Below are 144,179 nucleotides of genomic sequence, written 5' to 3'. Positions count from 1 at the left end.
AAACTGAGAAAAGACATCGGACAGCTAACAATTTATAAGAAATTAAATATCAGACAAAAAAAAAGGTTAGGTAAAATCTCACAACAAGAAGCAATAGAGCAATTAGATGAAAAGAAGCAGAAATTACAAGCATTGGCCAAACGACTTAGAAGATACAAAAAAAGTGAAAATAGAAGGAAACAAAACCATACATTCAACACAAACCAAAAGAAATTTTACCAAACAATAGATAACACACACATTAAAATAGACTATCCACCAAACATAACAGACATGGAAGACTTCTGGAGCAACATATGGTCAAACCCGGTACAACATAACAGGCATGCACGGTGGATACAAGCAGAAACAGACTCATACAAGATGATACCACAAATGCCTGAAGTGATAATTTTGCAACATGAAGTCACCCAAGCAATTAATTCTACTCACAGTTGGAAATCCCCTGGAAAAGATAAAATAGCAAATTTCTGGCTAAAGAAGTTCACCTCAACACATTCACATCTAACTAAATTATTTAACAGTTACATTGCATACCCATACACATTCCCTGGTACACTTACACATGGAATAACTTATCTGAAACCTAAAGATCAAGGAGACACAGCAAACCCAGCTAAATATCGCCCCATAACATGCCTACCAACAATCTACAAAATATTAACTTCAGTCATTACACAGAAATTAATGACACATACAACACAGAACAAAATTATAAATGAAGAACAAAAAGGCTGTTGCAAAGGAGCACGAGGATGTAAAGAGCAACTGATAATAGATGCAGAGGTGACATATCAAGCTAAAACCAAACAAAGGTCGCTACACTACGCATACATTGATTACCAAAAAGCTTTTGATAATGTACCCCACTCATGGTTACTATAAATATTGGAAATATACAAAGTAGATCCTAAATTGATACAGTTCCTAAACATAGTAATGAAAAACTCGAAAACCACACTTAATATCCAAACAAATTCTAATAATATCACATCGCAGCCAATACAGATTAAGCATGGAATATACCAAGGAGACTCAATAAGTCCTTTCTGGTTCTGCCTTGCTCTGAACCCACTATCCAACATGCTAAATAATACAATTTATGGATACAATATTACTGGAACATACCCACACAAAATCACACATTTGCTATACATGGATGATCTAAAACTACTGGCAGCAACAAACCAGCAACTCAACCAATTACTGAAGATAACAGAAGTATTCAGCAATGATATAAATATGGCTTTTGGAACAGACAAATGCAAGAAAAATAGCATTGTCAAGGGAAAACACACTAAACAAGAAGATTGCATATTGGATAACAACAGTGACTGCATAGAAGCGATGGAAAAAACAGATGCCTATAAATATCTAGGATACAGACAAAAAACAGGAATAGATAATACAAATATTAAAGAAGAACTATAAGAAAAATATAGACAAAGACTAACAAAAATACTGAAAACAGAATTGACAGCAAGAAACAAGACAAAAGCCAGAAATACTTATGCTATACCAATATTGACCTACTCATTTGGAGTAGTGACATGGAGTAACACACACCTAGAAGCACTCAATACACTTACACATTCACAATGCCACAAATATAGAATACATCACATACATTCAGCAACAGAAAGATTCACATTAAGCAGAAAGGAAGGAGGAAGGGGATTTATCGACATAAAAAACCTACATTATGGACAGGTAGACAATTTAAGAAAATTCTTTCTAGAACGAGCAGAAACTAGCAAAATACACAAAGCAATCACTCATATAAATACATCGGCTACACCACTGCAATTTCATAACCACTTCTACAACCCTTTAGATCACATAACATCAACAGATACGAAGAAAGTAAATTGGAAAAAGAAAACACTACATGGCACGCACCCGTGTCATCTAACACAGGCACACATCGATCAAGACGCATCCAACACATGGCTAAGAAAAGGCAATATATACAGTGAGACGGAAGGATTCATGATTGCAATACAGGATCAAACAATAAACACCAGATATTACAGCAAGCATATTATTAAAGATCCCAATACCACAACAGCTAAATGCAGACTTTGCAAACAACAAATAGAAACAGTAGATCACATCACAAGCGGATGTACAATACTAGCAAATACAGAATACCCCAGAAGACATGACAATGTAGCAAAAATAATACACCAACAGCTTGCCTTACAACATAAACTTATAAGACAACACGTTCCCACATACAAGTATGCACCACAAAATGTACTTGAGAATGATGAATACAAATTATACTGGAACAGAACCATTATAACAGATAAAACAACACCACATAACAAACCTGACATCATACTCACCAATAAAAAGAAGAAATTAACACAACTAATCGAAATATCCATACCCAATACAACAAATATACAAAAGAAAACAGGAGAAAAAAATTGAAAAATACATACAACTGGCTGAGGAAGTCAAGGACATGTGGCATCAGGATAAAGTTGACATTATACCAATTATACTATCAACTACAGGAGTCATACCACACAATATCCATCAGTACATCAATGCAATACAGCTACATCCAAACTTATATATACAACTACAGAAATCCGTAATTATTGATACATGTTCAATCACCCGAAAGTTCCTAAATGCAATACAACATATACCACACAGCTAAAAGGAAGTCACGCTTGATCAAGGTCCACGTCAATTTCCATTTTTAACCAGACCTAAGGTCTGAGAAAGGAAGGAGGTAATAATAATAATAATTCCCTACATACAGATGAACAGAAGTCTGTAAACAGATTTCAGCTGGCATCAGTTTGAGATAAAGTAATAAATCGTTTAATAATGTGGCAGCCATTAAAAAGATCCAAGTTTAAATGGAGTGTCTTCCTGGTCTTGAGCCACACAGATGAAAGTCCACCGACCAAGGTTGCGCCAGGTCAGGAAACTTCTGGAGTGAAAAGAAATCTGCCACATGTGTGGCCCAGCAGATGAAAGCTAACCGTTTGACCACCCACCAATTTGGCACTGCGACTACTTTTTTCAACCGTAGGCATGCTATTGTGATGTGCAGACCAGCTAAACAGACCCCCGTAGCATCACCATTACAGGCTTTCTGTAATGTCGTCTTGGAATGTCCCACTGCTCTTTCAGCCACAAACGCCTCCTGTCTATAGATTCCAATGGTTTATCAATATTTGTCTCACCCAACAGCTGGGTCAAGCTCTTCTCACTCAGGCTGACTGGGATAAGAAACCGTGGCAATCAGTGAGGCACGGTAGCTGTGGCAGTCAGTTTAGGTGTGGTAGCGCATTACACCTGGTCACTGGAAACCAATGTTGGGGGAAAGTGTTATTTTTTCTATTTATTTACTTGTTTTTTTATTAAGAATGGCTACAAACTTCTTATGACAGGCAAGCCTACCTAACAAATTTGTTTTGTCTTAGAACTATCAGGAGGATAAACTGGTGGAGATGTTTCTACAAGTACTTGTAGCAAGTTTCTGAAATAATCATACCAAAATGACTTGGAGAAGTGCCCTACCCCACCCACCACGCCCAGCCCTGCCACACAAAGCCAAGCCAATCCCCACCCGCCACGGCCAGACATGCCCCGCCACACCAAGCCTCACACCAGGGAGGTGATGCGCAATGCACAGGGAAGGAGCCCTCATACCGGGGAGTGAACTTTTTAGTTGGGCCTTTTTTACTATGGAACTTGGGAACAATACCAGATTATTGGGTTTATATTCCATGAGTGTAGCACCTTTGATGCTAAGTTCTACCTGTTTCTGTGTGGCTTTTCAGTTCTTCCCGCTAATGCATTTTACAATTACAAACAACTAAGTTGTGAGAGGTCTATGACTAAGGGATTTATTTGCTAGCGCACTCGAGCAGATGTACGAGGGAATCCACAAAGTACATTACGATTTGGAATTAAAAATAAATAAAGTGTCTGAAATTTTTTTTATATGTACAGATGAAAGCCACACTTAAATACTACTTTTCTACATAGTTGCCATTTAAATTAAGGCACTTATCGTAGCGATGGACGAGCTCGGAAATTCCTTCGTCGTAAAATTCGGCCGCCTGCGCCTTCAACCACGTGGCTACCTCTTCTTGAAGCTGTGCGTCGTCATCAAAACGCTGCACAGCCGACCACTTCTTCATTGCCGGGAATAAGTGGAAGTCGCTCGGTGCCAGGTTGGGACTGTAAGGCAGATGAGGAAACAACTCCCACTTAAAAGATTCGAGAACTTCACGAGTGGCATTTGCCGTGTGGGCCCGGGCGTTGTCGTGAATCAGCAAGATCTTGGGCAGAGTTTGGCAATACCTTTGAGAGTTTATTGTAGTGCCTCTTTCCAGGAAATCCACAAAAATCACATCTTTTCTGTCCCAAAAGAGGTAACCACGTGGTTCAAGGCGCAGGCGGCCGAATTTTACGACGAAGGAATTTCCAAGCTCGCCCATCGCTACAGTAAGTGCCTTAATTTAAATGGCAACTATGTAGAAAAGTAGTATTTACGTGTGGCTTTCATCTGTATATAACAAAAAAAATTTCCAATACTTTATTTATTTTTAATTCCAAAACGTAATGTACTTTGTGGATAGGCCTCGTAGTATCGATGGATTGCTCACGCGCTGTCTGCGATATGTATGCTGCAATAGAATCGCAGACCAGAGAGCAATGTCGGCTGCTGTAGGAGCAGTGTCGGCTGCAGTAGTAGTGGCAGTAGCTGGCAGTCGAGCGGTTGGGCCGGTCGTGGAGAGCGATGGCGGTGCCTGAGCGATGTGCTATAAGGTAAAAGCAGCTGCGCGCATATGTAATTTGTAACAACTGATTTGGTACTATCGTTACATAAAGTCCCATGTAAATGTTTTTAAGAAATCTTTTAATAATAATCTTTCTTATTACATTAACTTTTGACAATCATTCACCTGAATTTAAAGATTTTACTAATTTCTCCTATCCATGGTTACCCCGATTATCGTAAAGAAAAATCAGTTGTTTCTTTTTATGCATGAAAAATCTAGCAGCCAGCATTGCACAGGGCTGTGCCAAAAAATTTCTTATAGGACCAGATATATACGTGTTATCTGGCGACTTCATTAAGGTAAGAATTTTCAATTTATTCAGAATGAGTTTTTCAGTGCCATGATTTGCTGATGTCCAGATTTACCAGTTTAGATTCACAGTCAGTTAATTATTGAAAGGTTATATATGAGTCAAGGGCGTACCCAGGATCTGAACTGGGGGGGGGGGGGGGGAGGTCATACTAGTCTCAGGAAACAGGACATACAGCACTTCTTATTAAATAAAACACTAAACCAGTGAAAAACTGCTTTTAATAAACATTTTAAATACAAGAATGCACTTGTACACTCCGAGAAAACATGCAGCATTTCTTATTAAATAAAACAGTAAACTAGTGAAAAACTGCGAATATCTTCTGGGGGGGGGGGGGGGAGGGGTTCAGCTGCCCCCTGCCCCTCGTTGGGTACGCCCATGATATGAGTCACAATTTTATTGAGAGGTTAGTCACATTTTATTATCCCGAGGTTACGGAAGTAATCTGTTGGGAGGTTACACTTGGCGACAACCGGCCAGGATCGTATTTTTTTGTGAATTTCTGAGAAGTAGACGATTATATATCTGGTCTCATTTACCTAATCTTAAATGTAGTTTGCATCTGGCGCAACGCATTTAGTAATTAGTCACTCCTTCTTTCACAGGTCATCAGAAATTTATTGCTCTTTGTTGCTATTGTATTTGTTGCACTCTAGCTTTGTCTTAGTTTTATTTTGTGCCCACTTTTGATTTGTGAAAAAGCCACGAAAAATTGCCAACAGTACATCGCGATGCGTAATGAGTGAAAAAGCCGACTTGAACAATTTGGCTGATAATACTAGCAACACTCAGTCTCGTGGTGATAACCCTAAATTACAGATAATCAGTTTTTGCCGATCACCAGTAATGATTTTAATCTAAATGATGAGTAAACAAATTCAATTATATCCACAGTAAATTTAACGACAATTGATGATGCGGCACGTTCCGCTACAATGAAGGCTGCCCAGTTTGACACACCTGATTTGCAAAATTTACACAGTGAACAGATAAATGTTTCCAACGAAGATGAACAATGTACTCAAACACGTCAGATTTATTTGATTCCGATGTAGTGACCAACAGTGCACATACAATTAGCAAACCTTTTCATGAATGAGACAATGACCAAATGGATACACAAAACGTGACAAATGCAGATACACCACCATACAGCACAGAGAATAGACACGCTAATTTTGCCATTGATCAAGTTATGGCAGTATTGCTACGACTTAATGAATCGAACAAACAACTTAATGAAAATCCCAAACAGTCGAATGAAAAACGAGACAACAGTTATAAGCAACTTAATGAATCGAACATACAACTTAATGCCAAACAGTCGAATGAAAAACACGATAGGTCGATCAAACAAATTAATGAGAACCTTACACAGATTATTGAACAGATTACAGTCATTACCGTGCAATGTAATGAAACTAAAGAATAACTACGTAGGGAAATCGGCTTCTGCTAGGAACAGTAGTGAAGAAATTTCATCCGTTGCGTAAGATACACAGTACGTAATTCACATGCAGCCACAACAAAATTACTTAGAGATGAAATTAGTGCATTTACTAAACAATGTTCTGAAAACGCAACACAGTTAGCGACGAGTTTAAATTAATGTCAGCAGAACTTTCACACACACTGGATGCGAAAGTCGACGAGAAATTTGAACAACAGAACAGCTAAATTAATCACCACCTACAAAATAGTGAAACGCGTTACTGTAAATTCATACAGGAACAGAACAAAGTAAAGAAACAAGTCTTGGAAACAATTACGGCTCAGAGACAGGAAGACAAGCGTAAGTTGTTTACGAAAGCAAAAACATACGTAGACACCAACATTGCTACAGTATCAGACGAAATCAGTACTGTCAAACAGTTGAACACCGAATTGCATGGTGAAATCTCCGATCTAAAAACAAAAACAGACACTGATATTCAGACTTTGGAAAATAAATACAAAGTAGACTTTCAGTGAGCAGCAGATTTGAACAATTGGAATTAATACAGAATCCCGATGCCATTAAAGCAGACGTTAAGAAATTAAACAAAACCACACGTAAAATGCAAAAACAAATTAGTGCTTGTGACACTAAAAATGACGATCAGGTAAAAGCAGTGACTGAAAAATTTGATGAAATGGCCAGTCGTATTGACGTTATCGAAAATAATAATGACACCAAATGAGACGACACGTCACCAGTTTCATTCAGTCAAACACCCGAATTCCAAAATATACAGCAGACAATCAGTGACATAGGTACGTCCGACAAAACATTACGTAGAAAACTGTCATCTTTACAGCAAGAAATGACAGGAATGAAAAATATTTCAGCCTCTAGCAGGCCACAGCATACGCCACATCATGAACATTTGTCACACTCACACAACCAGTATAACTTAGGTAATTTACAAAGAGTACGTGACTTAGATTCCGAAAAGACACAGACAAATAGATTCTCACACAATCCTGAACTTGCTCAGACATTCAGCACTTTCTATCCGTTAGGAAATTTAAGGTATTTAAAAATGATAGAACACAGATTCACCCTTTGGATTGGATACAACAATTTGCTTTTGCATTTCCAACAGCTTGCCCTGTAACGCTGAAACTAAAATTTATTTGCAGTTTTTGACCTCAGGGGATTCATTACACTTCGATGAATATGTGCCGTGGCGTGCACATGGCCTCGAGCCGTAGTAGTGCTATTACTTCTTTAGTTTTCTGCATTGTTGCCTACTCTTTTACTATCCTTTATATCTAACAAAACAACTCTTCAACTATCGATCTATCTAGGATTATGAATGAGTGAAGAAAACCTGATATGACACGTTTCACCTGAAAGTGACAGTTTTTAATAGACGCTCAAGGAATGACAACCACCAGAACTTTAATGCCAGACAAAATTTTAATTATCGGTATCTTCAAATTTTTAAGCAACAGCAAAAACATGTTGACAACAACAGAGGTTTTTCCATACAACAGCGACAAAACCAACCAGTTGGCATACCTAACCGACAATGTGGTTTGCAAGGTCAACCAAGCTTTAATGTTTCGCCACCTACATGTATAGCCCCGGCTCCTCCAAATAGTAACGCACAGCAACGAGGAAATCACTACATACAGACACATCATTTCAACTCCAATCGCAATGCAGCGAATAGTAATGGCTATCATGATGTTGTTGTTGTTGTTGTGGTCTTCAGTCCCGAGGCTGGCTTGATGCAGCTCTCCATGGTACTCTATCCTGTGCAAGCTCCTTCATCTCCCAGTACCTACTGTACCTTCTGAATCTACTTAGTGCATTCATCTCTTGGTCTCCCTCTACGATTTTTACCCTCCACGCTGCCCTCCAATGCTAAATTTGTGATCCCTTGATGCCTCAGAACATGTCCTATCAACTGGTCCCTTCTTTTAGTCAAGTTGTGCCACAAACTCCTCTTCTCCCCAATTCTATTCAATACCTCCTCATTAGTTATGTGATCTACCCATCTACTCTTCAGCATTCTTCTGTAGCACCACTTTTCGAAAGCTTCTATTCTCCTCTTGCCCAAACTATTTATCGTCCCTGTTTCACTTCCGTACATGGCTACACTCCATACAAACACTTTCAGAAACGACTTCCTGACACTTAAATCTATACTCGATGTTAACAAATGTCTCTTCTACAGAAATGCTTTCCTTGCCATTGCCAGTCTACATTTTATATCCTCTCCACATTTTATATCATCTCTACTTCGACCATCATCAGTTATTTTGCTCCCCAAATAGCTACTTTAAGTGTCTCATTTCCTAAACTAATTCCCGCAGCATCACCCAGCTTAATTCGACTACATTCCATTATCCTCGTTTTATTATTTTGATGTTCATCTTATATCCTCCTTTCAAGACACTGTCCATTCCATTCAACTGCTCTTCCAAGTCTTTTGCTGTGTCTGACAGAATTACAATGTCATCGCCGAACCTCAAAGTTTTTATTTTTTCTCCATGGATTTTAATACCTACTCCGAACTTTTCTTTCGTTTCCTTTACTGCTTGCTCAATATACAGATTGAATAGCATTGGGGAGAGGCTACAACCCTGTCTCACTCCCTTCCCAACCACTGCTTCCCTTTCATGTCCCTTGACTCTTATAACTGCCATCTGCTTTCTGTACAAATTGTAAATAGCCTTTAGCTCCCTCTATTTTACCCCTGCCACATTCAGAATTTGAAAGAGAGTATTTCAGTCAACATTGTCAAAAGGTTTCTCTAAGTCTACAAATGCTAGAAACGTAGGTTCCCCTTTCCTTAATCTTTCTTCTAAGATAAGTCGTAGGGTCAGTATTGCCTCACGTGTTCCAAAATTTCTGCGGAATCCAAACTGATCTTCCCTGAGGTCGGCTTCTACTAGTTTTTCCATTCGTCTGTAAGGAATTCGCGTTAGTATTTTGCAGCTGTGACTTATTAAACTGATAGTTCGGTAATTTTCACATCTGTCAACACCTGCTTCCTTTGGGGTTGGAATTATTATATTCTTCTTGAAGTCTGAGGGAATTTCGCCTGTCTCATACATCTTGCTCACCAGATGGTAGAGTTTTGTCAGGATTGGCTCTCCCAAGGCTGTCAGTAGTTCTAATGGAATGTTGTCACTCCTGGGGCCTTGTTTCGACTTAGGTCTTTCAGTGCTCTGTCAAACTCTTCACGCAAGTATCATATCTCCCATTTCACCTTCATCTACCTCCTCTCTCATTTCCATAATATTGTCCTCAAGAACATCGCCCCTGTATAGACCCTCTACATACTCCTTCCACCTTTCTGCTTTCCCTTCTTTGCTTAGAACTATTTTTCCATCTGAGCTCTTGATATGCATGCAAGTGGTTCTCTTTTCTCCATAGGTCTCTCTAATTTTTCTGTAGGCAGTATCTATCTTACCCCTCATGAGATAAGCCTCTACATCCTTACAAATGTCCTCTAGCCATCCCTGTTTAGCCATTTTGCACTTCCTGTCGATCTCATTTTTGAGATGTTTGTATTCCTTTTTGCCTGCTTCACTTGCTGCATTTTTGTATTTTCTCCTTTCATCAATTAAATTCAGTATCTGTTCTGTTACCCAAGGATATCTACTAGCTCTCGTCTTTTTACCTACTTGATCCTCTGCTGCCTTCACTATTTCATCTCTCAGAGCTACCCATTCTTCTTCTACTGTATTTATTTCCCCCATTCCTGTCAATTGTTCTCTTATGCTCTCCCTGAAACTCTGTACAACCTCTGGTTCTTTCCATTTATGCAGGTCCCATCTACATAAAATCCCACCTTTTTGCATTTTTTTCAGTTTTAATCTACAGTTCATAACCAATAGATTGTGGTCAGAGTCCTTACACCCTTCTTACATGATTCTTGAACCATGTGTTAGCTATGATTAAGTTGTGCTCTGTGCAAAATTCTACCAGACGGCTTCCTCTTTCATTTCTCTCCCCCAATCAATATTCACCTACTATGTTTCCTTCTCTCAATTTTCCTACTCTTGAATTCCAGTCACCCATGACTATTAAATTTTCGTCCCCCTTCACTACCAGAATAATTTCTTTTATCTCATCATACATTTCATCAATTTGTTCATCATCTGCAGAGCTGGTTGGCAAATAAACTTGTACTACTGTAGTAGGCGTGGGCTTCGTGTATATCTTGGCCATAATAATGCGTTCACTATGCTGTTTGTAGTAGCTTACCCGCACTCCTATTTTTTTTATTCATTATTAAACCTACTCCTGCATTACCCCTATTTGATTTTGTATTTATAACCCTGTATTCACCTAACCAGAAGTCTTGTTCCTCCTGCCACCGAACTTCACTAATTTCCACTATACCTAACTTTAACCTATCCATTTCCCTTTTTAAATTTTCTAACTTACCTGCTCGATTAAGGGATCCTAACATTCCACGCTCCGATTCGTAGAACGCCAGTTTTCTTTCTCCTGACAAGGACGTCCTCCTGAGTAGTCCCCGCCCGGAGACCCGAATGGGGGACTATTTTACCTCCGGAATATTTTACCCAAGAGGACGTCATCATCATTTACCCATACAGTAAAGCTGCATGCCCTCGGGAAAAATTATGGCTGTAGTTTCCCCTTGCTTTCAACCATTCGCAGTACCAGCACAGTAAGGCCATTTTGGTTAGTGTTACAAGGCCAGATCAGTCAATCATCCAGACTGTTGGCCCTGCAACTACTGAAAAGGCTGCTGCCCCTCTTCAGGAACCACAAGTTTGTCTGGCCTCTCAACAGATACCCCTCCGTTGTGGTTGCACCTATGGTTTGGCTATCTGTATCGTTGAAGCACGCAAGCCTCCCCACCAACGGCATGGTCCATGGTTCATGGGGGGGGGGGGGGGGCATGATAGACGTAAAAATAATGAGCACAGTTTTCAGTGCACGTATTATAACAGTAGGTTTTATTATCAGCAGAATCATCCACAACCACAGATTATCATGAATGAACCAGACAGTCGGTATCATCCTCAGCCAAATACGCCAGGACTAAGTAACAGAAGAGTACAGATAGTTGAAATGCCGCAGCATCCTCCTGCAAATAACAGCACGTTAGAAAGAATTTGACTAGATACAGTACATGTTGCATCTTCCAGCAACGTAAGCAATACTTTTGATACACATAATATTGTTCACGAAAATGTTATTACTTTTGACGACATCCGAGACACATTTTTACATAAAAAACTAGTTATACAAAAAAACCATATCCCACCCTGTTATTGAAGTAAAGATTGGATCATCCAAATTTTCAGCAGTAATCGATTCTGGATCACCCATGTCAGTTATAAATCAAGAAACTTTAAATGAATGTAACAAAGAGAATACCTATCCTACGTTACCACTAGGCAAAACTAAAGTAAAAGGAGCAGTATCTGTAAAGGAGAAGATGTAAAATTACACACTTATCATTTTGTATTGCAGGTCATACGTTCCATACAAATTTTTGGATTGTTCTCTTATTGACAACAGACGTTATTTTAGGTACGAATTTTCTGTTACAACATGACGCAATTATTGATTTACAAAATTCCTATTTAATGTTAAAGAATGATAAGGTACAACTGGCATTAGAATTTCAGTACACTTTATCTGCAGAAGAACAAACAATTAATCGAACAGAGCTCATTTCTACATTGCGTAACACAGACTGTCATTCCATATTGTTCACAGATACATATGTACACAACTACAATACACCAGACGAAGCCGACTATGACGTTATGCAAATGATTTCTGATAAAGTAAAACAGAGTAATGCAAATACAGATGACGAACGTACTCAACTACGAAAAATTCTTTCACAGCAAGCTCCAATTTTTGACAACATCCCAGGTATTATGTCCGGTTTTATGTATGAATTTCAAATTAAGGGGCTCCGGAACGCCCTATACTTGCAATGTTAAAATAACGCTTATAAATTACATCTTTCCTCACAAAGTATTTGAGGTAGGAAGTTGAACTTTTTACAGATTATTTATTGGAATATGGGCTACAACTTAACACAGGGATTTTACAAAATTTTAGTTCAGTTATTAAAGATGATTTTTTTCAATTGTAATGAAAATTCACATTTTTTTGCAATTTTTTATTTATATATTCAAAAATATACAGTTTTTTGGAAAAAGGCTGTGTTAAATTATGCAGAAGTTACTGTGTAACATTTACTGAAAGTTTAAAAACAAATATGTTTGGAGGATCCTTAGAAAACATGTAATTAGTATGAGAAAATAAAAGTTTTGGGAATCGAGCGACAAAGATTGGATTAAGTTTTTAGTGCATTCCAGGTCCATAGGATGGATTATCTTCATCCTCTGCAAACTCCTCCTCCAGCTTCCTCCTCCTGTTTACTCTTGCTTGTATTTCTAGACTCTTTACAGCCCTGTCTGCAGCCCGAAGGCGTTCCTTGTCTAAAGCAAGCATCGCTCGTACCATGTTAGAACCTTTCTTCATTCCCATATTTCTAAATACCTTGCACCTTACAATGTTGCCATCATTGAAAGTCGCAACAGCATCATACACACCAAAGTGAAGTGTTTCTATTCCAACAAATACAGTCTTGGGGATTCTCGACCATATAACACTATTTACACTTTCATTGGGGTTTTGAGTTTTTCCGTGAATACACTTTTTCAACAGTTCAGGTGCTGCTAAGTCTCTGAAAATAGGTTACCCATAACACATACTTTATCTCACATCACTGAAATGTACCTGATGAACACGGACGTTAATAATAACACCATTTGACAGCAGTTTAACAGCGCCACAGTGGGTCACGCCCATGTAGAACACATTTCAAAAAAAATTTAAAAATACTTGTAGTCTTCGGAATTGAATAAATTATATATCTATTAAAAGGTAATAGTCTGCAGATTCAGAAAACGCAAAAAAGTAAAAATTGAACTTTTCATGATTTTGAGCCATTGAGCCTTTTGAAATGTGTTCTACATGAGCGTGACCCACTGTGGCGCTGTTAAACTGCTGTCAAATGGTGTTATTATTAACGTCCGTGTTCATCAGGTACATTTTAGTGATGTGAGATAAAGTATGTGTTATGGGTAACCTATTTTCAGAGACTTAAACAGCACGACACATTTAAAGCCAAACATTATCCTATTCAATATATCCACAGAGAACAAGTAAAGAAAGAATTTACAGGTATGCTTCACTGAGGTACACTCCTGGAAATGGAAAAAAGAACACATTGACACCGGTGTGTCAGACCCACCATACTTGCTCCGGACACTGCGAGAGGGCTGTACAAGCAATGATCACACGCACGGCACAGCGGACACACCAGGAACCGCGGTGTTGGCCGTCGAATGGCGCTAGCTGCGCAGCATTTGTGCACCGCCGCCGTCAGTGTCAGCCAGTTTGCCGTGGCATACGTAGCTCCGTCGCAGTCTTTAACACTGGTAGCACGCCGCGACAGCGTGGACGTGAACCGTATGTGCAGTTGACGGACTTTGAGCGAGGGCGTATAGTGGGCATGCGGGAGGCCGGGTGGACGTACCGCCGAATTGCTCAACACGTGGGGCGTGAGGTCTCCACAGTACATCGATGTTGTCGCCAGTGGTCGGCGGAAGGTGCACGTGCCCGTCGACCTGGGACCGGACCGCAGCGACGCACGGATGCACGCCAAGACCGTAGGATCCTACGCAGTGCCGTAGGGGACCGCACCGCCACTTCCCAGCAAATTAGGGACACTGTTGCTCCTGGGGTATCGGCGAGGACCATTCGCAACCGTCTCCATAAAGCTGGGCTACGGTCCCGCACACCGTTAGGCCGTCTTCCGCTCACGCCCCAACATCGTGCAGCCCGCCTCCAGTGGTGTCGCGACAGGCGTGAATAGAGGGACGAATGGAGACGTGTCGTCTTCAGCGATGAGAGTCGCTTCTGCCTTGGTGCCAATGATGGTCGTATGCGTGTTTGGCGCCGTGCAGGTGAGCGCCACAATCAGGACTGCATACGACCGAGGCACACAGGGCCAACACCCGGCATCATGGTGTGGGGAGCGATCTCCTACACTGGCCGTACACCACTGGTGATCGTCGATGGGACACTGAATAGTGCACGGTACATCCAAACCGTCATCGAACCCATCGTTCTACCATTCCTAGACCGGCAAGGGAACTTGCTGTTACAACAGGACAATGCACGTCCGCATGTATCCCGTGCCACCCAACGTGCTCTTAAGATGTAAGTCAACTACCCTGGCCAGCAAGATCTCCGGATCTGTCCCCCATTGAGCATGTTTGGGACTGGATGAAGCGTCGTCTCACGCGGTCTGCACGTCCAGCACGAACGCTGGTCCAACTGAGGCGCCAGGTGGAAATGGCATGGCAAACCGTTCCACAGGACTACATCCAGCATCTCTACGATCGTCTCCATGGGAGAATAGCAGCCTGCATTGCTGCGAAAGGTGGATATACACTGTACTAGTGCCGACATTGTGCATGCTCTGTTGCCTGTGTCTATATGCCTGTGGTTCTGTCAGTGTGATCATGTGATGTATCTGACCCCAGGAATGTGTCAATAAAGTTTCCCCTTCCTGGGACAATGAATTCACGGTGTTCTTATTTCAATTTCCAGGAGTGTATTATTGAACTGGCAGTTAGTCGGTACATAAACCCGCTCCATAGTGTTAAGAAAAAGGATGGCTCACTTCGCCTCGTACTTGATTCGCGTCATGTCAACGACATTATTATTAATGAAACAGACCGCCCACAGACAATAGAAGAACTTTTACAGAAATTTCATGGTACTGCTATTTATTCCACATTACATTTAAAATCAGGACTTTGACAAATTCAGCTCCATCCAAACTGCAGAAAGGACACAGCATTTCTCTGTTTTGGTGATAGATATCAATTTCCAAATTACCGTTCGGTCTAACAATTTCTTTAGCAGCGTTTATTCGCGGTTTGAATACTATAATTCAGATAGAACATAAAGACAGAATCACAACAACTGTTGCAAACTTTTTGTGCACAAGGACCCACAGTTAATCTTAGCAAATCGCACTTCGGCAAATCTTCCATAAAATTTTTTGGGCATATAATTTCCGCAGAATGCATTGCGCCTGACCCAGAAAAACTTCAACCTTTACGTGACATTACTGTTCCAACGACCAAGAAACAAATACTCAGCTTTCTGGGTTTAATTAACTTTTTCTGTAAATTTATTCATTACTCTGTTTTAGACACCCCTAGATTATGCCAGTTGACGGGTAAAAACGCTATTTGGTCCTGAGATAGCCAAGCACAGTCTGAGTTTGTCAATCTGAAACATGCCTTGTTGAATGCACCAGTTTTATCACACTCAGATCCTATCAGATATTTTTCCATTGCTACCGACAGTTCTAACACCGCTTTAGGCATACACATTTTTCAGGAAATTGAAGAAGACGGTGCTACATTAATTAAAAACATCGCCTTTGCAAGTCGCATTCTGTCACCTGCTGAACGCAATTATTCTGTTACAGAACTTGAAACATTTACCAGATTTGGGCATTTTCTTTATGGAAGACATACTACCGTATATACAGATCATAGAGGTATACTGTTTTTACTTTCCGCTAAATTTACACATGACAGGTTGAGCAGATGGAAGCTTTTTTTACAGAAATTTAATTTTAAAATTTTTCACATTCCCGGTACACAAAATATTGTAGCAGACGCACTATCCCGTTCCCTCAGCAACAATCAGCAAGACACCGCAACCGAGTTCTGCCAAGCAAATTTTAGCGTCATGTATATTCAAGTTGCGTTTGAAATTTTATTTCGTAGTCATTACGAGACATAGTACAAGAGCAGAGCAAGGACAACGTATGGAAAGAAATTAAACACCTTTGGCAAGATAGGAATAACGTTACCATTAGAAACAATTATACTGTACGCAACAGCATTCTGTTTCGCCACACTCACACTGACAGCAACAACTGGTTATTGTGCATTCCCGACAAGCTTGTTAATAAATTAATTTGGTATACTCATTTAAGTTATGCATATTATGGAACCAGAAAATGTTTTCTTATACTGAGACAGAACTGTTATTTTGCCAACATGGAGAAACGTATTCGACGAGTTTTAGCGTCATGTAAAATCTGCCAGAAAGCTATATCAGACACGACTTCACACATTCTTCCGTTACATCCCATTGTACCGATTAAATTGAAACATATAGCCGCTGTAGACATTTTTGGACCGATTCCCAGATCTAATAGAGGCTTTTGTTACATCTTTGTCACTGTTGAACTCACTTTGAAATTTGTTACTTTCACTCCGTTATGTAAAGCTACTGCTAAATCTATTTTGAATGCATTTGTTAAACATTTTCTATTTCATCTAGGGCATGTATTGAAAGTAATTTCCGACAATGTACCACAATTTCGATCTGCGATATGGACACGTATATTACGAGCTAGAAACATTTCTCCGATCTATGTATCCAGGCATCACGCTTCTTCGGACCCTTCTGAATGACAAATGAAAGAAATAGTTAGAATATACTGCCATAAAATACATATTGATTGGGACACACACATACTCTCATTCCAGGATGTAATTAATTCTATACCAAATGAATATACTATGCTATCTCCAACTGTTATATTGAAAAATGTTGAACCACCCAATAAAATTAAAGAATTAGTATCTTTTCCTACATTCATCGACTACGACATCATGAAATAATTGACATTGCGCTCAACATCAAACGTGTCGCAGAACGCCGCAGAAGACAACGAAAACAGGTTTGTACACGCGTGAATTTCAAATAGGACAGAAGATGTTAGTACGCACACACTATTTATCCAACAGAGGAAAGAGTAGATGCAGTAAATTTGAGCTTCTATACGCTGGTCCATATAGAATTCGCAGCATTCCTGACCCCAATGTAGTACATGTCGAAACTTCGAGGGCCAGAAAAACCAAGGGCAATCACCATATTTTCAATATTAAACCCTTTATTGAATGAACATACTTTATGATTTATCACACTGTAATGCCGTTTCCTGATATTCATATGACCACTTATGCAATTATATCCATGTGACTACTTGCTGATGATGATCATATTTTTTCTTGGCAAGTGCCTGGCAAGATAAGGTTAGCAGGTCGCTTTTTTTGTCATTATACACTCCTGGAAATTGAAATAAGAACACCGTGAATTCATTGTCCCAGGAAGGGGAAACTTTATTGACACATTCCTGGGGTCAGATACATCACATGATCACACTGACAGAACCACAGGCACATAGACACAGGCAACAGAGCATGCACAATGTCGGCACTAGTACAGTGTATATCCACCTTTCGCAGCAATGCAGGCTGCTATTCTCCCATGGAGACGATCGTAGAGATGCTGGATGTAGTCCTGTGGAACGGCTTGCCATGCCATTTCCACCTGGCGCCTCAGTTGGACCAGCGTTCGTGCTGGACGTGCAGACCGCGTGAGACGACGCTTCATCCAGTCCCAAACATGCTCAATGGGGGACAGATCCGGAGATCTTGCTGGCCAGGGTAGTTGACCTACACCTTAAGAGCACGTTGGGTGGCACGGGATACACGCGGACGTGCATTGTCCTGTTGGAACAGCAAGTTCCCTTGCCGGTCTAGGAATGGTAGAACGATGGGTTCGATGACGGTTTGGATGTACCGTGCACTATTCAGTGTCCCCTCGACGATCACCAGTGGTGTACGGCCAGTGTAGGAGATCGCTCCCCACACCATTATGCCGGGTGTCGGCCCTGTGTGCCTCGGTCGTATGCAGTCCTGATTGTGGCGCTCACCTGCACGGCGCCAAACACGCATACGACCATCATTGGCACCAAGGCAGAAGCGACTCTCATCGCTGAAGACGACACGTCTCCATTCGTCCCTCCATTCACACCTGTCGCGACACCACTGGAGGCGGGCTGCACGATGTTGGGGCGTGAGCGGAAGACGGCCTAACGGTGTGAGGGACCGTAGCCCAGCTTCATGGAGACGGTTGCGAATGGTCCTCGCCGATACCCCAGGAGCAACAGTGTCCCTAATTTGCTGGGAAGTGGCGGTGCGGTCCCCTACGGCACTGCGTAGGATCCTACGGTCTTGGCGTGCATCCGTGCGTCGCTGCGGTCCGGTCCCAGGTCGACGGGCACCTGCACCTTCCGCCGACCACTGGCGACAACATCGATGTACTGTGGAGACCCCACGCCCCACGTGTTGAGCAATTCGGCGGTACGTCCACCCGGCCTCCCGCATGCCCACTATACGCCCTCGCTCAAAGTCCGTCAACTGCACATACGGTTCACGTCCACGCTGTCGCGGCATGCTACCAGTGTTAAAGACTGCGATGGAGCTCCGTATGCCACGGCAAACTGGCTGACACTGACGGCGGCGGTGCACAAATGCTGCGCAGCTAGCGCCATTCGACGGCCAACACCGCGGTTCCTGGTGTGTCCGCTGTGCCGTGCGTGTGATCATTGCTTGTACAGCCCTCTCGCAGTGTCCGGAGCAAGTATGGTGGGTCTGACACACCGGTGTCAATGTGTTCTTTTTTCCATTTCCAGGAGTGTATATCAGACCGTGCACATTTTCCATTTTTCTTTTTTGTATATATGATGATTTTCCTATCGAAAGTAGAATTTTCTCTGTATGCACTATGAAATCTTTAAGATATAACAAACACCAGTTGATTTGACATTTTGCCTTATGATATCCCAATATCTTGACTATGTTACATTTTTTGCTAGTACATTATGATATTGTGTGTACATTTTTGCACTTGAAAATTGTCTATGGCTTTGACCTAATACGTTTTCTGATATGCTGTGCTATATGCTTAATCATATCATTAGAAACACGCTTTCATTTAATGGGTATATGATTTAAATGCAAGGTATTAATAAATATTCATCATTTTCAGAAAGCAATAACGTGTAAAAGAAATAAATTAAACAACCACAGTATAAAATGGAATTTTACCATCAGAATGAATACTTTTTTAATGTTACTTTAAATCCGTCTTGATTGCAAATTTTTTTTTATTATTCATATGACCGGTTTCGGTTCATTCAGAACCATCTTCAGATCTGTAAAAATAATTATACTAATTTACTATTTCACGAAAGCAAATCTTTTTCATCTTATCTTATCAACATCCAATGTATCAGAACGTACCTGATATTTAAGTTACAGGAGTAACCCGTCCAATTCAGCAACTTTCACATGCTACGTCACATAAAATTGCTTGGCAGAGTGCACGTCATTTATATTAATTATGACACTATTACCGACAGGTGGCGTCTGGTACATTTGTTACATTCCATTTGCACATACTGTATTCAGTAGATCTTTTTTATATTAAAAATATTTAATTAAAATATGTAGATGTCAAAGCTAAAATCTGTACTTGTCAGGATTAAAAAACAGTAAAATTATCATTTTTTATACGATCTAACAGGCATAGGGCGATTTATATATCTATGGTGCTGGTGTGAACTTGTTTTCTTCTACGGTCTGCTTCCGTGGTTCCCGCCACTTTGGTGTTGTGCCGCGGTCCGCTCAGTCGTCTGCTGTCCATCGCCACGGGCAAGAGGGCCGCACAGGAGGGCCCCGTCAACGACGCCAGGCGTTGCACGCGTCTTCCGGCTTCTCCACCGCGCACCATCTCTCATCCCTCGGCCTGGATCTCCATACGCAACAGTTGTCATCTTAGTAGGTCGTCATAAATGCTAAAATAGGCGTTATGATTGAATTCGCTTTGTTCGTTGAGGATTAAATCCGGCTCTTTATTTTTGTGGGTGTATATTTCGATCTCTTCTAAAATGTTAAGGAACCGTCGCTTGTGAGCTCTATGCTAAGTTGTTTTCAATCCTGACAAGTACAGATTTTAGCTTTGACATCTACATATTTTAATTAAATATTTTTAATATAAAAAAGATCTACTGAATACAGTATGTGCAAATGGAATGTAACAAATGTACCAGACGCCACCTGTCGGTAATAGTGTCATAATTAATATAAATGACGTGCACTCTGCCAACCAATTTTATGTGACGTAGCATGTGAAAGTTGCTGAATTGGACGGGTTACTCCTGTAACTTAAATATCAGGTACGTTCTGGTACATTTGATGTTGATAAGATAGGATGAAAAAGATTTGCTTTCGTGAAATAGTAAATTAGTATAATTATTTTTACAGATCTGAAGATGGTTCTGAATGAACCGAAACCGGTCATATGAATAATAAAAAAAAATTTGCAATCAAGACGGATTTAAAGTAACATTATAAAATCACTGATTGCTGTTATCCCATAAGACATTATGTCTGTGTTTGCAAAAAATGAATACTTTGTCATGAAAAGTAAATAGATCACAATTAACAAGCATTGACAAGAATATACTGTACACACTGTATGATAGCAGTCTTGACTAATAATTTTTCTTTCAGAATGTGAGGCGATTGTGGCAGGCTGTCAGACAAAAGTACACATGTTAATTTTAGTGATGAATGCTAGAAGTAAGAAACTCTCTAATATATGAAATAATGAATGATAATGAATAGTTGTATGAAGAAAATGGTAATAAGAATGATGAATAATGAAGTGTCTATTTTTTGCAGATGATATTAAATGATGATGAATAGTTATATGAAGAATATAGTTATATGAATAATGAAGTTTTTCTTTGCAAATGATGATAATGTTGAAGTTTATATATTTACTATTAGTTAAGAGATGCTATGTCGTTATCTAAGTATTTGTTGCAGTTCTTTTTGACAGTATGTCATATATCACATAGTATAATGACTGAATGTTTTGGAAAAGACAGCTAGAGTACATACATATTAAGTACACATTTCACTGCCTGTTAATTTGAAGTTTTACTTTTCAGCATAATATAAATACATTTCTTCTTTCAGCTCAATAATACACTTTGTATTTTTTTCCAGGAGAAGCTTTTCATGATATTAACATCACTTCTGAAATATGTCCTTATGTTATATATTACAGGCACTTAATTATTAAACCTGTTCTAGTACTTGCATTTTTTTACCCAGTTGTCTTTATCAATGAATGTCATCACATATACTCTACTTGTTTGATAACCTTGCTACAGCTAACTTATGATGAATGATGTTAATAATCCTTATTTCCAGCGATAAGTCAAAAGCAAATATTTTCATGCCCCAGCAATTGACTGTTGATCCCAATGCAATGCATTGCTAGCACAGCAACAAAATTATTACTAGCCCCAATTATTACCAGTATACAACTAAATAATGCTAACAGTTTAAGATTATTTCTAATCCTAAATATAATGCAAATTTTTCTGATCTATTGATTCCATTATGTCTCTGTATTATTGGACTAAACACCTTGAGTACTAGTTCCAATGTCTTACATTTTAGATATGTCTTATGTCACATGCATGATATCAAATATAGTCACTAGCAGCTTGTTGCTACACGCAGTACTTCCTGTTTTGAATGATGACTTCTGAATAATACTGAATAAAGTTTTGTATTACTACATAAAAGCTTTGTAACTGGCCAATGAGTGCCAATAATTATACAAATTGGATGATACAGTAGTGTAGTTCTTAATGATGACTAGCATAAGACTTAATGTACCCTTCACCTTTGGTCCCAATTATGTCCAATTACAACAATGTATTGTTGACATCAAGCTGTCCACCACTCTGGCTGAAGGAGATGTTATTATGGATCTACTGTTTGATGTACCTAATGTACTACCAAAATGATAACATACAATATTAATACAACATTTCAGTGTCTTGGATACACTGATAAATACTTCAGGGAAGAGTATGTATGATTGTCTCACTTGGTGTTGCGCTTCTGTAGAAAGATATGGACTTTTAGTGCAGCTATATGCAACTCACTGTGCTAAAACCATGATGCTATCCTTCCCATTCCTTTCCTAGTTCTTGTACAAATGCCAAAGACCGATACGGTGGGTACGCACTTTATTTCATTTCTTAATGTGTTCAGTTCTTGTAAAAATGATAAAGGCATGTACACTTCATTTCATTTGTTAATAAGATCAGTTCTCATAAAAATGCTAAAGACTTTTGCAGTGTGTTTGCACTTTATTTCATTTCTCAATGTGTTTAAGCTCATGCAAAAGGCTAAAGACTTATAAAGAGTATGTGCAATTCGTTTCATTTGTTAATTGATCAGTTCATGTAAAAATGCTAAAGACTTTCACAGTTCTTGTGCAGTTTATTTCACTTCATAATATGTTTCATTCTTGTAAAAATACTAAAGACTTCTACAGTGTGTGTACACTTTATTTCATTTCTCAATGTGTTTAATTCTTGTAAACTGCTAAAGACATATACAGTGCATATGCATTTCATTTCATCTCTTAATGTGATCAGTTCATGTAAAGATGCTCAAGACTTCTACAGTGTGTGTACGCTTTATTTCATTTCTTAATGTGTTCTCTTGTCAAAATGCTAAAGACGTATTCAGTGTGTGTGCACTCTATTTCATTTCTTAGTATGCTCTGTACTCACTGCATGTGCATTTTATTTCATTTCTTAGAATGTTCTGTACTCATTGTGTGTACATTTTATATCATTTTTTAATATGTTCTGTACATATAGATATAAAATCGAAAGAAACATTCCACATGGGAAAAATATATTAAAAACAAAGATTCTGTGACTTACCAAATGGGAAAGCGCTGGGAGATAGACACAATAAAAAAACACATACACAAGATTTCAAGCTTTCGCAACCCACAGTTGCTTCATCAGGAAAGAGGGAGAGACGGAAGGATGTGGATTTTAAGGGAGAGGGTAAGGAGTCATTCCAATCCCGGGAGTGGAAAGACTTACCTTAGGGGGAAAAAGGGACAGGTATACACACACACACACACACACACACACACACACACACATCCATCTGCACATATACAGACACAGCCAGACATATATAAGGGCAAAGAGTTTGCGCAGAGATGTCAGTCAAGGCGGAAGTACAGTGGCAGAGATGCTGTTGAGTGACAAGTGATGTATGAGAGGTGGCAATTTGAAATTAGCGGAGGTTGAGGCCTGGGGGGTAATTGGAAGAGAGGATATACTGAAGGCCAAGTTCCCATCTTCGGAGTTCTGATAGGTTGGTGTCAGTGGGAAGTATCCAGATCACCCAGACGGTGTAACACTGTGCCAAGATGTGCTGCTGTGCACCAAGGCATGCTTAGTCACAGGGTGATCCTCATTACCAACAAACACTGTCTGCCTGTGTCTGTTCATGCAAATGGACAGTTTGCTGCTGGCCATTCCCACATAGAAGGCTTCACATTGTTGGCAGGTCAGTTGGTAAATCACAAGGGTGCTTTCACATGTGGCTCTGCCTTTGATAATGTACACCTTCTGTGTTACAGGACTGGAGTAGGTGGTGGTGGGAGGGTGCATGGAACAGATTTTACACCGGGGGCGGTTACAAGGGTAGGAGCCAGAGGGTAGGGAAGGTGGCTTGGGGATTTCATAGGGATGAAGCAGGAGGTTACAAAGGTTAAGTGGACGGCGGAAAGACACTCTTGGTGGAGTGTGGAGGATTTCATGAAGGATGGATCTCATTTCAGGGCAGGATTTGAGGAAGTCATATCCCTGCTGGAGAGCCACACTCAGAATCATAATGTCATAATGACAGCTGCCACCCATTCCATATCAAACGGTCTTGGTGGTAAATGAAGGAAGAGGAAGTGGCTCTGGTTATTTGCTTCTGTATCAGATCGGGAGGGTAGTTTCAGGATGCAAAAGCTGTTTTCAGGTTGTTGGTGTAATGATTCAGGGATTCAGGACTGGAGCAGATTCGTTTGCCATGAAGACCGTTTGATATGGAATGGGTGGCAGCTGTCATTATGACATTATGATTCTGAGTGTGGCTTTCCAGCAGGGATACGACTTCCTCAAATCATGCCCTGAAATGAGATCCATCCTTCATGAAATCCTCCCCACTCCACCAAGAGTGTCTTTCTGCCATCCACCTAACCTTCGTAACTTCCTGGTTCATCCCTATGAAATCCCCAAACGACCTTCCCTACCCTCTGGCTCCTCCCCTTGTAACCACCCCCAGTGTCCCATCCACCCTCCCACCACCACCTACTCTAGTCCTGTAACCCAGGATTGGAATGACTCCTTACTCTCTCCCTTAAAACCCACATCCTTTCGACTTTCCCTCTCCTTCTCTCTTTCCTGATGAAGCAACTGTGGGTTGCAAAATATATATATATATATATATATATATATATATATATATATATATCATGACACGGCATTGCTGATGTCCAGATTTACCAGTTTAGATTCATGGTCAGTTAAGTGTTGAAAGGTTACATATGAGTCACAATTTTATTGAGAGGTTAGTCACATTTTATGATTCTGAGGTTATAGAAGTAAACTGTTGGGAGGTTACAAAGTAAATGATCCATATCTTCCTTATCCTATGGTGACGTTTTTATCACTTTGCATGTCTCATTTAGTACTTGTACCTCTGGGCAATGGTGAGCTTGTTTCTTAAACCTTTGCGAGGACTTGATGGTATCACGCTATCAGTCTTGTTTTTCTATTTTGTTGTGGTGATACCTTTATCCGATGGAGCAACTTCAGAAGTAAGTGCAGGTGGTGCTGCCTGAGTGGGCGCACCACATTGATGATACGGCTTTAGCTGATCGAAGTGTACTATTGTAGTATGATCCGGTAACTGGATTTTGGTATTTATCAGGGAGTCAATGCATGGTAGACAGAAGGGGTCCTAACACCGAGGAGTGAACTTTTTGGTTCGTCCCATCTTTATTACAGGTATTCAGAGCAATACCATATTACTGGGTTTATGTTGAGGGAGTGTAGTGCCTTTGATGCTGCATTCTAGCTGTCTTTGTGTAGCTTTTCAGTTCTTCCTGCTAATGCATTTTATAATTACGAACAAATAAGTAAATGATTCATATCTTCCTTATCCTATGGTGACATTCTTATCACTACGTCCATCTAAATTTGTCCATGGATCCCAGGGCGAATCTGTGCTTGTTTCATAAACCATATCAAGGACAGGATGGTATTACCCTATCATTCTTCTATTTCTGTCTTGTTGTGGTGATACCTTTATCGGTCAGATCAGTTTTAGAGGTAGGAGCAGGTTTCTCAGCTTGAGGGTGCCCAGCTGGTCCATGATACAGCTTTAGCCAATCAAAGCGTACAATTGTATGATTCGGTAACTGAATTTCAGCATTCACCGGGAAATTGTTGCTGTGATCTAGCTGTGTTTGTGTGGCTTTTCAGTTCTTTCCTGCTAATGCGTTTTAAAATTACAAACAAATACAAGTAAGTAAATTATCCTTATCTTCCTTATCCTATGGTAATGTTCTTAGCACTATACACGTCTCATTTTGTCCATGGACCTCAGGGTGAAGATGAGCTTGTTTCCTAAACCATAGCGAGGACATAATGATAGCACCATATCTTTCTTCTTTTTCTGTTTTGTTGTGGTGACACCTTTATCCATCAGAGCAACTTTAGAGGCAGGAGCAGGCGGCGCTGACTGAGCGAGCTCAACCAGTCTGTGAAACAGGTTTAGCTGATCAAAGTGTACTATTGTAGTATGATCCGGTAACTGAATTTCGGCATTCAGAGGGAGGTGATGCGGAATGGAATACCAAGGAGTGAACTATTTAGTTCGTCCTTTTTTTCTATGGGATTTCGGAGCAATATCAGGTTTACATTGAGGGAGTGTAGTGCCTTTGTTGCTGTGTTGTAGTTGTTTTTGTGTGGCTTTTCAGTTATTTCCCGCTAATGCATTTTTTAAGTACAAACATGTAAGTATATGACCACTATCTTCTATTTCCCATGATGACATTCTTACCACTACGCACGTATCATTTAGTCCATGGACCTCGGGGCATAGAGGTGCTTGTTCCTTAAAAAATAGCGCCTAAGTGACGATATCACCATATCTTTCATCATTTTCTGTTTTTTTTTTGTGATGGTACCTTTACTTGTCGGTGCAAATTTAGAGGTAGGAGCAGGTGGTGCTGCATGAGGGGGCACAGTTGATCCATGAGAAGGCTTTAGCCGACCAAAGTGTACTATTGTAGTACTATCCGGTAACTGAATTTTGGTATTCACCGGAAAGGTAATCCCCAGTAGAGAGAAGGGTCCTTCATACTGAGGAGTGAAATTCTAAGTGCATCCATTTTTTTACTGCAGGATTTCAGACCAATACCAGTTCACCAGGTTCATATTGGGGGAGCGTAGTGCCTTTGTTGCTGCATTCTAGCTGTTATTGTGTGACTTTTCTGTTCTGCCCTGCTAATGCATTTCATAATTACAGACAAATCAGTATATGATATTTGTCTCCCTTATTCTATAGCGACATTCTTACCACTACACATGTGTCATTCAGTCCATGAAACTCAGGGCATAGGGGTGCTTGTTTTTTAAAGCACAATGAGTATGTGATGGTATCACCCTATCTTTTTTGTTTTTATGTTTTGTTGTGGTGATACCTTTACCCGTTGGAGCAACTTTAGAGATACGAGCAGGTGGTGCTGCTGGTGGGGGCGCAGCTGGTCTGTCAAATGGCTTTTGCCAAACAAAGTGTGCTGTTGTAGTACGATCCAGTGACTGAATTTTGGTATTCGCTGGTTAGGTGATGCACAATAGAGAAAAGGAGCCCTCATAGTGAGGAGTGAACTTTTAGTTTGTTCCTTTTTTACTGCGGGTTTTCGGAACTAAAGCATATCACCGGATTTATATTGAGGGAGTGAGTGCCTTTGTTGATTCGTTCTAGCTCTGTTTGTGTGACTTTCAATTCTTTCCTGCTAATGCATTTTATAATTACAAACAAATAAGTAAATTATCCTTGTCTTCATTATCCTATAGTGACATTCTTACCACTACGTGCATCTCTTTATGTCCACGGATCTCAGGACGTGGGAGTGTTTGTTTCTTAACATGAGGGTATCATCACATCCTTCTTCATTTTCTGTTTTGTTGTGGTGGTACCTTTAACTGTGGAGGGACTTCAATACATCTTTTACAATTTATAGTATAAGTGCCCTAAGTATGAACCAGCTTCCAATACACATTGCATGACGCAATGTAAACTGTGGTTATGGTGGTCGAATTGGGCAGCACCTTGGGTTGAACAGTAAGCAGTCATCCGTTCCACAGTACAAATTGATAGTGCCAAGGGAGGAAATTGGAGGCAGCTTTGCCTGGAATTTTGCCTCAGATGTGGATTTGGCTGCTGCTTGGTACTCTCTGCAATAATGAATGGCTCTAATATGTTGAATAATCATTGGAAAGAAGAAATTTTATAGAACATTCAAACATCAAGAGCTGTGAGTACAGTTAGCTGCCACATCTCTTGCTACCAAAACTTCGCCACTGCTCCACCAGCAATAATGAATGGCTCTAATATGTTGAATAATCATTGGAAAGAAGAAATTTTATAGAACATTCAAACATCAAGAGCTGTGAGTACAGTTAGCTGCCACATCTCTTGCTACCAAAACTTCGCCACTGCTCCACCAGCAATAATGAATGGCTCTAATATGTTGAATAATCATTGGAAAGAAGAAATTTTATAGAACATTCAAACATCAAGAGCTGTGAGTACAGTTAGCTGCCACATCTCTTGCTACCAAAACTTTGCCACTGCTCCACCAGCTTCATGCATACTGATATGTATCAGAGCTTGGACCAGTCAATTTGTGTGTGATTTTAATAACAATCCAAATGCTATAAGTCTGTGTTTGGGATCGTATTTTCTCTCCTGATCATGAACCTATGCAGGATCCCCTCGTAAGTGTTACTAAAACCGAGCACCCTGTTTCAAATGAACTATTATTGATTATTTATGTTCTTCAAACATGCAAGAACGAGCAAAAGTTGAAGTTAAAACTACAAAACTGAAGTTAGTTAGAATTTTGCTGAAGTTCTCTCAGATTAGTGCAAAGTATCGTTTTGCAAAATTCTGTGTCAGATTGTGCATATGTTGCTGTCTAAAATACCTGCTTCACAGGTTATGAAAAAGGCAAATAAGTTGAACTCGTTTGAAACATAATTTAAACTTGATTACTATCGTGAATGATTTTTTTATGTTAATTGAGCTCAGTTTTTAATAATTAGTCTTGACAAATAAAATATAAACTATCCCAAGTGAAGTTAGGAAGTGACTTCGTTTAAATTAAATTTTGCTGCTGAAATAATCATAGTGTTTGTTGAGTGATACTATACCAGTTTATGGGTCCCCACCACATTATTCTCATATTAGAAAAATAATTGGAATATTAGCGCTACTAAGGAAAACAAATATAAGCAGAGGGATATGAACAGTGTTATTCTGGTATCATTTATCTTTATTTGTGGTTTTTACATGCCAGTCAAAACAGAGGCCCCACAGGTACATCTTTAGTCCTCCACTTCCTGCATTAACATTTCAGCACTGGTTCAATTCTTGAGTGTAACTGTTATTAGTGTAAGGTGGCTATAATTTCGCACGTTACAAGCACTCATCCACATACTTTGCCGTGATCTACAAACGCAATTAGGTATCATGTGATAGGTTGTACACAGTATATATGAATATATAAAGCAGACTGACATTGTCCGTACGTCTTGTAAATAATTGTTAACGCTTATTGCATGAAAAATGATGGAGTGTCTTTATTATGAAAATGGCCTAATGAATGATTTCTTATTATGTAGAATCCCATCAGCGGCAGACATACCAAACCAAAGGCTATCGACAGTGAATTCCCCACAAGGAATATTATCCAACTGTGGATCAGGTAATATCTGCACATTTCTTCCAAAGCAATACTTCCTGCACATACTATACTCCAAGGTATTGGCGCATAGAGCACCTGAGGATAGGATTCAGAAGGCAGTAGTAGATCGTTAGGAAACTAGATGTCGAATGAATGTATACATTTGGTAGCAGAATGAATTTAGCCACTTACAGCTGAGAAGTGTGAGGGCAGTATCAATCAGTACCAACGTAGATAACTCAGGTGCACCTGCCATACAATACATGATCTCACAACACAGGCTCTGTATTATACCCATCTTCATCATGCATGGATTGTATCATACCTAAAGGAACATCCTGACAAATGCTGAATGAGTTGACTGCCATTCAGACCACGAGGCACAGGCTGATGTTTGCCATCTGCATGTGGGCTAGATGGCTATTTACGGCTATGTGGCACTACCTCTGCACCATATCGTCCAGCAGCTGCATGGGGCACTGCTCGTGCTGCTTGATAGTTTCCAGTGGCAGGTCTTCCAGTGGGCACATTGGGTGGTCACGACATTTGCCAACAGCCGCATGCAACTAGTGTCGACTTAGAGTGTAGCTTTACTTCAGTCTCCCAGCTGCTACTCTTCATCTGCAAAACAATCACAGGAAGTAAGTGGTCTTCAAAGAATAATGGTAGTCCTCTGGACAACAAGTCAGGGTGTCATTTAATTAAATCATCAGTGATTAGCGGTTAGAATAAAAGATAACCAATGAATAGCCAGTAGTAATTAGACAGAATGATGTAAGGTAGAATGTCAAAACAAATTTTAATTTTCAGAAAGACGTGTCAGCGATTTGTTGAATTAATAGTGCCCAGGTCTATTTGACCTGAAGTGTATCTGAGAATACCCCATATCCATCTTTATTTCGCATAACTTAGTAATAAACAGGTTTTATTGATATATTTGCACTGAATCTGACAAAAAGGATTGTTTTCAGTACTGTATTGCTTAATTTTAGTATTGCACCGTTTGAGTAGTGACTCCATGGCAACACACTTACAATGTAAACGAGCTATTAGCGATGTGTGTGGTTGCATAAACGTCCGTAGACAGGACAAAAAATGAAAGAGAGAATGAGAGCATCCCTGCGTGACAGAGAAATGTCCTGAGCTCGCAGCCAGGGTCTGCGACACGCCACGTACTGGACTTGAGAATGCGCAAGAGGAAATGTGTGCCGTCGTCCTTCAATCAGCTGTGCAGTCTCCAATCAAAGATGTTCATGAATGAGCAGCTGAACCTAGCACTGTAGTGAGCAACACGCGATCGCACTAGAAAAGGTTTGAAAATTAAAGGATCTAGGCTATTTGTGACTCTTTTATCTGACAAAGTACATGGAGTTACGAGTGCAGTGCTCTGTTGGCAGAATTTCTCCATCTCTTGCTCAAGAGTGTCACCCATACAAATTTTAAATAAAAGCCCCGACCACATGCAAAGGGTAATCTAGGAGCTACCATTTGTATTTCAATATAGTTTTTTGTAACAGAAAGATTTATTCATGTTGAAAGTCTGTGTGTACAAATTACCAGTTCTCCAGCCATAGACACTCAGTACTCAGCTGTGCGAAGCTGGAGTAGGTCGCTAGTTTTCTAATAAATGTACAATTATCGCAGTTTGCACTGAAGGTACACCGTTTTCTAATCTAAAGAAAATCACCAATATGTGCAAGAGTTGGGAAGGAAACTGCTACATCTTATGTCATCATGACGCCTGTTCAAGCCACATTTATGGAATGGTAAGTGAATTTAATTATCAGGAAGTCGTTTCCGAAAGTATTTGTATGGAGTGTAGCCATGTATGGAAGTGAAACACGGACGATAAATAGTTTAGACCAGAAGAGAATAGAAGCTTTCGAAATGTGGTGCTACAGAAGAATGCTGAAGATTAGATGGGTAGATCACATAACTAATGAGGAGCTATTGAATAGAATTGTGGAGAAGAGGAGTTTGCGGCACAACTTGACTAGAAGAAGGGATCGGTTGGTAGGACATGTTCTGAGGCATCAAGGGATCACCAATTTAGTACTGGAGGGCAGGGTGGTGAGTAAAAATCGTAGAGGGAGACCAAGAGATGAATACATTAAGCAGATTCAGAAGGATGTAGGCTGCAGTAGGTACTGGGAGATGAAGAAGCTTGCACAGGATAGAGTAGCATGGAGAGCTGCACCAAACCAGTCTCAGGACTGAAGACCACAACAACAACAACAACAACAACAAGTGAATGGAATTTTTTAATTGACCTAATTGAGAATCTTGTTCATACTTCAGCTAAAAGACAAGGAGATCATAGACCATGTGTGGTTACAGTATGACAGAGCTTCAGGAATCTTCGCTATTATGGTACATGAGTTTTTTAATGAACACTTTTGCCCAGAGTTGGGTATGGTTCTACTACATCTCCAGCCCCCATTTAAACGTGCACCTGGAATTCTGGACCTAACAATACCAATAACTCACTATGAGGAACAATTAAGTACCATGTGGCTCCACATTCCAAAACAAATGAGAAATTGCCCAAAGGCGTTCAGAAAGCCTTCCAAATGCAGCTCCACTGCGACTAGGCCCAATGCCGAAATTCAAATGTGTGACAACACCCACAAGCTCACCTCTTACACCATGTCAGTGGGTCCACCCTTTACTGTGTCGACAACTGGCGTTTTGAGACCTTTCGACGGCACTTGGTTGGTCGTGCACTTGACCTAATCCGCAAATAAGACCTTGTTCCGAAAAAGCTGGCATCTGGATCCAGCTCGTCTTGTAATTGGTGTCTGCTGTATGTTGGATTCCGCCATGAGGCCACGTCATTGGGAGCTCCTGCTGGGGTCAGCCACAGCCTGGATGGGCCGACATTCAAGCTAACGTCCTCGTAGCTCCTAGCCACTGGGGTCCATCAGTGTCCGCTTCCGTCTCTCGGTCACCAGTCCTAGACCCAATCCTGGAGCCCCACGCCAGCCCTTACCGACCACATTTACTAGATCAGAAGTGTTCCTTCTGATTCTGTAAGGGCAAAAAGATGCACAGTTAGTGAGGTCACTGCCAATGCTTCACTGACAACATTGCTGACACTGGTGCTTTCTTGCCTGCCATCCTAGCGTCAGTACCAACCTCTGCCTCCTGCAGACACTGTGAATGCTTGTCCATCCTACAAGCCAGTAAATTAATTCTCAGCACTGATTGCTTACATCTTCCATATGAAGCTACCACCTCCACCAGCGAACCACTCAATCACATCAAATCTACACCTTTATAAGTGCATCAGAACATATATTGGATACGTAGAATAGTGACGATTATAGTAGTTGTACAGCAATGGCGTACTACGAAAATGTGCAAGTGAGTGCCAACTTTCACTTTTATTGTGTATGGGCCTGTTCATTAACCTTCTGTCTTTCCTTTTTTTCTTTTCTGGGTGTGTTTTACACTTCATTTAGTATTAGATGGGCAAAACGGCATTAAGTGAAGAAGCATCAGCTCAGGAAACAATTCAGCACTTGCTGAATCAGTTACCTCAAATGCAGACTGACAACGAAGATTTACATATGGATGAAAGAAGGGAACAGTCCACATCTCCTCTATCGCCATCTGTTGTAGACTGCTTCATTAGTGGCTGCATTGTCAAGTAAATCTGGGAAGGATATTTTGGTTATTTTTTACAGTTTACACATGGCTGCAAAATTAGGAAATTGGAAACATCACTAATTGTTGAGGATGTTGAGACTGAAATTGGAAGGCGATGCTTAATTAAATATGCTGAATGAAAAGTTTGGAAATGCTCAATCTTTGCAGAATTTGCAGGAAAGATTATATACACACTTGACAGCAACGTTCACTGTGGATATTGTATCACAGACAGAGTCCCTTTGACTTTTCAGAGAAGTCACTAAACCTGCCCAAAGATGTAAACATCCATGCATGAGCAACACCTATTAGATGGAGGGGGTCTGACAGCCGATCAGTTCCAGTCATTCCACCATGAAGGAGGTATGCTGCTCTCATTGCCTGTGGTTCATCCGTGCCTAGATGGCCAATAACGTGGTTCGATCGCGTCCGCATTGTTACTTTGTGCCAGGAAGGGCTCTCAACAAGGGAAGTGTCCAGGCATCTCGGAGTGAACAAAATCGATGTTATTCAGACATAGAGGAGATACAGAGATACAGGAACTGTCGATGACATGCCTCGCTCAGGCCACCCAAGGGCTATTATTGCAATGGATGATCGCTGCCTACGGATTATGGCTCGGAAGAACCTTGACAGCAACGTCACCATGTTGAATAATGCTATTCATGTAGCCACAGCACGTCGTGTTACTACTCAAACTGTGCGCAATAAGCCTCATGATGCGCAACTTCACTCCTGACGCCCATGGCGAGGTCCATCTTCGCAACCAGAACACCATGCAGCGCAGTACAGATGGGCCCAACAACAAGCCGAATGGACCACTCAGCATTGGTATCAGCGATGAGTGTCTTATATGCCTTCAAACAGACGATAGTTGGAGATGCGTTTGGAGGCAACCCTATCAGGCTGAACGCCTTACACTGTCCAGTGAGTGCAGCAAGGTGGAGGTTCCCTGCTGTTTTGGGGTGGCATTATGTGGGGCCGATGTACGCCGCTGTTGGTCATGGAAGGCACTGTAACGGCTATACAATACATGAATGCCGTCCTCTAATCGATAGTGCAACCGTTTTGGCAGCATATTGGCAGTGCATTCGTCTTCATGGACGACAATTCGCGCTCCCATCGTGAATGACTTCCTTCAGGATAACGACATCGCTTGACTAGAGTGGTCAGCAAGTTCACCAGACATGAATCCTATCGGACATGCCTGGGATAGATTGAAAAGGGCTGTTTACGTATTATGTGACCCACCGACCACTCTGAGGGGCCTACGCCGAATCGCTGCGAGGAGTGGAACAACCGGGACGAACAGTGCCTTGATGAACTTGTGGCTAGTATGCCACGACGAATACAGGCATGCATCAATGCAAGAGGACGTGATTCTGGGTATTAGAGGCACTGGTGTGTACAGCAATCTGGACCATCACCTCTGAAGGTCTCGCTGCATGTTGGTACAACATGTAATATGTGGCTTACCTGAGCAATAAAAAGGGCGGAAATGATGTTTATGTTTATCTCTATTCCAATTTTCTGTACAGGTTCCAGAACTCTCGGAACCAAGGTGAAGCTAAACTTTTTTTTGATGTGTATAGAAGAAAGAACACACCTAGATTCTATCATGAACTACTTAATGGCATAATTCAGAGGCAAGGAGAGTCTGTGGTGAGTTTTCTGGACCACACAACACGGATAAAAAAATAAATACGTTTGAACTGACAGAGGACAACAGCACCAATAAGATTATTTTGTGAGAGGCAGAGCACAGAGCACTAGATGCGTTTTTGCGAGGTTTGTCTACTGGGATGACGTGTAAAGTATGTATAGAGTTTCCTTAAACAGTAAATGAGGCTGTATCAGCCACAACAGCATTAGCAGAGGTTGATTCAGTGACAAAGCCCAAGGAGAGGAAAGTGGTTTTTAACACTGAGATGTATGTTACAGATGTGGTCAGCTAGGACACAGTCATCGTTACTGTAGGAAATAACAATATAAAATGTGTAATCAGTTTGGACACTCTGAACTTGATTGCTGGCGCTGTGGTACTTGAACACAAGGCGTCACAAGGTGGATCTCAAACCCAAAAATTAAACGAAAAATGAAAGATTGCAGGCACTGTGCGGTATTCCCAGTGAAAGTTAGCATGTAACAACACCATGTGGAAGCAGTGGGAGACCATCATTTAACTGGCGTTATAGGAGGAAAATGCGCAAATATTTCATAGATACGAGATCATAGGTATCCACAGCCAATCAAGGCACGCTTAGTGTAAAGAATTTCACCCCATCTCAGTGCAGTCAGTGGTGTGGTTGGGAGTATTATTCACTCAGTCAGTATGGCAGTTTTGACATTGACATTGGGGGGTGGGGGTGGGAATCAGACTTGTGTGGAAGTTCTCTTTAGCATAGGCTTAAGCTACGATATTCTACATCATTTAGATATTCCGACTGAACAACATGCCAGAGTCGATCTACAACAGTACATGGTGGAGCTGGATGGTGCATTGTTGTCGTCATTGTACTGCTTAAAGAAAGACACAAGGCACACCACAGGCACCAAAGACACTTGCTGAACAGAGTCCTTTATGTAGGTATCTTAGACCAGACTTGTGGGGTGTAATACTGAAGTGTACAGGAAAGATAGTAGGAGCTGACATGTCAATTATTGCTTTATGTATAGCTCAGCTCTTGATCGGAAATGAAGAACTGTTTAAGGCGCAGTTTGTTATACAATGCAGATTGAAACATGGCAGTATTGTGTCATCTCACTGTTAGTAAGTTTGCAGATTGTGATACTAATTGAGGTAAGGCTGTCGGTGAAATCTTATGTAGTTGGACGTGAAATTATATTATTATGAGATGGCGAAAACCGCATCACGATCCAAACTTGGTATAACAAGATATTTAAATTTTCATGGAGTGTAATAATCAAAATTGACAGTATCTGACTACAATCACAAGAAGACATCATCTTCCAATATGGAGAAGGCACGAACAAAACCACAAGTCACCACATTGGATTTTCAAGTGCAGTGTGGGGAAGTTTGGAGGGCTGAAGTAAGAATACTAGCAAGGGCAAAAATAAAAAGGAGGTATAGTTTACAGGGCAAGTACAAGAATCAAAGGCAGAGCTGGACACAAAGAAAAAATAGTCCATCAAAAATTGTCAGAGTTAAGAGGTAGGGAAAATTATTTCACATAGCATTCTGAGAGTGTCTCCACAGGAGTAATCAAGCAGGACAATTACATTATAGGAATCATTGATATTTGTAAAGTGGATTGTCGGACGTCACTTCAGTCCTTAGGAGTGGGGATGACAGATCAGAGAGATGTTGGGTGTTGGAAGAGGTCAAACCAGCATCAAACAGGCGCTACGCCATCTCAGTAAGTGGTACAATGCCGACTATATTGTCACTGATGACCTCTCAGTCACAACAGCAGACGTACATCATTTTGTGTCTTGGAGAATATCATGTTACTTGCTGCAAGCAGATCCAAAATTATTCTGGCGTTGTAGTCTGAAGACGCACGTGGCACAGAGCATCATATGCCTCACAGCATAGCAGCATTGTGGCAGTCTAGATTCATATAATCATAAGAGCAAAAAATTTATTCTTGACAGTAGCGCTATATTGATTGAAAGTAGTTGCTGTCATATGAACTCTATGAGTTCTAACGAACTAAGATTTAACATTGCATAATTGCTGTAACGAATGTACACCTACCAAATTGGAGGACACTATGCCTCAACTATGTGTCAAGATTTTACTAGATTTGTTTGCTCTTCATTTCCTTGTGTACCAACTTCTCTCAGAACATTGTTGTGTTGGAGTACATCATTAATGGAATTCGTATGTTGAAGAGCAGGGGCCACTCTGGTGGCACTACACACAAAGAGGTACTGGCACTCTGCCAAACCATCTCAGTCCCCACACGTACGATGACTGCGATCCAATGCGGGAAACACAAGAGAAAGAAGACACAAGAAAATGGGGAATAAAATAGCACAAAAGACCAGATAAAAGGTAGGGAAAAGGAGGGGATGGGGATACCTGACTGTCAGGGAGACAAGGCTGAAAGCCTCCTAAACCAACCCCAGTGTTAAATGAGGTTCTCTGACAGGAAATTCAGATATTTAAATCTGGGAGGACAAACCACTCTCATGAAGAAAACTGAGAGAGATATAACGATGTGAGTGTCATTCGCTCACACCATGACAAGGAGACTTGGAGAAAATATTTATTGTGAAGGGCCAAAAGACGTGAACAGACCAGCAAAACATGGATCATTAGAATGGGAGTAAGGGTGGACATTAATGAGTAAAAAGTCATGGGCGAACCTTGTATGACCAATAAAAAGATGGAAAAGGATGGTAGATTCCTGCTGGAAGAGGCAAAAGGAAGAATGCCACATGACACGAGTCCTCTTAATTGCACATAGTTTATTAGATGGTGGTGGCCTGCATATAGCCAGTCCACGACTCAGTGAAAGTGGATTTCACATACAATTGCATGTCTGTCCCTGGCGGGGTGACGGAGAATAAGGGGTAGGTGGCTGTCCCCCCCCCCCCCCCCCCAGCCCAAAAATTGGCAAGCTCTTTACCCAGGATACCCACACTGCTGGGAATCCAAAGGAAATCAACCGAATAAGCAGTATGGTCAAGACTGACAAGAAGGTCATGGATGGCAGAGACCAAGGGTCCCACGAACAGCATGTTCAATAGCTTGAAGGCCGCTCATTTAGTACATATATAACAAAATCAGGTGAAGGAGGACTGTCTGATAAGGCAAAGTGCCTGGTAAATGGCCATGAGTTCCACTTTAAACACCCCATACAGGGCAGACAAGAGACAGTGTTCCACTTCAACAGAAGATGTGAAGGCATATCCTACATATTCAGAAGACTAGAGCCATTGGTATAAAAAACAATAGTATCCCAAATCTTCCACGAAAGCAGACAGAGCAAACAACAGTGCACCATGAGAGTGACGAATTCCTTTGGATTCTAGGAGAGATCCACTCGAATCCTGGAGGAACTAATCAAGGGGGTAGGGTGCTTGGAAAAGAACGTGAGGAACAGGTCAAAGAGAGAAATAGCAATTGCAGTGAAGAGAAGCGAAGCAGAGCCCAAATGGTAAACCCATCGCAGGGCGGGCAGCAGGCAGGCAAAAACTCGAAGCTGTGAAAAGAAAGAGTAAGAGGGTTGAGCAGGGAAGGAATAGAAAGTGGTGTCATAGGAAACCAGGAGGTAGAACTGCCAAACCGAAAGGAGGAGCAGTCCAGCATCAACCAGAAGACTATCGACAGGTCTAATGTACAAGGCATTTGTGGCCAAATGGATATAATGACGGTAGACCATGTCAAAGAGGAAAGGGCAGCTGAGTCATAAACTTGACAACCATAGTCCACATATGAGAGAGCTAAGGCCTAATAAAGGTAGAGAAGAGTAGAGTAATCTGCACCCAAGATGTGTGGGCAAGGAATCTAAGGACATAGAGATTAAGGAAACAGCTAATCTTCAGAAGATGAATATGTGGCAATCAAAGTAAGCTTGTTGTCAAACAGAAGATCTATAAAATGGAACTGGGAACAACAAATAGGCACTGGGCATCAACATAGAGCTCTGGATTGGGATGGGCCATAGTATAGTGACTGAAATGCACTACCAACGATTTAAGCGGGAGGGAGAAGTATTGAAAACCATGTGGAAGTGTATTGGACAACACCTTGAAGCTGTCGATCACCAGATGCTACCGAGTAGGAACTAGCCCAGTTACAGAAATCATCCATATACAAAGCAGGGTAAATTGTGTGACAAAGTCCAGAAGCCCATTAATAGCTATGAGAAAAAGGACATTTAATATAGAACCCTGTGGAAAACTGTACTCCTGGTTCTGCAGAGAGCTGAGAACTGTGCCAACCCGAACTTGGAATGAAGGGTGAAACACGAACTGGCGAATAAAAATTGGAAGGGAGCCTGATGTCCCCACTCATGGAGTGTAACAAAGTTGTGATGGTGCCCAGCTGTGTCGCAGGCCTTGGGAAGATTGGAGAAAACTGTGACAAGATGGTGGCAGCTTACAAAAGGTCTCCCCTGTGGTTTCCAACGAAAGCAGATAGGCAACTGGAGACTGTTCCTTCCAAACGCCACACTGATAAGGAGACAAAACGCCCAGAGATGTGAGGAACCAACAGAGCTTTTGAGCCACAATCTGTTTAACTTACAGGGACATTGATCAGATTGATCGGCCAATAATGACTGAGGTGTGACAGGTCCCTATTGGTCTTTCGTTAGACACCCAGAGGAGATATTGTTGTTGTGGAGGACTGACGTTTTGAAGCACTTGGTTGTGGATGGAATTGGGGCCAGCGGCTGTTTTGTAGAAAGAGGAGACAGCAAAAAGGACCCCAATTCAGTATAGGTTCAGTGTAGGATTTTGCCTGACAAGGGATAAATCACAAGTGGGAAGCATCGACCCACTGTTTCTGGAGCACAAAGATGGCTGGATAGGAGGATGACACTAAAACCATCGCAAAATGAGATACAAGTTGTTCCATGAGAACTGTTGGATCCATACAAAGGCCACCTAGGAGGTCAAGACCCATCATGGAAGATAGCCATTTGCAACCTTGGAGGGTGTGGAGCATGGTCTACACATGTGCCAAAGAGAGAGAAGAACCTAGGAAGAAGACAAAGCATGCCCAAAACATCTGACTGCTCTGTTTGATTAAGTAACAGGTTTCGACATGAAGGCATTTGATAGTAATACGAATGGCAAGGGACGGGTGCTACTCAAGATGCTGAAAGGCTCGATGGCGATCACAGATGAAGAATGCAATGTCTGTGTTCCATCATGGGACTGGCTGGCGGCGAAATTGGCCTGTCTAGTGGGGGACTGGCGAAAATGGTGGCGCTAATAATCTTACCAGATACATCACAGACAACTTCATCGATAATACGATACTACTTGATGAAGAGAGGGTAAACACGTCCTGGGAGGTATATAGAAACCAGTCAGGGCGATGGAAATTACTCTGGTGTAATCTAGCCATCAGGGGGTGAGAATAAAACGAAAGAATTAAGAGAGTGGTCGCTAGTACATAGGTTATCATGTGGAGTGAATTACTGACAGGAGAATGGAAGTGAGCAAAAGATCAATGGCTGAGAAAGTGCCATAAGCGACACTAAAATGGACCATGGATTAAGAAGGTATGGGGGCAGCTCCCAAAGGGTATGGAAGGGCAACCACAGGGGAAGAGAAAAGGAGAAAGGGTGGTACTGTGGCGAAAAGGAGGGAGGAAGGGGAAAGGAATTAACAGAGACCAAATTAGATAGATGCCATAGACACAGGGTGAAGATGGTCATATTTCTGATGGCCATCAGTTAGGATAAACAATCAATGGACTTGTGCTCACGCATCTTATTTTCCTTCTTATGAACTGGACAATCCTGCGAACATGGAGGGTAATAGTCATGACAGTTAATGCACAAGGGTGGCGGAACACAGGAACACACCTTATGGAGTGCGCATCCACATTGCAAAAAGGGTCCTCTACACAATAGGATGGTTTGAGCCCAAAATGCGGACAGTGAAAACACCTCATGGGTGGCAGGATGTATGGCTTCATTTCACACTGTAAACCATAACCTATACATTCTCTAGTAGGATGTACACTTCAAATGCCAGATTACATGCACTGGTATTGATGTGATTGTGCGTACAGTCTTTTTGAACACACCAAACAAACTGAACGCCTGGCTGTTCCAGAGTGGGCCAGAGTTCCTCATCAGTTCAAGGATGAGGTGCATAAGAAAAATGACACCCTGAACCATATGCAAAGACTGGTGAGCAGTAATTTACACCGGGAGGTTGTCAAGATTGTCTCAGGCAGAAGGGCCACAGAGTGGTTGGCACAAAGGGTTTTGATCAATATTGAACCAAACTATGTCTTAGGCAGAATCCACTTTGCCAAACTTTTCTTTGATAGTTTCTACGAAAACTAATGGTTTGTCGGTGGTAAAAGTGTCCCCACTAGTCCTGGTCTCACGCCAAACCAACCAGTGAGCACAACCCTTCTCCCAGAGAGTGGCCAGGGAGTGAAGGCGACAGGGTCATAAGAACCAACATTTAAGAGATAGCCATAGATGAATAGCCAGCTTTTTGGAGCTTAATATGTTTCATAAGCACAGCATCCGGCCTGATGTTCCAGAATGACAAGCAACCACTCCTGGGCATACATAGGAAGGTAGCAGCTCAGGTATTAGAAGCATGATCACTGTGTTGTCAGGGGGTCTACCAAAGGAGTAAATAACAACCACACCACATAAACTGGCTACTGTGCCGGTTATATAGCATGAGAAGGACAACAGAATTGAGTAAAAGATGGAAGAGACAGTCAGGCCACATACTCAAAATACTACATAAGGTGTTGTTCTCCAGTTGGTTTACGCTATGGAGTCAAAATTTAGAAGGGCAGGTCAAACCCTAAGGAGACCAAAACGCCGAAAAAGAAAGATGAAACAAGAAGAAGAGGAACAAAATCGAAAGGGACAGCAGAACAAGGAGGATAGCTGGGCCGACAAACAAGGACACCAAGAAAGGATGAGGAGGGGGCAGAGGGGAAGGAATGAGGACAGGGAGGGGCATAGGGAAGGGCATGCAGCCCAGGAAGAAAGGAGGGGCCACAATAGCGTCATCCATGAACTCACAAGAGTGCCGTGAACTCCTGGTGGGGGGGGGGGGGGGGGGTGAGATGAGAAGGGGAAGTGGAATATCGTATTGTTTTAGTGGTAAATTTAAAACCTCAACCAATCAGTGCATGGTATTAAAATCATATGTAAAAACGGTGTCAAAATAACGTTATTCCTGACACACTTGTCACGAATTTCCTCTCCCATCTCCCTCCTTACTCCAGTCAATTATTACATTTAAGGTGATGGATGTAGACCAGTTTTGCCTTATACCTCATGCCTCCTGTTTCCAATATATCAGAATTTAGTACTAGAAAATTGCGCCGAATTCCATTATATACGTGAAAGGGCTCATGGCATTCGACCACCCACTCCTCTTCTCCAGAATAAAACGTGGAGTGGCTAGGGCTTCCTCACGGGTAGAAGGGCCGCCTGGTGCAAGTCTTTCTAGTTGACACCACTTCGTAGACTTGCACGTCGATGGGGATCAGATAATTATGATGAAGACAACACAACATTCAGTCCCTGGGCATAGGAAAGCTCCGACCTATCTGGGAATCGAATCCAGGCACCTCAGCATACTGTTCCATCGCACTGACCACTCACAGAATTGAAAGACCTCAATTACATTGTACCTCTATATGGGCTGTGCTCAGAAGTACCCAAATGACTTACATTATAAATCAAAAGCAAATAAGGGAAATGTACACACTTAGTATTTAAGCGCTCATATTTAGGAGACGAAAAGGTTAAAATAAATTTTTTCCTGTACCAAATTACTGGTGGGTTATTTAGGAACAATATATTTCAGTTACAGATGTGAAACTTTTAGCACAAACCTTAAATGTCAACAAAGTAAACACTCTGTCCATACATACTTCTAGCTGTGTCATATAAGATTACATGACATGTTGTTAAAGAGTACTCACTAACATAAATCACAAGAAATTTCACTATGTCCTTCATGACATGTGCATCCTTAATGCCACCACTGCTAGCAAATATTACACTTGATCCAGTCTTCTGTGATAGGCTCCTTGTACATTTCACCACACCCTGTGCAATTCAAAACCCCTCCTTGGAAGCAAGTCGGTGTCAGGTTTTCCCTTACTTAGTTCTTCAGCATCCTCATGACCTGGGACATACACTAGTTCATAGGATTATTTGAAAGTGCAGCACATCTGTTCAGCAATTCACATACACCAGGCCACTGCAACCTATGCTAGTGCACTGTCCCAATCTTTTCAATACTTACATCACTGCAATGTCAAACAGTCACTGAGCTTTACGGTAAGGCGGTAGCATTCTCGCTACCCGAGCACAGGGTCCCAGGTTCGATTCCCGGCGGGGTCAGGGATTTTTCCTGCCTCGAGATGACTGGGTGTTGTTGTGTCGTCTTCATCATCATCATTCATCCCCATTACGGTCGGAGGAAGGCAATGGCAAACCACCTCCACCAGGACCTTGCCTAGTAAGGCGGCGAGGGTCTCTGTAAAGAAGTATGGGACTCATCATTATCACCCTGTAGATGAGAGTGCTACTGACACCATCAGCGAGCTCAAATGGTCAAGCTGTCCACAAAACTCTGTTGCATAGTTATAGAAAACGGGTATTGCAGGTAATATTTCCAATGCTTTTGTTGCCTTCTTTGTTTACCTGCACAGGGACCTTGAGAATAAAAGAGATGGCTATTATGCCACATATCGATGCAATGCAAACAATATTTTTCGCTGACCCAGTTGTGAAACGAATTAATCAATGTTCATATGGTGTACACTTTGCATTTCCTATTTTTTGTATCAATATTCTGTAAACCACTCAAGTAAATGGCTGAGGGTTCTTTCCGCAGTATCACATAAGAGGTATTGCCTCTGTACATGCTACTATTATCTTCACAGTTCGATACATAGAGGTTTGCAGTCTATTCCTAGATTTCTCTAGTAATAGTATCCAACGCTTTTAAGTGTGCTTTTACAGGACAGTTGGTTTCTGTCTTCAGGCGCCAGCCAGTCCAAATTTCTCAGGATGTCTGTGATGCTCTCTTGTGAATCAAACAAACCTGTGCTCATTTGAGCCACCCTTCTTTCTATACATCTGAAATTTTCTCATAGTTCTATTTGCCATGGGTGTAACAAAGAGCAATATTAAAATAATACACAAAATAGGTGTGTTGTAAATACTTTCTTAGTATCCTGTCAGAGCCTATGTCAACAATCCCTTTCACATCCCTAAAAACTGTTACACACAGGTGTTTGTAAAAGTTGACTGATTCCATGTGTGACTCATTAACGTAGGAATCATAGGACACTAAGTTTTAATGTTCTGTAAAGTGCACTGCACTATATTTCTGAATATTTAAAGCAAGTGCCAATCTCTGCACCAATTTTGAATCTTATTAAGATCATAGTATTTATACAGTTTTCATCTGGTAACACTTCATTATGGACAACTGTGTCATCTATAAAAACTCTGAAATTACCGTTATTCTCTGCTAGTTTATTAACATAAAATATAACAGCACATCAAAACAACTCAATGGGCTATACCTGAAGTTGCTTTTACTTTGTCAATGACTCTCCCTACCAATAAAAGCTTAATTCAGTAACAAATTACATTTAACATCCCATGAAATCATACCTTCATCAATAAACATTGCTATGAAAATGAAAAATACTGTATCCATCTGACTGCACTAAATGATATATTTTAAGTAACGTGTAATAAAATTGAGACTTGGATTTCACATAATCAATGTACTTGAAATCTATGCTATCTGGCATGAATGATGTCTTTCTGTTTGAAACACTGATTCAATGATTATATCGAATATATATTGCCCAATATATATCTGCTTAGTTTATTTGGTTTTGTTTTGATTTGTTTGTTAGGGCCTTAGGATGTGAAACAGCTGAGGTCATGAAGCAGCCAATGTTGTTCTAGTAACCTGTCTGTGGTACATTGCTCATAAAAATCTGAATCATCCACACAATATAACTGAAATGTCTTTTAAATGAAAACTTCTAATTAGTTTTTGAAATTGTAGCTCTTGACTTACAACATGAAGAACATTAGTGGTATAGATTTATAGAGATACTGTAATATGAGAGGCTGATTTTCAGCAGTTGTGAATGCTTTCATCATTACAGAACATCTTAACATACACAAAAATTCTGTATCATTTAGTGAAAACCAGAGAAACTGTACAATTCCCATCAATAAACATATATTAATTTCCATTAATTAAGGTAACAGAAATACATGTGTTAGACTTACACTGTCAATTAAATTTACTCACTTGCTTTATGGGCCAAATTAAAGCACTTTTTGTCATGTACTTTTGTGATTTTCGTTACTTCATCTGTGTCCCATTTTGTGTGAATTGTGTTGTTCTCTTGTTGTATTCATAGTTGAAGGTCTCTCTCTTGCCTCAAGTGCTACAACAATTGTTTGGCCAGCAGCAGTCTGATGAAGAAGAGCATATACGACAATATTACAAGGATGGAGATTTAACTTATGAGTGTATTGCTGTTACTGGTCATTTCTTCAACTGTTTTACACTAAACCCATCCCATAGAAGTCCCCCTGACTATCTCTGAATTCTGCAGCTCAAGTTTCTGAGTTCTTAACAGGCTGCTGCTACATTGCTGTTATGTCACTACTCATGAAGTAGGCTGTTGTTACTACTTGGCAGTCAGTTGCAAAATCCTCTTTGGAAATTAAGGCTGTTGGTCGTTGTGCTTTCTTAAATAATTAAGCAAAACTGTGATGTTGTGTCTGTCTCCATAGTAATTTCGTAAAATATTATTTGGACCACTGGTTTCTATTCTTTTCGAATGGTGTAGCATTCACATCTTGTGTGACGTATTTAGTTTTGTGATCCAACTGTATGCATACATTCTTAACATTACTCCATGAGCTGTACAGTTTGTTTGAGCCATAGTTAAGAAGGCTGGCCTCTGAGACAATGAGAGCGCAGTTGGCAGCGGCACGTGCTGAACAGAGTTGCTGTGCAGTGGGTTGTGTGGTGGTCCTTACAGGCACTCTGTCGAGATGACACCAGGCTGGAGAAAATGCATTGAAGATAGTGAGAAATGTGGAAAGTATGAATATTGGCTACAGCGCTAACAAATTCACACTGCACCATCTGTACAGAAGACACAGAAGTAAATTCATTCTGAGATCAATCAGTTCTAAATAAGCATTCTAACCATACAGCTGACATGGCAGAAATTTTGGAATGCTGCAGTTTTACACTAGTATAATGTAGCACCATACAAGCTCCTGCCAAATACTTTTGAGTAATCAAATAATGTAGAGGACTGGTTAAAATATCTTACAGACTTGCAACTGGATAATGCCTTACAACCACCAATATTTCGCAATGTCAAAGTATCAGCAGTTGTCGAAGGGGTCACATCCCTGCATTAACTTGCTTGAGCATTCTATACAGCAGAATAAATTAAAGTTTCAGGTAATGACCCGACGTTTTTTGATAATTATAGGAGTATTTTCAATCACTGAGTTTTTAAAGGTTATTCAAAAATGTTTTTGAGACTGTTTCCTCAAAAGAGACGTTACATATGTTACTTTATATCTGTTATTGTCGTACCAATAAAAGTGTAACTGAAGAAGTCATACGTGTTACACAATGACAGATACGAACGAATAAAAATACAAGTAATTGCTTTTTATTGAAAAGGTAACAAAGTCATGTAGTTGAGCTTTGTTTTACTCCACATATCCTCATAATAGTGTTACCTTCTTGATAGAATGTGTATGATCTGCTCATTGTTGCACTCCCTGGCTATGTCAAAGGGGGTGTACCCCTCATGATCTCTGGCAGACCTGTGAGCTCCCACCTCAAGCAGTGCAACAGCTGCCTCAGTGCAGCCCTTTTGTGCAGTGCAGTGCAGTGGCGTCCTCCCTGTTTTACTCATGGCATTGGGGTCTGCAGCGTATGATGCCAGTAGCCGCACCACAGCTGCGTGGTCATTCAATGCAGCCCTGTGCATAGGTGTGGTGTGCTTATTGGACCTGGCATGCACATCCACCCCACTTTCAAGCAGGCATCTCACCATCTCCACATGTCCCTTGCCTGCTGCCCTGCGCAGGGCCATCTCTCTGTGTTTGTCGCTCTCCCCCATTTGTGGATCTGCCGCCAGCAACACCCGCACATCTTCCACAGCTCCCTCTGTTACTGCCTGCGACAGCCTCCTGACTCTCTCCTTGCTAGAAAGGCTCCTGCACAAAATATTGAGATTCCTGTATTTTAACACACATCCCTCACACACACATACACACATACCAGATTAAAGAAGGTATCACAGATGGGAAACTGTGAGCATTCTGATCATGCACCTGCCCACTGACCAATTAGAAATCTCCCTCCCATCATACATAGTAGTCCAAAAGGCAGTGTGTAAGGAATGGTTTTATAACAGTATCCCCCAATAAAGATCATCACTCACTTTCCATTAAAAATTCCTACAGTCCATTTCACAACTAATTGACTTGTGATGTTTTGTCACAGTTCATTCCAGACAGTGAGTTCCTTTGACTGGCAGATGCTATTGTTATCCAATCCTTGACCTCTGAAACATATGCTTAATATAGCTACCATTATCCCTCTGGCCACAACTTACCTTCTGACGAAATGGGAAAACATGAAACTAATCACATTGTTAGGTATTTCAAAGAAACATCTTGACATGGTAGCAGGGAATTTCAGTTCAGTTATTCGTAAATTTTCTGACACACTGTCGCCAAATAGAAAAAATTACTGGTTTTCCACAATATTTGTCACTCGAAATATTTCAGATACAAAAATAATACTAAATCCATTCTCCCCACCTCCTCTCTCTCTCCCTCCCTCTCTCTCCCTCTCTTTCTCTCCCCCCCCCCTCTCTCTCTCTCTCTCTCTTTCTCTCTCTCTGTCTCTGTCTCTCTCTCTCTCTCACACACACACACACACAGTGTGTGATGGTGCATGCAAATTAATACATGTCCACACATAATCAGCCATCAACTAAAAGCAGACATGCACACTTACATACAGGCTCACATACTCAACCATGTTCAGTCATTTGCACACTTCTTAACTAGATTCTTGTGCCTTCCATGTGTCTGAATGCAGCAGCAAAATCTGTAGGCTTGGATAGTAAATTAATATTTCATGCACTTGTGTACATTACCATCAGACATCTCTTCCTGTAAACCAGCCTTGGCTTCTTGAACACACTGTATGCCTCACATTATTGATGTAAGTACTGAGAAACAACACTGTGTCATTGGTATGTGAGAACCTCATTAAAATAAACACAACAAACCATACCTACATTCTGTTTCCAAAAAATATGTGTTACATGCGGAGACAAGTAAAATACAACAAATTATTTATAAATCAAAGGTAATTAAAAATAAATTCATTTCTCATTCTGTCGAAGGAAATGTTACAGCTGAAAAATCCAGTGTAAATCAACCATGCACCCAGTATCTTTTTCTTTAAATACCATATGCACATGCAGATGTTGATCTAGCTGTTTTCAACTGGAAATGAGTTTGTACAAACAAGCAGATCTTAGTGTTCTAACAATTATATGAAATGATTCATATATTTCCCCTCTAATGGCGAGATACACTACGTGAATTTTATAGGAGTATACAGTGGCAACGACCTGGAAGCAGTTTTGACCACCACAGTGATTTCCTAGGCATGACCAGGCGAATCCTGCATACATCTGGAGGATATCCCAGATCACACACACGCGCAGAGTGATATGGAATACTAACACTGGTAATACTTCCTTTTAAGATACACAGAGCTATGACAGAGGTCAAGGTCATGTACTGATCCTACAAGTGTGGATCAAACCATGGACTGATGACCTCAGAAGTTAAGTCGCATAGTGCTCAGAGCCAATTTGAATCAAACCATGAACTGTCGATTCAGCAACTTCAGTATGGAGCGACCAAAGTGGTTCATGTACAAACATCTGTATCTGTGCCTATCACCTGCCCTGTTGTAATGACAATCCCAACCTGGTGGATCAGAGACTCTCTACCATGTGCTCCCATCATTACAGTACATGTCGTTGAACCAGCATTTCAATTGGCAACTAGTCATCTCATTTTCACTTCCAATGCAAGAACCCACTTGCTCCAGTTCATTACATATTCTGGAAGGCTGTGTTAGTGGAAGTCTACATTCTGTATGCTGGAAGATTCATGAGGGAATTTCAGTGCAACTGGGTAATTGGTAGTTAAGAGAAGGGGAATTATGTACTTTACATCCATTGTGGTAGCAGCCATCTACGTCATCTACAGTGGCAGGTGGTTCTGCTTTGGATGTGTGGTTACTTGGACTGGCAGTTAACGCCAGCCTATGGGGATGTGCCTGAGGTGTGAAATGAGGACAGCTTCCCACTACACTCTGATGAGCTGTGGCGAGAAAACAGCCTATGAAACAGTTTGGTGAGGGGCGTTCCTCTCATTAGTGTCAGTGAGTAGAACGAATGAGTTATGAACTGGGCAACAAATAACTGCATGTATGAATGTGGAGGCAGTCTCAAGGCCTACAAGGTGCTGTTCCAGAAAGTTTACCACTCACTTTATCTCACCACTTTCTCTACAATTCTGTTCAAAAACTGCACGCTTATTAACTTCAGTAACAGCAATAAATCAGTCCAAACTGCCACAGGGTTGCCAGCAATCAGTTTCTACAATTACTGGTTGCTTTGTCATATTTGGAGTACTGTATGTACAAATTCTGAAGAAGAGATTGCAGGAGATGGGTAAAGCTAATGATTTAGTTACAATGTTATGGACACTATCTAAACAAAAAAATTATTACTCTTCAAGTTTTATAACTTTATGATTCTGGAAATAATATTTTCGTTTAGAAATTTTTTTCCTCTCTTTTTTCTGAAGAAAAATCTGATTTTTTCTGAAGAAAAATGTTTCATCTGATGATAGCTGGCTGCAAAAAGAAGGTAATCTGGAAATATTATTGTATTATCTTCAGAAGGATCTGTATGTGCCATACACAAGCAATAATGTAAGTGAAATGCACTGTAAAGAAATGAATGAGTCAGTCCTGACTGAATCAATGAAGAAGACATAAAAGGGAATTTCAGTGCAGACCTCTCAGTTATGGCCAACATGCAATGTAATAAACCTGTGATGCCAGTTCAAAATTTTTGTCATGCCATCACTAAGGCGTGATTTCCTGTTCAGCATGAGCACTTATCTTAAACCTTTCTTTTTAATCCGTCAATTTAACAGAAAATTAGAGAGGAGTTCTTTACTCCTGAAGTCTAAGAGTCTTCAATATTCCTTTTCATTAAAATTGTGATTCAGTGTCAGGAGATCAGTCTAATGTGGATGAAGAATATGCATCAGTTTTATGTTATCTCAAGCGATCTTTTATCATCATCCAATTCCATGCATCCTTCTGTCTACTAATGTCATTATATGTGGTGCAGACATGGACCTGAAGAAGTCATCTACATTACGTCTCTGATATTGATCACATCATTAATTACATCCTATCAGCTGGCTTTGATTTGGGAGGGCAGCATGGGATATTTCTGTAGTATTTCTTGTTAATAACTGGTATACATGTACTATTATCGAATATATTCTGGTTGGTGTGTCATCTCGCCAATGTTGATCGGGATGACTTTGCTAGGATACTCCAGTGCCATAAAAAGACATTTGGATGTAGAACTGAGGGGGTTCCTCTTCTATGATGCCAGAACCATTGCTTCAAGTCCAACGTCAGTGATTCCCAGCAGTACTCCCATTTGCTGTTACATTGTGATAATAAAGACACTCTTGAAGATATTGCCATGTCATACTAAGTGGTATAATACTGTTCTGTTAGCAAATGTGTCAGGCAGTGGAAGAATCCTGCTAATTATTTATTATATCGATAGCATATGTGTTCATGAAGATTACCATTTTTAATTTAGTAGAATTTCTTGTTTCACAGCCCATTATCGTTGCAAGGATTGCCATACATTTATGCTCACAGTTAACTAAAATGATGTCTCCCAAACAAATGAAAACAGCAACTATTTAGGTTATTAATAGACATGCCTAATTCCATGACTTGGGGATTTTTATAATCACTTTTCAGTCCTGTTAGTTGGACACATATTGTCAAAATTTGTTTGTTTTCCTGCATATCTCCCTTCTTGTTGATCAGCAAACTGATTTTATGTGCATCCTCCTGACATATCGTCTTCAAGTTGAAAAATATTCTACTAATTCGAGACAGGTTCCATGTCAGCTGCATGTAACGTTGCAGGCCACAGCCATTCTTATCGAATGGCCTTTTTAACAACAATAATGTCTTAAGTTATTCTGTAATGTTGACTGTGGAGGTCTTATCTTTTCTACTGTTAAACATCATGTTAGTCATCTTTTTGAAGTTAAGTTAGTCATACATGTTGTCAAAGCACACAAGCAATATGGCTCATTTTGATCTGTGGGTCAGATATAATATGAAACTTCCTGGCAGATTAAAACTGTGTGCCCGACCGAGACTCGAACTCGGGACCTTTGCCTTACGCGGGCAAGTGCTCTACCAACTGAGCTACCGAAGCACGACTCACGCCCGGCACCCACAGCTTTACTTCTGCCAGTACCTCGTCTCCCACCTTCCAAACTTTACAGAAGCTCTCCTGCGAACCTTGCAGAACTAGCACTCCTGAAAGAAAGGATATTGCGGAGACATGGCTTAGCCACAGCCTGGGGGATGTTTCCAGAATGAGATTTTCACTCTGCAGCGGAGTGTGCGCTGATATGAAACTTCCTGGCAGATTAAAACTGTGTGCCCGACCGAGACTCGAACTCGGGACCTGTGGGTGCCGGGCGTGAGTCGTGCTTCGGTAGCTCAGTTGGTAGAGCACTTGCCCGCGAAAGGCAAAGGTCCCGAGTTCGAGTCTCGGTCGGGCACACAGTTTTAATCTGCCAGGAAGTTTCATATCAGCGCACACTCCGCTGCAGAGTGAAAATCTCATTCTGGAAACATCCCCCAGGCTGTGGCTAAGCCATGTCTCCGTAATATCCTTTCTTTCAGGAGTGCTAGTTCTGCAAGGTTCGCAGGAGAGCTTCTGTAAAGTTTGGAAGGTGGGAGACGAGGTACTGGCAGAAGTAAAGCTGTGGGTGCCGGGCGTGAGTCGTGCTTCGGTAGCTCAGTTGGTAGAGCACTTGCCCGCGAAAGGCAAAGGTCCCGAGTTCGAGTCTCGGTCGGGGACACAGTTTTAATCTGCCAGGAAGTTTCATATCAGCGCACACTCCGCTGCAGAGTGAAAATCTCATTCTGGAAACATCCCCCAGGCTGTGGCTAAGCCATGTCTCCGCAATATCCTTTCTTTCAGGAGTGCTAGTTCTGCAAGGTTCGCAGGAGAGCTTCTGTAAAGTTTGGAAGGTGGGAGACGAGGTACTGGCAGAAGTAAAGCTGTGGGTGCCGGGCGTGAGTCGTGCTTCGGTAGCTCAGTTGGTAGAGCACTTGCCCGCGAAAGGCAAAGGTCCCGAGTTCGAGTCTCGGTCGGGCACACAGTTTTAATCTGCCAGGAAGTTTCATATCAGCGCACACTCCGCTGCAGAGTGAAAATCTCATTCTGGAAACATCCCCCAGGCTGTGGCTAAGCCATGTCTCCGCAATATCCTTTCTTTCAGGAGTGCTAGTTCTGCAAGGTTCGCAGGAGAGCTTCTGTAAAGTTTGGAAGGTGGGAGACGAGGTACTGGCAGAAGTAAAGCTGTGGGTGCCGGGCGTGAGTCGTGCTTCGGTAGCTCAGTTGGTAGAGCACTTGCCCGCGAAAGGCAAAGGTCCCGAGTTCGAGTCTCGGTCCGGCACACAGTTTTAATCTGCCAGGAAGTTTCATATCAGCGCACACTCCGCTGCAGAGTGAAAATCTCATTCTGGAAACATCCCCCAGGCTGTGGCTAAGCCATGTCTCCGCAATATCCTTTCTTTCAGGAGTGCTAGTTCTGCAAGGTTCGCAGGAGAGCTTCTGTAAAGTTTGGAAGGTGGGAGACGAGGTACTGGCAGAAGTAAAGCTGTGGGTGCCGGGCGTGAGTCGTGCTTCGGTAGCTCAGTTGGTAGAGCACTTGCCCGCGAAAGGCAAAGGTCCCGAGTTCGAGTCTCGGTCGGGCACACAGTTTTAATCTGCCAGGAAGTTTCATATCAGCGCACACTCCGCTGCAGAGTGAAAATCTCATTCTGCAGATATAATATGTACCTGTATATTCTGTCAACTGGTCTAGCATCCTCATAACTTCATTTAAACTTTATTGGTATTAGCCTAGATCCTTATTTAGTAGTGGCTTTTGTCTGCTTTTGACCAGGAATGCTAAAATTTGTAGGCAGCATTAAGTAACATCAATCTATAGCCTTGCAGTGACATTCATAGTTCTTTGAGATGAATGCTACTAGACCCTCGATAGGAAATAATGATCCTCCTTAAAGTTCATTGTATACATTTGTGGAGTCTCTCCCAATCATAGCCAATAAATGTTCAAAAAATTTGAAAGACATTTCATTAATTCCTTATTCTCCATTTCTGAAGATGATTTGATCATCTTGCATATTTCTTGTTTGGTGAAAAGTAGAAGTATATTGTCGGTAGATATGCAGCACAGGCTTTAGATAAGTGACGTTGAATTCCAGAAACTGGTATAATAAGAAGGGGGGGGGGGTCATTCCAGTATCTGGTAACGACTTACAAGGTGTCGTCAGGTTACATCTGAGGTAAGTGAGCAAGATCGCCCCCATTCCCTTCCCCCCAGGGAACCCCTGCCCACTTCCCTTCCACCTCTCCCTCCACTAACCCCATTTCTCTCTAGACAAATAGGAGGGCTTAAAAATGCAGGAAACTTGTAGACAAATAGGAATCGTGTATCCCATCCTCTCCTTCCTTTCAATATTAAGAATCCATTCTGGGTGTGTGCTTTCATTCAAGGACTGATGAAGGCTGTAATGGAACAACGATCAGGTTGTAAGTATTTGTTATAAATATTTATATTAATATTCCAGTTACCTATGTTTCGTAAATTGAGGTCCTTAGTCGGCACTGACAGGATTAGTGTGTGAGTATTTGTTATAAATAATTTTATTGTTATAACAGTTACTCTAGTTTCGTTATTTTAGGTCTGTCGGCTGTAGTGAGAGATTTACAATGTGGTTATTGGTTGTAAAAGAATTTATGGTTATTCCATTTACACAAGTTGCGTCCCACTGTTCTCAACATCATGGCATAATTCTCTCAGCCAATCACAATGGAACCTGTCCCCAAAAATATCTGAATGCTCTGTCAATCATGCACTGCTGCACTCCATTTGAATCCTGTTCTTTGCAGAATAATTGTTAGGTTGTTAATATATTTGTGTTGTTCCAGATGCACAAAGTGTCTGTGATCTTGTACTGCTAATTTACTGATTTCCATCTATATCATAAGCAATTGCCTTAGTACATTATTTAACAACAAATACTCCCTTCTAGAGACGTTAACTGCAAAACAAATAAATTCTTGTTACATACAAAGAGTACATTACTGGTGTGTGTATGATTCAAAATGAAGCCATTGTCCTACTGCACAAAAAGTGGTGTCACGGAATATTCTGCAAAAAAGACCATGAGTTTTAGTCCTCCAATATCTATCAGCCGTACCGTAGGTGCAACCACAACGGAGGGGTATCTGTTGAGAGGCCAGACAAACGTGTGGTTCCTGAAGAGGGGCAGCAGCCTTTTCAGTAGTTGCAAGGGCAACAGTCTGGATGATTGACTGATCTGGCATTGTAACAATAACCAAAACGGCCTTGCTGTGCTGGTACTGTGAACGGCTGAAAGCAAGGGGAAACTACGGCCGTAATTTTTCCCGAGGGCATGCAGCTTTACTGTATGATTAAATGATGATGGCGTCCTCTTGGGTAAAATATTCCGGAGGTAAAATAGTCCCCCATTCGGATCTCCGGGCGGGGACTACTCAAGAGGATGTCGTTATCAAGAGAAAGAAAAGTGGCGTTCTACGGATCGGAGCGTGGAATGTCAGATCCCTTAATAGGGCAGGCAGGTTAGAAAATTTAAAAAGGGAAGTCGATAGGTTAAAGTTAGATATAGTGGGAATTAGTGAAGTTCGGTGGCAGGAGGAACAAGACTTCTGGTTAGGTGAATACAGGGTTATAAATACAAAATCAAATAGGGGTAATGCAGGAGTGGGTTTAATAATGAATAGGAAAATAGGAATGCGGGTAAGCTACTACAAACAGCATAGTGAACGCATTATTGTGGCCAAGATAAATACGAAGCCCACACCTACTACAGTAGTACAAGTTTATATGCCAACTAGCTCTGCAGATGACGAAGAAATGGAAGAAATGTATGATGAAATAAAAGAAATTATTCAGATAGTGAAGGGAGACGGAAATTTAATAGTCATGGGTGACTGGAATTCGAGTGTAGGAAAAGGAAGAGAAGGAAACGTAGTAGGTGAATATGGATTGGGGCTAAGAAATGAAAGAGGAAGCCGCCTGGTAGAATTTTGCACAGAGCACAACTTAATCATAGCTAACACTTGGTTTAAGAATCATGATAGAAGGCTGTATACATGGAAGAACCATGGAGATACTAAAAGGTATCAGATAGATTATATAATGGTAAGACAGAGATTTAGGAACCAGGTTTTAAATTGTAAGACATTTCCAGGGGCAGATGTGGACTCTGACCACAATCTATTGGTTATGACCTGTAGATTAAAACTGAAGAAACTGCAAAAAGGTGGGAATTTAAGGAGATGGGACCTGGATAAACTGAAAAAACCAGAGGTTGTAGAGAGTTTCAGGGAGAGCATTAGAGAAAAATTGACAGGAATGGGGGAAAGAAATACAGTAGAAGAAGAATGGGTAGCTTTGAGGGATGAAGTAGTGAAGGCAGCAGAGCATCAAGTAGGTAAAAAGACGAGGGCTAGTAGAAATTCTTGGGTAACAGAAGAAATATTGAATTTAAATGATGAAAGGAGAAAATATAAAAATGCAGTAAATGAAGCAGGCAAAAAAGAATACAAACGATCAAAAATGAGATCGACAGGAAGTGCAAAATGGCTAAGCAGGGATGGCTAGAGGACAAATGTAAGGCTGTAGAGGCTTATCTCACTAGGGGTAAGATAGATACTGCCTAAAGGAAAATTAAAGAGACCTTTGGAGATAAGAGAACCACTTGTATGAACATCAAGAGCTCAGATGGAAACCCAGTTCTAAGCAAAGAAGGGAAAGCAGAAAGGTGGAAGGAGCATATAGAGGGTCTATACAAGGGCAATGTACTTGAGGACAATATTAAGGAAACGGAAGAGAATGTAGATGAAGATTAAATGGGAGATGCAATACTGCATGAAGACTTTGACAGAGCACTGAAAGACCTGAGTCGAAATAAGGCCCCCAGAGTAGACAACATTCCATTGGAACTACTGACGGCCTTGGGAGAGCCAGTCCTGACAAAACTCTACCATCTGGTGAGCAAAATGTATGAAACAGGCGAAATACCCTCAGACTTCAAGAAGAATATAATAATTCCAATCCCAAAGAAAGCAGGTGTTGACAGATGTGAAAATTAATAAGTCACAGCTGCAAAATACTAACGCGTATTCTTTACAGACGAATGGAAAAACTAGTAGAAGCCGACCTCAGGGAAGATCAGTTTGGATTCCGTAGAAATATTGGATCACGAGAGGCAATACTGACCTTAGGACTTATCTTAGAAGAAAGTTCAAGGAAAGGCAAACCTACGTTTCTAGCATTTGTAGACTTAGAGAAAGCTTTTGACAATGTTGACTGGAATACCCTCTTTCAAATTCTGAAGGTGGCAGGGGTAAAATACAGGGAGCGAAAGGCTATTTACAATTTGTACAGAAACCAGATGGCAGTTATAAGAGTCGAGGGACATGAAAGGGAAGCAGTGGTTGGGAAGGGAGTGAGACAGGGTTGTAGCCTCTCCCCAATGTTATTCAATCTGTATATTGAGCAAGCAGTAAAGGAAACAAAAGAAAAATTCGGAGTAGCTATTAAAATCCATGGAGAAGAAATAAATACTTTGAGGTTCGCCGATGACATTGAAATTCTGTGAGAGACAGCAAAAGACTTGGAAGAGCAGTTGAACGGAATGGACACTGTCTTGAAAGGAGGATATAAGATTAACACCAACAAAAGCAAAACGAGGCTAATGGAATGTAGACGAATTAAGTCGGGTGAAGCTGAGGGAATTAGATTAGGAAATGAGGCACTTGAAGTAGTAAAGGAGTTTTGCTATTTGGGGAGCAAAATAACTGATGATGGTCGAAGTAGAGAAGATATAAAATGTGGACTGGCAATGGCAAGGAAAGCGTTTCTGAATAAGAGAAATTTGTTAACACAGAGTATAGATTTAAGTGTATGGAAGTCGTTTCTGAAAGTATTTGTATGGAGTGTAGCCATGTATGGAAGTGAAACATGGACGATAAATAGTTTGGACTAAAAAGGAATAGAAGCTTTCAAAATGTGGTGCTACAGAAGAATGTTGACGATTAGATGGGTAGATCCCATAACTAATGATGAAGTATTGAATAGAATTGGGAAGAAGAGGAATTTGTGGCACAACTTGACAAAAAGAAGGGACCGGTTAGTAGGACATGTTCTGAGGCATCAAGGAATCACAAATTTAGCATTGGAGGGCAGTGTGGAGGGTAAAAATCGTAGAGGGACACCAAGAGATGAATACACTAAGCACATTCAGAAGGATGTGGGTTGCAGTAAGTACTGGGAGATGAAGAAGCTTGCACAGGATAGGGTAGCATGGAGAGCTGCATCAAACCAGACTGAGGACCACAACAACAACAACAACAACAATGCAGAAATTCCATAGTACATTGCTATGAGCAAATACCACTGCTCATTATTTTAACAACATTGACCAAGTTCTCATCGCTCATTGCTGATAAGAGATTTACTGATTGTCCATCAGCATCCCAAAAGACGCACACGTAAATACAGATGAATTAGCCTTGTTTCGAGTCTACATGGAACTATCCACAACACCGCTGGCGTCAACGTTCTCAGTAAAAGACTCCAGCAAGTGCTCCTATCTGTCCGAGGCACGCAACGTGTCTGAGGCGCATTTAGTTAAATGTCGAGCCAGGGGAGCATCACCACAGTCCCATCTTTCGGGCAACACTAGCTCATTCGCTACAGGATTCTTTTTTCGAGTCCTCAGTCTTCTGACTAGTTTGACGCGGCCCGCCTCCAATTTCTCTCCTGTATCGACCTCTTCATCTTAGAGTAGCACTCGCCCACATATTCCTCCTCTCCGACTCTGCCCAGAACCTCCTCATTCCTTACCCTATCAGTCTACTTAATTTTTTGCGTTAGTCTGTAGCACCACATCTCAAATGCTTCGATTCTTTTCTCCAGTTTTCCCACAGTCCATGTTTCACTACCATACAATGCGGTGCTCCAAACGTACATTCTCAGAAATTTCTTCCTCAAATTAAGGCCGATATTTGATGCTAGTAGACTTCTCTTGGCCAGGAATGCCCTTTTTGCCAGTGCTAGTCTCCTTTTTATGTCATCCTTGCTCTGCCCGTCATTGGTTATTTTGGTGCCTACATAGCAGAATTCCTTAACTCCATCTACATTGCGACAATCAATCCTGATGTTACATTTCTCGTTGTTCTAATTTCTGCTACTTCTCATTAATTTCTTCGATATAGTCTCAGTCCATTACCTGTGCTCATTAGACTGTTCATTCCATTCTGCAGATCATGTAATTCTTCTTCACTTTCGATCAGGATAGCAATGTCATCAGCAAATCGTATCATTGATATCCTTTCACCTTTTAATTCCACTCCTGAACCTTTCATTACTTCCATCATTGCTTCTTCAGTGTAGAGATTGAACAGTAGGGGCGAAAGACTACATCCCAGTCTTACACCCTACGGCCTACTTAATCCGAGCACTTAGTTCTTAAGACCCGTCCACACGCAACGATCTGTCTGCGCAAATGTCTGCGCACATCACATCTGCGCAGACAGATCGTTGCGTGTGGACAGAAGATTTGCACCAACCTGAGGTGTGTGCAAACCTGGAAGTTGGAGGTTTGAGCGAAACCTCTCAAATCTGTGGGTTCAAACCACATCTGCGCAGACAAGTTGGAGCGTGTGGACAGGAGATCGCCGCAAATCTGGCGCGAAACAGCTGTTTGCTCAGTCTGGTGTTTGTATTTGTGCGCACAGGGCATTAAAATGGCTGATACTCGTCAGTGTTCTCGAGAGTTTGTTAGTGAATTCATTGAAATATATAGAAACCACCCATGTTTCTGGAAGATTAAAAGTAAAGAATATAGTGACCGAGACAAAATGACAGTACCATACAATGCTCTAATTGAAAAACTGCGGGTAGTTGACCCCTCGGCAAAGAGAGAAATAGTAATAAAAAAATAAAAAATTCTTTGCGAACTGTTTACCGAAAAGAGTTATCCAAAGTACAGAAACCTAGAAGATCTGGTGTAGGAGTAGATCAAGTATACCAGCCAACGTTATGGTATTTTGATCTGCTTGGCTTTCTTAAGGTTCGCCCTGCAAATCTCGCAGTAAATTTACGTGAGAAAACTGCTTTCGCTTTACCAGCCACTGTCTACACCATTTTGACCGCTTTCTCTGTTTCCTGCGGTTGGTCTGAATGTTTTTTGCAACGCAAGTTGCGAACACAGACCACAACAGAACTTCCTCCATTTCTATATATCAAAAGAACCGAATTAAATTTTTGACGTTTACGGGGAGCGTAGTCGCTAGCCACTGATATTTCTTTTCTCCACCGACAGATGGCGGGCGAGTAGTAGATTGGGGTTTGTGTCGTGTGAACACACCACATTTGCAGCGATCTTTTGCATGTACAGACATCTGCACCGATGTCTGCGCAGACAGATCGTTGCGTGTGGACCGGGCTTTAGTCGTCCACTCTTATTATTTCCACTTGACTATTGTACAGAATGTATATTACCCGTCTCTCCCTATAGCGTACCCCTATTTTTACAAAAAATTGGAACATCATGTACCACTTTACATTTCTCAACGCTTTTTCCAGGTCGACAAATCCTATGAACGTGTCTTGATTTTTCTTTAGTCTTACTTCCATTATCAACCGCAACATCACAATTGCCTCTCTGGTGCCTTTACCTTTCCTGAAGTCAAACTTATCTTCATCTAACACATCCTCAATTTTCTTTTATATTCTTCTGTGTATTATTGTCAGCAGCTTGAATTCTTCTGTGTATTATTGTCAGCAGCTAGAATGGATGGGTAATGAAGCTGATTGTGCGAAAATTCTCGCACTTGTCAGCTCTTGCAGTCTTCAGAATTGTGTGGATGTTTTTCCGAAAGTCAGATGTTACGTCGCCACATTCTACACACCAACGTGAATAGTCGTTTTGATGCCACTTCGCGGGCCGGTGTGGTCGTGCGGTTCTAGGCGCTTCAGTCTGGAACCGCGTGACCGCTACAGTCGCAGGTTCGAATCCTGCCTCGGGCTTGGATGTGTGTGATGTCCTTAGGTCTTTAGGTTTAAGTAGTTCTAAGTTCTAGGGGACTGATGACCTCAGATGTTAAGTCACATAGTGCTCAGAGCCATCTGAACCATTTTTTTGATGCCACTTCCCCCAAAGAGTTTAGAAATTATGATGGAATGTGATCTATAGCCCCTGCGTTATCTGACCCTAAGTCTTTCAAATCTCTATTAAATTCTGATTCTAATACTGGATCCCCTATCCCTTCTAAATCGACTCCTGTTTCTTCTTCTATCACATCAGTCCAATCTTCCCCAACGTAGAGGCCTTCAGTCTACTCTTTCCACCTAACTGCTCTCTCCTATGCCTTTAGCAGTGGAATTCCCTTCCCGCTCTTAATGTTAACACCCTTGCTTTTCATTTCACCAAAGGTTGTTTTGACTTTCCTATATACTGAGTCAGTCCTTCCGACAATCATTTGTTTTTCGTTGTCTTCACATTTTTTGTGCACTTATTTTGTCTTAGCTTCTCTGCACTTCCTAATTATTTCATTCCTCAGCGGCTTCTATTTCTGTATTCCTGAGTTTCCCTGAATATTTTTGTGTTTCTTCCTTTCATCAATCAGCTTAAGTATTTCTTCTGTTACCCATGGTTTCTTCACAGTTATCTTCTTTGTACCTATGTTTTTCTTTCCAATTTCTGTGGTTGTCGTTTTTAGAGATATACACTCCTCTTCAACTGTACTGCCATTTGAGCTACTCCTTATTGCCGTATCTATAGCCTTAGAGAATTTCAAGCGTATCTTGCCATTCCTTGGTACTTCCCTATCCCACTTCATTGTATATTGGTTCTTCGTGACTAATCCCATAAACTTCAGCATACTCTTCATCTACTACATTGCGGTTTGAATCTATATTCGCTCCTGGGTACACCTTACAATCCAGTATCTCATTTCGGAATCTCTGTCTGATCATGATGTAATCTAAACTTCCCGTATCACACGGCCTTTTCCACGTATACTTCCTCCTCTTGTGATTCTTGAATTGAGTATTCGTTGTTACTAGCTGAAATTTATTACAGAACTCAATTAGTCTTTCTCCTTGTCCCAAGCCCATACTCTTCTGCGAACTTTTCTTCCACTTCTTCCTCTACAACTGCACCCACTCCCCATGACTATCAGATTTGCATCTTCCTTTACGTACTGTATTACCCTTTCAGCATCTTCATATACTTCCTCTACTATTCATCTTCAGCTAGCGATTTCAGTGTGTGTACCTGAACTATGGTTGCCACTTCCCCCAATAATTTTAGAAATTCTGATGGAATTAGTGTTGGTTTTCTGTCCATTCTGATAAGAACAACCCTATCACTGAACTCTTCACTGCAACACACTCTCAGCCCTACCTTCCTGTTCATAACGAATCCTACGGCGGTTATACCATTTTCTGCCGTTGTTATCCTATACTCATCTCACCAGAAATCCTTTTCTTCTTTCCATTTCAGTGCACTGACCCCCACTGAGCGTTTGCTTTTCCGATTTTCAAGCTTCCCCATCACTTTCAAGCTTCTGACATTCCAGACCCCAACTTGCAGAATGTCATCCTTTCATTGTTTATTCAATCATTTTCTCATGGTTACATAATGCTATGTTAGTGATAGGTTCGATCAACATGCATGTGTTACGTGAATTCAAAACAGAATAGCTGGGTTGAAGACGACGTACAATCCATGGTTCAAGATCAATGTTACTAAATGGATTGATATGAAAAATATAATAACGTTGTCAGAAAAAAATGTGTTTTGTGATCAAATACAGGGTGTCCATAAAGACACTTTACAACTTCAAAATTTTATTACATGGCAGTTGTTAAAATATTTTAACAAAATTTCTATTAACGTAATCAGCGTTTACTGAAGTTTTTATATATACTAAAGTTTTGTGTTTCAGATACTGTGTTGATGGAAGGAACTGAACCTCTATAAAATGGCAACTGCTCAACAGAAGGCACAATGTGTGTCCTGGTTTATTGAGACAAACTCGGATGGTCAGACTCAACGAAACTTCAGAACGAAGTATGGAAGAGATCCACCATCGCGCCCTTCAATCCGTGCATGGCACAAAAAATTTATGGAGACAGGGACAGTGTTGGATAAAGGGAGGAGCGGGCGGCCAAGAACCTGCGACGAAAACATCGATCGCGTTTTAAACGTCTTCATTCGTTCACCTACTGCTGCCAGAAAGTTGCAACTACCACGTCAAGCTGTGCATAAGGTCCTCCACAGGATCTTACGGTTGTACGGTTACAAAGTGCAACTGTTGCAGACACTTGTGCCAAATGACAAGTCAAAACAGACAGAGTTTGCATTCAACATGCTGGAACGCATTTCGGAGGATGAAACATTCCTCAAGTGAGTTTGTTTCAGTAACGAGGCAACTTTTCATGTTTCTTGGACATTGAACAGGCACAGTGTGAGAATCTGGGGATCTGAACACCCCCATGTGACTAGGGAGCTTCACTGGGATAGTCCAAAAGTGAATGTGTGGTGTGGAATCACGTGCAACCGAATTATCGGTCCATTTTTCTTCAACGAGTGAACAATTACTGCAGATGTTTAGCTCGACCTTCTGACGGAACATGTAGCACCGCAATTGTTTGACTTACAACCAACTATCATTTTCCACCACATTGGGGACTGCATGTTCGTTGGCTCCTCAATGAAATATTTCCAGACAGATGGATTGGGAGGGATGGGTCAATTCCTTGGGCACCGCGTTCGCCAGATATCACTTCACTGGACTTTTTTTTATGGGGGTATGAAACGCAGATATGGGACATTGCTGACTTGAAGCAAAGGATTCGTAATGCCATTGCCACCATTGATGCTACAGCGAACATGGCAAGAAATCGAGTACGGTCTTGATGTGCTTCTGCAACTAAAGGCGCCCATATGGAGGCCTGTTACACACTGTCAAAAACACTTTTATGAACACTACTTACAATAAAAGAAATATTGTTAAAATATTTCAACAGCTGCTGTTGTAATAAAATTTTGAAGTTGTAAAGGGACTTTATGGACATTCTGTATATTTAGAACTATGTTTAGATGTGAGATACGTAGTTTAAGTACAAAAATTCACTCAAGTCATGTCGTAATTTGTTGAATCGAACAGTACAACTGAAGTAAAAAACTTCTGAGAAGGAAAGATTCATTGCAACTGTCCTAAGGACAATTAGTCTCACTAGACTTTTTCTGCATATTCCACATACCATCAAAACTTTGGGAAGGCGGTGCTGTTTCGGCAGTACGTAAGCCCAAATACTAAGCGTTGTACCCAGTATTGGTTCTATAAGTTTTCGACTCCAGTAACTGGAGTGATGAATCTGTTTCCACGTAGATGAACAACCTGTCATCCACTGCCTCCAAACATTAAGATGTGTAATGTTTAACGACTTCCATACTGATTTTGAAATATACGTATTTTGCCAATGATGAACACAGAATCATCCCTCAGGGAACACAGAATTCCACCAATATAACTGCCAGTATTGCTGTTTGTATAACCGATATCCAAATTAAATAAGTAGACTTATACACACAGAGAGCATAGATTTATAATTCACTATCTGGCATTATTGCCTGGCCTGTTTTTCGATAATTATTCCAAACTAAAACCTTTGGAGTACCTGTGAAACTTTGACAGACCTAGTCCGACCGTATTCTGCGGTATTAGTTTACAAGAAAGTATACAGTATAAATGTGTGCCATCGTTGTTGCGTGGTCATGGATTGATATATTATAAGAATTGACAGGCAGCCAGCTGTATTTAAGCTATGGTTAAAGTTAGCAATCCATGTTTGTTGTAGCATATATAAGCGTGGGGCTGCATAGTTAATTCGTGTGTTAGATGACTTTTTTTTTTTTTTTTTTTAAGAAACAGTTTGTGAATGCTCTGGCCAGGCGGGGAACCAGCATCACAGTTGAAAGAAAAAGTGACCGACACCAGGTAAGGTATATACTTGTACATTTACGCAAAGACTATGAAAAATATGGAAAAAGACGTAAAAAATTTTTAAAATATATAAAATTCCGGAAAAATAAAAAAAATGGTAAATAAAAATCCGGAAAAAATGTTGAATCTCATGCACTGTAGTAGAATTGTCTTCAGTGATACGTCCTGCTTCGAACTGAGCCCCGATGACCAGAAAAGTCTGGACCCCTTTGGTTTTCACTCGCACCACCTTTGCAGGACAGTGGTATGTACAGGATATTTTACATCCTGTTTTGCTGCCCTTCATGGCGAGCCATCCTGGGCTAACATTTCAACAAGGTAATGCCCACCTGCACATGGCGAGAGATTCTATCGCCTGTCTTCGTGCATCCCAAACGTAACGTTGGCTACCACGATCGCCAGATCTCCCCCAAACTGAGAACGTTTGAGGTATCATGGGCAGAGCCCACCAACCTCCTCGGAGTGTTGACGATCTAATGCTCCAGTTTTACAGAATTTGGCACGGTTTTCCAGAAGGTGGGACTGTGATGGTACTCACCCAAGCTAGACATTTAAATAAGTGCGCCACAGACATGTTGCGTTTCTCACACAGATATGAGTATTTTGCTGGGAACACTGACGTCAATGATGTGGTGACTAAGTTCCTTACAGACTTGCTACGAGGCTAATGCATCTCTATTCACAAGTGCTTCTTTCGAGATGCTGAGCCAGAATCAGTAAAACCGTTATCAATAATGAAGAAAAATGGCTCTGAGCACTATGGGACTTAACTTCTGAGGTCATCAGTCCCGTAGAACTTAGAACTACTTAAATCTAACTAACCTAAGGACATCACACACATCCATGCCCAAGGCAGGATTCGAACCTGCGACCGTAGCGGTCGCGCGGTTCCAGACTGTAGCTCCTAGAACCGCTCGGCCACTCCGGCCGGCATTAATGGAGAGATGAGATCTTCATCGATATTGTTAAAATAATTTGCTTATAAAAATGAATTGTGGAATGTTTGCGTCAGGTGAGTCAGAAGCTTGTGGACAGCGTCAGTTGACTCGTTGAGATTTGCTGAGACGCAATGCGCGATCGCAACATCTATGGCTGCCTGTATATTTTACTGGCAGAGGTGCTTGTCACCTCAAAGACTCTATGTCTTGGTATTTAGATTTTTTTGTAATATACTACCAGTGTTCCATATTAATTTTGTTCACTCATTTTTAAATACTCTGATCGTAAATCTTGTTTTATGTCGAATTAAGTCCTTTGTTAATTCTGTGTTGCATCACACCAGGGGACGATTTAAATAATGTCTACAGTGAATTGTCAAAACCAATTGTAATACTGCATTTCCTGTCATTAGCTGGCTGTAAGGTCAATTTCCAAAAGACAATACATTAAAAAAAAACTTCGTCAGAGTGTTATTTTCAGACCACATTCGTTCTCAGAATGCATATGCTGGTGCCCAATATGCAGGTAGCTGCCCTAATGTTAAGATCAATTAAGTTTGACACATGGGCAAAGTGCAATTTGATTCTGAAGACTCCGTCACACACGTAGATCTGCTATTTACAAGATCCACGCACCCCTTTCAGAATACCACTTCCTGACAGATATAGTTTACATTTCTTCTGTTGTTGTTTAAGTTTTGGACCCCAATCATTTTCTCTCATAGCAGAGCAATGTGTTTTGTTTGTTTTGACACAAAGAATGGTAACAAGTCTAGTTCACTAAAATATAAAAGGGATAAGCGAACAGGTTACAATTATGGATGATGTTCTCACTCATGATTTCCAAACACTACCACTAAAGGTTCTTCGATGCAAGATTTTGTAGTAAGAGAAGCCACGGTCCTCCATCGAATCCATCCTCCCACCCCATCCACCCTCCCCCCATAGCTCCATAGCTGCTATTCCCATATATCTCGTGGGAGAAAATCTGACACTAGTGTTTCAAAAGAAAAGGTCAGTATATCAGTTTGAGACTTTTTTTTTTTTTTTGGTTGGGTTTAAGGGCGCTCAACTGCTGAGGTCATTAGCGCCCAGTCACTGTTGTTAGAGCACATGGAATCTGGTAAAACTCAAGGGGATGGAGGGGACACCAGAAGGACCTGACAAAGATGCAGACAAAATAAGTAAAAAGATTAAATGTCTTTGGACAAGCCAGTTAAAGTTATAAAACGCAGAATACGAGCAGCTGCTCGAGCGTCATCAGCTAAAACATCCGGTAAAGTAGATGGCAGGGACAGGACAACACGAAATTGACTAAAATCGGGACACGACAATAAAACATGGCACACTGTTAATGCCTGACCACAAGGGCACTGCGGGGCTGGGTCACCGGAGAGCAGGTAGCGGTGGCTAAACCGGCAATGCCCAATCCCCAACCTGGTCAGAAGGACCTCCTCGCGCCGAGATGGTCGGGAGGATGTTGTCCAAGCAGTTGGTAGCGGTTTTACTGCCCGGAGCTTGTTTCCTTGGAGGGATGACCAAGCATCCCACCACAACGACACAAGCCTCTTACATACATCCCCACGAACGTCGGATGACGGGACACAATGGGAGGCTGGCCGAGGCAGGAGGACTGCAGCCTTGGCCGCAGCATCCGCAGCCTCATTCCCAGGCACTCCTACATGTCCGGGAACCCACAGAAAGCTGACAGAACCACCGTTATCAGCGAAAGAATGGAGGGACTGCTGTATCCGTTGAATCAAGGGATGGACCGGATAGGGAGCTCCAAGGCTCTGAAGAGCACTGAGTGAGTCAGAGCAGAGTACATATGATGAATGGCGGTGGCGGCGGGCATACTGAACGGCCTGATGGAGAGCAAAAAGCTCGGCCGTAAAGCTGGAACATTGGTCGAGGAGCCGGTATTTAAATGTGGCGGCCCCGACGACAAAGGCACAGCCGACACCATCGTCAGTTTTGGAGCCATCGGTGTAAATAAAGGTGTGACCGGCAAGTCGAGCACGAAGTTCGACAAACCGTGAGCAATACACTGCAGCCGGAGTACCCTCCTTCGGGAGTGAGCTGAGGTCGAGATAAAAATGAACCAGAGCCTGGAGCCAAGGTGGTGTCGGGCTCTCACCCTCTGAAGGTGGTAGGGGGGGCAAAATCCAATTGTCGAAGCAGGCGACGGAAGCGGACTCCGGGGGGCAGCAGGGCAGACACATACAACCCGTACTGACGGTCGAGAGAATCGGCGAAGAAGGACTTGTAAGAGGGGTGGTCGGGCATAGACGACAGCCGGCAGGCATACCGACACAGCAGTACGTCGCGCCGGTAGGTCAACGGTAACTCGGCAGCTTCAGCATAAAGACTCTCGACAGGACTAGTGTAGAAGGCTCCGGTCGCAAGACGTATCCCCCGATGGTGGATGGAGTTGAGCCGGCGTAAGAGGGACGGCCGAGCGGACGAGTAGACGAAGCTCCCATAGTCCAGCTTCGATCGGACTATGAACCGATACAAGCGAAGCAGGACAGTGCGATCCACTCCCCAAGATGAACCGCTAAGAACTCTGAGGACATTAAGGGAACGTGTACAACGGGCCGCCAAATAAGAGACATGTGGAGACCAACACAGTTTCCTGTCCAACGTGAGCCCTAGAAACTTACTTGTGTCCACGAATGAGAGAACAACGGGACCGAGATGTAAGGATGGCGGAAGGAACGCTTTATATCGCCAAAAGTTGATACAAACCGTCTTCAGAGAACCGGAAGCCATTTGCCACGCTCCATGAGTAGAGGCTGTCTAGACAACGCTGAAGGCAGCGCTCCAGGAGGCATGTTCTCTGGGCACTGCAGTAGATCGCGAAGTCATCGACAAAGAGAGAGCCTGAGACATTAGGTGGAATGCAATCCATAATTGGATTGATCGCGATGGCAAAAAGGGCTACGCTCAAGACGGAGCCCTGAGGCACTCCGTTCTCCTGGAGGAAGACGTCGGACAATACGGAACCCACACGTAACCTAAACTTTCGATCCGTTAAAAAGGAATCAATAAAAAGGGGCAGGCGACCGCGTAGGCCCCACCTGTGCATAGTGCGGAGGATACCTCCTCTCCAACAGGTGTCATAAGCCTTCTCCAAGTCGAAGAACACGGCTACCGTTTGGCGCCTTCGCAAAAAGTTGTTCATGATGAATGTCGACAAGGTCACAAGGTGGTCAACAGCGGAGCGGCGGCGACGAAAGCCGCATTGGACATTAGTAAGTAGCCGTCGAGATTCAAGAATCTCGACTAACCGAGCATTAACCATGCGCTCCACCACCTTACAGACACAGCTTGTAAGAGAAATGGGGCGGTAACTAGAAGGAAGGTGCAGTTTGAGACAGGACTGAAGGTTTGCTCAGATGGCCTAATGATCCAGACAACTGCTTGCAGTAAGCAGGAAGCTCAGGTTCAAGTCATAGTGTGGCACAAATTTTCAGTAGTCTCTATAGACACTCATGCTCATAAATTAATGATAATGCCGAGACATGGTAAAACAACGCTCTGGTTGGCGGTTTGTGGGTTTAAATCACTTCGGGGTATGACCAGGTGGTACATTTGATCTGTGGTCGAGGCACAGTGGCGCAGGCAGCAGTCCACATATGCAGAGGTGTGTTGGTGCATGCCAGAGTATGGTGCCGCGAGTAAGTGGGCACAAAACGTTTTCAGACATGCTAATGGAGACTGTGTATTGAAAATGGCTCAAAGAACACATATTGATGACGTTGGGTAGAATACTAGGGCGACTAGAAGCTGGTCAAACACAGCAGGTCGAAATACAGGCCCTCCGTGTTCCACGAAGAGTGAAGATTATGGCAACGATTCCAGCAGACAGGAAACGTGTCCAGGCGCTACAGTACGGGACGTCCACAGTGTACAACACCACAAGAAGACCGATATCTCACCATCAGTGCCCACAGACGGCCACAGAGTACTGCAGGTACCCTCGCTCGGAACCTTACCGCAGCTACCGGAACAGTTGTCTCCAGACACACAGCCTACAGACGACTGAACAGACACGGTTTATTTGCTCAGAGACTTGCAAGGTGCATTCCACTGACCCCTTGTCACAGGAGAGCCCATAAAGGCTGGTGTCAAGAACACAGTACACAGTCATTGGAACAGTGGTCCCAGGTTATGTTACGGACCAGTCCAGGTATAGTCTGAACACTGATTCTCGCTGGGTTTTCATTTGGTGTGAACCAGGAACCAGATATCAACCCCTTAATGTCCTTGAAAGGGACGTGTATGGAGGTCGTTGTTTGATGGTGTGGGGTGGGATTATGATAGGTGCACATGAACCCCTGTATGACTTTGACAGAGGGACTGTAACAGGTCAGGTGTATTGGGACGTCATTTTGCACCAGTATGTCCACCTTTTCAGGGGTGCAGTGGTTCCCATCTTCCTCCTGATGGATGATAACACACAGCCCCACCGAGCTGCCATCGTGGAGGAGTACCTTGAAACAGAAGATACCAGGCGAATGGAGTGGTCTGTCTGTTCTCCAGACATAAACGCCATCGAGCACGTCTGGGATGTTCTTGGTCGACGTATCACTGCACGTCTTCAAACTCCTACAACACTTCAGAAGCTCCAACAGGCACTGGTGCAAAAATGGGGGGCGATACCCCAGCAGCTGCTCAACGCCTGATCCAGAGTATGTGAACCCACTGTGCGGCCTGTGTAAGTGTGCATGGTGATCATATCCCATATGGTGTTTGGGTACATGCGCAGGAAACAATGGCGTTTTGTAGCACATGTGTTTCGGGACGGTTTTCTCAACTTAACACCAATACTGTGGACTTACGGATCTGTGTCGTGTGTGTTCCCTATATGCCTATCCTCTTGGTGCCAGTTTTGTATAGTGCCACGTTGTGTGGCACCACATTCTGCATTTATCCTTAACTTATGAGCATGAGTTTATTTAAGTGCCCAGAAAATCATTTAAAGAAAATTCAAATTTCATTAAACACACTAGAAACAAGCCATCTCCTCACTTGTGTGCTTAATATCTGTTTTTTCATCTCTCCTACTGCTACTTCTGCTTACTCCTCCTTCAACATATCTTTCTGAGAACCTCTACATACTATATCCACAGCTACCAAATACTCATTCACATAACATCTACGTTTTGTTGTATGACAGTGGATCAACACCATGCTTGAACATCCATTACCTTCAGGACTGGTATATCATATACGAAATCATCATTGAAAGCACAAATTGTCGTAAACACACCGATATATAAAGAATCTTTCCCAGATAATTACATTTGAGTGATTCTGAACTAAACATAATTCCACTGTCACTCCTGAGAAAGATGTACATCTCTTATGCTCACTCACTCAGAATTTCTCCATATCTCACCTCATCTTCACTTCAAGCATTAGGCTTGTTTTTTTGTTTTGCCTGTTATTACTTCCTCTATCTTCCTTAAGTTGTTCTCCCAAGTTGGTTAAGTCTTCTTATACAGAGAGGTAATCTTTTTCCACCTATTCTTTTGAATATTCGTTCCTGTTTGCCGACTTTCTTGTACTTTATTGAGAATCGAAATCAGTCAGCTCTTCTGCATCCCTTTCTGACCTTAGAGACCTCACTTTTCTTAGGATTTTCTTATATAACTTCAATAGTTTTTCTTATTTCGTTTTATTCTTTGGACATCTCTTTATTGTTGATTTGATTTCTTCTCTACAACTTTGTCATACTCAGATGTGACATCGTAGCCTAAATAGTTAAAATGCTGGAACTGTTACACTGTCAGTAACAATTTTTGTGTCTACAAGGTGTTTTCCCTTAAAAGCCATTAATTGCGTCACTTTCCTGAAATCGTCAAATAGTGCTCTTCGCAAATCTTAATTAATGAATGTATTTCCCTTTGTAACTCATCTTAATTCTCCAGCAGTAACATGGCATTGTCCGCAAATAAAAGTCAGTTCAACTGGGAATTTGAGTTAGTATTAATTCTCCCATTAATATCTTCTTCCATTCCCAGTCTGCATCATCAAAATGAATGTTAAAAATTGTGGGTGAAAAATGCTGCATTCTAGCCAAACTCCTTTTCTTGCATTTATAGGCTGTATAAGAAAACCATTTATATCTAAAATTGCAGTCGTGTTTGAATAGACTCTTCGATATGTACACAATAAACGATAAACTAATTTGCCTATACTATTTCCTCCATTTTTCGATTATTTGTTTAGTTATAAACACTGCATCTGTTGTCAAACTGACCCTCCAAAATGGTTCTTTGGCTAAAAACTCTCAGCTGTAACCTTCAGCCTTTTGTTTACTACACTTGCAGAAACTTAGTATGTGGTGTCCAGTAATCCGATTGCTCTTTAGTTCTCGCAATTGTTGCTTGTGACCATCCTCCTGAAATAGCTCCATTTCTCTATCGCATATTAAATAAATGTATTAGTCTCTTATGTAGAGGAGTGTCTCCATGTTTTAACAGTTCAGGATCTATGCCATCCACACCATAAGCTTTTCTTTTTACAGTTGAGGGCTTCTCTCTCGTGTTCTGATAACCTTATGCTTATTGGACGCCCGGCGTCGCCTACATACACCAGTCCACATTTGCACCCAATTTCATGAACTCCAGCGGCATGTAACTTATCAATTGTATCCTTCGTCGAGACCAGAACGTCTTTTATTTTCTTGTTGCTACGAAAAATCAGATTAATACCTGCCCGATGGAGAATTTTGCCCGGACGTTCAGTGACCCCTTGTACGTATGGTAGCACGACGGTTTTCCGTGCTTCGTTCTGCATTTCCCTATTGCCCTTCTCCTTTGGTGCCATAGTTTTATGTATCATCATCATGTAGTAGCCATTTGCTCCAAAAATCTGTGCAACGTGTTTGTACATTCCACCAGTCTTTCTAATGTCCTACCCACTGTGCTTTTTGGATGTTGTTTAAATGAGCAACTTCGTTTTTCGTTCGACTGAACATCTTCATCGCTTATAAGTTATAATTTACCTTCTATGAACACATTCTTGTACTATGCTTTAACCTATCCCAAGATACATTTCACTGCTCAATTTGCTGCATTCTTCTTTTGTTCAGAGACTTTATGATGTCCCTGTATTGCTTCAGTGAGATACTTATGATAAGCTCTTTTGTTTATCTTTACAACTTCATCTAATTCTGGTGTCCAGATTTTACCCTTCCTTCTCTCTCTTTTCTCTAAGGCTTCATCAGCTGCTTTCTTAACTGCAGTTTCTATATTTTTCCGTTCCTTTTCTATTTTTTCCACTCGTTCTTTCAGCTCTATTTTTCGATTAACGCTCATCTAATACTGACCTCGGTGCCATGTTCATTTAGTATATATACCGCGTGATCAAAAAGTCAGTATAAATTTGAAAACTGAATAAATCATGGAATAATGTAGATAGAGAGGTACAAATTGACACACATGCTTGGAATGACATGGGGTTTTATTAGAACAAAAAAAATACAAAAGTTAAAACAATGTCCGACAGATGGCGCTTCATCTGATCAGAATAGCAATAATTAGCATAACAAAGTAAGACAAAGCAAAGATGATGTTCCTTACAGAAAAGCTCAATATGACCATCATTCCTCAACAATAGCTATAGTCGAGGAATAATATTGTGAACAGCACTGTAAAGCATGTCCGGAGTTACGGTGAGACATTGGCGTCGGATGTTGTCTTTCAGCATCCCTAGAGATGTCGGTCGATGACGATACACTTGCAACTTCAGATAACCGCAAAGCCAATAATCGCACGGACTGAGGTCTGGGGACATGGGAGGCCAAGCATGACGAAAGTGGCGGCTGAGCACACGATCATCACCAAACGACGCGCGCAAGAGATCTTTCACACGTCATTTTGTGAACTTTGTTTTTTTTTTTTTTGTTCTAATAAAACTCCATGTCATTCCAAGCACGTGTGTCAATTTTTACCTCTCTATCTACATTATTCCGTGGTTTATTAATTTTTCAAATTTATACTGTCATTTTGATCACCCGATACTTCCTAGATTACTTACTTCATCTCTTCGTCTGTCAGTTTTTTGTTCATGCCTCATTTGGAGTACATAACTGTTTTAGGTATCACAAAAAAGTCACCAGAACCTATGTTATATTTTCTGTACATTCTTGTGCCTCTTACCTCGCATTTCAATTTTTTGTTAATGATAAAGTGCTCGATAAGAGACTCAAATCATCGAGCTGGCTGTGTGTAACTTTCTTTTTTTCTCCTCAATGAATACTGTCTTAACGTAGCACTATATATATATGTGAGGAAGTTTGCATGCTCTGGATCCAGAAGGCTATGCCAGCAGTAACTCAGCTACTACAAGGATCACTCAAGCCGCAGTTGCGAAAGGGGAGAGCCAGACAAAGTGTGACCCACAATAGCTTATTGGTCCCTTTCTCCTACCCTAACTCTGTCCTTACTATTTCCTTCTCCTCCATCTCCAGTTGAAGGATAGTGGGTCTATTAGGCATATGGAAGCTCCCTAGAGGAGTAAGCTCTTGGAAAATCCTACTACCCAACTATCCTTGAACAGGCGTTGAAAGGTGGCCAGGTGAATTATCCAGTTACTACTAGTACCCAAAGCAGCTATGTTTGAAGGTCAGATTTCACCGTATCATAACCAAAAAGATACGAAAATGAAACTTTTTTCCTTCTGCTTTATCCAAAAGCTAAAAAAATGGGAATTCGGTTTTTTACTTCGTTGATGCCCCCAAGAGGTACCACGAGTGCATAAATTGTGCATGTGTAGTGACAACTCACCACATGCGAGCGATGGCAGCTTCATCAGGTGGAGTAGTGTGACATGGAGTCGTCGGTGGTGCTGCAACAACAGGAGTCCGGCCGTGGTAGCTGTGGGGATGACTGTGAGTGCCAGGGGTGGGCCTCCCCGCCATAGTGGCTGGAAGTCTGCACAGAGAGACACTGCGTGGGTGAGTGTGTCCACACGTGGACCAGCTGCATGCTTGCTGCAAGTAGTGTAAAGATAACAGAACACACAGTCACAACACGGATAGCGTGTCAGTTAACACGAATGACTTTCCTGTAAATTAAACAAGTTTCTACGAAACTTCTTCTACATTCCCCATAGATGTAGGTTTCCATGTCTGGTGACAAACTGTTCAAAATGAGGCACAAACTAAAGATATACACAAGGGCCCCAACGTTGCTGGACTGACAGCGTTATTTGACAGGACACTTCAAATACGTCACTACAATAATAATAACACAGAAATTAGAAGGGCACTAATCAGACTGTCTCAGATTTTTAAATGATCTCATTGCAACATATGATCAACCGACAGTGTTCACACCATTTGCATCTGAGATTCATGGACTGGGCTATAAAAGGCATCGACCAAGAGGACGATGGAAGGTTTTGAATTCAGCAGAGAACGTAATTCAGAATGGCAGCAGTACAGAAAGATGACAATTCGTGATAGCAAGGAGCTAAACCATTGGGAAATTTAACTGCCCTTAAAAATATTGTCACAGAAATTTCAATACTTCCCTATAAATAAAAGTTGATATTCATGGGCAAACAAGAACTCTCGCGCAATAGACCAACTGCAAGCTTCGTCAAATTGCAATGTTGACAAAGTGTCTGAGGGAGAGCAGTAAAGAGAAGTACTGTAAATGTGTTAAAACCTGGCATTCTATCAGAGTTTGTACGGCAATAAAATTCAGTGTAACCATACACTAATGTACTTGACAAACGGAAGTGCCTAGAAGACATGTTTGGATGTCACCATCTTTATACACATATGCACCATCAGCAGACATGTAAACAATTTGTGTTTCAGGTTGCTGTCAGAGGTAGAATTGTCACCAGAGTGCATTAGTGTTGCTCATGTTCAGTGTTGTTACCAGGCTTGGTAGGGCAGATAAGCAGCATGCTCAGTGTCAAATCACTGAAACATGCAGATGCTGCACACTCTAGTGAGACAGACTTATAATTGCTAAGGTTTCAAAGAGTCCTCATTGTGGGTCTCCATTTGGTAGGTATACTTGTCATCAAAATTCTGGTCAACCACGTCTGACCAACACAAGGGGGGATCGCTGCATTCTGCACTGACCACATCATAACCTATTTGCATCTGGGCCTGCAGTCAGAGAACAAGGTATAAAGTCCAGCAAGATTCTGTGCCATACTGAACCATTGGGTTGATGCTAGCAGCAGCCATACTAGGAAATTACCCTGTGTGTAGACTCCCATGAAAACCACAACACAAATGACTGTGTTTGGAGTGGTGCTGTGACCAGGAACTATGGACTGCTGATGAATGACTTCACACTGTGTCCAACAATGCATTCTGGTTCTGCACTGTGCAAGGTGATCATTGTTGACAAGTATGGAGGCGACATGGAGGTAGGTTCCATTCTTCTAATGTATTTTATAGGCATGGTGTTACTCCAGGTGTCATGGGATGGGAAGCTATCCCATACCACTTCAGGTCCTGGTGGTAGTTGAAGGAACGATGAAGGCGCAATAGCATGCAATGGACATCCTACATACTCAAGTTTCCTGTGATGTGAAAGCATCATACTGTCATGTTCAACAGGTCAAAGCTTGTCTGCATACAGCATGTATCCCTAACGAACTGTTTATATTATGTTGAGCTAATACCTTGCCCAACAAGATCCTCAGGTCTGTCCCCAAAGGCACATATGTAGGATCAGCACACACACTAACTCTGTTCCAGTGCCATTATCCAGGGTATTAAAGACCACTTAGGATCTTGTGGACAAACTTGCCTCGGGAGAGGACACCCTTCCCACGAGAATCAGTGCATTTATCCCTGCGAGGGCGGTTGTAACATCATCCAGGTAGGTTGGCTCATACTAATAAGTTATTTGCAAATCTGACTCGAGTTTTACTCACCAAAATAACTTCACATACCGTCCCAACCTATGAAATTCATTTCAATTCCTCCTGTCCTTCTGTGTGCTTACTTCATTTGTCAGACAGTGTATTTACCTGATATCTAATGCTGTAGCTCCTGGGGTATGGAGGCTCAATATTAATAAAAGAAACAACAAAAAGGCGTATATAAGTCAACGGTCAGTTGGCTGTAACTCACCTGTAAGGAAATGTGGAACCTAATGCCTGGAAGCTGAATGAAGTCCACTGATGTGTGTGTGTGTGTGTGTGTGTGTGTGTGTGTGTGTAAGTCAGAGATTGGCCACATAACCAAAAAACATGAAACTTTCATTGCACATACAGGACATGACAATGAGAAGTTGTATGATATAGTGCATGGGGGCTTAATTATTATGCAGTAATTTTAGTAGCTGTGTGACCGGTTGCAAAGTCTCGTAACTGGTTGGCCCTGACTAGTATTAGTATCTGACTGCATAAAATAACAATAAAGAATGAAAGGAAATTTCCGTTAACACAATTGATTAATTAAGTCCCCAGCAACTATAAAAGCTACAAAACAACAAAGCACAAGTGTAACTGTTCTGTGTGTGGTAGTGTGATTCAACGTACATGTATCTGGCATGGTTCTTCCTCAATACGATGCGATATTTCAAACACCATTTACAATGAACAAATTGAAAAACCAGAAATACTATAATTCAACATAGAAACCAGAATTACAAGTCTAATACATGAACATGAACTAGATGCTTTGTTGACTGAACCTGTGACCAAGAGGCATTGTCATTTAGGAAATGTGAAATATTTTTTTTACCTCCATATACACTCCTGGAAATGGAAAAAAGAACACATTGACACCGGTGTGTCAGACCCACCATACTTGCTCCGGACACTGCGAGAGGGTTGTACAAGCAATGATCACACGCACGGCACAGCGGTGTTGGCCGTCGAATGGCGCTAGCTGTGCAGCATTTGTGCACCGCCGCCGTCAGTGTCAGTGTCAGCCAGTTTGCCGTGGCATACGGAGCTCCATCGCAGTCTTTAACACTGGTAGCGTGCCGCGACAGAGTGGACGTGAACCGTATGTGCAGTTGACGGACTTTGAGCGAGGGCATATAGTGGGCATGTGGGAGCCCGGGTGGACGTACCGCCGAATTGCTCAACACGTGGGGCGTGAGGTCTCCACAGTACATCGATGTTGTCACCAGTGGTCGGCGGAAGGTGCACGTGCCCGTCGACCTGGGACCGGACCGCAGCGACACACGGATGCACGCCAAGACCGTAGGATCCTACGCAGTGCCGTAGGGGACCGCACCGCCACTTCCCAGCAAATTAGGGACAATGTTGCTCCTGGGGTATCGGCGAGGACCATTCGCAACCGTCTCCATGAAGCTGGGCTACGGTCCCGCACACCGTTAGGCCGTCTTCCGCTCACGCCCCAACATCATGCAGCGCGCCTCCAGTGGTGTCGCGACAGGCGTGAATGGAGGGACGAATGGAGACGTGTCGTCTTCAGCGATGAGAGTCGCTTCTGCCTTGGTGCCAATGATGGTCGTATGCATGTTTGGCGCCGTGCAGGTGAGCGCCACAATCAGGACTGCATACGACCGTGGCACACAGGGCCAACACCCGGCATCATGGTGTGGGGAGCGATCTCCTACACTGGCCGTACACCACTGGTGATCGTCGAGGGGACACTGAATAGTGCACGGTACATCCAAACCGTCATCGAACCCATCGTTCTACCATTCCTAGACCGGCAAGGGAACTTGCTGTTCCAACAGGACAATGCACGTCCGCATGTATCCCATGCCACCCAACGTGCTCTAGAAGGTGTAAGTCAACTACCCTGGCCAGCAAGATCTCCGGATCTGTCCCCCATTGACCATGTTTGGGACTGGATGAAGCGTCGTCTCACGCGGTCTGCACGTCCACCACGAACGCTGGTCCAACTAAGGCGCCAGGTGGAAATGGCATGGCAAGCCGTTCCACAGGACTACATTCAGCATCTCTACGATCGTCTCCATGGGAGAATAGCAGCCTGCATTGCTGCGAAAGGTGGATATACACTGTACTAGTGCCGACATTGTGCATGCTCTGTTGCCTGTGTCTATGTGCCTGTGGTTCTGTCAGTGTGATCATGTGATGTATCTGACCCCAGGAATGTGTCATAAAGTTTCCCCTTCCTGGGACAATGAATTCACGGTGTTCTTATTTCAATTTCCAGGAGTGTATATTGACGAAAAATACACTGTGATCATTGCAACATCTTCCATCCAAACATTACATCAACCGAACAGCATCTACTCTCTCGCCCAACAGAACAACAACTGCACACGACATCCTCTGAACTAGAACTGCTCTCGACATCCTCTCAACGAGTACTGCCCACGGCAACCTCTGAACTACTACTGCCCAGTGGAGGCGGCGTAATAACTGGCGCAATCTCTGGCGCTGTGGCTCAGTGTAGCCACCTTTCATATGCCCCTCCTCCACAGCCTATAATTTGATGGTATTTTTGCCAGCATTGGTGGTGAAAATACCACCAAATTCGTCCAAAAAATACAGACAAAATAAAAGATGATATTAATAAGTAAATTTCACATAACTAAATAAATTTTGGCTTTGCACTGACCCTTCAATAACCTAATATATAAAATACAGAAAGGAGTACAAATACTTGCATACGTGTGATTTTACGTGATAGTTTACACAAGTATCATTTGTTACAATGGTTAAATAATTCACTCAGTGGCACCAGCAATGACGAATAGGTGCAGATAAGAGTCTCATAACATTTCATAAACAGTAAATACACAAAAAATTAGTTTATACAAATATTCACATAAAATCTTTTTAATAGTTCAATAAACAAGTAGCACTCCTAAGAGTAGTTGACAGTTCCAACAGTAGCACCCATCAATGGTGAACAGGTGCAAATAGCAGTCCCACAACATTTCATCAGCAGTATTTAAACAGCTCCAATAGTGGCACCCAGCAATGGTGAGCAGGCGCAGACACCAACAAGTGACATTATCTCAGTAGCAGCAGTTCCATCAGTGGCACCCAGTAATGTTGAACAGGTACAGACAACAACAAGTGACATCATTTTAGTAGAAGCAGTTCCATCAGGGGCACCCAGCAATGTTGAGCAGGTGCAGACACCAACAAGTGACATAATTTCAGTAGAAGCAGTTCCCATCAGTGGCAGCCAGCAAAGGCGAGCAAGTACAGGTAACAGTCCATAATATTCACAATCAATAATTAAACAGTTCATCAGAGTTCATCAGCAGAAATTAAAGATTTCCAAGAGGCACCCATCAATGTTGAACAAGTGCAGGTAACAGTCCATAATATTCACTATCAATAATTAAACAGTTCATCAGAGTTCATCAGCAGAAATTAAACATTTCCAAGTGGCATCCATCAATGATAATGGGTGTAAGCATGAACAACAGTTTGAATGCACACACAACCGCTTTTACAAAATTATTATCAATGCTCTTACACTAAAGATACAAATTATAATAAACACACAAATGATATCAGATAATTGTGATATTAACTATTACAAATACACAAATATCAGTAAACCTATAATATTTAAGGGTGTCAGTGCAAGCCACAACAAACAAGTAAAATAATATTTAGGAGGTAGGTCAGTACCAATTATTTGGGATTAGGAAAGGAAAACACACAAAACACACTCACTCACCTTTGTAATTCAATGGTGTTAACTGTGTAAATGCAATTCTGTCAAAGTTTGATGTTCAACATGTGTATCAAGTAGTAGTGGCAGCAGTGTACAACAGTCAATAATAGTTAGTCAACGTCATAGTCATCATGTCAAGACCAATGTTTGCCAAGCCAAATCAAAATGTACGGTTGCTGAACAACTGTCAATGTGCCAAGATATGCAAATACTTCCTCTCTCCTAAAAAAAATATATACTGCTTATTAATTTAACACAGTGTGTGTGTAGACAGTCTTCCTCCCACTTGAGTGTTCTAGTCCGCCATCTTCATCCTCCTTGTTCCATATAAACCAACAAAAAGAAATATGCTCCTCACTTAATTTATCTCTTATCCACCGAAACTCCAATAATCATCAACATCACACAATCTCAATATCTCAATAATACCTCTTCAATACATCGATACATATAAAGCTTATCACCAATATCATTTCACTTCCGCAACAACTCTTTCCTCTAGTCAGTCTCCTCGAACAAGTACAGATAAAATCCTAGTGCAAACTTCAATTCATCATCCCATACAATACGAAGACACAATGTCCACACACTACCTCTGTGTAACCCACCTGATCCAAATCTTCTACTCATTATGAATTATAAAATACATTTTGGTTACCTTGTCCATCATTAAATAAAAGAAATGCATACATCACCTCTGACAGCCTTTAGTTTGAATAACTTTCAGTTAGTAGGTACGAGTACGGAGTGTGAATGATCACATAAATCGTAATATTTCAGTGTGTACATCACTTCAAGAATCATGGCAAAACAGAAGCAAACATGTGGAGTATTTTTTTTGTGTCAAGTGTCACTTGCTATATCAATTGCTCACGAAGAATGCAGTGTAATAACTGTCAGTGGTCTAAACCTAGTGTTGGTATTTCATGTCGTTAGCTTCCTTCCTATTAGCATAAATTTATACAGCTTCCATTAAACCTCCACCTCATGTGACTTCAATGAAGTTTCTTGTACCAATGTCGTTCATAGAATTATAGCAGTTCATTTTCTTATCTTAAAATATAAAGCACTGAGCGTAAGCAAAACATGCAATAGCGAGAAAATATACCAGTAGAGAACAGAATGTCAACAAGTGGATGTAGCACAATCCCTACAACGAGGCTCTGCCAAGCGAACAATCTATAATTAATACCATAGTGTGACCTAAACTCCATCTTCGTACACAGTATTTCAGTATTTCTATACACCAAATTAAAGAGTAGTTACGACAACAAGACATAAATGTGTAAACATGCAATCCATACGCAAAGCAGCAAGTATATATCTTACATAATAAACAGGTCATTATCGTCATATCAGCATAAGCAAATAAATGTTAATATGTAATCTCAATAAGTAAACATGAAGGCGCAAGCAGATAAATCACAAAGTATGACTTATATAAATAACCATATCAGCACAACTAATCAGGTGACAATTGTAATTTAAATAAATAAGCACAGCAGGCACTTAATAAAAAAATATGACATCAGTGAAACAGCAGAGCAGCCAAGCGATGCATAATATATGTAAGTAACAACCCTGTTCATTAATCAATCATTGTCAAAATCAGTTAACACAAAGTATAAATCACGTAATCGCGAGCAGCAAATTACGTATAAAATACATATCTAAGTAGAAATATGTTACCCTTTTTAGTTTATTACTTTCTTCTTCGAAATTACATTCTTCCTGAAATTTTCTCGATAGCAAGTCCTCTTAACGTCGGACACACACAGAATTTACCTGAAGTTCTTAAATATTTTATACAACCGTATCCTGAAAAAAACTGAACGTTAATAACATAATTTATCAAGTCACTATAGCTTTATACTGAACTTATTCGGAGAAATTAGACTGTGTATTTGTTTACGGTTGTCAGTGCATTCGCACTGAGAGCTCGATCAGCTGTAGGTACGCGTGACGTAAGAAGTAATTGTTTGCGGTCAACGACTGCCTTGTGCGACGCGCAGACTTGACTGTTGCTTTGAGTATGTGCCGCCACCGGAACACGGTGCGGTATCCTTGTATTCTCTGCGTGTTTACGTGTAACTGTTGGTTTCTCAAAAGTATGTCATTCTACAAAAATTTTAACGCTCGATATATGATGTATTCCCTTAGAGCGCCGTCATTTAAGAGTTTCTACTTCGACAGTGTTATCACGAATAATTTTGTGAACTCTATATGGACCGTTATAAAGCAGAAAAAATTTGCGACACAAGCCTTTTCTTTGTGAACAAACGATGAGACTTAATTAACACCTTTTGACCAACTGACAAAGTTTTTAAACGACCAGGGCGTTTAGCTGATTTCTCTCTTCTAGCAACCGCAGATGCAATATTTTGTAGAGCCAGGTTGACAACTTCAGAATGCCGCAGTTTCCGTGCAGGCGGAAAAGGAGAAGAAGTTGAATCATTAGGGAGTTCATTCAGAATGTTTTGAAAAACATGAAGATACTGATCCCACGTTCTGTGATTCTGATGACAATAAAGACGACACAATTTATTGATTTCCTTCATCCATCTCTCTGAAGCGTTAGACTGAGGGTGAAAAAGTGAAATGAAAATTGGTTTAATCTTACAACGCCGTAGAGTACGAAGCCAAATTTTAGAGCGAAACTGTGATCCATTATCTGATATAACTTTATGAACGTGACCCACATCTTTAAGAAAATGTTTGATGAAAAGGTGTAAAACACACATTTTGATGTCAATTCCACTGCTACCAAAATGTACGCAAAACCATTAGTAGAACGAACCACTGGACCGAAGAAATCGACTGCAGCCATCTCTTTTAATTTCGCTGGAATGATAGGAAACAACGGTGCTCTGGAGAGAAATAGTTGGCGGTTTAGCCTTTTGACATAATACGCATTTGGCAAGAACAAATCGAATACGTTTTTCCATATTACTGAAGTAGCAATTTTCTCGTAATTTATGAAAGCATTTTCTGGGACCAAAATGCCCATAACTGAAATGTGTATACCAAATCAATTTATTAATCCACTCATCAGGAATCCAAACTAACCAAACAGAGTTGTCAACCGATTTTAGTTTAAAAAGAATGTCATTGCGAACTAAATAATACTGTCTAATCGCTACTCTTTCCTTTGTCATAAGGCTGGTATCTATTGTCCTGTCTGTTACGGCTGTCATTTTCCAAATTACCGCTATAACGTCCGTTCCGATCATTATCCCTTTTCTCTGAAATTCTATTGCGATTACCGTTACTGAAAAAATTACAAGAAGTTCCGTCGTCGTTGTCATACTCAAGTTCTTGTAGCAAAGTCTTAAGAGTTTCAATGTCGTCTTTACATCTTCCGGCTAAAGCTATGTGTCTTATCGATTGTGGCATCTTAGTTAAACAAATGCGAATTAATTCAGTCGGGCTATAAGGGTTGGAAAGGAACTGATTCTTTCGAATCATGTCTTCAAAGTATTCTGCCGGCGTGCGGAACTCAGACTGTTTAAAATTACGCTGCATAATAAGACTATGCTTGACTCTGTCTTGCGTGTTTTCGGACCAATATGCCGATAGAAATGCATGATAAAATCATTTAAATCATTACAATCTCTAATATGTGAGCGCATGCGCGTCGCCGGTTCTTTTTTCATCAATATTCTGAGAACTGTCACTTTTGGGTACAATAGTCATATCCGGTTATTCTTTACTGACTCCTTTTTTAGATAGATTGATAGTTGAAGAGTTGTTTTGATAGATACAAAGAATAGTAAAAGAATAGGCAGCAGTGCAGAAAACTAAAAGGGCAATAGCACCACTACAGCTCGGGGCCCCATGCACGCTACGGCACATATTCACTTAGTGTAGCGAATCCCCTGAGGACCTAAATAGCCACACATAAATTCCAGTTTGTGACTTAGTGGCCAATTTGGTGGAAGTGCGTACATAAATTGATCTAACCATGAACATGGATGTATGTCATTATTAGAATTGCGAAAGATCTTAAATTTCCCAACAGTTAAAAAGTGTTTATAGTCAAAGTTTTCGCCTCGTGGCGACAAAGACCTACCACGTCTGTCCCAGTCCGAATGTCGATTATTGTCAAGTTCGCTAGCCTGGCGCTCTCTTGTTGCATCTCGTAAATGAAATAAATTATTTTCTTCAAAACCCGTTGCTATCTGTGATTCTAAATTTCTTCTACTGTCTTATCCTACGATTTCGCTTTCAATTTGTTTAACTTGCTTTCGTAACGCCTCAAATTCCCTTTTAACGCGTTTATTAAATTTCCCCTGATTTTCAACATGTTTATTTATATTCTGGTACTCATCTTTTTCTGCAAATGGCACTGGAACTGTATCATCTGAATCTCTGTCCCCATTGAAACTGAGACTTGTCAATTTATCTGAAATCTCAATTCTTTCCGATAAGTCACCTATTTGTTCTTTCTGTTTATTTACGTCTTCCGTAAGTGTCGCGACTCGGGTTTCAGTATTAACACATTTAGTAGTTAACTGTTCGTATTGTTGTGTTAGGTTATTTATTCTGTCATTTCGTACGGATTCCTCATTTCTTTCAAATATTTCTTCCTTATCGCGTGCACGTTGTAAATTTAACTCTGAAAATTTTTGTACTATCACGCGATCTTTTTCTTCCTGTTCTCTATCCTGTTCCTTTTGTCTAATTTCTTTTGAAATTAATCTGTTATTGTAGCATTCTAAATCGGTTGTACTTCTCTAATTTCTTTCTTTAATTCACCTTTCATGTTTTTGAAACATGTCCCTATTCGTGAGTCTAAGCGTGTTTCCATTGTTCCCATATCAGTTTTAATTGTTCCTATTTGTAAGTCTAACCCTGCAGTCTGGAACCGCAAGACCGCTACGGTCGCAGGTTCGAATCCTGCCTCGGGCATGGATGTGTGTGATGTCCTCAGGTTAGTTAGGTTTAACTAGTTCTAAGTTCTAGGGGACTAATGACCTCAGCAGTTGAGTCCCATAGTGCTCAGAGCCGTTTGAGCCATTTTGTAAGTCTAACCGTGTTGCCAATGTTCCCATCTCTGTTTTTAATTCAGATCATAACTGTGTTTCCATTGTTCCCATACCAGTTTTAATTGTACCTATTTGTGATCCCAAATTTAATATTGCACTCATCAACTGCTCCATATTAACTGGTTCGAAATTCTTTTCGCTCCTAACATTTCCCGTAAAACTAACTTCCTTCCGCATAGCCGTAAAGCTATCTGTGTTCGATACTATTTCAGAATCTTCTATCGTTAATCTCATATTCTGAAAATTTTCCGATTGTGAAACATTTTGAACTGGTTCCGGACTATTTTCCTGGCTTATTAAATTTTTTCTACTTCATTATGGCGAGTTCGCCATGTTAACAATTTCTTCAGTTTGACTATCCATCATTTTTGCCTTTTTCATCGATCACGTAATCATTTAAAAAACATACAAAACTCGTCACTATACGAAAATTACACACAATATAACATTTTATCACCAACAATACCATTCACACGAAATGCTTCCCGAAAACACGATTAACAAACAATTAAAACCTTCACAATTGCACAAAATTGTCAAACCCGTATACGAGATATCAAAAATTAAATTCTGCAAAAATACCATTAGAAGAATGACAAGACAACTACAAATGTTCAATTACCAAATCTACCCATGCAGTATAGACTACAATTACTAAACTACAAATTACTACAACAATACTACTGTCTGCTATTTTTACTGTCAAAAGAATTCCAAGGGAAGATCTGAAGCAGCGGTCGCCAGGCGCATGGGGGCTTAATTAAATAAAATGCAAATATTTTTAGTAGCTGTGTGACCGGTTACGAAGTCTCGTAACTGGTTGGCCCTGACTAGTATTAGTACGCAATCTGACTGCATAAAATAACAAAAAGAATTAAAGGAAATTTCCGTTAACACAATTGATTAATTAAGTCCCCTGCAACTATAAAAGCTACGAAACAACAAAGCACAAGTGTAACTGTTCTGTGTGTGGTAGTGTGATTCAACGTACATGTATCCGGCACGGTTCTTCCTCAATACGACGCGATATTTTAAACACCATTTACAATGAACCAATTGAAAAACCAGAAATACTATAATTGCACATGGAAACCAGAATTACAAGTCTAATACATGAATACGAGCCAGATGCTTTGTTGACTGAACCTGTGACCAAGAGGAATTGTCATTTAGGAAATGTGATTTTTTTTTTTTTACCTCTATATATATTGACGAAAAATACACTGTGATCATTGCAGCATCTTCCATCTAAGCATTACACCAACCGAACAGCATCTGCTGTCTCACCCAACAGAACAACAAGTGTACACGGCATGCTCTCAACAAGTACTGCTCTCGACATCCTCTCAACAAGCACTGCCCACGGTAACCTCTGAACTTCTACTGCCCCAGTGGAGGCGGCGGAATAATAATCTTTGGCGCAATCTCTGGCGCTGTGACTCAGTGTAGCCACCTTTCAATATTTACATATTGACAACTAGATGGACAAATACCATGTGACAGTGTGTGAAGCCTCAGCGAATGAAGAAGATGGTCATGACTCTGAACAAGTATCCTATAATACAAGAGCACTTTTAAAATTTACTTTTGTGTAAGACGGCTAAAGCTATGTCTCAGTAATAGCATTTCTTGAAAAGCCTGTCGTGGTGATATGTTTCCTTTCAAACATAGATTTTCATGTTAAATTACAAATGCATATGATAGACTGAGTTTGAGGAGTTTAGAATACAGGCGCCAACCAAACGAAAAAATGTATTAGTGTAGGCAATATTATTCCGAAGTCAATGTTTACAGTTTGTCAAAAATTCAAATGGTTCAAATGTCTCTGAGCACTATGGGACTCAACATCTTAGGTCATAAGTCCCCTAGAACTTAGAACTACTTAAACCTAACTAACCTAAGGACATCACACACACCCATGCCCGAGGCAGGATTCGAACCTGCGACCGTAGCAGTCCCGCGGTTCCGGACTGCAGCGCCAGAACCGCTAGACCACCGCGGCCGGCTACAGTTTTTCTAGTAGCTCACTATGCACTGTGAAGGAAAAGCATATGTGCATCATCAGGTGTATAATTGTATATTTACCCTGTAGCGGTATCAGTTACAAAAACCACCTTTACAGGAGAAAAACGGTACATCAGTGGATTCATTTCTTCAGTTTCCATCTTTATTGAAGACAAAGTTGAGACTCATATGTCTCCAGTAAAATGTAAGTCAGATCAACGGATTAAAAATCGTTTTCACCAATTATGACACAATCAAATGTAGAAGACATAAAACTGTCTTAAGAACCTATCTGAACATAATCCATATAAATGTGCCGTAAACTAAACTAAACTCCGCCCGAACAGACCACGAAGACCCAACGGTACCGACCGGCCGCCGTGTCATCCTCAGCCCACAGGCATCACTGGATGCGGATATGGAGGGGAATGTGGTCAGCACACTGCTCTCCCCCAGCTGTATTTCAGTTTATGAGACCAGAGCCGCTACTTCTCAATCAAGTAGCTCCTCAGTTTGCCTGCTTGCCAACAACGCTCGGTGGACCGAATGGTCACCCACCCAAATGCCCGACAGCGCTTTACTTCGGTGATCTGACAGGAACTGGCGTTACCACTGCCGCAAGGCAGATGGCATGTACAAACAGTACAGTGGCATAATTACAGGAATGTACACTTCGTGAGAATGTTACACTTCATCTCATCTGTCTATGTGCATAGGTAAGTTTGTACAGAGCCCTCAGACCACGGGGCTTACTTGCGATTCGGCAATTTCCTTCTGTAATTCTTAACTCTTTATAACATTTCAATGACTGTTAGCAGAATATGGAATCGGTAGGTTCAGGAGGGTAACACGAACGGCGTGCTGGATCCCAACGGCCTCGTATCACTAGCAGTCGAGATGACAGGCACCTTATCTGCATGGCTGTAACGGTTCGTGCAGCCACGTCTCGATTCCTGAGTCAACAGATGGGGACGTTTGCAAGACAACAACCATCTGCACGAACAGTTCGACGACGTTTGCAGCAGCATGGACTATCAGCTCGGAGACCATGGCTGCGGCTACTCTTGACGCTGGATCACAGACAGGAGCGCCTGCGATGGTGTACTCGACGCCGAACCTGGGTGCACGAATGGCAAAACGTCATTTTTTCGGATGAATCCAGGTTCTGTTTACAGCATCATGATGGTCACATGCGTGTTTGGCTACAGCGCAGTGGATGCACATTGGAAGCGTGTATTCGTCATCGCCATACTGGCGTATCACCCGGTGTGATGGTATGGGGTGCCATTGGTTACACGTCTCGGTCACCTCTAGTTCGCATTGACGGCACTTTGAACAGTGGACGTTATATTTCAGATGTATTTCGAAACGAAGCTCTACCCTTCATTAGGTCCCTGCAAAATCCTACATTTCAGCAGGATAACGCACGACCGTATGTTGCAGGTCCTGTAGGGGCCTTTCTGGATACAGAAAATGTTCGACTGCTGCCCTGGCCAGCACTTTCTCCAGATCTGTCACCAATTGAAAACGTCCGGTCAATGGTGGCCGAGCAACTGGCTCATCACAATACACCAGTCACTACTCTTGATGAACTGTGGTATCGTGTTGAAGCTGCGTGGGCAGCTGTACCTGTACACGCCATCCAAGCTGTGTTTGACTCAATGCCCAGGCGTATCAAGGCCGTTATTACGGCCAGAGGTGGTTGTTCAGGGTACCGATTTCTCAGGATCTATGCACCCAAATTGCGTGTAAATATGATCACATGTCAGTTCTAGCATAATATATTTGTCCAATGAATACCCGTTTATCATCTGCATTTCTTCTTGGTGTAGCAATTTTAATGGCCAGTAGTGTAATTACTAAAAAAATTGCATACATAACTGTATTGTAAACTTACCGTACTTACTTCCCTTCCCCTTGAGGAACTACGTAAAGTTGCTTCCATAACCAAGAACTTCATTGTATATAGAATAAAACTAAACACAGGAGTTATTGTTCACTCACAGATGCAGTGGCACAACTCACGACACTTCTCTGTTCTGCACTTCAAACAGACGGCGAGTCACGAAAGCAAACGCCACTTTGATCTGTTTGCCAAACTTGTAACTACGTGAAGCGATTGCTAACGGTATCATTGAAGCATTGGGAAGCTAAAAAAAGCCAGGAATACTTAATGATGCCATTTGGAATCGCAGACGCAGAAAGGGTCAGGCTCTTGCCCGTTAATGCTGAAACCCGTTGTCTGAGAGTTGTGCAGCGGGTCAATAAGCTCACCATTATCATTTCTCCCATTTTTTCGAGTTTACGTCATTCTGCAACCTGATTAATAACTTTTCGAGTGTCACGAGGAGGAATTCTGGCTCTACGGCGTATCGTACGAGGTGACCTCAATGTGACAACAATGGCGTCTTCGTCATTCATTTCTTTATTTAAACGCCACGCAGCAACAGGGTTATTCTTCATCACGCAACTGTAGTGCCACAACTGTAGAATCGCCGTCTTTGGCAGCAGTGGGGCCACCCAACAGCTCAGTAGCGAACAAGAGTGCCGAATGGTGCCGGCATGAAAAGATCACAACTTCTCGCGCGCCACCGATGGTCTCTGTTGGCTGAGGAAATTCGCGCTTCCAAGATTATTTTGCTTATGTAAGAGGTACGTAAATAGAGTTTTTTTATTAGTGTTTTCAAAATGAACCGTAAAAAATGGTTCAAATGGCTCTGTGCACTATGGGAATTAACTGCTGAGGTCATCAGTCCCCTAGAACCTAGAACTACTTAAACCTAACTAACCTAAGCACACCACACAACACCCAGTCATCACGAGGCAGAGAACATCCCTGACCCCGCCGGGAATGAACAGTAAAAATCAATCATCCGTGTGGAATTTTTTCAAGAAAGTTGGGATAATAGCCAGTTTGTAAAGTGTACCATCTGCATTAAAGATTATAAACATGATCAGGAAATTGAATTTAAGAGACCACTAAAAAGAAAGCATAGTGAATAACTACTATCGACTAATTAGTAATAGAAAGGCAAGGGATCAACTTGTGAGCTAGATCAAGTGCATCAGGTACAACCAAAAGAATCGAGAAGATCTATAAAAAATTATTTTAACAGAAATAAGTTCTACGATGCAAGTTAAAAAAAAAAAAAAAAAGGAAAAGAAACTTGATTCCCTTTATGCAAAAATGGTTGCTTGATCATACAATGTATAAATTTTTGCAAAAAATTGTTTAAGCCTTAGACAGCAGATATGAGCTGCCAGATAAAAGCACACTTAAAAGTTTACTGATCTCAAAACTATAGGAAGAGATAAAAAATAAATAAAAGGAAGCCATTACAAAACGTAAATTCTTTTAGTGTTACAACCGACATGTTCAACGCGAATGAAGGCATAGTGCCCTTGACTTGCCACTTTATTATAGACGATAAATCAGTTTCATCCATATTAGAAGTGACAAAAACTGCAGGTTATGACTACGCAGTATCTATGCAAATGCAACTAACATTTTTTTTCATTTTTCTTTCTTTAATTCGTCAATGCCATGGTGAGTTTCAGTTTCATTCTTAAGTTCTTTCTTGGCAGTTTCACCCGTCCCTTCCCCGACCCCTCTCTCCCTCACCCCTCTTGCCGACATAAATCTGAAGCCGTTGTGTCATTTCTGTTCTGTTTATGGACACTTCCAACCTTAACAAATCATTGAATAATTGCGTTACAACAGGCTTAATATATTTTCTTATGCCTTACTACAAATAAGCAACACATTTGGACATAAAGCGCTCTGTCTTCAGGCCACAAGTGGCCCATCGGTACCATCCGACCGCCGTGTCATCCTCAGATGAGGATGTGGATAGGAGGGGCGTGTGGTGAGCCCACCGCTCTCCCGGACGTTAAGACAGTTTTCTTGGACCGGGCCGCTACTTTTCGGTCGAGTAGCTCCTCAATTGGCATCATGAGGTACATTTGAACATAGATGTGTCTATAATGCGCTTTCTCAAAACGTTGTTTCTTCCGCGCCCATAGTTTTCAATTGAGAGTTTGTGCGATAGCAGACTAACAAGTGAGAAACCCGAACACCGACACCGTCTGAACCTAATTTAGTACAGCATAGCAAAGTCAACTGGCAGCGGCGTTACAATTACTGTCTTGCTGTCTACCGAGTACATAAACAACGGCTTCTCTGGTGGTTTATACGGAAGTGGTTCCATTGTATTAGCGAATCGGAACAGAATTAAAACTTTCGGTGCTTATAAAACAGCGTCAGTATTAATGCATATATTTGCCAAAAAAAGACTAACCATAGCAAGTTGTAAATATAGGCGCTAGTAACTGAATCGGATCTTTCCACCGGTAATAGAAAACTCTCAGTTACTGTGTAATGGAAGCTGTTGCAAAGCCGCTATAGTGAAGCCGACGAAACGCTGTCTACCAAGTTCTGTCAAATGCGAACTCTTAGCGGTGCGGGTATATTACAGGAATCGGTATTATGCGTGAAGGCGCCACCACTGTTGTCCCCCGCCGGACCGTATTCTGCTCTTTATACACCCAACAAAATTTCCACAAGGTACGCACTTTCTGTCGATTGAACCAAGATCACAAGTGCTGCGCCGGCCGGTGTGGCCGTGCGGTTCTAGGCGCTTCAGTCTGGAACCGCGTGACCGCTACCGTTGCAGGTTCGAATCCTGCCTCGGGCATGCATGTGTGTGATGTCCTTAGGTTAGTTAGGTTTAAGTAGATCTAAGTTCAAGGGGACTGATGACCACAGATGTTAGGTCCCATAGTGCTCAGAGCCATTTGAACCATTTCTACATCTACATCTACATGACTACTCTGCAATTCACATTTAAGTGCTTGGCAGAGGGTTCGTCGAACCACAATCATACTATCTCTCTACCATTCCACCCCCGAACAGCGCGCGGGAAAATCGAACACCTAAACCTTTCTGTTCTAGCTCTGATTTCTCTTATTTTATTTTGATGATCATTCCTACCTATGTAGGTTGGGCTGAACAAAATATTTTCGCATTCGGAAGAGAAAGTTGGTGACTGAAATTTCGTAAATAGATCTCGCCGCGACGAAAAACGTCTGTGCTGTAATGACTTCCATCCCACCTCGCGTATCATATCTGCCACACTCTCTCCCCTATTACGTGATAATACGAAAAGAGCTGCCCTTTTTTGCACCCTTTCGCTGTCCTCCGTCAATCCCACCTGGTAAAGATCCCACACCGCGCAGCAATATTCTAACAGAGGACGAACGAGTGTAGTGTAAGCTGTCTCTTTAGTGGACTTGTTGCATCTTCTAAGTGTCCTGCCAATGAAACGCAACCTTTGGCTCGCCTTCCCCACAATATTATCTATGTGGTCTTTCCAACTGAAGTTGTTCGTAATTTTAACACCCAGGTGCTTAGTTGAATTGACAGCCTTGAGAATTGTACTATTTATCGAGTAATCAAATAACAACGGAATTCTTTTGGAACTCATGTGGATCACCTCACACTTTTCGTTATTTAGCGTCAACTGCCACTTGTCACACCATACAGTAATCTATTCTAAATCGCTTTGCAACTGATACTGGTCTTCGGATGACCTTACTCGACGGTGAATTACAGCATCATCTGCGAACAACCTAAGAGAACTGCTCAGATTGTCACCCAGGTCATTTATACAGATCAGGAACAGCAGAGGTCCCAGGACGCTTCCCTGGGGAACACCTGATATCACTTCAGTTTTACTCGATTTGAACAAGTGCTGCCGATGTCAGCGATGTAGCACTGCAGTACTGTGATGGCCCTTTTGTTTTGCACCGAGTGTCATCTCAACTGAAAAAGAAAAAAAAAACATAATGAGTGAAGAAGCAGCCCTTGATCTCTTCAAAGCAGTTTCAATCTTGTTATTCCCATGATCAGTTTATACCGTATCTGCTGCAGTTCATCAGCACGCATACCCACCGAAGGTAGCGGTATTGCGTGGCAGACTAGTAAACACTTCACCTCTCGCATCCCTTTTCCTTACTGTGACCTCCCTCTCCTTCTGCTTCCTCTTCCTGTTCCTGCTTTCCTCGTGCTTCTGAGACGCTGAAGCTCAACGTAACATCGACAATTAATATATTGCCCCAATTCTTATGAGAATTATTTTTTTATATAGGAAAGCAATTTTTCAGATAACAAGACGTTAAAAAAAGAAATTTTTTGACAATATCATACAAAATTTCGGACATACTGGCGGGTTGCTTTAACATTACATTTTTTTCAGGTTATCAATCATCATCATCATCAGTGTTCTGCCTAAAGGCAGATGTTCACATGGTAGTTCTCCAGGCTGTCCGGTCTTCTGCCATCCTCTTCGGGTCTACATAATTTCCTCTTCCCTTTATGTCGACTATCACCTTGTATCTCCTTCTTCTCCCACAAACCAGTCCTTCTAAAGCATCTACTAGCAAGCACTCCCTTCTCAATGTATGTCCCAACCAGTTTTTTCCTTTCTCTTACAACCTTCAGCAGACATCTTCTCTCACCAACCCTTTCCAATACTCTTTCATTACTCACTCTTTCCATCCAGCTTATTCTCTCCATTCTCCTCCACATCTACATCTCAAATGTTTCTAACCTTTTTTCATCCTCTCGTCTCAGAGTCCATGTTTCTGCCCCATATAGTGCCACACTCCAGACAATACATTTGGCAAGCCTTTTCCTTAGTCCTTTACCTAATTTGCCACATAAGAGTCTCCTCTTTCTGTTGAATGCCTCCTTCGCTATGACAATTCGAGTTTTCACCTCCTGGTGACATCTCAAGTCTTCAGTTGTTGTGCTTTAGAGATATTTAAATTCACTTACTTGGCTAGTGGTAGATTGTCCTATTTTAATATTGAACAGTCTGCGTCTTGTACTGATGACCATACTCTTTGTTTTTGCTGCGTTTATTTGCATCCCATATTCCACACAAGCTTCATTTAGATCTTCAGAGCTTCATTCAGCTTATCAATCATATCTTTCTAGAATATAATATACCTAATAAGACAGTGGTAGCGGTTACAGACAACGCTGCAGTCACGAAAAAGCTTAAGGATTCGAGATTCACCCTGTTTTGACCACTGCATCAAAACAGTTTCAAAGCAGAACGTTTTCCAAAAAGTTATTCAAAACAAAGGTTACTGTGACTTTCTTTCATAACTCTACACTACCCAGTGAAAAACTGAGCAATGTTAAAAAAAAAAACAGCAAAAAAGAAAAAGAACTGAGACTGATACAAGAGGTGCCGACTCGATGGAACAGCTCATGCCATGCGCTCAAAACAATTTTGGAAGTGGAAAGTGAGTTTGAGATTGCCATCAATGAAAGTTCAAATGCAAGGCCTACCCTCACAGCAGAAAATTACTTAGGCCGGTATTACACTATCAAATTTCTTTGTCAAAGATTTGATCAAAGATGTGATCAAATATTCCGTCAAATATATTTAACAAAAACCTTTGACGTAGCGCTAGAAGGGGTATTACACTGTCATCATATTTTTCGTCAAAGTTGAAGATGGCTGACAACAACAACTTGTTATTAACCGCAGAAGTTGCATGTACCACAATTGCACTGTGTGCATATGCGGAAGAGAAGCGGGGGGGGGGGGGGGGGGGGAGGAAACATAGCTGGGTGAAGCCGTGGGTTTTACGACGACACGATAAAAGCATTCAACAAAACTTGTTACGTGACCTTATAGTGGAGGACGTCAAGTCGTACATCAATTACTTACGAATGGATGAGCATACATTTCAGTATGTGCTCAGGAAGTGTTTCCTCATATCACAAAACACAATACTCACTTAAGAACTGCTACATGTGCAGAAGACAGGCTCACTGTAACACTCCGATTCCTTGCTACAAAAAAGGGTTAGGTTAGGTCAGGTCTCCAATCTTCGTGATCTATTTTTGTATTCAGCGTGCCTCACGTTGTAAAGCGCCTCATCACCTTCATACATCTCTATTAGTTTTGTAGTTGTCGGCACACACCAATTGTATTTACCCGCAATGTTTATAAAACACTACAGACGACAGAATTCAGTGATGCTAGCGCTCCATGTGGTAACATGTCACATTGCAGTGAACAGAAGACAAGCGACTTCTTCGATCAAATCTACAGCGGGGCCTTAGATTTGATCAAATATTGGACGACATTTGACAAAGTTCCCTACTACACCATCAAATATCTTTGACAAACATATTGGACAAAGATATTTGACAAAGAAATTTGATAGTGTAATACCGGCCTTAGCTATACAAGGGATTTTAGATCTTCATGAACCTTTTGAAGTCGCAACGACAACACTCTCAGGGGAGTCATACATCACTGCTCCTGTAGTTATACCTCTTATACGAAGTATAGCTGCGAAGGTAAGGACCTTAACAACTAATAAAGACCAAGTGTTCTGGATTCTTTGATTACATCAAGCAATGAAAGAGTGAAACCATTTAACACATTGACTGTTAATATTTTTGTGACATTATTAGATCCTAGGTTTTAAAAAACGTGTTTCAGGACATTTTAAGAGGCAGAGAACGCTGCACAAGTACGTTAGGAAGAGTATAATGCTGTCATCGCATCAACTATACGAGTAATACCTGAAACAACATCCATGAGCAGTGTTATTACGTCTACTGCTAGGTCTAACAGTTTGAAATCGGATGACCTACATTTTTTGCCCAAGTAACAACAGCGTAACGTCGATGTCGTTACACCAGTCGGTGATTCCATAATTGACCTACAGCAGTATTTTGAAAAACTTGTGACAGACAAGCATGCTTCTGTATGAGAATACTGTAAAAAAATCTAATAGTATGTTGCGTGGCATGGCCAGTAAATTTTTGTTGTGCCAGCGTCTTCAGTTCCTTCAGAGAGGGTTTTCTCCAAGGCGAGATAAATAATTTCTTAAAAACGCAACAGACTAAAGGAGAAGAATTTAAACACCTTACGTGCATCCTTTAATACTGTATCTTAAACAACAGGCTAGAGGACAAGAATTTGAACACCGTACGTCTTACAAAACAAAATTTGCACATCTTGTAGTGTTGTATTTTAAGCAACAAAAATTGTTAAAAATTTATTTTTCATTTGAAATACCTGCCCAAAACAATCAATAGTTAATCATTACATTACTAGCTTTTTAAATTACTATCGACAATAGCGGATTATCTCACAGTGATTAAAATTCTTCCGGGTATTATGCCGCGCCATTGGTAAAAACTAACAACAATAATAAACTAAAAGGGACTTTACAGCCAAATTGCAATGGGCGCGTGCCCTGAGGAAGGCCATTGCAATTCGGCCGAAACGTCGGTTTTAGTTTATTATTGTTGTTAGTTTTTAGCAATAACGCGGCATAATAGCCAGAAGAATTTTAATCACAATGAAACCAGCAGCGGAAGCCTATGTTCTTATATCTTATCTCGTTGTTGTTGTTGTTGTCTGCAGTCCTGAGACTGGTTTGATGCAGCTCTCCACGCTACTCTATCCTGTGCAAGCTTCTTCCTCTCCCAGTACTTACTGCAACCTACATCCTTCTGAATCTGATTAGTGTATTCACCTCTTTGTCTCCCTCTACGATTTTTACCCTCCACGCTGCCCTCCAATGCTAAATTTGTGATCTCTTGATGCCTCAGAACATGTCCTACCAACCGGTCCCTTCTTCTTGTCAAGTTGTGCCACAAACTCCTCTTCTCCCAAATTCTATTCAATACCTCCTCATTAGTTACGTGATCTACCCATCTAATCTTCAGCATTCTTCTGTAGCACCACATTTCGAAAGCTTCTATTCTCTTCTTGTCCAAACTATTTATCGTCCATGTTTCACTTCCATACATGGCTACACTCCATACAAATACTTTCAGAAAAGACTTCCTGACACTTCCTTGCCATTGCCAGTCTACATTTTATAGCCTCTCTATTTCGACCATCATCAGTTATATCTTATCTCACGGTTACTGATTTCGTACACCCGGGATCATTGGTGAGCCCACTTCCTCTACCCCAGGGAACCACCTGGAATTAATCAACATCAGGCAGGGGAATCAGAAAGGTAATTGTGGTACTTTATTCAAGCTCATGACATTAACCAGTCGTGTGACATAAAAATCGCGGGAGCTGCCGGCGACCTCGGTTACAAGGTAAATCAGCCAAATCTAAAGGCCGTAAATTCAGCTAAATAGCTACCAATTACAATTACGAACAGCTTAAATTGGAAGGAACACACAGAAAATGTGTGGGATTAAGGAAAGGTAAACCTACGTTTCTAGCAGTTGTAGACTTAGAGAAAGCTTTTGACAATGTTGACTGGAATCCTCTCTTTCAAATTCTGAAGGTGGCAGGGGTAAAATACAGGGAGCGAAAGGCTATTTACAATTTGTACAGAAACCAGATGGCAGTTAGAAGAGTCGAGGGACATGAAAGGGAAGCAGTGGTTGGGAAGGGAGTGAGACAGGGTTGTAGTCTCTCCCCAATGTTATTCAATCTGTACATTGAGCAAGCAGTAAAGGAAACAAAAGAAAAATTCGGAGTAGTTATTAAAATCCATGGAGAAGAAATAAAAACTTTAAGGTTCGCCGATGACATTGTAATTCTGTCAGAGACAGCAAAGGACGTGGAGGAGCAGTTGAACGGAATGGACAGTGTCTTGAAAGGAGGATATAATATGAACATCAACAAAAGCAAAACGAGGATAATGGAATGTAGTCGAATTAAGTCGGGTGATGCTGAGGGAATTGGATTAGGAAATGAGACACTTGAAGTAGTAAAGGAGTTTTGCTATCTGGGGAGCCAAATAACTGATAATGGTCGAAGTAGAGAGGATATAAAATGCAGACTGGCAATGGCAAGGAAAGCGTTTCTGAAGAAGAGACATTTCTTATCATCGAGTATAGATTTAAGTGTCAAGAAGTCATTTCTGAAAGTATTTGTATGGAGTGTAGCCATGTATGGAAGTGAAACATGGACGATAAATAGTTTGGACAAGAAGAGAATAGAAGCTTTTGAAATGTGGTGCTACAAAAGAATGCTGAGGATTAGATGGGTAGATCACATAACTAATGAGGAGGTATTGAATAGAATTGGGGAGAAGCGGAGTTTGTGGCACTACTTGACAAGAAGAAGGGATCGGTTGGTAGGACATGTTCTGAGGCATCAAAGTCTCACCAACTTAGTATTGGAGGGCAGTGTGGAGGGTAAAAATCGTTGAGGGAGACCAAGAGATGAATACACTAAGCAGATACAGAAGGACGTAGGTTGCAGTAGGTACTGGGAGATGAAGAAGTTTGCACAGGATAGAGTAGCATGGAGAGCTGCATCAAACCAGTCTCAGGGCTGAAGACCACAACAACAACAACTGTGAAGGTGGTTGGATGAACCCTTTGCCAGGCACTTAAATGTGATTCGCAGATTATCCATGTAGATAGAGATGTAGATGCAGACTCCAAGTCGCCACCGCAGGCACTGCCGCCGCCAGAGTTGTTAACGTATTGCCTCCCTGTACTTGTAAGTATCGCGACTGAGTGGAAGAGCATTGAACGAGTGTCAGATAACGACGTGCCCATTGACACAGTCGCTCTGCGATAAACAACATACTCTGTAACAGACTCACGAAGATCATACTGGTCGACCTAGGGACAACGGGCTCTGACCTGGTAAACGTCTACCCACACTGAGGAAGAAGGAACTACTTCTTGTTTTTCATTTTACAAGCAACACAGTCCAGTTTAAACGGTGGAGGCCCATCAGTCTGGCATCGGGCATTCACATCGTAATGCCCAAGCTGATACAGAAAAAGATGTTAATCGTCGTGAAACACTTGCGGCAGTAAGTTAAATCTATGAGGAGTGTCACATAGCTGAAGTATAATCTGTGTGGGAAACAAGTGCATTTAAACTGGTGCGTCTTTCCTATTAGCACTTAGAAATATTTCGTGATTTCAGACACTCGAACATGGTGGTTTTAGATCGCTCGTCATCCTCTTGGAACCCATAATCTTCCAGCTGAATCGTTATAACAAAATGAAAAAATGAAATGTCGTGTGACTAAGGCCTCCCGTCGGGTAGACCGTTCACCTGGTGCAAGTCTTTCGATTTGACGCCACTTCGGCGACCTGCGCGTCGATAGGGATGAAATGATGATGATTAGGACAACACAACACCCAGTCCCTGAGCGGAGAAAATCTCCGACCCAGCCGGGAATCGAACCCGGGACCTTACGATTGACATTCCGTCACGCTGACCACTTTTTTTTATTTATTTATTTTTTTTAAATTCTGAATTGCATCTTGAAGAAAATGTTAAAAAATTGTAAATTGTAATCCGAATTGATTACGGTGAAAATAACTCTTTCTATAATACTATTGACCGCATTAACGGAACGCAAAATATTCTTCCATTAGAATTTTAACAAAAGTGAAAGAGAAGCAAAAGTAAAAAGTAAGATAGGAAATTAAACTTCTTCAGTGATGCACGTCTTTTGCATGAGAATAGTTTTTCCCTACTATTCTTGTGCTGTGGCATGACTCCTGTTACTTCTTGGGAAAACATGGTTTTTCTGGGTTCTGTTGAGGCCTTCACGGCTACCGTATTGGTCCCGGGGCACACGAATTCCCCCACCGTACTTCACCCTCAACAGCAATCCCCTACTTTGGCAGTCTATCTTGTTCGGTCCATTTCATATTATTTAGGTATTAACCGATGCCTTGTTTCTGAAACAAAATTTGCATCATATTCCCGAGTTTCTTTTTATGGTCTTTGTTCCGGTATATTTTGAAGTATTCGTCTTTCATATATTCTCGATATTCTTGTAGATTGTCATTGCCTTTGTTGTTAACGACATAACTGACAAAATTTCCGAATAGAGACAAAATGACATTGTTTTTTTGTGGTGGAAAGGAAATTTCTTCTGGAAAGAGTATATCGTTTAGTGTGATTTCTCTTCCATCGGTCCGTTTGAGAAAAGCGGCTTGCAATACAATGTCATTCCAAATATTCTTGTATCCATTACAGATGAAGCGTAGCTTTAAGAAGTCCGAATTGTGACATTTTTGGCACACATTGGTTGCTTGTAGTCCTATTGAATACAGTTTTTCATTGGTACTAATGATATTGTTGACAACTCTGTAACAAGACGCTTGCACTTCCGTAGTCAGTGTTTTGTTATTTATATTAGTCCATATTTTTTACCAGTTTTTGTTGGGATACTTCAGCTCCATTTTATTTTGGTTTTCGCGTGATTGTGACTTCTCTACTATATATTTACTTGTCCTCTTATTTTTGTCTGTTAAAATGCATGTCAAGTAGCTTGATTCTACATAAAAGTCCTTAATATGCTTTAGGTTGTAATTTATGTTGTGAACATCTACTGGCGGCTGCATGCTTCCAGGTTTGAGAAGGTCAAATAGAGCGGCAGTTATACTGTTCCGCTGTGTCTCTATAAGTTTCAGCGTTCTTTTAATGAAGGGGGCAGTGTTTTTCCTTCGAAGGTCTGTCAGCCCTAGGCCTCCGTTTTCGGGTCTCGATGTAGTCGTTCCTACTGCTACTCTAAAAATATGGCCTTTCCACACGTATCGACAGATTGTGCTCATTATAGATTTCACTATGTCTGGGAGGTGTTGGTAAAATCTGAGCGACATATGCAGCTTTCGAAAGAACTGCACAGTTTATTAGTTTAATTCTTTGCTTGATGTTTAAGTCTCTCGTTTCATGCAGTATTAAGCTGCCTCTGATTATTCCTAACGCCTGTTTCCAATTTGCAGCCGTTGTTCTTAATGGGCAACTGTAAAAAGTTATGCCCAGTGCAGTGTGGCGCTCCACCCTGTTTGCCCACGGTAGCTGCATATTGTCAAGACACTGTAAATTTAAAAAGGAGCTTTTCGTTTCATTTATCCTCGCACCAGTTGCCGTGCAATAAAGCAATAACTTGTCTGTTAGCTGGGCACAGTCATCATCGCTCCTAACTAGAACTCCCACACCGTCAGCGTATGCATTTACAACCGTCTTCAGCCCAGCTATTGTTATGCCTTCTAAGGTTGTGTTCAAAAGCCGTAAAAGGGGTTCCAGAGAAACCACATAAAACAACATGGACAGGGGACTTCCCTGAGGAACTCCACTAGATATCAATACTTCATTAGTATATTGTCCATTGATCGAGATTTTCGTTCGTATGCCTCTGACGATGTTCATTAAAACCGCTAAGTTGCCATCATTGAAACCTATGTGTTTCAAGGTTCTGAACAGATATCCGTAGTTGACTCTGTCAAACGCTTTAGCAAAATCAATGAAGTCAATGCCTCCATTTGCTGACGATGATGAGAAATAGAAATAATGTCTCGATATTCACATACAGTCTTAAAAATGGTACGTCGAGGGAGATACGTCTGGTGGCATCCAATAACTTTTTCTAAAATCGGTCCCATTCGTTCTTTAATTACACGTGCAACTACCTTGTAATCTGAGTTCATTAGACTGATCGGCCTCATTTTAGTAATATCTTTCGTGTCCGTACTCTTTCCCTTTGGAAGTAGTACAGTTACACTTTCCTTGAAAGCAGCAGGAATTTCCTCTCCCCTCAAGACGTCATTAACTACTTCCGTGAATTGGGAACCTATTAGGTGCCAAAAGGTCCTATAAAACTCCACAGGCAGGCCGTCTGGGCCTGGAGACTTACGTGAAGGTGAAGATTTGAGTATATCAAAAACCTCGTCATTCGTAATTTCTAACGTTAAACCTCTGTTCTCCACCTCTGTAACAACTGCCTCTATTCCGGAGTTCTGTAAAAACTCTTGTACTGAGTTGTCGTCAGTAGCATTTCCAGAATATAATTGCTGAAAAAATCTATGTGCTTCAGTTAAGATATCCCTTTGTTCTGTCAGGACACTGTTATCTTCCGTTCTGAGGCTGGCAATAAAATTTCCTCTTCTGTTTTTTGTGTGTTGTATCAAGTGGTAGATGGAGGTGTTTTCTGCCTCCATCGTCGTTCTAGTGTGTGATTTGATTTGTAATCCCTCCAAATGTACCCTCTTGATACTTATCATTTTGGCTTTAACGTTTTTAATATTGATAAAGACGTCTTGAGACATAGGTTGGTCGTAAAGGTCTCTTAAGCAAGAGTAGTAAAACTCCATTGTGTGTCTTGACCACATTGCCCTTTCTTTGGCGTAAGATATCAGTGCTGCTCTTATCTTTTTCTTAGCGGCCATAGTCCACCATTCAATAGTTGTTCTACATGGTTATTACAAATGATAGAAGCGATTTCACAGCTCTACAATAACTTCATTATTTGAGATATTTTCACAATGCTTTGCACACACATACAAAAACTCAAAAAGTTTTTTTAGGCATTCACAAATGTTCGATATGTGCCCCCTTTAGTGATTCGGCAGACATCAAGTTCCTCCCACACTCGGCGCAGCATGTCCCCATCAATGAGTTCGAAAGCATCGTTGATGCGAGCTCGCAGTTCTGGCACGTTTCTCGGTAGAGGAGGTTTAAACACTGAATCTTTCGCATAACCCCACAGAAAGAAATCGCACGGGGTTAAGTCGGGAGAGCGTGGAGGCCATGGCATGAATTGCTGATCATGATCTCCACCACGACCGATCCATCGGTTTTCCAATCTCCTGTTTAAGAAATGCCGAACATCATGATGGAAGTGCGGTGGAGCACCATCCTGTTGAAAGATGAAGTCGGCGCTGTCGGTCTCCAGTTGTGGCATGAGCCAATTTTCCGCGGGCTACGCGTGAAACTTGCCCGCACGCGTTCAACCGTTTCTTCGCTCACTGCAGGCCGACCCGATGATTCCCCCTTACAGAGGCATCCAGAAGCTTTAAACTGCGCATACCATCGCCGAATGGAGTTAGCAGTTGGTGGATCTTTGTTGAACTTCGTCCTGAAGTGTCGTTGCACTGTTATGACTGACTGATGTGAGTGCATTTCAAGCACGACATACGCTTTCTCGGCTCCTGTCGCCATTTTGTCTCACTGCGCTCTCGAGCGCTCTGACGGCAGAAACCTGAAGTGCGGCTTCGGCCGAACAAAACTTAATGAGTTTTTCTACGTATCTGTAGTGTGTCGTGACCATATGTCAATGAATGGAGCTACAGTGAATTTATGAAATCGCTTCAATCATTTGTAATAGCCCTGTATATTTAGTACGCATCCTTAAAACAGACTGCCAAGTTTCTTGCATCTTTAAAGCTAGAGCGTTTTCAGAGAGGGTATTGATATTTAATTTCCATAGTGGGCGACCCCAATATGTCTCTTGCCTGGTTAATTTGATGCTGCACCTCACTCCGAGGTGGTCACAGAAGGCGGCTGGTATCACCCCGATACTACTGACTTTGGTGGCTAAACTGGGGGTGACATATATTCTGTCGATTCTGCTCTGTGTAGCACCATTGATATATGTGAAGCGAACCAGCGTCGGATATTTTATTTCCCACGCGTCAAACCACTTCCTGTTGGTGACCAACGCCTGCAGTTCTTGGGAGAAGTTAAAATTTGGTCGCTGATCCTTTTTATCTAAAACGCAATTAAAATCTCCACCAATCACAATTTCTGCAGGGTTTTCTTGGAGTAGAAATAAAATGTCACTTTTAAAAAAAGCTGCCCCCTCTCGTCTCGCATTGTTGCCTGAAGGTGCGTATACACTACTGGAAATTGAAATAAGAACACCATGAATTCATTGTCCCAGGAAGGGGAAACTATATTGACACATTCCTGGGGTCACATACATCACATGATCACACTGACAGAACCACAGGCACATAGACACAGGCAACAGAGGATGCACAATGTCGGCACTAGTACAGTGTATATCCACCTTTCGCAGCAATGCAGGCTGCTATTCTCCCATGGAGACGATCGTAGAGATGCTGGATGTAGTCCTGTGGAACGGCTTGCCATGCCATTTCCACCTGGCGCCTCAGTTGGACCAGCGTTCGTGCTGGACGTGCAGACCGCGTGAGACAACGCTTCATCCAGTCCCAAACATACTCAATGGGGGACAGATCCGGAGATCTTGCTGGCCAGGGTAGTTGACTTACACCTTCTAGAGCACGTTGGGTGGCACGGGATACATGCGGACGTGCATTGTCCTGTTGGAACAGCAAGTTCCCTTGCCGGTCTAGGAATGGTAGAACGATGGGTTCGATGACGGTTTGGATGTACCGTGCACTATTCAGTGTCCCCTCGACGATCACCAGTGGTGTACGGCCAGTGTAGGAGATCGCTCCCCACACCATGATGCCGGGTGTTGGCCCTGTGTGCCTCGGTCGTATGCAGTCCTGATTGTGGCGCTCACCTGCACGGCGCCAAACACGCATACGACCATCATTGGAACCAAGGCAGAAGCGACTCTCATCGCTGAAGACGACACGTCTCCATTCGTCCCTCCATTCACGCCTGTCGCGACACCACTGGAGGCGGGCTGCACGATGTTGGGGCGTGAGCGGAAGACGGCCTAACGGTGTGCGGGACCGTAGCCCAGCTTCATGAAGACGGTTGCGAATGGTCCTCGCCGATACCCCAGGAGCAACAGTGTCCCTAATTTGCTGGGAAGTGGCGGTGCGGTCCCCTACGGCACTGCGTAGGATCCTACGGTCTTGGCGTGCATCCGTGCGTCGCTGCGGTCCGGTCCCAGGTCGACGGGCACGTGCACCTTCCGCCGACCACTGGCGACAACATCGATGTACTGTGGAGACCTCACGCCCCACGTGTTGAGCAATTCGGCGGTACGTCCACCCGGCCTCCCGCATGCCCACTATACGCCCTCGCTCAAAGTCCGTCAACTGCACATACGGTTCACGTCCACGCTGTCGCGGCATGCTACCAGTGTTAAAGACTGCGATGGAGCTCCGTATGCCACGGCAAACTGGCTGACACTGACGGCGGCGGTGCACAAATGCTGCGCAGCTAGCGCCATTCGACGGCCAACACCGCGGTTCCTGGTGTGTCCGCTGTGCCGTGCGTGTGATCATTGCTTGTACAGCCCTCTCGCAGTGTCCGGAGCAAGTATGGTGGGTCTGACACACCGGTGTCAATGTGTTCTTTTTTCCATTTCCAGGAGTGTAGGTTTATAAAAGTGGTGTTAAAAATTTTGCAGCTAATTCCCCTCCCCGACTCTAAAAGGCACACGTTTGTCATCTCAATCCCTTCTTTAGCAAGGATGGCTGTTCCACACGCGTTTTCTGGAGCCACATTCAACACCTCTTTGTACCCTGAAACATACAATTCTTTGACATTAACTTCCTGCAGGAAGGCGATATCTGTATCTGACTGATACAGAAAGTCCTTCAGTGCAGTTACCTTTGCTTGACTCTGAATTTTGTTTATGTTTAAGGTGGTCACGTTATATGTATGTTCCACTGTGAGACGCTACAAGACAGTAAACAGAGGACACGGTATTGGAGCCACGTACAATAATTCGGGTTAGATATATATAGTGTTATTTTATTTTACTTGTATTCCATTGACGATTTTCCTTCTTTTTTCTTTTTTTCTTTCTTCTTAGAGTTCGGTGTGACAATTTTCAATAAAAAAATTCTTCCTCAAAACCCCATTCCGCCCCCATTGCATCGGTCTGATCCTCCTTTTCGCCCGCCCAGTTAAATCGTGGCTCGGTGATGCCGTGTCCATGTCCTTGTCCAAGTCGGGTTTCATTGTCCATATCTGATGTCGTATTGTCATGCAAGGGTTCATATGTTCCGTGTGGCGTGTCAGCCCGTTCGTGTCCCTTGTTCCGATCCGAAGATTCGCCGACCGCTTCCTTTTGTATATCTTCGTCCTTCTTTTCAGTCTCCCGTATCTTCCTCAGCCGCTCTCTTAAAGGAGGGGCCAAATTCTCTGCAGCTTGATGTGCTCTTCGCCTCTTTTCATTTTTTGATGATTTCGGTGAAATCGTCGGTGAAACCTTTGGTGAACTTCCTGGCGACTCCATGGAAGGTCGAGGAGAAGTCACCTGTCCCGCCTTCGTGGCGGATGATTTTTGAGCTCCGTTAATTTCTGAGTCGGCCGTTGCTGCTGTTTCTACGACACGTGAGACGGGTGGTGTCACTGGTTCGTCTTCTTGCGCCCCTCCTTTTCTTTTGACGTTTCCTGAACCTGTCTGTGGTATCCTGTCATCTGTGTGGTTGTCGGTTTTCTGTTGTATCACTTCCTCTTTATGTCCATCCACTGTAGCGCCCTCTGGGATGTTGGCCCTTTCGTGTGTAGCTACCGCTTCGTACTCTGCCATGTCTACATCAGGTATTGTCGATGAGGCTTGTCGCTCGTTGGAAGAGTTGTCAGACTCACAAGGGGAGGCCGCCAATTGTGAAATTCAGATTCGATTCATACTGCGCATAATAAAAGCTCATGGCCAGAGGTGTAATGTGGCAAAGCACCAAGATGCACTTCTCAGCCGTTGTCGAGAAAATCGACAGTTAAAAGAAACCGTTGCGATGAAATGCTCTCTACGATTTATAATTGCCTACAGCGTCGTGGCGCAGCGGTAAGTGCTCGGGTTCGTAATCTGAAGGTCGCCGGATCGAATCTTGCACCATGCAATTTTTTTTATTATTAGTTTTTTGTAATTCAAATATATATATGAACTATTAATAAATTGTTTATGCATGTTGTTGAAGGCGGATCGCTCTCCAATTGTACCGCCTCCATTTTTCCGTTTTTTTAACACGGTGTACCAAAGCTCTCACGTACGCACTGATTTTCGACGATGTTATAAGTTGCGCTAGGGACTGCATCTACCTTCTTTCGAAGTTAGCACGCAACTACGCTGTTATGCGGCGGCTCGTATCGACCCATTCAACATCTGTCCTTCAAGCGTAACGAGCGAGTAACGGAGTTTATATTTCATACCTGCCACAGCAAATTTGTGTTCGTGGGGTCTCTATTCTAATTCGAACGTTTGACTTACGCTATACGTATTCGTTTCGGAATATCGTTTCTACGTCTTCCGTTAACTATACGTGGTTAACATTATGAAGACAATTAATAACATTTGTGAAATACAAATTTGTTTGCGGAAAACATAATGATGTTCGAAGTCGCCAGTTTTTCCACGACAAACGACTTTCAACAACTTATTATATGCATCATTGTTGCAACTGATTGCCGGGAATTATATATATATATATATATAAAATATGTGTGTGTGTGTGTGTATACATTTGAATTACAAAAAAACAAATACTAGGAAAAAAAAGGTTGCTTGGCGCGAGTTTCGATGCGGCGACCTTCGGATTACGAAGCCGTGCGCTTACCGCTGCGCCACGACGCTGTAGGAAATTATTAATCGTAGACAGTATTTCACCGCAACGGTTTCTTTTAAGTGTCGATTTTCTCGACAACGGCTGAGAAGTGCATCTTGGTGCTTTGCCACATTACACCTCTGGCCATGAGCTTTTATTATGCGCAGTATGAATCGAATCTGAATTTCACAATTGGCGGCCTCCCCTTGTCAGAGGGCAAGAGCGGTGCGTCCTCAGTGACATCATTACTGGCCAGATTCTGATTGTCCTCGTTAGTGAACTCCGCGGTGCCTCCCGTTTCCGTGCGCGCGTCGGAAGGTCCCGCCTGCTCGGCCATATTCTGTTGATAGGGGGCCGGGCTAGCTGCCGCGGCAGCGTACGTCACTTGCATGCTAACAACTTGGTTCAAATGGCCCTGAGCACTATGTGACTCAACTGCTGTGGTCATCAGTCCCCTAGAACTTAGAACTACTTAAACCTAACTAACCAAAGGACATCACACCTTTTTCCCCTCTGCCGGTGTGCCCCAAGGCTCCGTCCTCTCCCCCCTTCTGTACCTTTTGTACACGGCGGACATGCCGCCGCCGTCCGCCCCCGTCCACCTCCTCCAGTTTGCCGATGACACCGCGTTCCTTGCCCTTGCCCCCACCCTGCAGCGCTCCCAACGCCTTCTCCAATCCCATCTTGACCGGTTCACCACTTGGAGCAACCAGTGGTTGCTCAAGGTCAATCCCTCCAAAACCCAGGCGATCATTGTAGGCAAAACCACCCCTTCCTTCCGCCTCCTTGATTTCTATCTCACCATCTATGGCCGTCCTATCGCCCTCACTCCCACCCTTAAGTACCTTGGCGTCACCCTCGACCGTCGCCTCTCCTGGACTCCCCACCTCCGGACAATCCAAGCCAAGGCACGCTCCCGCCTCAGTCTCCTCAAGCTCCTCTCTGGCCGTATGTGGGGTCTGGACGCCTCCACCATCCTCCACACCTATAAATCCCTCATCCGCCCTATCCTTTGTTATGCCCATCCGGCTTGGATCTCCGCCCCCCTATCTTCTATAAATCCCTCCAAATCCTTGAACGCCATGCTCTCCGCCTCGCCTATCGCATCCGTCTCCCCTCCCCCACGCGGATCCTGTATGATCTCATCCCCTTCCCCCACCTCCTCCTTTTCCTTGAAAGGATACAGATCCTGTACACCTCCCCTTCCCTCGCCTCACCCGCTCGTCTCACCGATCCTCTCCCACCCCCGGCCGCTGCCGCACCTGTATTCGCACGTCCCACCCGGTCTGCATCTCTCCACCCTCCTTACCCTCTCCCAAGGTGGCTTCCGCCAGCTCCCTCTCCCTGATGATGCCCTCCTCCCCTCCATCTACCCCTCCTACCAACTTTGATCCTCCCGCCCTCCTCCTGCACTTACTCCTCTGGGCACCCTCCCTCCCTTCTCTTCCTTTTCCCTCCCTCCTCCTTTTCTCCCCCCTCCTCCCCCGGGCCTCCCCTCCCCTGTCCCTCTCCTCCTGCCCCCATCTCCTAAGCCAATGGCATCCTTTTTTTCTCCCCTCTACCCCACCTCACCCCTGTTCCCCTCTTGGCAGGTCCCCGGACTCGCACACGCTCAGTGGACATTCGCGCGCCGGAGATCACCGCCATCAGTGTATCGTGTGTGCCGTCATGTTTAGTGTTCAGTGCTCACCGTCACACTCCATTGTTCACCAGTGCCATCGTATTCTTCAGTGTTTGTGCGTCGTGTCAACAGTTCGTAGTGTGGATTGTCATCGAGTGTGAACGGCTTCTTGTGCCTTTATGTTCTTGTGTCTACTGTTTTTTCCCGCCGTTTTTCTAAGTGATGTCTCTTCTCTGTTTATTTCCTTGTACTCTCTTCGGCTGAAGAGCGGCGTATTGTGCTGCTGCCAGCCTACCTGATTGTTCAGGTGTCAAAATAACAATAAAGTAAAAAAAAAAAAAAAAGACATCACACACATCCATGCCCGTGGCAGGATTCGAACCTGCGACTGTAGCAGTCGCACGGTTGCGGACTGCGCGCCTAGAACCGCGAGACCACCGCGGCCGGCGCCAACAACTTGTCCTGGGTCAGCCGCCTCGTTAGTCGGTAACTGAGGAACACGCCTCCTACTGCACTCACTTCCGACGTGCCCTGTTGCGTTACATAACGCACAAGTCCGTGGCTGCCCATCATAAATTATGAGAGCGCGATGGCCACAGATATTCAAGTAAGAAGGGATATGCCGTAAGAGCTCAGTCTTAATCTGTCTAACTCCATTCAAAACCGGAAACATATATTGCTCCGGCCATTTTTCTGCAATATTAGATATAACCCTACCATAGGGCTGAAGAGCAGCATTGATTGCTCCGGCAGGGACCTCGAACGGCAGTTCGAAAACTCTCACTCTTCGAATGCCTAGCCCAGCATGGGAAACAAGAACGTCACTAACGGTTCCGTCTGCATGATCAAATTTCAATTTGCCACCACACTTGTCAACTATCGACGAGCACAAATCAGAGGTAATCAATTTCAAAAAGGCAGAATTTGAAACAAAAGATAGATGAACGCCAATAATTTCGTCTCCTGTGATCTTAACTGTTTCTGAAAGCCATCTTTTGATCTCAAAAGCCTTTGGTCTTTTACAGGTCCAATCAAAAGTGAATCTAACCGTAACTCTTCTTTCACAGCTAATTTCGTTCATTTTGTCATTTTAAATCACTGAAAGATGCAAAGTAAACAAAGCGCTCTACTGACCTTCGTAACAGCCACACAGCCGCTGTTTACGCCAGCCCTCCCAGCGCTGCCGCCACACGTCCGTCCGGCTCGGCGGCCGAGCAGCGAATATCACTCAGCTACCGGGGCCGGACATAACAAAATAAGGAATCTCTAAGTTATGTTGTCATCTTCTTGAATACACCGAAGTTGTGTACTCACTAAACAGAAATTAATAGTAGGCACATCAGCGAACCTGACTTGTAGTACACACGCACTGCCCTCTCTTGAGTTAACAACAGACACAGTAATTCCACAAATTATCAAAAATGGCTCTGAGCACTATGGGACTCAACATCTGTGGTCATAAGTCCCCTAGAATTTAGAACTACTTAAACCTAACTAACCTAAGGACATCACACACATTCATGCCCGAGGCAGGATTCGAACCTGCGACCGTAGCAGTCGCGCGGTTCCTGACTGAGCGCCTAGAACCGCTAGACCACCGCGGCCGGCCACAAATCATCATCATCTTGTTCATTCTTGTGATGAACTGGCAGAAAAGGCCAGTGTGTGCCACTTATAGCCGGCCGAAGTGGCCGTGCGGTTAAAGGCGCTGCAGTCTGGAACCGCAAGACCGCTACGGTCGCAGGTTCGAATCCTGGCTCGGGCATGGATGTTTGTGATGTCCTTAGGTTAGTTAGGTTTAACTAGTTCTAAGTTCTAGGGGACTAATGACCCCAGCAGTTGAGTCCCATAGTCCTCAGAGCCATTTGAACCATTTTTTTTGTGCCACTTATATACTTTTTAAAGTTGCAAAGAATTATATAAATAACAAATAATGTGAAAGTCGCGAGCTCTATCTTCTTATCTCGTGTTTTCTACTGAAAATCTCGTGCTTGTACTCTCGTTAACTTTACTATTGCAGAGATCGCCTAAACTTTATTACTTTTTTTTAATTGGTCCTGTGTGCAACAGATAACTTACTTGGTCTTTCTGCAGCCACTGCTTGATCTGCTGTTTTCCATTATTTAACAGAAACATAAAGGAACCTATTATTCATGCTGAGTGCAATGCATGTTCTGTTTCATTACAGTACAGTTATAGATTTCATATATAAGATCTTTGTACCAACTATTCAAAAATGACGTGCTAGCACAATAAAAGAACAAATATTTACAACTTATTTCAAAGAAATTAAATATAAACATATTTACATCAACGATGAACGATAATTAAGTATAATTGAGAATAAAAGCATATGGAGTTCTGCTGTTGCTGCGGGTGCTGCTTCTTACCACAACTACGTATAATTCAAGACAAAGGGTCTGGTCAAATCTAAACTTGCTAAATGATAACCCAAACACGTAATTCCATTTTTCAAAAACTATATTCTGAAAGCGATTGTTTCTCATTCAATTAATAAAACGCTATAAGCTCTTTCAGCAATTGCTTCGTGTGTAAATCTGCCTCCAGTGGTATTACAAATTAATCAAACTCTTGAGACAGTCTGAAATACTTCTCAATTAAATACATAGTGAAACAATTCCCTGACAGTTACAAAAGAAATCAATGACAAAAATCAATACTTAATCTGTTCACCTAACAATGGTTTTCCTTAAGAATTCAACTCCTACCATTATCAAAATTACCGTCTGCTGCTACGCACATACACAAACCCTTTTCTTTAAATTAATAAGCGTGCTGCAAATTATAAAAAAATATCAACTCGGTACCAAATCCTGTGTCGCTGCTGGCGGTCACGGCAGTACGGCAGCAGGCGGGCTCCTACACTGGCTTCCAAACTGCCACTAAAGTGCGCGTCATTTATGTTGGCGGCCGAGTTTAGGTTCGTTCTGCGCATCTGACGTCAAAAACTACAGTCAGCCAATGAACAGAGAACGACGTTGCCAGATCTCGACTGCAGAGCAGAGCACGGACGAGTGTCTTCAGTTTTAGAAACGTTCAGTCATAAATAAAGTAATAGAACAAAAGCAATGTCTTGATAGCAGACTTTGTTTTTTGAAAGTTTGGAAAAACCATTCTTTATACCAATTGCTTCATTTTCTATTAATTAATTAAACCAAACAAGCAATAAGACTCTTAATTCAGGCGATAGCAAGGAAAGGTGTTTGTATCAATTTTACGAACCGCTTTTTCGCAATAAAGAACAGCAGTCATTGTTTATTTCCTATTGTACTTCGACGAAGTGCGAGTAATTCATAGGCATTCCAACAGTGCTTTTACTGTCCATAAGGATAGACTTTGTAGGACGAGCTGTGCTAGCGTAATGGTTAATGCGTTGGGTTGGTAAGTTAAAGGTAAAGAGTTCAAACCTTGTGCAATGCAAAATATTTTCTTTATTTAAAAACAATATCGAAGTGTCTTACTTCACGAATTTTATTCGTTTGAATGCAATTTTTTGAAATTTCTAGTGCTTTGTCTCTTCATTAATCCTTTCGCTGCTGCAGACACGTGCTCCCCACATTCCGCGCTGTGCGCGATTTTGTCATCACTGCACTGCTCGCCTGTGCAGACACATGGTGTTCCGACTGCTTTGACACACTTATCATTCGATTTCACAAAAACTATTTGGCCCAAAAATTAGATTTTTACACATCTTCTTGACTGATACCTTCCCCCCATAAATGACTTAATTTTGTTTCGATGTTCAACCCAGTTATTGTGCAGCATTAAATGTAGTAAACCATCACACGAAATTTTGAAGAGTTTGCAGAGGTAAAAGTCCATAGCTTATACTTTCCATATGGTCGATTTTAGTTGCCACAATGTTGAGAATGAAATGTGGACAAGGTACCTAAATTTCATATAAAATTTACTGTATAACAATATCTCATTTAATCTAAGTACCACATAGGTGTCGTATGTAATATTGAGAAATATTCAGTCTTTCGCGACTGTAATAAAAGTTTTATTTACACCGGGCGCGTTTGGCTTTATTTTAAAGCACTTCAATCAGTCAAAGGAAGTGGGGCGAAGGTATCAGTCAAGAAGATGTGTAAAAATCTAATTTTTGGGCCAAATAGTTTTGGTGCAATCGAATGATAAGTGTGTCAAAGCAGTCGGAAACACCATGTGTCAGCACAGGCGAGCAGTGCAGTGATGACAAAATCGCGCACAGCGCGGAATGCGGGGAGCACGTCTCTGTAGCAGCGAAAGGGTTAATGCGGCCGTGGTGGCTTCACTTCATAAACCGCGCTCCCCCCTAAACGTAAGTTTGCGAACTATACTGTACTATGGCGCTGCGTGCGTCGCGTGCAACTGGCAACGCAGCAATCTCCCGCGTCTGGGCGGGCATGCGCGAGCCGCCAAGATAAAAGAATTCAACTATAATTAATCCGTGCGCTGCGAAGCGCGACAACAATATTTCAGATTCCAGAGCTTGTGTATGCGCGCTGTAGCCAACCTTTAAATCCTAAGAGAGTGTTGCCAACTCTCAAATGAACAGCTCACCCAATCGCGAGACAACGGACAAATGGGTAAGGTGTCACAGCACGTAGCAGCAACAGCAGACGAAATGAAGGTGTCACATGATGTGGTAATAATGTTGTCTAAAGTTAACTACAGTTTAAACAACAAAGGCTGTAAACATGTCAGCATTGGTATGATTTCTCATCGAGAGTTCTATCTGGTGGTCGTACTTGGGAATCCTTAATTTTGCAACGTTAAAGTGATATTATCCACTGATGAATGTTATTAAGGGGCTCCGGAACGCCCTATACTTGCAATGTTAAAATAACGCTTATAAATTACATCTTTCCTCACAAAGTATTTGAGGTAGGAAGTTGAACTTTTTACAGATTTTTTATTGGAATATGGGCTACAACTTAACACAGGGATTTTACAAAATTTTAGTTAAGATTGGATTAACTTTTTAGTGCATTCCAGGTCCATAGGATGGATTATCTTCATCCTCTGCAAACTCCTCCTCCAGCTTCCTCTTGTTCCTCCTCCTGTTTACTCTTGCTTGTATTTCTAGACTCTTTACAGCCCTGTCTGCAGCCCGAAGGCGTTCCTTGTCTAAAGCAAGCATCGCTCGTTGTTGTGTTCGTAGATTTTGCTACCATTTTCTTCAGTTGCAGTTACTGCAACACTGTTCCAAAAGGTGGTCATGTATGAACACTTATCACATTTCAGTTGTATTTCACTAACAAGTCCTATGTGCTTTGCCCGCATCTCGTGGTCGTGCGGTAGCGTTCTCGCTTCCCACGCCCGGGTTCCCGGGTTCGATTCCCGGCGGGGTCAGGGATTTTCTCTGCCTCGTGATGGCTGGGTGTTGTGTGCTGTCCTTAGGTTAGTTAGGTTTAAGTAGTTCTAAGTTCTAGGGGACTTATGACCACAGCAGTTGAGTCCCATGGTGCTCAGAGCCATTTTGAGCCTACGTGCTTTATTATGGAGAGTTCCAGACCAACTTCACTACAATGAATACATCTTACACAGTTTGAAAAAATTCCTTTGAGAACCGACATATCAAATATTTCATTCACATCCGATTCGCCCATAAAACATTCATAGTTTTCACTCATTGAACCAAGCTTCTTTTGTGAAGTATTTTCCTTCCCACTTTGACTGCTATGGGCAGGTGTACTTGAGAGGTTAGGTTCACTCACTTGCTTATCGTCTTTATTGTTTACATTAATAACACATACCTTTGGCTTTCCAACATTTCTCCTTTTCTTACAAGCCTTCAGAGGATTTCTAATAACTTTACTTTTACTCATTATTATACTTCAACAAAACAGAGACTCAAGAAACAGAATTAATTACGAATATTTTCGAGATAACGACAGAGTAAATAAAAATGAAACAATCGACAATCACACCAGCGATATATATTGAACCATCACAGGTTAGCCACAACACATACTTTATCTCACATCACTAAAATGTACCTGATGAACACGGACGTTAATAATAACACCATTTGACAGCAGTTTAACAGCGCCACAGTGGGTCACGCCCATGTAGAACACATTTCAAAAAAAATTTAAAAATAGTTGTAGTCTTCGGAATTGAATAAATTATATATCTATTAAAAGGTAACAGTCTGCAGATTCAGAAAACGCAAAAAAGTAAAAATTGAACTTTTCATGATTTTGAGCCTTTCCGGAGCCCCTTAACTATCCATTACGTCAATACATATTCCTATACTGTTCCGCGGCAATGTTCATTCGCCGTCTGTAATTCTGGGGGATCACACATTCACATACGAGACTTCCCTGGAACAGTTAAAATATTTTACGTCAGTGAGTGTGTACATCTCCAGGAACAGACATATAAGAATCTAATGTACACAAGCCATAGCATAAAGTATGCTGCAGACTATCGACTAAGGTGGCAATCGTACGTCTCCACTGTGAAAAGAGCTTTTGGAGTCTACTCCCCGAACTCTGCTCACTTTTATGAATTATATTCGAAATACACACAACAACAAAAGTTTTGCATCACCCCAGTTCGCAGAACTCCTGAAGATAGACATTGACTGTGGATACTGTATCACAGACACAGTCCCTTTGACTGCTCAGAGCTGTCACTAAACCCGCCCAAAGATGTAAACAACCATGCATGAGCAGCGCCTATTAGACTGAGGGGATCCGACAGCCGATCAGTTCCAGTCATTCCACCAGGAAGGAGGTACACGGCTGGTGTTGGCTGTAGTTCTACCATGCCTAGACGGTCAATAACGCGGTTCGATCGCGTCCGCATTGTTCCTTTGTGCCAGGAAGGGCTCTCAACAAGGCGTCTCGGAGTGAACCAAAGTGATGTTGTTCGGACATGGAGGAGATGGAGAGAGGCAGGAACTGTCGATGACATGCCTCGCTCAGGCCGCCCGAGGGCTACTACTGCAGTGGATGACCGCTACCTACGGATTATGGCTCGGAGGAACCCTGACAGCAAAGCCACCATGTTGAATAATGCTTTTTGTGAGCCACAGGACGTCGTGTTACGACTCAAACTGTGCCCAATAGGCTGCACGATGCGCAACTTCACTCCCGACGTCCATCGCGAGGTCCATCTTTGCAACCACGACACCGTGCAGTGTGGTACACATATGCTCAACAACATGCCGAATGGACCGCTCAGGATTGGCGTCACGTTCCCTTCGCCGATGAGTGTCGCATATGCCTTTAACCAGACAATCGTCAAAACGTGTTTGGAGGCAACCCGGTCAGGCTGAACGCCTTACACACACTGTCCAGCGAGTGCAGCAAGGTGGAGGTTCCCTGGTGTTTCTGGGTGGCATTTTGTGGGGCCGACGTACGCTGCTGGTGGTCACGGAAGGCGGCGTAACGGCTGTAAGATACGTGAATGCCATCCTCCGACCGATAGTGCAAACATATCGGCAGCATATTGGCGAGGCATTCATGGACGACAATTCGCGCCCCCGTCGTGCACATCTTGTGAATGACTTCCTTCATGATAACGACATCGTTCGACTAGAGTGGCCAGCATGTCCTAACCGAACATTCCTGGGATTGATTGGAAAGGGCTGTTTATGGAAGACGTGACCCACCAAGCATTTACGCCGAATCGCCGTTAAGGAGTGGGACAATCTGGACCAAAAGTGCCTTGATGAACTTGTGGATAGTATGCCACGACGAATACAGGCACGCATCAATGCAAGAGGATGTGCTACTGGGTATTAGAGGTACCGGTGTGTACAGCAATCTGGACCACCATCTCTGAAGGTCTCGCTGTATGATGACACAACATGCAATGTGTGGTTTTCATGACCAATAAAAAGGGGTGGAAATGATGTTTATGTTGATCTCTATTCCAATTTTCTGTACAGATTCCGGAACTCTCGGAACCGAGGTCATGCAAAAGTTTTTTGATGTGTGTGTATAAGACCCATGTTTTAATGGTCTTAGCATTAGGAATATTACAATTATTTTACAGAAATTAGTTAATTAACCTCCATATGCTTTTATTCTCAATTATATTTAATTATCGTTCATCGTTGATGTAAATATGTTTATATTTAATTTCTTTGAAATAAGTTGTAAATATTTGTTCTTTTACTGTGCGAGCACGTCATTTTTGAATAGTTGGTACAAAGATCTTATATATGAAATCTATAACTGTACTGTAATGAAACAGTATCGAAAACTGTCAGAGTCAAGTGAAAACTGCTTTATGGTTGGATGATGTTTCGCATTACAGTAATATTTATTAATGAGTGTAGCGATAATTTTACATTCTTTGGTTCTGTAACGCATGTCGGAGAACTGGTAAAATAATACACTGCCTGGCTGATCTTTTAGATGGATGTTCATACATTACATCCATGATTTTTCCTTTCTTTAATTTATGTAATATTTGAAGTGATCCACCTATATTAGCTATTTTGTGGTTGGTGTCCTTTAAGTGTGCAGCAACTGTGGATGGTTTATTGTCGCTTACTGTCGTGTTTTCTTTAAATTATGTACTGACTTTTATTCCTGTGTGTCATACATAAAATTTTGGGCATTCTACATAGTTAACTTTGTAGATTCCTGATTGTGAAAACGGTTCTGGTCTATGTGGTATGTGTCTGAATAATCGCTGTAGATTGTTAGTGGTTCTGCAACTAGTGTATAAGTTTGTATTCTTGACAAATCGATCAATTTTATCGGAAGTAATGGCCATACAAGGACTTTATTTTTGTGTGTTTCGTTTTTGTCTCTCGTTAAAGTGATGTGCTCCGACAGTAAAAGAACAAATATTGACAAGCTATTTCAAAGAAATTACAGTGATATTTACACCAATGACGAATCATAATTGAATATAATTGAGAACAAAAGCATATGCAGGTTAATTAACTAATTTCTGTAAAATAATTGTAACCTTCGTAGTGTTAAGTACGTTAAAACACGAGTCTTATATATAGGAGCCTTGCAACAACTGCTTGAAAGTAACGTGCTTCTAAAATAGTGTAAAACATCTCTGATTTATTTTATGAGCATAACATCGAATCATAATAGCAACGACGTGCATGGCATAATTTACTACTAAAAAATCATCCATAAAGTAAGTTATAAGGTATATATACAGATATGACTTGTTCCTACATCAAAATCACAGGTGTCACTAATGTATCCAATGTATAACGCTTCCGTTTCAGATACCTGAAAACGGCCTTACGCCTAAATTGTAAAATCGTACATGAAATAAAGAGAATGGCAGATGAAGGCATCATGAAATCTCACAAAAAATTCATCAGAGCTGCAGACCCTATCGCACTGAAAATTACACAGTACATTACAGTGAATGGCGATTTATCAGTTAATGTCAGCAACACTAAAATTGCATATCGTCTACAGAAGTACGTCATTGGACGATCAAAAGGAAAATCAGTATGATGTGGAAGAAAAATGGCTCTGAGCACTATGGGACTTAACTTCTGAGGTCATCAGTCCCCTAGAACTTAGAACTACTTAAACCTAACTAACTTAAGGACATCACACAGATCCATGCCCGAGGCAGGATTCGAACCTGCGACCGCAGCGGTCGCGCGGTTCCAGACTGTAGCGGCTAGAATCGCTCGGCCACTCCGGTCGGCTAAGATGTGGAGAAAATTTTTACTTCTCATAATACTGGTAGCCCTTTTTAAATGTGAGTAAATGTAAGAAAAAGCCTCTAAAAAGAAGAAAAGAACAGCTGTAATCCATCACAACTTCACTTTTAGAAGATCACAAGTATCAACAGGTAATACTAAGAGATGATGTGAAATGTTCTGGTCACGTAAGACCAGTATTAGGGAAGGCGCTAGGAAAACTTGAGTTTTGTTAGAAGGGTTCTGCCAAAGTACGGCCTATCTGCAAACCGTCTTGTTGGTGCGAGCAATCCTACTGCCACAGTGTGTAGGGTCCGTATCAGTCAGACAGTGACAGGCAAACGGCGCAAGTTGTGATGTTCGTGTTGTGTGGACTCACTCCGTCCCAAACATCGCGTAGGGAGAGAACATTCGAGATATGACTTCCGCACTGCTGTTCCATTCCCACTCCCAGGGGAATGTATTTGATCGTAGAGAAATCCTTCCACGGGCTAGATAAGATGAGTTCTGTTTTCAGACAGAGAAGAGTACTATCCTCACCAATTAAAGGCTGACTGGAGAAAATTAGTACTACCGGGTGTCTCCAAACGAATGTCGAAGTTATAAGCCTTTACAGCGTTTATTACATTCAACTAGCAATTATACACTAAAGCGCCAAAGAAACTGGTATAGGCAAACGTATTCAAATACAGAGAGATGCAAACAGAGTATAGCGCTGCGGTCGGCAACGTCTATACAGGGTGTTACAAACAGGTACGGCCAAACTTTCGGGAAACATTCCTCACACACAAAGAAAGAAAATATGTTCTGTGGACATGTGTCTGGAAACGCTTACTTTCCATGTCAGACCTCATTTTATTACTTCTCTTCAAATCACATTAATCATTGAATGGAAACACACAGCAACAGAACGTACCAGCGTGACTTCAAACACTTTGTTACAGGAAATGTTTAAAATGTCCTCCGTTAGCGAGGATACATGCATCCACCCTCCGTCGCATGGAATCCCTGATGCGCTGATGCAGCCCTGGAGAATGGCGTATTGTATCACAGCCGTCCACAATACGAGCACGAAGAGTCTCTACATTTGGTACCGGGATTACGTAGACAAGAGCTTTCAAATGCCCCCATAAATGAAGGTCAAGAGGGCTGAGGTCAGGAGAGCGTGGAGGCCACGGAATTGGTCCGCCTCTACCAATCCATCGGTCACCGAATCTGTTGTTGAGAAGCGTATGAACACTTCGACTGAAATGTGCAGGAGCTCCATCGTGCACGAACCACATGTTGTGTCGTACTTGTAAAGGCACATGTTCTAGCAGCACATGAAATCATGATAACGTGCTCCATTGAGGGTAGGTGGAAGAACATTGGGCCCAATCAAGACATCACCAGCAATGAGTCGCATGTTAACACAAGCAGCGAAGTTAACATTACCTTCCTTCAATTGGGCCAACTGGCGGTGAATCGAGGAAGTACAATACATACTGACGAAAGTAAAATGAGCTCTGATATGGAAATTAAGCGTTTCCGGAGACATGTCCATGTAATATCTTTTCTTTATTTGTGTGTGAGGAATGTTTCCTGAAAGTTTGGCCGTACCTTTTTGTAACACCCTGTATAAGACAAGTGTCTGGTGCAGTTGTTAAATCGGTCACTGCTGCTACAGTGGGAAGTTACCAAAATTTAAGTGAGTTTGAAAGTGCTGTTATAGTCGGCCCACGAGATACTGGACACAGCATCTCCAAGATAGTTGGGATTTTCCCGTACGACCATTTGACGGGTGTACTGTGAATACCGCGAATCTGAGAAAACATCAAAATCACTGACGTCGCTGTGGCCCGAAAAAGATCATGCAAGAACGGGGCCAACGACGACTGAAGAGAAACGTTCAGCGTGACAGAAGTGCAACTCTTCCGCAAATTGCTTCAGATTTCGATGCTCGGCCATCAACAAGTGTTAGCGTGCGAACCATTCAACGAAACATCACCGATATTGGCTGTCGGAGCCGAAGACCCACTCGTGTACCCTTGATGACTGCACGACACAAAACTTTACGCCTCGCCTGGGCCCGTCAACACCGACATTGGACCTTTGATGCCTGGAAACATGTCGCATGGTCGGTCGAGTCGCGTTTTAAATTGTATCGAGGTTGTGGACGCGTACGGGTAAGGGGACAACGTCATGAATCCATGGACATGCCAGCAGGGAACTGTTCAAGCTAGCGGAGCCTCTGTAGTGGTGTGGGGTGTTTGCAGTTGGAGTGATATGGGTACCCTGGTGCATCTAGATGCGACTCTGGCAGGTGACACGTACCTAAGCATCCTTTCTGATCACCTGCATCCAATTATGTCCACTGTGCATTCCGACGGACTTGGGCAGTTCCAGCAGAACAATGCGACATCCCACACGTCCAGAATAGCTACAGAGTGGCTGCAGGAACACTCTCCTGAGTTTAAACACTTCCGCTGGCCACCAAACTCCCCAGACATGAACATTATTGAGCATATCTGGGCTGCCTTGCAACGTGCTGTTCAGAAGAGATCTGCACCCCTTCGTACTCTTACAGAATTATGGACAGTCCTGTAGTGGGACGCGAAATTGAAGCGTCACCCATCCACCAGTGTCAGCCCAGTTTGCAGGTAAATATAAGTTTAATTTAGTGTTTTGTTTATGTATTTTGTAATATTTGTAATGTTTGTGAACTATCTAAAGTTTTGTATTTATTTTTATGTTTCATGTACGGAGAGAGCGGCGCAACGAACGGAGACAGCATCTTCAATGCCGGGACCAGAGAGGCCGGCCGAAGTGGCCGTGCGGTTAAAGGCGCTGCAGTCTGGAACTGCAAGACCGCTACGGTCGCAGGTTCGAATCCCGCCTCGGGCATGGATGTTTGTGATGTCCTTAGGTTAGTTAGGTTTAACTAGTTCTAAGTTCTAGGGGACTAATGACCGCAGCAGTTGAGTCCCATAGTGCTCAGAGCCATTTGAACCGGGACCAGAGAGAAAATTGCTGTCCACTATACGTCGCGGGTCGACAGCCAAGAGCAACAGAAGATCCTGAAACCGAGTTGTTGCGTCGTGCTTCTAAAAACTGAAAAAATAAGAATTTGTAATGTTTCTACAACAATGACGTCATAGAAAGTCTAATCATGTTGTAGATGTTCAGTCCTATCTTGTCAAGGCTCATGTTCACGGCTATATGTAGTATACACTCCTGGAAATTGAAATAAGAACACCGTGAATTCATTGTCCCAGGAAGGGGAAACTTTATTGACACATTCCTGGGGTCAGATACATCACATGATCACACTGACAGAACCACAGGCACATAGACACAGGCAACAGAGCATGCACAATGTCGGCACTAGTACAGTGTATATCCACCTTTCGCAGCAATGCAAGCTGCTATTCTCCCATGGAGACGATCGTAGAGATGCTGGATGCAGTCCTGTGGAACGGCTTGCCATGCCATTTCCACCTGGCGCCTCAGTTGGACCAGCGTTCGTGCTGGACGTGCAGACCGCGTGAGACGACGCTTCATCCAGTCCCAAACATGCTCAATGGGGGGACAGATCCGGAGATCTTGCTGGCCAGGGTAGTTGACTTTCACCTTCTAGAGCACGTTGGGTGGCACGGGATACATGCGGACGTGCATTGTCCTGTTGGAACAGCAAGTTCCCTTGCCGGTCTAGGAATGGTAGAACGATGGGTTCGATGACGGTTTGGATGTACCGTGCACTATTCAGTGTCCCCTCGACGATCACCAGTGGTGTACGGCCAGTGTAGGAGATCGCTCCCCACACCATGATGCCGGGTGTTGGCCCTGTGTGCCTCGGTCGTATGCAGTCCTGATTGTGGCGCTCACCTGCACGGCGCCAAACACGCATACGACCATCATTGGCACCAAGGCAGAAGCGACTCTCATCGCTGAAGACGACACGTCTCCATTCGTCCCTCCATTCACGCCTGTCGCGACACCACTGGAGGCGGGCTGCACGATGTTGGGGCGTGAGCGGAAGACGGCCTAACGGTGTGCGGGACCGTAGCCCAGCTCCATGGAGACGGTTGCGAATGGTCCTCGCCGATACCCCAGGAGCAACAGTGTCCCTAATTTGCTGGGAAGTGGCGGTGCGGTACCCTACGGCACTGCGTAGGATCCTACGGTCTTGGCGTGCATCCGTGCGTCGCTGCGGTCCGGTCCCAGGTCGAAGGGCACGTGCACCTTCCGCCGACCACTGACGACAACATCGATGTACTGGGGAGACCTCACGCCCCACGTGTTGAGCAATTCGGCGGTACGTCCACCCGGCCTCCCGCATGCCCACTATACGCCCTCGCTCAAAGTCCGTCAACTGCACATACGGTTCACGTCCACGCTGTCGCGGCATGCTACCTGTGTTAAAGACTGCGATGGAGCTCCGTATGCCACGGCAAACTGGCTGACACTGCCGGCGGCGGTGCACAAATGCTGCGCAGCTAGCGCCATTCGACGGCCAACACCGCGGTTCCTGGTGTGTCCGCTGTGCCTTGCGTGTGATCATTGCTTGTACAGCCCTCTCGCAGTGTCCGGAGCAAGTATGGTGGGTCTGACACACCGGTGTCAATGTGTTCTTTTTTCCATTTCCAGGAGTGTATATGAAGATAATAAACTAGTGTATACTACAAAAGTTTAAATACGTGTTTCGAGAATTTATTTATGAAGAATTATGTTAAGGAAGAAGTATTACTGATTTATGTGACAAGATTATTAATTTTTGACAGCGTTCATCGCGAGTTTGAGTCTTGAAAGTTTATTCAATGTGGTTTTAATATTTATTAAAGCAGATAACTTGCATTAATATAATTTCTGAGAAGAAGCAAACGACATCTAAATTGAAAAAAGTTTGCGCAAACCAACTGGGCTGAGTGACGTAATTCTGCGCATACGATTCAAGTTATGATGTTTTAATTACAGTTTCGTTCAAGAACCATTCAGAGGCAACTTTAAAAAGAATTTAAATAATTTGAAGTGTTTTGTAACTGGTAGGTGACGAAGTCTGCACATGGTCATATGTCAAAAGAAAATCATTCATACAAAACTTACGTCGTTACACTACACCAGCCCTGCAGGATTCACGGTATCTGTTCCCTCGAGCACTACTTCAGACATTAGTCGATTTCAAGCCAAGTCGTGTTGTGGAACTCCTGCATGCTTGCGGCGACCCTACACAATATTAGGCAGGTGTACAAGTTTCTTTGGGTCTTCGGTATAGACAATACATCAAATGAAATGGCAGCACAAATAGTTTTGTCTGTATATCGAGGAGCATGGGCATGCACGGTTTCCTGTGTCTTCCGACTGGTTAAACGACGTTGTAGCAGACCGCTGGAATGGCCGAAACAGGCCGAATGATATAGTGTTTCGCATGTCCTGCAACTTCGGCCCAGTTGACGTCAGGCGATGTTCACCTCTGAGGGTGGGAAGAACTCGATCGATGCGTGCCGTGTGACGAATTGCGCCGTAATATTTCTGGCCTTCCAGCCATCATATTCAGCTGCTAGAAGCTCTCTTAGAGCAGTTGAGAAGCCAGCAGTAGGAAGACGACATAATGTGGTGAGAGGTACCGATGTCAGATGGTCTGCTCGGCATCGTGAGGAAGACCGCCTAAATTCTGGTCCTTTTCAGCAATTGCCTGTTCGGAATTTGCGCGCCTGAATGATAATCTCCAGTTATTAACCCTAGGACGCCGAAGGGGGGAGGGGCGTTCGTTGAACCCATAGTTTTTTTATGTCCCCTGCATTTGCCCAAGTAACTTTCATTCTACATATTCCCTTTGAGTTATTGTTTGTTGGCTATTTTATGAAACGTTAGTCTCAGTATATTTTATAGAAAATTCCTGCTTTGAAAGAAAAAATAAATAAACTTATTATGGGTTGTGATATTATTGGTTCAAAAATGGGTCAAATGGCTCTGAGCACTATGGGACTTAACATCTTAGGTCATCAGTCCCCTAGAACTTAGAACTACTTAAACCTAACTAACCTAAGGACATCACACAACACCCAGGCATCACGAGGCAGAGAAAATCCCTGACCCCGCCGGGAATCGAACCCGGGAACCCGGGCGTGGGAAGCGAGAACGCTACCGCACGACCACGAGATGCGGGCGATATTATTGGATTTCAGACATTTTGCATATGAGAAAAGGACAGCCATCGAGCTGTAGTTTGTAATGATACTAAGCATGACAACGCGAGAGTAAAGAAACGAAATCTGTTTATAACGTGCGCCTATACCAAGACGCGCGGCCAGCGTTTAAAAGGTACTTTTAAACACTATGACTCACTGGGCGCAGATATTTAAAATCATTGCCGCAGCGCTTGATAGCAAGAAGCTGCGAAACAGAAGAAAGAACAATTTATCATTTGTTAGGAAAATTCTATAGAGTCTTTATAGTTGGTTGTACTTCTGGTCGCCGATATGTTAACATGTACTTGATTACCTTTGATGTCTGGTCGTCGACTTGTTAAGACGTGTTGTGTAGCACCGCTACAAGTTATATTTCATTTAGTGTGAAAAACCACGTTATCACCAAGAAAAAAAAACCGCTTTTGTAATCCTCGTGACGATAAAAAATACTTACGCGCACGCCAGGACATTTAATTTTTACAAAATATCACACATAGAAAAGCAGCGATTGTTGGACTGCTCCATGCATGAGAAAAACATAAAAATGTAAGTTTTGTATTCATTGTAAATTTGTTAATGTTTATAGTTTAACGCCTTTGTTCTTTGAGAATATATTGATGCTTCACTGTACAGAGAATCTACGCTTATTCTTTTCTTTGAATTAACCACAAATAATGTTTATCTTTAAATGAACTTTGTTACAGGTTCGCTCTTTATTGCGGTGTCTCGATTGTATTTGGGAGACCATTAATGTGTTCAATTTCCGATCTGACAACTTTTTTTACAACATTTCACTGTTTTGCATTCCTTTCCAATTTTTTATTATTATTCAAATAGGTCCCTTAGGTAATTTCATTGAAGAGTCTGATTGCGTGAAAGCAATCCGGGTTAAGAGGTCATTTGAAAAACTACTTTCGCGCAATCAATCTGTACGTCTCCTGAACACAATCGAGAACCGACGCATCGGCGATCATTCATTAATTTTTCTTTCTTTCCAAGTCGTACCAAAAAACGGCCAAGGAGAACTGCCGTGAGTACGCAATCTAGTGTTAAAGGTTGCATTCCTTATCTTGTCGGCAAACATTGCCATAAATTATCATCATCAATGTTATATTTGGTTAAATGTGAAAAAAAAAAAAAAAAAAAAAAAAAAACCTTTTAACGTTAGATGTGGCGCCCGAACAGGGACCTAACTAAAAAACTAATTTGTTCTTTTTATTTTCATGCTACCATCTGGAGAAAATTGGAAGCCAAAACCAGTGATAAAAAAAAAAGGACGCATATGCAGAAAATCGCAGTAAGAATCCACAACAGCAATAAATAGCAGTGCGCAAGACAACTAATGTGAGTACGATTTTTCATTACGTTTGAAGCTTTGCGTACCGAGCATTCAGTCGGCTCGTGACATTCACTCTCTACGCTTTTTTCCTTTTCTTCAAGCAATTTAATTTCCAAGTTTCTGTTTCCTTTTGCTATTAGATCCGCCTCTATCACATCATTTCGCTTACAACAGTTAGAAATAGTTAGCAAGAATTTCCATTGTTGTGCATTTTAGTGAATCACAATGGCCGCTATCTGTGCCAGTTTCAGTGCTCTATAAGTGTTTTTCATTTATTTTATCACTCCCGTTGCCATATTGGCATTTTCGTGTGTCAGAGTTTCAATTGTTTATAACGCGCAAGCAATATCTGAGAAATCAGGACGCGAAATCCTTGGCGCACCTGACAAGTGAAAATCATAATTAAAAAAATTATCTTTTCTAGCTCGTGCAGTGTAACTACTTTAAATTTACAATGGCTGATGAGCAACCAAGGCAACTTAGACCGCGCGCGGGTGTAGACAAACCTGAATCTCGTAGTGAGGGAACAACAGACGACGAAGCGACACGTGAGCTGTCGGCGCCACAGACCGCATCGCAGTCACGTGAATGCTCGCTGTCAGATATACTAAAATTGTTTGCTGATATGAAAACCAGTTTTGAAGCAAACATGGCACAGCTTACAAACCAAAGTGACAATCTTGGAACGCAAATCAGTCAGTTAGCAAATCAAAGTGACAGCAGGTTCAACAGTTTAGAATCAAGGATAGAGGACATCCAAGCACAAATCAGAAATTCGAATGACACCATGAAGGAAAAAATTAAAGCCATTACCACTGCTTACGCAAGCGAGCTGAACGCAAGCGTACATGCAAAAATTGATAGTGTTCTTTCGATGGTGGAATCCGCCGAGACCAATATTGGTAGCAACTTCATAGATATGCAGGCCCAAATAGATGTGTGTAAATCAACTGCGAGTGACTCTTTGAAACATTACAGTGATGTTTCAAAGAGAGTACGCCAACTGACAGAAGGTGTCAACCACGTTGGCGAGCGAGTTGAAGACCTTGCTCAGCAAATATCCGATGTCAATATTGACAAAAAGATCGCAGATGTCAACACCGGTATAAGAAATACACTTAATAGGGAATTTGAAGAGTGGATGCAATCTAAAGAACGGTACAGTGTCAGCAAGGTACACGCTGAACTAAAGGGTACGGTTAAATCTGCTACAGCAGAAATCTTAACCGCTCCCGGTACTTCTGGTGACACTTTAACCAGTGAATTAGGTGAAATCAGACGAGCATGTAGTCACGATCTTCCGGAATGGAAACGTCAGCTAAGCAATGATATAGATCAACTGAGACGACAAGTTACGGAATTGCAAGGTGACAATCAAAGTGAGTATTCGCTACCGCCAGAACACGATAATCGTCAATATCCCGCGAGTCAGGTACAATTCTCACCAACAGTAAATAATACGCGTGACGAAACTTCTACGTCACGTAGTCATGCCGATCAAATAACTCTCGTTGAACTAATGCGAGACGAGAGTGTGCTAAAACACAGAGTTTTTCAGCCTTTTATACCTGAAAAACGAAATATACATCCCATAGTATTTCTAAAATCATTCACAGGTGCTTTTCCGGAATCATGGAACGACAGGCAGCGGATACAGTTCATCTTAGGCTATGTACGCGGTGAAGGATCAATTTGGGGTACAGAAATAATAGACAAATGTCACACCTATGCAGATTTTGAAAAGCGTTTTTTGAATAAATTCTGGAGTTCAGGTATACAACAAAGACTCCGAAAGGAGGTTTACAACGCCGAACCTTTCAACACCAAAGGAGGAGGTTTGAGACGTTATTTTGAAAAATATCTACGTAAAATTCAGTATTGGGACACGCCCATTTCAACCAAAGATGTAATCATGATCTTAAAGTCAAAACTTCCTGTGTCAATAAGAGAAAAACTAGTTAATGTGAGTGAAGAAGACCTAGAAGCCTTTCTTTCTGTTCTTGACAATTTGGATATGATCTATGAGGATGCGCGTGCGAGTGCGCGGAATAATTATAATAATGGGCCGCCCGCTCCGCAGCAGCACATAACAAATTGGGTCAATGGAATGTCGTACCAACATAACACGGGACAACCAAATGCTCAGCCTTACGGCAATCATAACAGTTTCAACCGCCGTAATGGAAAACAATATAACAAATATCCACACCAGAATAGATACAATCCGATTTATCAAAACACACAGCAACAATACGGTAATTCACCGATAAATCACAACGGTAATTACCAGTACCAGAACAACAAGACGAATAATGGAAATCGTCACAAGGGAAAGAAATGGAACAATTATAACAGACCACAACAGTACAGTCAGCCGAGTCACTTCACTCCCTCTCACCAAAGGAATTTTGCACAGCCGAAAAATGCGACATTTTCTCACCAACCCAACCAACAGTTCAGGAACAATAGTCAAGACAATTCGTCGCATGCTTTTCCTGACCCCGCCGGTCATAATAGCCAAGGAAATCCGACCATTTTCTGCACACAGGCGAACCAAGCACCAAACGCGATGTCAAATAACACGCAATCAAGAGATGCACAAGTCGTATGGGATACGAACGCAAATTTTCGACCTGGTATGTCGCAAAATACTAGTGAAGTAAAAATAACTGACATTTCAGCTCCATCCCAGTCGGAAAACCATTAGCAGCTTCTTTAGGCCTCCACGGTGAAGCTGCGGAACCAATAAGCTCTCATATCTTTAACCACTCATGCCAACCTAAGAAAAAAGGCGAATGACAAACACATTAGCAAAGTCTTATCGTATCGTATAAATGAACGAGTGCTATTAAAGACCCACTTCAAACCATCTTTGATTCATCATAAGAATCGCAAGTGGCAGCACTAGTATGAAGGACCATATATTACCTTAAGAAAGCCGCACATTGGTTGCTATCTATTAGCTGACCCTGTATCTGGACGAATAAAAGGGTTGTTTCATCACGCAGACATGAAGAAATACCGAGTCAACCATTGAAAATATCTGTTAAGTTAAGCTGCTAAAATAAAATATACACACACTATAAGTTGTCATACTATGTGTGAAGTACCAACGTATGTAAGAGCAATGCACAGGACTAACATCCTGTCGACCTGCCACAACAAGATAAGTAATTTATGTGAGCACCTGAAGTAAAACACATTTATTGTAGGAGAGCAAGATTTGCCTCATATGTAAGTTAGTTTTAAGTTAATTGAGCCATGAACGGCCACAGCCGAAAGAGCTGACAAATAAATATTATAGTAGGGACGTGCTAAGTGCCACCTGCTACCACTAGTTTTAAGTATAGCAAAGCTCTCTCCTCTTGAATGAAATAAATTAAAATGATCATTCAGACCAGAATGATTGCTCGTAGGTATAAAAAAAATATTTATTAAGGTCGCCTACTCTAATGAGGTAAATGTTACGTTATGCATAAGGAGTGTGGGGACTAGTGCAGCAGGGGATACAACCCGTCGGCTTTGGACAATGACGTCACAAGTGGCCAATCGAGAAGCGATTCTTCTTAGTGTTGTAGCTCCCTTCAGTGGCTGATAAGTGTTTTTTGGCTTTTTAAAAAAAAAATCTCACGAGATAGAATAAACAGATCCACTTTATTAAGCAATCAGTAAAAAAACGAAACTGAAACATAACAGCAAAAGCGAAAATGGTAAACTGCTCTCTGGCGGCTTGTGACGTCCTTGTCCAAAGCCGACGGGTTGTATCCCCTGCTGCACTAGACCCGGAGTGTGTGACAACAAATTTTATGAGACCACCTATGAAACGCAGCAGACAAAAGGCAGCAGCTTAGTATATAAGAATCAAGTAAGTCAACAACGACCCAGGTAGCAGGAAAGAAGTGCGCAAGTCAATTATTTTATTATAATACGGAGAAAACCGTATACGCTCATAACAATTTTACGGCACAGTGCAGCTGAAATACTTACAAAGATCATTTATAAATAAACTAATTTAGTACTAGAAATATCTATTTCAGGTCCTCGAGATACGATGATTTTTTTTTTAGAAAACCAATTTTACGATACATGGAACAGAAGATAGTTAACAGACACAGTTCACTGCTAATGCATGGTTTAAGTAATTTTAGATATGCATAGAAAATTCTTTAGAGAGCTGGATCAGACGACATTGAAACTACTGTATCGATTTAATTATACTGTTTCTCATGAAAAACTAAGGTGATGATAATTTATGTTAAGCCCATCATATCATACGTCACTAACGCTGTGTCTTCAAATCTCTTCACTCCATAAAAGTCTTTTGTGTTTTCCTCTAACCAGTATCCTTACCATCCTACCTTATCCAGTAGAGAAATGAATTTTACGAACTGGTTGCACGATTGATACATACAGGCTATACGAATGGATAGTCGTGACACATTGGTTGTCGACGGGCTATGCTTATTCTCCGCAAATTGCGAGTTCAATTAAGATTTGTTATGTGCAATTGCACGACGGGGAACACCAAGCTTACCAATTTCCCTAATGGTAGTTTGAACACGAACTGTTCATCACGTAAACGAAGCCACATTGACTATGTCTTCAAACTAACGACGTAATAGAGAGAAAATAAAAGAGCTGAACTTGAGAAAAGAGTAACTATTGTAAAAAGAAAAGAATAACAAGATTTCGAACAAAGTGTAAACCTAAAGTGCCTTGGACGCACAAACTACGAACAAGAGACACGCTTTTCGTCAGGCCTTGTAGTCACAGAGACTAAATATTTTTTTGTAAATAATTTTTAGACATGATATGTATACTAAATGTTAACTGTACTTTGTAGTAATAATGCAGTCAGTAATAAATGGACACGTATATGCTGCTGCGTGTGAACCGACCGTAGACAAGTAATTAATGGACACGTATAAAAGTGGTGCGTGTAAACCTTAACATGACGATAAAATAAATGTGAACACGAATTAATAATAACGTGTGAACTGAAAAGGTGATAACTCCAAGGACACGTGTGAAATACCGCGTGTGAAGTAATGTTATAAGTACTTGTACCACGAAACCACGATGTAGAAAGCCGAAGAGTGAAAGTGAATAACTGTTGTACTTAACACAAACGGTACTGTACGCCTTTCCACGGACACATTCTTCGAAACAGCTGCGGGAGTCGCCGCATCTGGCTGCTTCCGTATTCCAGAGTCGATGAAAAACTGTGTAAAAACTCACACCACGGCTAGTAGACACCAAACGCTCTGCTTCTCGCAGAATACTGCTGCTAGCGTTGTGGAACTGTCAAGTTATTATCACGTGATTGTGACCAACGGACGTAACACTGTGTACGCTGAGCGCTCAACAATAAATTGTTCTTTGCACAACGAGCGCGGATGCCAAATGTGTTTCAAACGCATTCAAAATAAAATATGATAAAGCAATGAATTAAGCACTCATGTACCTTGTGAAATTATAAAGACACTAATCGGAAGAGTCTTAAGCTCGATTTTGACAATTGCTACCGAATTTACTGACCATGCCGAGTAATGACGAAAACGTGTCGAACCAAATAAAACCAGAAAAATAGATAAATATGAGAACTAAGCATTCCTAAGAGAATGAGACCTTATGTACATAAACAATTGTTATCCTTACCTAATCCAATTTTCTTTTAGACTAACAACGGGAGGCCGCCAATTGTGAAATTCAGATTCGATTCATACTGCTCATAATAAAAGCTCATGGCCAGAGGTGTAATGTGGCAAAGCACCAAGACGCACTTCTCAGCCGTTGTCGAGAAAATCGACAGTTAAAAGAAACCGTTGCGGTGAAATACTCTCTACGATTAATAGTTTTCTACACCGTCGTGGCGCAGCGGTAAGCGCTCGGTCTCGTAATCCTAAAGTTGCCGGATCGAATCTCGCGCCATGCAACCCTTTTTTTTTTAATGTTTGTCTTTTGTAATTCATATATATATATATATATATATATATATATATATATATATATATATATATCCCGGCAGTCAGTTGCAACAATTATGCATATAATAAGTTGTTGAAAGTCATTTGTCTTGGAAAAACTGGCGACTTCGAACATCATTATGTTTTCCGCAAACAAAGTTGTATTTCATAAATGTTATTAATTGTCTTCATAATGTTAACCACGTATAGTTAACGGAAGACGTAGAAACGGTATTCCGAAACGAATACGTATAGCGTAAGTCAAACGTTCGAATTACAATAGAGACCCCACGAACACAAATTTGCTGCGGCAAGTATGAAATATAAACTCCGTTACTCGCTCGTTACACTTGAAGGACAGATGTTGAATGGGCCGAAACGAGCAGCCGCATAACAGCGTAGTTGCCTGCTAACTTCGAAAGAAGGTAGATGCGGTCCCTAGCGCAACTTATAACATCGTCGAAAATCAGTGCGGACGGGAGAGCTTTGGTACACCCTGTTAAAAAAACGGAAAAATGGAGGCGGTACAATTGGAGAGCGATCCGCCTTCAGCAACATGCATAAGCAATTCATTAATAGTTTATATATATATATATATATATACATATATATATATATATATATATATATATATATATATATATATATATATATATATTTGAATTACAAAACACTAATAATAAAAAGAAATTGCATGGCGCGAGATTCGATCCGATGACCTTCGCATTACGGACCCGAGCACTTACCGCTGCGCCACGACGCTGTAGAAAAATCATTACTCGTAGAGAATATTTCACCGCAACGGTTTCTTTTAACTGTCGATTTTCTCGACAACGGCTGAGAAGTGCATCTTGGTGCTTTGCCACATTACACCTCTGGCCATGAGCTTTTATTATGCGCAGTATGAATCGAATCTGAATTTCACAATTGGCGGCCTCCCCTTGTAAGTTATTAGTAAGTAAGCACATTCTAATACAGATTTTTTTTCTGTATTTTTCATGTACGAAAACATAAATGGAAGCACGGACATGTGTCAAGTGAAGTAGAGACCGTCACCATACGGCTCAACATGTTGCAGAACCAGTCTTCCAGCTCCTGACCCACGACGAATTTCCAACGCAACATCACACCCCGACAACTACTCCAACTTCCATAGTGAAAGCGATGCCCTACTTTTCCTCCGCTGTGAAAGTGTAATCAATTTCCCCACTCAAGTACAGTGCTATCATTTATATTCGAAGTTCTACCACTCCCAGTGCAGCTCATACCTACCCAAGTGTAGTGAAACATTTTTTTTGCAGGTCATGAAAGCCACAAATAAGTAAAGCGCTACGTATTTACTGCAAGAAATCTTCGACGAAACAACGACAAAAATATTCCTGTAATATGTCATTGTAAAACAAGAATGTCAATTTTTTTGTAACAAATTTTTTCCACGAGTGCACACAGCACCCAGACTTCCTGCGAAGTCAAGTAATTTATTTCTTTGTTATTTTTTAATATTTATTATGCCATATATAATGTATCTATGTATGTGTATCTTTGTCTTAATTTAATTATCTTTTACATAGAAATGAACATTTGTTACCCTTGTGCAATACACTACAAAGAGCACAGTTCAATTGTCATGTAGTTACCCTATGGACAAATTACTATCAATTTCAGTCGTACGAATATACTTACCTGATACTCTGTACGTTAACCACTTTGCCTGATGTAGTGTGCAAAATCTATTGTAAAGAATTTTTGCAAGTAATACTAACTTGTTTCACGATTGCAATAATATCACGACTACGCGTGAGTCGCGATGATCCTGACGGAGTCATCGCTCCTCACGCGGGATGCAATGTCATATTATTGGATTTCACACATTTTGCATATGAGAAAAGGACAGCCATCGAGCTGTAGTTTGTAATGATACTAAGCATGACAACGCGAGAGTAAAGAAACGAAATCTGTTTATAACGTGCGCCTATACCAAGACGCGCGGCCAGCGTTTAAAAGGTACTTTTAAACACTATGACTCACTGGGCGCAGATATTTAAAATCATTGCCGCAGCGCTTGATAGCAAGAAGCTGCGAAACAGAAGAAAGAACAATTTATCATTTGTTAGGAAAATTCTATAGAGTCTTTATAGTTGGTTGTACTTCTGGTCGCCGATATGTTAACATGTACTTCATTACCTTTGATGTTTGGTCGCCGACTTGTTAAGACGTGTTGTGTAGCACCGCTACAAGTTATATTTCATTTAGTGTGAGAAACCACGTTATCACCAAGAAAAAAAAAACCGCTTTTGTAATCCGCGTGACGATAAAAAATACTTACGCGCACGCCAGGACATTTAATTTTTACAAAATATCACACATAGAAAAGCAGCGATTGTTGGACTGCTCCATGCATGAGAAAAACATAAAAATGTAAGTTTTGTATTCATTGTAAATTTGTTAATGTTTATAGTTTAACGCCTTTGTTCTTTGAGAATATATTGATGCTTCACTGTACAGAAAATCTATGCTTATTCTTTTCTTTAAATTAACCACAAATAATGTTTATGTTTAAATGAACTTTGTTACAGGTTCGCTCTTTATCGCGGTGTCTCGATTGTATTTGGGAGACCATTAATGTGTTCAATTTCCGATCTGACAACTTTTTTTACAACATTTCACTGTTTTGCATTCCTTTCCAATTTTTTATTATTATTCAAATAGGTCCCTTAGGTAATTTCATTGAAGAGTCTGATTGCGTGAAAGCAATCCAGGTTAAGAGGTCATTTGAAAAACTATTTTCGCGCAATCAATCTGTACGTCTCCTGAACACAATCGAGAACCGACGCATCGGCGATCATTCATTAATTTTTCTTTCTTTCCAAGTTGTACCAAAAAACGGCCAAGGAGAACTGCCGTGAGTACGCAATCTAGTGTTGAAGGTTGCATTCCTTATCTTGTCGGCAAACATTGCCATAAATTATCATCATCAATGTTATATTTGGTTAAATGTGAAAAGCAAAAAAAAAAAAAACCCCTTTTAACGCTAGAGGGTCCAACAACCCTTCCCCCCCCCCCCCCCCCCCCCCCCCACACCTATGCTTACATGTTATAGAAAATTTCCCTTAGTAGGATTTCGTATTTCTCATCTCTACAACAATGCAACTTAGTTTCTTGTTGGTTGGTATTCTTGATATTTACAAAAATCGCTTTACTTTCAGAGGAGGTTTAGGGTTGGTTAGTGTTGTTTAACGTCCCGTCGACAGCGAGGTCATTAGAGACGGAGCGCAAGCTCGGCTGAGGGAAGGACGGGGAAGGAAATCGGCCGTGCCCTTTCAAAGGAACCATCCCGGCATTTGCCTGAAACGATTTAGGGAAATCACGGAAAACCTAAATCAGGATGGCTGGAGACGGGATTGAACAGTCGTCCTCCCGAATGCGAGTCCAGTGTGCTAACCACTGCGCCACCTCGCTCGGTACTTTCAGAGGAAGTGATTGTTGATGTCAGTCAGCTGTTATTTATCTTGTAAACTTGCAGTGAGTTAGTGCACCTCCCAGCACGTAGGCCTCCAGTAACTTTGGTGTCCTACACAGCAAAAGCAAAACGAAGTAAAAACTTACTGATGTTGTCAACAATGCACCAAGATAAAGGCACTGTTGGAGGAGTGAAGAATAAAACCGAGATAAATGCATATTATAATTCCACTAAAGGTGGAATTGATACCATTGATCAAATGGCGCGTATGTACACATGCAAGAGGGGAACTTAGAGATGGCCTCTATTTTACTCTCTCATCGACATTTATGCTATCAATGAAACCACCATATTCATCCAGCAACATCGAAGATGGAATGAAAAGAAACACAACAAACAGAAACTTTATCTTCTACAAGCTGGGATGGAACTAGTGAAATTCGAGCGAGGTGGCGCAGTAGTTAGACACTGGACTCGCATTCGGGAGGACGACGGTTCAATCCCGCGTCCGGCCATCTTGATTTAGGTTTTCCGTGATTTCCCTAAATCACTCCAGGCAAATGCCGGGATGGTTCCTCTGAAAGGGCACGGCCGACTTCCTTCCCCATCCTTCCCTAATCCGATGAGACCGATGACCACGCTGTCTGGTCTCCTTCCCCAAAACCAACCAACCAACTAGTGAAATTGCAAGTAGAAGAAAGAAGTGCCAATGCAAGAAGGTTATCTAACCAAATTGTTCAATCAATGGAGACTGTTCTACAAAAGAAAATCAAAGCAGTGACAACAAAAGCACGTCAGCCTCCTGCAGGGAAAGGTCAGTGCCATATTTGTGTAAGAAAAGCTGAAACAAAGAAGCAGAAGTACAACAATCTAAGTAAACCAAAACAGAATTGTGGACAGTGTCATAAACATGTGTGTAACACACATTCAGAAAAAATTGTGAAGTGTGTCTCTTGCCTTGAAGTTGAGGACTCAGAGTAGTCTATTGTATATGAACACATCTGTATTTCGTATTGTAATATGTCAATTTTTTATTCACTCAATCCAATATTTATAACAATTCACAATATGATTAAACCGATGCCTTAGTTAAAATACATAAACCATTTTGAAAGTTGTAATTTTTCGTCAGTAAACTTATTTAATACCTGTGGGCTCGCCGAACCCCTCCCCCTTATGCATCCAAGTTAGAAAAAAAGGCTTGGGTGACCTAGGGTTAATATTAACCAAACTAAACAGCATATTTGCTTACATTTCACGTTAAAGCATCTCTCAATAGCGTGCTATCACTCCATTATTTCACAGGTATTAATAACCAGCATAAAAATAAACAACTGCTAAACGAAAAGGCAGACGATGCAAGTCGGTGATCTTCGGATTGCGCCTAACTTGGAGGGCCGGTGAAGTGGTTCGGCTGTAGGATCAGATATGGTTCCGCAGTGTCGGAGAAGAGTCGTGTTGTCTGCCGTTGTCGGTGTCAGTTAAGCCTTTATTAGCAATGTGTGATTATTTGGACATGTACTTGAGAACAGTCCGACAGTAATTACGGAAATACGGAGTTCATTACTTTGTTGAAGAATGGAAATTATTTGTGACTCTGAAGTGGAATCTAATAGTGCAATTTTTCATGTTCTGCTAGTAAAATCCGAGTGGCATCCCGTATAAACTCACTAATTGGAAATTTAATTATTTCTAACATATCAATTCCCCGCTAAGAGTTTCTTACAGCCTCAAGATATGGGATTCAGGACCTACGCACTGTTCTCTGCGCAGGGGACAAATAGACCACACGTTTCTACACTCCTGGAAATTGAAATAAGAACACCGTGAATTCATTGTCCCAGGAAGGGGGAACTTTATTGACACATTCCTGGGGTCAGATACATCACATGATCACACTGACAGAACCACAGGCACATAGACACAGGCAACAGAGCATGCACAATGTCGGCACTAGTACAGTGTATATCCACCTTTCGCAGCAATGCAGGCTGCTATTCTCCCATGGAGACGATCGTAGAGATGCTGGATGTAGTCCTGTGGAACGGCTTGCCATGCCATTTCCACCTGGCGCCTCAGTTGGACCAGCGTTCGTGCTGGACGTGCAGACCGCGTGAGACGACGCTTCATCCAGTCCCAAACATGCTCAATGGGGGACAGATCCAGAGATCTTGCTGGCCAGGGTAGTTGACGAACACCTTCTAGAGCACGTTGGGTGGCACGGGATACATGCGGACGTGCATTGTCCTGTTGGAACAGCAAGTTCCCTTGCCGGTCTAGGAATGGTAGAACGATGGGTTCGATGACGGTTTGGATGTACCGTGCACTATTCAGTGTCCCCTCGATGATCACCAGTGGTGTACGGCCAGTGTAGGAGATCGCTCCCCACACCATGATGCCGGGTGTTGGCCCTGTGTGCCTCGGTCGTATGCAGTCCTGATTGTGGCGCTCACCTGCACGGCGCCAAACACGCATACGACCATCATTGGCACCAAGGCAGAAGCGACTCTCATCGCTGAAGACGACACGTCTCCATTCGTCCCTCCATTCACGCCTGTCGCGACACCACTGGAGACGGGCTGCACGATGTTGGGGCGTGAGCGGAAGACGGCCTAACGGTGTGCGGGACCGTAGCCCAGCTTCATGGAGACGGTTGCGAATGGTCCTCGCCGATACCCCAGGAGCAACAGTGTCCCTAATTTGCTGGGAAGTGGCGGTGCAGTCCCCTACGGCACTGCGTAGGATCCTACGGTCTTGGCGTGCATCCGTGCGTCGCTGCGGTCCGGTCCCAGGTCGACGGGCACGTGCACCTTCCGCCGACCACTGGCGACAACATCGATGTACTGTGGAGACCTCACGCCCCACGTGTTGAGCAATTCGGCGGTACGTCCACCCGGCCTCCCGCATGCCCACTATACGCCCTCGCTCAAAGTCCGTCAACTGCACATACGGTTCACGTCCACGCTGTCGCGGCATGCTACCAGTGTTAATGACTGCGATGGAGCTCCGTATGCCACGGCAAACTGGCTGACACTGATGGCGGCGGTGCACAAATGCTGCGCAGCTAGCGCCATTCGACGGCCAACACTGCGGTTCCTGGTGTGTCCGCTGTGCCGTGCGTGTGATCATTGCTTGTACAGCCCTCTCGCAGTGTCCGGAGCAAGTATGGTGGGTCTGACACACCAGTGTCAATGTGTTCTTTTTTCCATTTCCAGGAGTGTAATTACTGCACGTTTTGTTCCCGGCTCCTTTCTCGGATTTTTTATTTTATAGAATTTTACTGGAAGAGTGAATTTCTTATTTTTCGGCTATCGCACGGAATGGCTTTTTTCTAAGTGTAAGAGGAGTAAGCTGTCTGCAGCTGGTCTAAATTTTGATGCATGGGTCTAAGAGCTGCTATATGATATAGGCGAAGAGGTAAACGGGAACGATTGCGATACCTTATATAGTTCTGATGCTGATCCTGGTTTTGTGGTAGCTGATGATCGCCATGAAACAGAGAGTAATACTGGTGAATAAAATAAGTTGTTGAGAGAAGAGCCTGGTGTGATCTGTACTACAGACAATTCCTCAGAGCAAACTCACTAGTTTTATGGAAAAAATGATTTCAAGTGGGGTTGTTCTGAGGCTGTTACAGTAAGAAATCCACCGCAGCATAAACATTCTGATAAGGATAATGCCAGGACTAAAAGCCACGATTCGAATTTTGGGACAAAGGCGTTCTAAATCTCAAATATTTCTGGAGCTTATTTCATGCAGAAATATTAAGAGCATACCACGTGGTGGAATGGAGAAGATGAAGAGGTGTATTAAGTGTCCTGGGTCCAAGAAAAGAAAAACGGCGTACAAATGCACCAAAATGTGTCCACCAATTTACCTGCAGTATCACAGAAAGATATGCTTAGATTACGCGAAAGTATTGTGATTTAATATTTTCAGTTCATTTGGTCACTGTTTCCGTTTTCATTTTCTATAATTTTTCATTTATTTTCGAGAATGTTGTAACAATGTTATCAGACATTTGAAGACTGCACATATCCATGATGTTTCGCGTTCATTTACAGAATAATTTACTTGTAATACGAATAAGATGATTATTTACTTAATTTTCGACAGCTAATGTGGACTTACATGATTAAAAGTTTTACGTGGTCTGATGACTACATATTTTATACTTGTTACATTTGAGCAATTTTTCAAGTTCAGGGTTAAGCAAAACTGAGTTGCTCTTTATACATTATTTACAATTGTTAGGTGAATGTAATAAATACCACAATCCTTAAAATCCCAATACTGACTTTCAGTCACCCGGTATATCATACTCTTTCTCACGCTGGCCCGGCGACTCAACGGCGTAAGTGCGGGAGTGAATCTGTGCGTTGACGTTCGAATTGTGCGTGATGTCGATTATGAGTGGTGTTAGGTTACACTCTAAGGACACTCTGTATAAAGTGTATAATTTTCTAAAAGCGCAAGAAAACTGTCAGGAAAAGGTGTGTGATTTTTTTGAGATAGGCGCAAAAATCAACGGCAGAATCAATTCTCGGTAAGAACAGTGCAACGCATCTCTGACGAAGCTAATAAAAGTGTAATCGAAAATAAAGATGCCCTACGGCCAAGCTTTTTCTCTCCAAAACAAGGGGAAAAAAACATTACACGCCAAAAACCTGTCAAGCGTTAGACGATGCCCAGAAAGATGTAATCCGTCACTCAGTTCAAAAATTTGTTAGTAATTGTGAATACTCAATATTTAAAAAACTTAAAAGCTGTTTCAAAACCTACAATAGACTGTGCAGGAGGTATTATTTCTTTGTCCAAAATTTCAAGAAAACTTGGATTTAGATATCGAAAAGCTAATGACGGACGGAGATTTTTGATGGATAGAAAAGATAGTCGCAAAACCTAATTTTTAAGGAGAGTGCATGAGATAATGCATGAAGGCACTATTACGAGGCTAATCCCAAAAGTAAGGTCTCCTATTTTTTTTATAAGTTCATAGACCTGTTTATTTCTACAATGGTTTACACCAGTTTACAGCTTGAACATTTATCTACACTATTGGCCATTAATATTGCTACACCAAGAAGAAATGCAGATGATAAACGGGTATTCATTGGACAAATATATTATACTAGAACTGACATGTGATTACATTTTCACGCAATTTGGGTGCATAGATCCCGAGAAATCAGTACCCAGAACAACCACCTCTGGCCGTAATAAGGCCCTGAAACGGAAAAACTTTAAGCCATCTGCACATACGCGCCTTTGCTTGAAGCACTTCGAGGAGAAGTGTTTTGATAGGTTAGTTATTGAAACTTCCTGGCAGATTAAAACTGTGTGCCCGACCGAGACTCGAACTCGGGACCTTTGCCTTTCGCGAAAGGCAAAGGCAAAGGTCCCGAGTTCGAGTCTCGGTCGGGCACACAGTTTTAATCTGCCAGGAAGTTTCATATCAGCGCACACTCCGCTGCAGAGTGAAAATCTCATTCAGGTTAGTTATTATTTACAATGTATATTTACAATTTATATTTACAGTGTCTGTCATTTTTAAACCTGATGTTTTCATAGTGCTAAGACTGGAGGGAATTGGCTTAAGTAGTGATGCTATCCCGACACTTTTTTATTTTCCAGAGCATATGAAATCGAAGAGGCCTAAGCTCCGTAAATCACACACTAGAAGGCGTTCGTTAGATGATGCCTCGTCTTCTGAAATCTGTGCTTCCAATGCCTGTAAGTCTGAATGTTGTTAGAATGTGTGTGATAACTGCGAGTTAGTAAAATATTGTATTAGAATAGAACTGTAGCACGTTACGTTAAGTGCCATTTTTTTCTACCTTCTAATTCTATTAAATAAATGTAGACTCCAAAATTATTTTCTGAAACTTCAAAGTCTCAAAAAAAAAAAAAAAAATATTCAAATGGCTCTGAGCACTATGGGACTTAACATCTAAGGTCATCAGTCCCCTAGAACTTAGAACTACTTAAACCTAACGACATCACACACATCCATGCCCGAGGCAGGATTCGAACCTGCGACCGTAGCGGTCACGCGGTTCCAGACTGAAGCGCCTTTAACCGCTTGGCCACACCGACCGGCTTCAAAGTCTCACCTTTCATCTAAAATATCATTTTTTTAAACTGATAGTTTAAACTTTTGTAAAAATAGTGGGAACTGAACCTTTGAAGTGCACCTAAAACTGATACTCTAAAATGGACCTGCTCCTAAAGTCGACAATTTTGGCACATATAGTTGACATTATTCCCATATCCCATTTCGTTTTATAAGTGACTAGAGCTCAAAACGTGGCGAATCCAATGTTTAGAGTTTTCACACGAGCCCACTCTTACTGTTTAAAAGAACTTTTAACGACATTTTACTTTAATTGATAGTTTATAGTAATTTCGTCCCGCTGCCCACCAGAGTGGCGTTCGATGTATTTGTTAGATTTTATAAATGGTACTGTGAACAAATCCAGGTCAAATGTGGTTCTGGCATAATTTTTCGCAAATAAAAAAGTAAATTTTGTTGGAAGCTGTGATATTCGCTATTTTTGGCTTCATTAAAACATCAAATAGCTTTCAGCCAGAAGGCAAATACTTGTTTATAAAGAATGATTAATGTATAATAAGGCGTCGCATAGTGACGGTGGAATTTCCTAAATACTGTAATTCGTCCTCTTTGGGCGGTAATATAAACAGAAAAATACGGATAGATATGCGATCCTTCACTATTTTGTTCGCTGCAGAACAAATGAAGCCTTGAGCGCAAAACACTTGTACTGTTTTTCTTAAGTAAGACGGACGCAGATTTGTGGCAGTCTGATCTAACTTTTACTAAATGTATAAAAACGTGTTACGTCTGAGTTTGAGTGAAGTGTAAAAAAAATAACTGTTATAACTTAACGTGATGACGCACGAGCAACCAAAGAGGACAATGGCTATCTAAATAAAAGAGCGCTCAATGGACATGAAACGGACATAAAAATCTACCGTCATTGTAGTACTAAGCTTAAGGTACGATATATGTTTTAGTTATAATAAATATTTGTTCTGGGAATACTGAATCATTTAGCAGTGCTCATTCCTATCATCTCCTCAGTATTATTTTCATTTTAATTATTCATTATGCTAAGATTACAGACACCAAGATCAGCAGTCCAATGTGCGTGTCACATTGATAAAAAGAAAACTGTTTTATCGTCTTCTTGCATCAGCTTTAATATTGAATTTACCTTTTGTGTGATGTTACAGTTGTTTTGCGCCCATAAGAACTTTCTGGTCCCTTAGGAAATTGTTTTGTCATAGCAATAACTTCACCACCAAGTATGATCGTATCTACGATCATGAAGTAATTAGAAAGACGATAATGCAATTTCTTAATCAATAGCACACTAGCTGTGACTGCTTCAAGCCACGCGAAACTGCAATTAAAAATTTCATAATGCAATATTTTATGACAATGGTCAATCCATCATTCTTACGCCAATTGTGATTGATAAAACAGTAAGCGAAATCTCAAACTGCAACTTTTCAATTAAATAACAACATCACTTTTATTTTGTTACATCACAAAGCGTTTGGCAGTCAATTGAGAAATGTGGGGAAAATCCGATACAAACATAGGATGGCAGACCGCTGATTTGAAATCCCGCCACGTTTTGCCAACAGTCACGTGGTTTATGTTGGAGCCACACCATCCCTATTGATTCTGCACAGTAAGGCCAGTCTACTAGTATCTATGGTCGAAGGTCGTACGAGAAGTCCGCAGAAAGCGACTGCGGCACATCTACGGAGCAGCGAACTTCACAGATGGGTCCAGAACAACGCGGCAATATTCGCAGCGCTCGAAATTGCAGTGCGGGCCAGCCGGTCGTCTTACCTTCGTGTAGTATCTCACGGGAAGCTAGTACGCGGCTAGGTTTAGCGCTGTCGACAGCCCAGCTTCTCCGCGCCACACAAACAGCTGACGCACGCAGCCACGCTGCCCCCTCCCCCCCCCCCCCCCCCGCGCCCGTATCCCTGACGTCATGAGGCGGCGTTGCCAGCTCGCGGCTCACAGCGTGCGCGATAAAGGGCAGATTCGGCACGTAGCGTTCGCGTGCAATAGAGGTGGGCCAAACGGATATTCTGGAGTAACCGTTATCACAGTTCCAGTAATTCTTTGATAACCGTTATTTTTAACGGTTATTAATAACTGTCAGTTATTTTTCGCTAGCGAATACTGTAGAGGTGGGCCAAATGGTTATTCTGGACTAACCGTTATCACAGTTCCAGTTATTCTTTGGTAACCGTTATTTTTAATGGTTATTAATAACTGTCAAGTTATTTTTCGCTAGCGAATACTGAATGCTCCGACGGGGCTACAGTTAAATAACGACATAGTTGGAATCCATCAGTTTAGTCATCAGTATAACTGCGAGTAGTGTGAAATGGCAGGAATGTCGTATGAATCGTGTTTACCTAATTAACTCTGGGTACATTTTAGTTTGATGTTAGAACGATTGGCTCAAATAGCTCTGAGTACTATGGGACTTAACTGCTGTGGTCATTAGTCCCCTAGAACTTAGAACTACTTAAACCTAACTAAGCTAAGGACATCACACACATCCATGCCCAAGGCAGGATTCGAACCTGCGACCGTAGCGGTCGCGCGGTTCCAGACTGTAGCGCCTAGAACCGCTCGTCCACTCCGGCTGGCGTTAGAACGATTATTAGTGTTTCATATCATACGTATGTAGGTTATCGGTCGCTATTAGAAATATCTTCGCAGCTGCAACAGAAAGTACGCGGAA

General features: G+C 42.0%; 1 protein-coding gene and 2 non-coding genes across 7 annotated transcripts; 1 reads left to right on the top strand and 2 right to left on the bottom strand.

Annotated features, from left to right (window-relative positions):
* Positions 1–28,991: 28,991 nt before the first annotated feature.
* Positions 28,992–143,376, bottom strand: LOC126427354 (26S proteasome non-ATPase regulatory subunit 10-like). Of its 5 annotated transcripts, none has more exons than XR_007576648.1 (4): positions 143,267–143,375; positions 109,938–110,035; positions 74,047–74,193; positions 28,992–30,055 (listed from the first exon to the last, which is right to left on the bottom strand). XR_007576648.1 is itself a non-coding variant. In XM_050089686.1 (4 exons), exons 3-4 carry the CDS (start codon positions 74,178–74,180, stop codon positions 46,524–46,526), a joined length of 621 nt encoding a protein of 206 aa, XP_049945643.1. In that variant the 5' UTR covers positions 74,181–74,193; positions 109,938–110,035; positions 143,267–143,375; the 3' UTR covers positions 45,849–46,523. The 5 variants fall into 5 exon arrangements, 2 of the variants coding, with proteins under 2 accessions (XP_049945644.1, XP_049945643.1); XR_007576649.1 differs by lacking the exon at positions 28,992–30,055 and adding an exon at positions 42,566–43,258; XR_007576647.1 differs by lacking the exon at positions 28,992–30,055 and adding an exon at positions 44,772–45,830.
* On the bottom strand, positions 51,301–51,375 carry Trnat-cgu (transfer RNA threonine (anticodon CGU)). The gene has a single exon. It is a non-coding gene; the product is annotated as a tRNA-Thr (tRNA).
* Positions 51,955–52,029, top strand: Trnas-cga (transfer RNA serine (anticodon CGA)). The gene has a single exon. It is a non-coding gene; the product is annotated as a tRNA-Ser (tRNA).
* Positions 143,377–144,179: the final 803 nt, after the last annotated feature.

Source organism: Schistocerca serialis, chromosome 11 (genome assembly GCF_023864345.2).
Source record: "Schistocerca serialis cubense isolate TAMUIC-IGC-003099 chromosome 11, iqSchSeri2.2, whole genome shotgun sequence".
Lineage (NCBI taxonomy): Eukaryota > Metazoa > Arthropoda > Insecta > Orthoptera > Acrididae > Schistocerca > Schistocerca serialis.
This window is presented reverse-complemented; position numbering and strand designations above follow the sequence as displayed.

Excerpts from the sequence above, each read along its gene's own strand:
- LOC126427354 (XM_050089687.1), bottom strand. The coding sequence starts at position 74,180 with ATGGCGGGGAGGCCCACCCCTGGCACTCACAGTCATCCCCACAGCTAC. Across the intron at positions 47,011-74,046 it reads GCTGCCATCGCTCGCATGTG|GAGCCTTTCTAGCAAGGAGA; the intron begins GTGAGTTGTCAC and ends TATTTTGTGCAG.